General features: G+C 37.2%; 2 protein-coding genes across 2 annotated transcripts; both read left to right on the top strand.

The window, feature by feature from the left end:
* The first annotated feature begins 5,168 nt into the window (after window positions 1-5,168).
* On the top strand, window positions 5,169-85,813 carry LOC125241271 (ras-related and estrogen-regulated growth inhibitor). The gene is made up of 6 exons (XM_048149661.1): window positions 5,169-5,289; window positions 77,614-77,670; window positions 78,659-78,732; window positions 79,032-79,208; window positions 79,776-80,059; window positions 84,895-85,813. The coding sequence occupies exons 1-5, from the start codon at window positions 5,202-5,204 to the stop codon at window positions 80,007-80,009; spliced, it is 630 nt and encodes a 209-aa protein (XP_048005618.1). The 5' UTR covers window positions 5,169-5,201; the 3' UTR covers window positions 80,010-80,059; window positions 84,895-85,813.
* Window positions 85,814-99,353: 13,540 nt separating this feature from the next.
* On the top strand, window positions 99,354-115,470 carry LOC125241769 (nuclear receptor subfamily 2 group E member 1). Its single transcript, XM_048150385.1, has 5 exons — window positions 99,354-99,429; window positions 102,670-102,713; window positions 113,743-113,979; window positions 114,224-114,897; window positions 115,178-115,470. Exons 2-5 carry the CDS (start codon window positions 102,683-102,685, stop codon window positions 115,358-115,360), a joined length of 1,125 nt encoding a protein of 374 aa, XP_048006342.1. The 5' UTR covers window positions 99,354-99,429; window positions 102,670-102,682; the 3' UTR covers window positions 115,361-115,470.
* The last annotated feature ends 6,426 nt before the right edge of the window (window positions 115,471-121,896 follow it).

Genomic DNA, 121,896 nt, shown 5'->3' with positions numbered 1-121,896 from the left:
ACTGGTAAGTAAGCATCAGACTTTATGTCAATGTTTAAAAAAATGACAAATTAACGGTTTTCATAGAAACTACGAAATAAGTCATGAAGTTTTTGCTAAAAATTAAGGTTTTGTTGAATAATTTTCATACCGCGTAAATAGTTCTTTGATAGCGTGAATAGATCAAGATTGAAACAACTGTAAGACATTATATAACTGATCACATATACTTAAAATAAAGCAAAAAGAACTAATATCACTACTTTAACTATTACTGTGGTATACCACAGTAATAGAATCTACTCACGAAATGGCGCCTTTCACCGCTGTCTTTTAATTTCCACTTTAAACACATTTCCAGGCTAAACAATACGTAAAAAGTACTCAGAAGTCATGTAGAAAACTATAAACAATAATTTGAAATGCATAACTTTCACCTGTTTGCCATAATTATTACGTAAACTATTATTTTATTAGTTTTATTACACATATGGGATATGGGTTAAATTGTGGCGTAGGCGAGAGGCTGGCAACCTGTCACTGCAATGTCACAGTTTCGTTTTCTTTCAACCCCTAGTTTCCCAAGAGTGGCACTGAAGCTTTAGTAGTTTCATGTGTTCTGCCTACCCCTTTATGGGATGCAGGCGTGATTGTATGTATGTATGTATGTATGTATTATACATATAAGTATTTTTTGGATTTGGAAATTTTTATTTGGTTTCCACTCAGAATCGCGAGCTCTTTCAATCCATTCAATAGAAGAAAAAAGTGTCCCATGGTTTTTTCCCATTCCGTTACCATTTTTTCATACATTTTGTATAACGGGATAGAAGGTTTGAAAAACTATGGAAATCTTTGGACATTTTTTTCTCCTATCAGGGTCGAAAGACTCGTACTCAGAATCGCGAGGGGTGGACAAGTTTGAAAAAAAAATGGCTCATAAAATAAGTGTCCTCTTGAGTCACTTTTAAACTCTACTTGTCCTTTTTCTGTATGATACATACAATTGCATATCCCCAAATAGAGTTTGCATTTTTATTCGTTATGGATGGCCCATAAGTTTGACTCGAATTTTAGTTTAAAAAAATCATTGATCTCTGCAGCTAGACGATGATCAGTCTGTACTATGGTCGGTGCAACTGGCCCTCCCTTTAGTGCGTTTTCACATTATCCGATCCGATATCAGATGTCTGAAGGATTTCAATAGCAAAAATCAAAGATGGCGGCTTAAATGTATGGGATATCGGTCCTACATCCGATATCGGATCAGATAATGTGAAAACGGACTAAAGGTCGGTTGCACTAATTCGCATCCGCAATTTTTTTTGTATGGAAATTAGAAATATATAGGAATATACTTCTGCTGTGTGACGTTGATGATGTCTGTTCATTGTGGTTGATGCAACTGGCCTAACAGCGTTTACACATTTTCCGATCCGATATCGGATTTAGGATGAATGCCAAAGGCAAATGTTAACGATGGAGCTTACAATATATGAGATATCGGACCTACATCCGACGATATATCGGATCGCATAATGTATAAACTTGTTTAAAATCGTACCCTTAGTACGATTTTAAACATGTAAAATCGGGTCACTCACTTAAAATTGTCGAAGATCGCTCGACATGTTTCGCTCCATAACGAGGATCATTTTCTCGCGCGATGCCGACGGTACGATTTTACTAATCTTTAATACATTACTTCTACAAACAATAACTTGATTTCTAATTACAACATACTTAGTTTCCTACAACACGCTCAATACTTTATGTAACATTCCGTTCAAATACCTAAAAGTGGAACGTATATTGAAAATGTCGAACATCTCCGACATATTTAGATGGAGTGGAATTCTGTCACCGCATGCAGCGGAGAGATTTGTACGCGCGTGTACATTTACTTTGGAAGTTTCTTGGAATTTTTTCTGTAACTCCGTAGATAGATAGTATATCGATGACGACCTGTCTGGCTCAGTCGGTAGAGACCCTGCCTGCTAAGCCGTGGTCCTGGGTTCGAATTTCGGTAAGGACATTTATTTGTGTGATGATCACAGATATTTGTGCCTGACTCATGGATGTTTTCTAGGTATATAAATAAGTATGTATTTATCTATGTAAGTATACTGTATATCGTGGTTAGCACCCATAATAGTACAAGCTTTGCTTAGTTTGGGGCTAAGTTGATCTGTGTAAGGTATCCCAATATTAAAAAAAAACTACTTTGTATTCTTGGTAATGTATTGTACTACCTTATTCCCTTTCTGTGACTATTTTAAAAACAAATCAAAAATATTTAATAAAATAATTGATTTGTTCTAAAATAATTGATCTTCAATAGATGGCGGCACCTTCTCTCTAATCCTGCAAAATGTAATAAATGTAAAAGATTCATATAGGAGGTACAAGCACACATTGCTCGCACTTAGAGTTGGTCAAAGGCGCTTAGCAAATAACATACACTAGAGACGGCTGCCATCGCGGTCTGGGTGGTGTAGCGATCAGCGACGCAGCCGCAATAATTGGAGACCCGGGTTCGATTCCCGGCTTCGCCACCAGTACGCTTGATCACTTTTTCTTTAGGTTATCTAATAGTTAATAACCCCATGTCACTTCGAAATGAATAGGGATGACGACTACATAAAAATTTGGCATTCTGTTTAGTCCGTCAGTTAGATCGTCCAAAAATACTGAACATATATTTTTCGCTTTTTATAATTAATGAAAAAATACAAAGATATAGAGCATCAAAGTTCCGGAGTGGGGGCTTGTGACGTCACTTCTAAGTAAAAATTCTACCTAGGCGTGACGTTACGCGAAACTTCAACGCACAGTACCGTCGTGATTTTTCGTTTACGAGAAAAGAGAAAAAATACGTGTCTAAAATTCTTTGATAATCTAACTGACGGACTAATTAGTTTTTTTTAGTCGTCTCGCCTATTATTGAGCAACCTTACCCGCAAACCAACTTCTCAGTTACTGGCAGCTGCTACGTACGAAATGTCTTTCTACGGGCTACGCCGTAGCACTACGTAGCTAAACGGATTTGCCTTGAGGTCTTCTTACATTTCCAAATACCACACTCTATATTGGACCTATAGGATTTTGTAATACTTAAAAAATAATGAGTTATTCTTTTTAACTTAGATTGATGGTAAGAACTTTGAAACCAGGCGAAATGCAGAAAAGTTTATCTAACATTTTTTTTAGTTTCCAAATGAGATCATTAATATGCTGTTCAAAAATCAAAATTAATCGGTTTCTTCATGTTAGACCGTTTTCACATTATCCGATCCGATATCGGATGTCGGTAGGATTTCAATAGGGTACTAGACTCGTATCGAATTTAGCACATCAAGTTATTGTTTTCTGTAGTATTTGACTTAAGAAATCAATATTTATAGCTTGCGGGCATTAAAAGTGCGTGATGACTGCGTATTTTTAATTAAAGATGTGTGTATGATTTTTTTAAATTATGGACTCCGAAAACGGTGTTGGCCAATGGAGTGACGTCACATAATTCAGATCAACTATGGAAATTAGAGGTAGTAATCTGATCTCCATAGAAGCAACCTCTATTGTATTAAAATTCATAGTCGTTGACGGGTGTGACAATGTGAAATATTTTTTTCTAAATATACTGACGTCATTTCATAGATATTCTATAGATTAATATGGCTGATGTTGTTTTTGCCTGATCACGTAAAAGTAAACTTTAAATATTTTTTTTGCGGGTTTTTAAGTCGTAATAAAATATGGTACTATTTTTTTTCGTTTAATTAGACAGTAATTAATAATATAAGACATACTTTGAAAAAGGGTCAAGTAGCCTATAGAATAAATCCAAGATGGCGCCTGTAATGTATGGAATATCGGTCCGACATCACATATCGGATCGGATAATCTGAAAACGCACTTACACCGAGTATAATGATTGTAAAATGTACTTACATTTGAGTGTCTCATGCAGTAAAACGTAATTTGTATCGTATAGTAATGTGGCGTGGCACGTGAGCCAAAAACTATTAAACAATCGTCATTTAAGTCATCGTTAAATCGTCTGGTGAATGAATATGAGACCGAAACCATAATTGCGTTTTAGGTACGGTTATATTATTGTAAGACTGTAAAATATTTTTATAGTACATTACGCTACAAGTGCGGAAAAGAATGCGAAACGTGTGGCGATAAAGTATATATATATAAAATGGGAAAGTGTGTGTCTGTTTGTTTGCCCGTCTTTCACGGCAAAACGGAGCGACGAATTGACTTGTTATTTTTAAGTGGAGATAGTTGAAGGGATGGAGAGTGACATAGGCTACTTTTTGTCTCTTTCTAAAGTTATTTTAATATAAATCCAGAAATATTATTACTGTTAAAATGTTGAATATTTAAGCTTATTGAAAAAAATCTTACTTAAAAACAATAATGATTAGTATGAAAGTTTTTAAAGTATCTTTTGTTTTTTGTTCGGGCTTAACTTAAAAATAATGAAGAAATAATGTACAGAAGAAACAAAATAAGTACTTACTTACCTACAACCATTTTCCGTTACAGATACCCTACTACATATCTAAACGAACGGTGATAGCTTGGGGGTGGTCTTTCAACGCTGTACCTACAGTTTAGTCGTTAGTTAAGTTTGAATACATTACTCTAAAACTTTTAATATTCAAATAGATTTCAATTAACCCCACAATCGCAGCTGATTCCTGTCATTTCCATGGTCACTCAGTCTCGATCTCTTAAGTCCACATTCCACATGTCCACATTGAAACTTTGTACACAATAGCCACAAATGCCACAATACACAATTTAAATTTAGAAAAACCCCCTACTGGACGGATTTTCATAAAACATGACTAAGAACACACTCCCTACTAATTCAGCTTTCAAACAGAAAACGAAATCTAAATCGGTTCATTCGTTCAAAAGCTACGAAGCCACAGACAGACACGTCAAACTTATATTATAAACACCCCGTCGTTTTAGCGTCGAGGGTTAAATGATTTTGAACTTTTGTTAGGTAACAAAAGGTTCTAAAATTTAAAAAAATGTTCCCGGGGGGAGGCTAAAGGAACGAAAACCCACATTTCCCTGGTACTCCGGTCCAGCCCTGTGATCTTGGCCACAGATCTTGACCCATAAACACGGCCGAAGCTGTCGCTTCACATATTTTTAGCCGGCAGTCGAGTAGCGTGCTCGCGCGGCGCGAACGTGTGATGGCGTCCCGCGGCATCCGGCGGAAGAAGTCGTCGCTCTCTGAAGTCAAAGTTGCGGTGGTCGGCGCGCCTTCCGTCGGGAAAAGTGGTATGTGCTGTGCGATTGTTGTACAAAAAGTTTTTTTTTTTAGAACTTTGGACTTTTTTATGCGACTTGTTTATCAGTGATTAAAATTTTTGAAGCTGTAAATATGCGTAGTGTCATTGATTTTTTACGCATTTTTTGTGTGTTATTTTATTAATATTCGCAAATAAATATACTACCTCTATAATAGCATTTACAATGCGCGTTTGCACATTAATATGTAATTAAAATATTCTATTTATATAAATACAAAATTGTATTACATTATTATATCAGATATTTGGTTGAAAACTTCAAGAAAATCAGTTTTAGGCATAAGGGCACAAAATAACTGTAGGCAAGGGGGAGCACCTTACTCGTCGTTTACTCATTTACGAACAATATTGTCTGCGCTTCATTTGATGTTACGATTTTTAAACACCTTAACCACACCTCGGACAATCGCGATCAAATATATGAAAGAAGCACGTTCCTACGCACACAGTCTGAAGCTCGTGTACGCGAACGTGTTCCATGCTTGTATGCTTAGAGCAAAAAAATCTGTGCTTGTATGAGTGAGATTAATACAAATCGAGTGGTTGCGTTCTTGACAGGCGGTAACAGTGAGGTAACCGAGAGCGGGTGGGCGGCACTTTCAGCGGGAATCAGGGAGTGACCATACTGTACGATAGTACTCTTTATTATACTCTGCCTTAACTATGTAGTGGCATTATGTATAGTATTTTTCAAGCTCACTGGGTAGGGTTAACATCTGTCGGCGTAACCATCGGGTTTAAAACATATTACAATAATCTATTTAAATTATTACCATACCTAGCCGAAGTACATTTAATAATAAGGAATAAAGCTGTGGAAGAAAAATGCTTTGCTTAGAAGTTTCCATTTATTGGGTTGGTAAGAAAGTAATGAGCGAATCATAACCAATATTGTAATTTTTATTTAATTTATTATTTTAATCATTTATCAAAAATATAATGGCCTTCGTTATCTACTACTTGTCTCCATCGTTCTGGTAAAGAATGAATAGCATCGGCGAAGAAGTTCTTAGGTTTAGATTAAAAAAACTCAGCTATGTACTGTCGTAGATGGGCTTGATCATCGAACTTTTTTTCATTCAAGGCATTGCTTAGCGATCTGAACAATGCGTAATCCGTAGGTGCCAAGTCTGGAGAGTACGGTGGATGAGGTATCACTTTCCAACCTAGCTCCAATAGCTTTAGCCGAGTCACTTTTGCAATGTGTGGGCGAGCATTGTCGTGTAAGAAAAAAACTTTAGCATGCTGTGGACGATTCTGACAGATTTTTTGGTTTAAATTTTCAAGCTGATTACAGTATACTGATGCGGTAACAGTCATTCCACTTGGTAGGAGTTCCCAGTGAATAATACCATGAATATCCCACCAAACGGATAGCATAACTTTTTTCGGGTGAGGCTCTGTTTTCGGTGCCTCTCTTACTTTTTCGTTTGGAGCTAGCCACTGACGTTTGCGTGTGTGATTTATATATAAGACCCATTTTTCATCTCCAGTGATAAGATGGTCCAACCAGTTGAATGTGCGGCGAAAAGACAGAAGTTGTATGCAGATATCGGCACGGCGGTTTAGTTGATCTCTATCAAGTTCGTGCGGTATCCAAACACTGTATTTGTAGTTTTTTTCCAACTCGTGTAAATGTGTTTCTATGGTGACATGACAGCAGCCTAACTCGGTAGCAAGAGTACGACTCGTTAGCCTCGGATCTCCTTCAATTAAGGTTTTTAATTTGGCTACATCAATCTTCACCGGTTGACCAGACTTAGGTTGATCTGATAATGAAAAGTCGTTATAACCGTAACGAAAATTCGTAACCATCGTTTCGCCGTGGCCTCAGACACAACTTCAGGAGCAACACGCTGACATATATTACGCACTGCTTCGGCGGCTGAATGGCCAGACTGAAATTCATATAGTAAGCAATGCCTTACATGCACTTTTAATTTAATTAGAGTCCTATCTAAGCGAAGTTGAACTGACTGTTTTGAATAAAATAAAACGAAAGAGCTTTATTGCGAACATCATATTTTCATATAAATACGACATCCTTACATTTGTCACTGTTAACACCAGGTAGATTTAGTTGAGCTTGAGCCGATCCGTAGAGCCGAGATTTAATTGAGCCGATTTTAAATCCCTGCCTGTTCATTTATTGAAAAAATAATACTTATTGATTCGTATCTACAAAAAAATCCCACTATCCTCGTTAAGTAAGCCTAATTATTTCTAAAACAAAAAAGGAAATATTTGGGACTAAAAATGAATAACAATAACATGTGTTTCTTTCATCCAATAGCCCAGTTCATTTTAGATTCCACTAACTCTCAAATAGTCTTTACACCTTGGCGGGTGTTGCCACTGCGTTTGTGCCATGATATGGGCAAGGGCAACATCCGCTTGTTGTACCACTTACATTTCATTAAAGTGTCAAAAGAGACTCTACGCGTTGGCTTCAGCTCCGCGCACCCCTTCCAAAGGTCCGGACCATTCTTCTCCATTTTTTTCTGTCAAGCCAACTGATTTAATAAACAGTCTTAAGACTCTTATCGGATGAAATACTTGTAGTCTAAAACTGAATAACATGTGAATAAAGTAAGGTACAGCGGGACAATTGCGACTAGGGGGCAATTTTTAACTGATCGAATTTTTTCACGCGACGTGCCATATTAACCTGTGGAGTCTCTATTTAATAATGAAAATGACGTAAAACATGGATAAAATCGAGTAGTTAAAAATTGCCCCCCAATCGAAATGGCTCCGCTCACCGCTGTACTGCTTTACTGAATATCTTGATAATTTTCATCAAGAGTTAAATAAAACAATGTAGAACTGCGTTTCAGTTCAGTAACCCTGTTACCATGACTTTTTTAAGTGAAAAAATACGTTACGTTTTCAGTGAGAGTTACGGAAAATGTATGGAAAAACTGAACAGCGCTCCAAGCGGAAACGCTCACGTACTAAAATTTTCATCGGTACCATAAGTTATTAACGTGTTTACTCCGAGTTTTCAATACGTTCCTAACTTTACAGCTAAGGCGCTCTCTTTCGAACTGTATGAAGTCAATAGAACCAGAACTATTTGACAGTACGTAGTGAAATCTCAATACTTTACGTGAGTAATCATGACAGTCACTAGCGTAAAAGTAAACCATCAATTCATTCTGATGTTCAAGCTACCGATTCTCCCGAACGGTCCAGATAAATCATTGAATCAACATTACGAATATCGCAACATATTGAAAGCCGATCGAACGCGATACACGCATAATAGCACGCGTTCTCTAAAAATATCAACAGTTGTAATATTTTAATCTTATCATTTTCCCACGCAGTTCGCGCAAACAAGATTCTCACTGCGCCTGAAAACGCCGAATGTGCTCAATCTACCACTTTTAACAGCTTTTTTCTATTCCCGTAGGCCGTAGGTACTTTTACTTGATTCAAACTTTGAAAATTGCGGAATGCTCCATATAAACGTCCACCCCCCATCTTAGGGAAGTGGGGGTTTAGAAATAGACAAAAAGTAGCCTATGTCACTCTCCAACCCTTCAACTATCTCCACTTAGAAAATCACGTCAATTCGTCGCTCCGTTTTGCCGTGATAGACGGAGAAACAAATAGACACACACTTTCCCATTTATAATATTAAATAAATGAATTTACAGGTTAGTGCACATATTTTTAAAATCCTACATATTTTTAAAATCCTACATAATAGATGTCAAGACAAGGCTATGTAGTATGTTCCCCAAAAACGCATCAGTGCATGCACGCAGTACGTTTTAGGCACCTTTAAACGTATTGCGTGCAAATACCAGTTTTAAACACATTAAATTGCTACCAACTTAGCAAACCTGAAAAACATGTGAACAGGTTTTCAAACTGTCAAACTTTTTTTTATCAAAATCCAGGAAGCAGTGTGCATTTCACGAAAGTTATTCTAGAAAACTATTAAAAAAGTAAGTGCATGGTCGTAGAATTGTATGCAACGTTGTTCAATTGAGTCAAAAAACATCTCTTAAACAACGGTTTCATACAGTTACATTACCTACGATACATGTGCGAATAAGTAATTCGCAACTCGTGTCGATTTACGTTCGTGTTTTAATTTATCGCCACTCGTTGCGAATTTCTTATTTATCTGTATCGTACAACGTTTTACAGAAAACATATCGTCACTACTTTAAAAAAATGTCGTATGTCACGCTGCTCCTCAAAGTTAAAACGCAGTAAGTCTATATGCATTCCATACATACTTACTACAATTTTCTTTTCATTGACAGACGCAGATACAAGTTTTTTTTTCAAAGTAGTGACGATATGGCCATTTTGACATAGTTGCATAATGAGCTCATTACCTAACAAGTGCGGTAATAATAGCGCCATAGTACCTTTATGTACTGAACAATACTATTCTAGTTTAAGCACATTCGCGCTTTTGATACGCGAGGAACTGAGTGAGTCACTTGTATCAATTTGAATATGAGAAACAACTAACAAGGTCTATGCCACGTACCACATGACGCGTTAAAAGCGTCCGAAACAATTTTAATGTGTTTATTTTATTAGCGATTCCCGTAATAAATAAACAAATGTAGTAAACATTCCGATTAATGTCAGGCCCGGAAGCGGGATCTGACATAGCTATAGTATGTTGAGTTTGGGCGCAGTGAAAACACGTTACTGAATCCCTTCATAGTTATTATAATATAAGAAAATTTTGACTCCGACCATACTAACTTTGCAACGGGGCTTGAGTAAAGGCGTAGTGCGTGATTTGTGTAATTTTTTGTCAATTACAGATGAAAGATACGCACACATTTATGTGGTCATCACTATTAATATTATAAATACATACTAATATTATAAATGGGAAAGTGTGTGTGTCTGTTTGTTTGTCCGTCTTTCACGGAAAACGGAGCGACGAATTGACGTGATTTTTTAAGTGACAGTTGAGGGGATGGAGAGTGACATAGGATACTATTTGTCTCTTTCTAAACTCCCCCCTTGCTTGAAATGGGGGGTGGAATTTTGTATGGAGCATTCCACGATTTTCGAATTTAACACGAGCGAAGCCGCGGGAAAAAACTAGTAATTCATAGTAAGTAGTGTGTAATGACATAATGTCTTGATCAAACGTATTTTTGGACGGACAGCGAACTACATTCATATTAAATTTAGCTACTTATTATTGTAGTATCCCCTGTATAAATTTACATATAATATAAATTTACTTGTAAAATTTAAATCCCCTATTACTAAAATCTGTAATCTGTAACTTGTTTGTATTGCCAATGTAGTATTTGATTTCAACACTGCAAAATTGAATAAAAACACGCAAGAGTCCGACCTAAATTGTGTTGTCAAACGCGCAAGTGCCAAGAGTTCAATTCAGTTTATCGCACTTGCACTTGATAGTAGGTCAGGGTGGGTCGCGCCGTGACCCTGCCCGCACTGCAAGTTCTAGGGCGCCAAATGAACTTTGAGGGTGGGTACTTGGCCAGTGCTCTATGTTTGCACATATTTATAACCCCCGACGCAAAGACGATGGGGTGTTATAAGTTTGACGTGTCTGCCTGTCTGTCTGTTTGTGTGTGTGTGTGTCTCTGTGGCATCGTAGCTCCCGAACGGATGAACCGATTTAGATTTAAGTTTTTTTAGTTTGAGAGTTGAATTTAGTCGGGGGTTTTCTTAGCCATGTTTCATAAAAATCGGTCCACTATGTCGCGGTCGGGGTTTTTTCAAAATTTTCACTTTGTGGTTATCTATCGCGTAAAGGAGTAGGGTAGTTTCTAACCCCCGACGCAAAAACGACGGGGTGTTATAAGTTTGACGTGTCTGTCTGTCTGTGGCATCGTAGCTTCCGAACGGATGAACCGCTTCAGATTCAGTTTTTTTAGTTTGAAAGCTAGGAGTTTTCTTAGACATGTTTGATGGAAATGAAAAACTAGGTCGCAAGTTTTTTCACAATTTAAATTCTGTGGTTAATAGGTTATAGATGTTATTGACGGATCTTGATGATTTATGAGTTATGACCCTTTAACGGACAAGACTTCATAAACTCAAATCTCATCGTCATCATGCACTCCTAAAAATTCTGCGCAAAAAAAAAACTAAAATATATTGTTACAAGATGGTCTTTTTTGAGAACTCTGTACTCTTTAAAGGATTAGTTATTTAACGGTAGAGTTTTCATTCCATAACCTACTTTAAGTATTTATTGGAGGTAAACTAATCCAATTTTGAAAACCATAATTTGGACCATACCATCATCATCATCATCATTTCAGCCATTAATCGCCCACTGCTGAGCGTAGGCCTCCCTTCGTGTACGCCACTTATCCCGGTCCTGGGGCTAATCTCATCCAGAAGTGCCCCGCGGTTTTTCGAATGTCGTCCACCGAACGGATGCCAGGCGCTTCATACATCCGATAGCGGCCACCATTCGGTCAAAATTTTGGACCATACCATATTGTGAAAAGCATAACTTCGGTCCAGTTTTTTTTTTGCTAATTATAAAACTGTGTTCCCGACGAATTGTAAAACCGCAAAAAAAAGGGTAAGCAATCCTTCCAAATAGTTCGGCATGCCAGCCAGAGCTGGTATACAACAGATTAATACCAGCTCTGGCTGGCATTCTGAACTATTTGGAGGAGATGAGCTTTATCAATTTCGGAGAATTTGAACCCTGGAAAATACAATTGAATTGAATGGTATTGGCAGGTGCCAGTGGTTTCAACAAATCGTCACTAAAAATAGATATCATACACGAAAGAAAAAACGACAAGGCCCACTGGTGGCCGAGCCGGGAATCGAACCCGGGTCTTCAGCTTACGCGGCTAACGTCTTCACCACCAGACCACCCGCCCGCAGATTACAATTTATATATTAGTAGTGTGACTACTTGAAAAAAGAACAAATCAAAAAATATAAGCGTAGTCCTGGCTTCTTGGAAGTCAGCTTTGGTGCACCCGATCCCTAAAAAAGGCGACCGCTCAAATCCGTCCAACTATAGGCCAATAGCTATAACTTAACTCTTCTCGAAGATAATGGAATCCATCATCAACTGCCAGCTCTTACGGTACCTAGAGGATCACCAGCTGCTTAGTGACCAACAATATGGTTTCCGTAGAGGCCGCTCGGCTGGTGATCTTCTAGTTAACCTGACACATCGTTGGGCACAGGCAATCGAGATGAAGGGTGAGGCATTGGCCGTTAGTTTGGACATCGCGAAAGCGTTTGATCGCGTTTGGCATAAAGCACTTCTTTCGAAGTTACCATCCTACGGGCTTCCCGAGAGATTATGTGTTTGGGTGGGTAGCTTCCTGGCAGACAGAAGCATAAAGGTCTTAGTTGACGGTAAATGCTCTGACTCCATGCCTGTGAATGCTGGTGTTCCCCAAGGCTGTGTGCTATCACCTACGCTATTCCTCTTGCATATCAATGACATGCTGCAAACCAGCGGCATTCATTGTTATGCGGATGATAGTACGGTTGATGCTACTTACACCGGCCGCACCAATATCTCTCGGGAAAACGTCATCGAGAGCCGGAACAAACTTGTGTCTGAAAATTGAGACTTCCTTGAAAGAAGTCTCTGAATGGGGTCGACTTAACTTAGTCCGATTTAACCCTACCAAGACACAGGTTTGCGCGTTTACCGCAAAAAAGTTAGAGTTTGTCGCATCACCCTTTTTTGAGAGCACTCCCCTCACTGCCACAGCCAGTATAGGAATTCTAGGCGTTGACATTTCGAGTGCAGTCCAGTTTCGCGGTCATTTAGAAGGTAAGGCCAAACTGGCCTCAAAAAAGCTGGGTGTGCTCAATAGATCGAGACAGTATTTCACTCCAGCCCACCGCCTTCAGCTCTATAAGGCGCAGGTTCGCCCACACATGGAGTACTGTTCTCATCTATGGGCAGGGGCACCTCAGTACCAGCTTCTCCCTCTGGACCGCATCCAACGACGAGCGACTCGAATTGTCAACTGCCAGCATATCTCCGATCGGCTTGACCCCTTGGCGCTGCGTAGAGATGTGGCCTCGCTCTGCATTTTCTATCGCATGTATAACGGGGAGTGCTCCGAGGAATTGTTCGGATTAATCCCTACCGCTTCTTTCCGCCATCGCCCTACGCGACAACATTTCCATCGTCATCATCTAGATGGCTGGCAGTCCTCAACTGTGCGTTTCTCCAGAAACTTCCTGCCCCGCACAGCTAAACTGTGGAATGAATTGTCGCCTGCGGTATTTCCGGACCGATACGACCTTCAAATCTTCAAGAAAAGAGCGTACACCCATCTTAAAGGCCGGCAACGCACCTCCAACACCTCTGGTGTTTCGGGTGTCCATGGGCGGCGGTGATCGCTTACCATCAGGCGACCTGTCTGCTCGTTTGCCTCCTATCTCATAAAAAAAAAATATATTCAATAAAATAATTTGATTTGTTCCCTAGTTGTATAAATCGTCACTACTTTGAAAAAAACTTGTATCTTCTTCTGTCAATGAAGAGTAAAATGTAATAAGTATGTATGCAATGCATATAGACTTACTGCGTTTTCACTTTGAGGAGCAGTGTGAGATACGAGATTTTTTCAAAGTAGTGACGAAATGCGAGTAGAATAACGTTTTTAACAAACATTGTTCGGAAGTCGAGTGTGATGAAAAAGGGAAAGAGCAAAAAAACAAATAAGTATTATGTACATATAGACAGATAAAGTCAGAATTTAACGTACCTCGGAACCATTAAAAAAAATGTATGTTGGTATAAAGTGCTTGTGGTGTAGCGGTAAGAGCGTGCGACTTTCGATCCGGAGGTTGCGGGTTCGAACCACAGCTCGTACCAATAAGGTTTTCAGAACATATGCGAAATGTCACCGAAAAGCGGCTGGCAAGGAAAACATCGTGAGGTAACTGGGCTAATTCCAATAAGGCCTAGTTACCCTTCGGATTGGAAGGGCAGGTGACAGTCGCTTTCGTAAAAGTAGCACCTACGCCAAATATTGGGATTAGTTGTCAAAGCGGATCCCAGGCCATGAACCCTGGCAAATGCCGGGATAACGCAAGGAAGATGATAATGGTAAATGGCCGCCGGGCCGAACTAGCTAATATGCAGACATTTAAACGTCCATATTAACCCCCTTATTCATAAACATTCTCTAAAGTTATCAATCTGATAAAGTTCATCCTTTCTATCACACCAATACGATGGAAAGGGACAAACAAACTTTATTGGCTTGATAACTTTAGCACAGTACGTATATACGTATATTGTAAATAATTCGTTCAGTAGTAGTTATAGTTTTTAAAAAAGCATGTCGCTCCTTGAAAAACACAGTGTCATTAAATGAAAAACGTCTTTTTTGGGTACAATGGTTTAAAGTTTTGAAATTTTTGAATTGTCAAAAATTGCCATTTTTACAACAAACTTGTAATTTTTTTGGCAGTTCTTGTTAGTTTTGTGACTAAACCTGATAGATATAATAGTAAATTGTATTTTTTTTATTTTGTTTCTAAGATAATTAAGCTTAAACAAAATGGTAGTGACACTTTTCCATTTATTTTTGTTTAGGGACACATGACAATTTTATATCTTCGTTTTACTTTGTGGAAAAATGACACTATAGCCATTTTTTTAATGAAATGTACCTTTTATTTCAATGAATAATTAGCAATCAAACCACCTTTTATGTATATACATTAAATTTATTGAATTAAATGACATTCGGTCTCAAACCCTATATCTATTTAGCATTACTGCCCTTAAAAACTAGTGTAAACTCTCCTGGCTTGCCCTCTGAAACAATAAAATATAACTAAAAAAATATTAGAAACAAAAATCACTTTCAGTCTTGACATTTGCGTTAATAATACAACATTTATTTTAATATCCATAAAATTCATGACATTTTATACAAAAAATTAAAATTGTCAGGAAAAAGTAGCCAAAGTGCATTCAGGTTAAAAAAAAAATCAAACGCAATAAAATCAACAAATATCGAAAAAAATGACTTAAAACTAACCTTAAAACCCAGTGTTCCTCCCTCTGGCCCTTCGTGTAGCTTCCATGCGATCAGTTATGGACCAGACCTTTTAGCACAACTTGCCTTGTCGTCAACATCAGACAGTCCATACATCAAGCACGACTTCAAGTATGGACTCGCGCGCGACAAGACAAGTTATGCTAGAGGGGCTGATCAGTGTTACGATCAGTTTTTGAGGAATATTTTCCCATTCCTCAATAACTACGGCTTCCAGCTGGTTGAGGGTGGCTGGAGCAGGATCCTGTGACCAAACAAGCCGTTTTAACTCATCCCAGAGATGTTCGATGGGGTTCAGGTCGGGGCTCGTTGCTGCCACTCCATTACGGTGCATTCCGACCTCATGCAGGGAGTCCCGCACTATCAAGGCAGTATGGCAACGGGCGTAGACGTGCATGAATTGGAAATCAGGTCCAAAAAACTCAGCGTACGAGACCATACGTTCTTCTAAGATCTCCATAATGTAACTGCCTGCAGTTAAGGACCCCTCAAACCGACCACAGCCAGTGCGGGAAACACAGACGAGTTCCGTTTTGGCGTCGATGGAAATGCCGCCCCAGAGCATGCACGTAACTGACTGTTTCTTCGGTGAAGACTGGTGTAAACTGCTCTCCTTGACTCCTGTACACCCTTTTGCATCTATAGTTGGTATAAATGATCTCCTTCGTCTCGTTGGGGAACAGAACATTCCTCTATTGCTGCAACGTCCAATCCTTAAGCCTTATGGCAATTTGATTGGGGTATTGGCTCTGGCTTCAATTGGCAGCCCCTGTCAGCTCTTCGGGGTAACATGTTCTTCTCCATCAATCTTCTTCTGATCATGGAGACACTCACTACAGTTCTTCGAGCTGTTTTAAGCAGTATCTGCAGATCAGGAGCGATAAGAAAGCGGTTCCGAAAAGAGGCCGATACAATGTACCGGTCGTCTCTAGCGGTGGTGCAGCGTCTTCTCTCAGATCCAGGCCTCCTGACAGATGTAGCTACTGGTCTCCAGATACCCCAACAAGACTCGTCGCACCCGGAAACGGATTATGCTTAGGCGTTCAGCGACTTGCTACTGCCGTAGTCCGTTTAGAAGCAGTACCACCACTTGAGCTGCTTTTTCTGGTGTTAAACCCCTATTGCCTTCAAGGCTTTTTTTTCTGCAGGCGTTCGTCCTCGGTGACCTTTGGAGTGCAAAAGATCCACATGACACCTTTACAGCTCCTTTTAAAACCGTCTGGGGTAGCACACCTAGAGTCCCATTAAAATCGCATCAATACAACGGCAGATTGGCGATTATTGTTTTTAAGAAAGTTTTACACATTTTCTCTTAAAGGGCTTTATTTGTACTTTGAAATGATACAAATATTGATAGATTACAGTCAATAAGATTAGAGATATTTTTGCTTGAAACGATTTTGCGCGAGGTGCGTTTTTTTGACGACGTGGTATACCCAAACTTATGCGAAGTTTAGTCGGCCGCTTGAAATGTGCATGCTCGTGGCGATGTAGCAAATAGGTGATCTAGATGCTGGTGTGTTTATACTATTGATGATTGCTTTGAATTTTTGAGCCTTGAATATCGTTGAGCCATTTTTTACTGTAACAAACAAATATACTTATTTATGGCTAATAATTTAATTATATTAATGCACAAGAAATTTATCCACTAGCAATCATAGTTTTTATATTGTATCTTAAATTAATAATTGTGTCTTGTAGATCACAAAAATAGCAATTACTTCGTAAAAAATGATTATACAAAAAATAACCTTCATTTTTATTAGCGCTGTTTGTAGGTATTTTACAAAAAAATAGATTAAAATGTCTTTTTCATAGGATTTTATCAAAATTGTGCAGGTTTATGTGCTAAACTTAAATGGAACAATGGTATTAAACGTAATATGTCTAGAAGATAATTAATCATTAACTGTTTTGTAATTTTAATTACCGCAAAGCATGACATAAAACTTAAAGTGACAATAATCAGTCAACGCGTTTAAAGCTACCATTACCAGTTAAAGTGGCTTTAAACTCATAACAGCAGTATTCCATTTCTTTGCAAGCGTAATTATGGTAATTCATACAATCAAAAATGACACTAAACAGATAATGACGATTCATTCATGCAAATTCTTTTTAGCGAGTTAAGACCATAACGTCATTTTAAGTAAAAGTACAGTACAACTTTATTTTTAACCTGCATTAAGCCTAATAGTTTAAAGCCAAACCGTCATTACGTGCACAGTGTCACTATACCTATCTCAAAACGTTTAGAATTGTTAAAGTACTAGTGTCATTATAGCAAAAATGACACTGTTACTTTAAGATGAAACTCAATATTGAATAGTTATTACAAGTTCAAAGTGACACTTTAAGGATTGATACAATGTTCCATAAGAAAATTGTCATACTTACCATTCAATCTCGCGGAACACCGTCACTAAACACAAAATGACAACTTTCGTCTTAGAGTTCACTACATTTTGATCGGCGTCCAGGTCATTAATGCAAACATGACATTGTTCCCGTCCCCCACGCGTCTATTCCCACTATTCGCCATAGTGACATTAGCGCCCCCTGTCGCCTCTAAGCAAGCTAAATTGATAGGTGTCTTTGCATTGCGTTCGTTATGAACGCGCGACCTAGATGGCGTTGTTAACTAAAAACCCACAGAGAACCTCCTATAGAGTGGCAGTCTTGTATATTTGGTTCGCGATACGAGTCACCAGTGTTTGGGGTGCGAGGAGCGGGCGGGGAATGTGTTAAGCGCGCTGTGATTGGCCGTTTCAAGGACGGCGGGCAGTCGCGCCAGATGAAAAGGGACAGAAGTATGACTGTCCCTCTACTGACGCGTAAGTGGCCAATGTAAGTTGACCTATGCCGGCTCTGAATAAATTATAAATATGACTTATTTGTGGAATGTAATGCCGTCTGTTTTTAAATTTGAGCTTCTTGTTACCTTTCCACACCATTTCACACTACAGGTGGACATCTTTAAGGCATCAAAATACCCTTTTCCAATTTTTTTGTGCGAAAAACACGCGCTGCTTTCGGGTCTGTTACTTGGTCGATACTGATCGGGCACGGCGAGCGCCCGCGCTTATATCAGTGCAAATACTAGGAAGGCTGGCCACAGCGAGTCGTCTTGTAATAGATGTCTATAGGGGTTGGTCTGTGTAAAAACCTATTGTTTTTGGATAGTGTCACTATGTTTTTCAAGGAGCGATGTAATATCTTTGTCTTTTTTGTGTGTAATATGTTGTTTTCTATAATTTTGTTCATGTTACCTGTCGTGATTGTTTTTCACCGAATGGTTTAACCGGAAGATCAGCGCTGGAAGTCGCCAGCAATATGCTGAGGTTAAACCATTTCGTGGCACCTTCTCGTTTTTATGTGTTCCTATTTGTAATATTTTTCTCTTTTGTGTGTTTACGAATAAAATTTATTCTATTCTATTCTATTCTATTCTATTCTATTCTATTCTATTCTATTCTATTCTATTCTATTCTATTCTATTCTATTCTATTCTATTCTATTCTATTCTATTCTATTCTATTCTATATAATAAAGAGTATGACTGTAGTGAACGTTTATGAATAAGGAAGGGGAGGGGATCGTAACTCTACAAGTCTTCATTATCCCACTTTTTCGGCTCTGGGCTCTTAGTTCATTATGTGGAAAACACCTCTTTACTATTGAAATAAAACTATGGAAACGGATTATATCACGTATAATGAATTTACAATTCATCCCCATTCATGAATTGTAAATTCATTATACGCGATATAATCCGTTTCCATAGTTTTATGAGTAACTATAGCGGTAACCGAAGACAATATTACCTCTTTACTAATAAGTAGTCGTTTTTATAAAACCCAACAAGCGGAGCAGTATTTTATTAGAAGCAATAAAATAAACTTTAACGGTTAGTTTATTATCGCTGTTCGCGTTACACTGTCGATGTCGTATCTTTGATTATGCGGGAAACAGATGCCCGGATCCAATAATATTGGCTGCGTAGGTTTATTTTAATGGGTATTGCAAGCCAAATCTGATGTTTTGACTGTCAAAATAATAAAGGAATTTATTAACAAAGAATCGGACCACGCTGAATCTACTCCGAGTTAACAAAGTCAAGGGCAGGCGTTGCGTTCAAATTCGTATGCAGAAAAAACATACATAGGTATTCATGGTATACCTATAAGAATGAGAATTGTTTCTATATACAGTGTGGAAAGATAAGTTGGGCCCTGGAGAGAAACTACATTCAAAGCTTAAGCTGGCTCATTTTACTTAAAGAAGGCATTCCTTTATTTTTTAAAAGAAGCAAAACTGCATTCAATGATTTTCTAAAACTCGCTTGCCATATCCGGGACCTCGAACTACCAAACTAAAATTAACAAAACAAGTAAACCAAATGTTTTTTAGAGAAATTTTATCCTGAATAATAATCCTATCGATTTTTTTAAGTTTTGAGTTAGTTCGAGTCCCGTTTTGGAAACCTTTATTAAATGCAGTTTTTCTTTTTTTTTTTAACAAAATAATGCAGAATGCAGGTTAAGGATTTAATTAATTTTCACCACACCAACTGGTAAAGGCTTTCTTTTCTATTCGAAAACAGATAGCAAAATTGCATTTTATCTACGAGGGGGCAAAGTAATTTGTAATTTCATACAAATTTTAACTCGATGTCTTTGGCTGCTAGATTTTACCTATAAATGATGATTTTGAATCATAAATATTGAATAAATTGACGGATTTGATTTATTTTGATGTTTTATAGTCAGTATTTTGTTCGTGTTGGTGTGGTGAAAAATTCTGTGTTTCACTCGGTGGCAAAGTTTGTTTAACCTTCGTGCCTTGATACCCTCGCAACGCTCAAGATTCCAAGGTCAGTCAAAGAGTAGCCTATGTCACTCTCCATCCCTTTAACTATCTCCACTTAAAAAATATATATTATTCAATCTATAGATTATTCAATCTGCCATCACGCACGCGTCATACAATAATCCAGAAATAAATACTAACAGCTAAAGAAGCGATCAACGTGTTCTATTGTTACAATTTTATATTTATTATAGACAACGCTCCGTGATTTCTTATTACTGCGCTCAGCGAATGTTAAAGAATCTATTTGATGTTTTGCCAGTATTTCACTAATTCTACGGGAGACTGGGTAACAATAAAGACTGCTAATGTTAACACAAAAATACTAACTAATAACGTTTCGGAGCTCGTGGGTTTTGTACTCTATGACTTGTTCATTAGCAGGATTTACAGAACTAATAGAGTACGTAATAATTTGTATAATAATGCTGATTTCCCTTCTTTCGAAGTTAGCTAGCTTTTGCCCGCGGCTTCGCTCGCATTAAATTAGAAAATTGTGGAATGATCCATACAAACTTCCAAAACAACAATGACTAAGACTACTTTTGGTACTACTGGGCTACTCCTTCTAACCGATATTTCGAAGCTAATTATTTAGTATGTTTATAAGAAACAGTTCCAGATATTTTATTCTTTAATACCTTTAGGCATCTGTTTTTGCTAATTACCCTTTTGTATAAAATAGGAATGTCAGGGACTTTCGATAGTCCTTGTTGTGGCTCTCGCTTAGTAGAAATCTGAACCTTGTATCCTGCAAAATGGTCAGTATTCCCAAGCACAAATTAATCGAGATACGAGCTTACGAAGACTATATAATATTATTATTTATTTACATAAGTAGGAGACGCCTCGGGGCATTCGATACAGTCACAACAATTCTTCGAACAGGGGTAATAACAACATCAACACCTACCCTGATAATGATTTATTTACATTTAATAGGTAAAGTATACTTACTGTGAAACGGGGCTCCATTTAAATCAGAGGAGACTTGGAAATAATATATTTTTGGCAATATAAGTAGTACATTATATCCAGGGCTAGAAAAATAAGAAATGTCTGAGAGAATGTAATCTGAGGCTTTCCAATTTATTAGCTAGATGTAGTGTAGGGACGCAGAGGAGAAGGACGGGCGTAGAGGAGAGATGGCAGGCAAAATAGCCACCGATTGGCCAACTGTGGCAAAAACCAGAGACAGATGGCTAGAGCTGAAGGAGGCCTTTACCCGGAAGGGGTCCAAGCCAAATTAGTTTTTTCTAAGTATTTTTTTTATGTTCTTGTTTTCGGAATATACAGGCTTTTTATTTTATTTTTATTTAGTGAATTGTATCGTGAACAAATCGTGAACGAATCGTGAAGCGTTTGTCCGTTTTCACATCATCCGATCCGATATAGGATGTCGGAAGGATTTCAATAGAAAAATTCCAAGATGGCGCCTGTATGGGATATCGATCCGACATCCGATATCGGATAGGATAATGTGAAAACGCACACTGGCCGGAAACAGGCAGGCTGTCGATCACATGATGCGTTCATTCAGTCCTAGCTTTATTTATTGGCTAAAGTTGTTTACTATTTTACAAGCTTTCATTTTATTTTTTAACTTGCCTTGTTAGTATGTGCGTCGAAATGTAGAAGCTAAATTTGACCCACTTCCCGGTTTCCGATTGAACTGAAATTTTGCACAAATATGTAAATTTCGTATCGTCGTATCTTACGATTAGCCTAGGAACCATCCGGTCTTGCTACTACTGGGAAAATAACTTAATTCTATAACAGTACTTTTTATGTCACCAAAAATTAAGTTTAGTAATTTCACAGATCAAATAAGTAATTTGAAATAGTTTTTTTAGTTAAGCCACCAAAATTTGTGACAAAAAACGTATAATAGAATAAAAAAAATATTATTTTAATTCACTAAAAATCAGGCGAAAATGGAATCAGGACTTTTGTTTTAAATTCGACTACTTTAATTTATGACCTTTATAACACATTAAGAAACCACCTATTTTTGTGAATGATACTTCGTAGTAGCAAAAAGCGGACTAATTAAATCAGTTATGACACAAGCAATAAAAGGACAAGTGAAGTTATGGTTGTTTTGTATATACATTATGTGTTGAAACACTATGAAAACTGAAACCACCCCAAAAACAAGACGGATGTTCAATATTTTACTAGCTCGGAATAACATTCACAGCAAAAATTACATAAGCAAAAAAATTGGAACAGACTTTTCGTTAGGATCATAATAAAGAAGAATAAAAATTAATCCACCTTTAAATGCTCGCCAAGAAGCGCTAAAACCACATACGTACGTACTGAAATAAGTATTTTCATATTCTTCTTGCCTACAAACTCTCTACCATTGACGATGTAATTTCCTGCATTATTTCAAAAGTGACTCATGTGTTCAACCGCATTTTCAATATATCATGGTATAATAATATATGTATTTCGTCGCCACTACTATCGCTTCAATAGCTCAGGCCCCGTAGCCGAATGGCATTTCTCCGACGCCAAACGAAAGCGATACGCCGCTGGCTCTGTCGCGCCAATACGCAAGCGCGATAGAGATAGATATCTACTAGCGCTTCGTTTCGTGAGCGTTTCGTGAGCGATTGTGCCATTCGGCTAGCCACCCTGGTTGTACTAGCGTAACGTAAAATGACGGACGGTCCTGATGTCGTGGGTTCGATCCCCGGCAGTCGAAATGAACTTTTTTTGGTTTTTATTTTTATTTTATTTTTCTTTTACCGCCTTTTTACCCCCTTTATTTAAAATATTGTTTTTTTTTTGTTGTATATAACATTTTATTTAATGCTGTGAGTAATTTAGGTACAGTCAAGATATTAAATTCCCTAGCCATTTTAAAATGTTATTAGACACATGTAATGCAATAAGGTCGAAAACTGTATTTCAGTATTAGTATTGATTGAAGGTAACCTAAGGTTCAACATCGTTCCTCCCCGCAACCGCAATACTCTGTCTTAGCTAACCATCGCTAGACGTTATGCCCTTGTAATAAGGATTACAAATGTACAGTGACAGTTGTCCGGTATGACTCATAGATTTATATATTATTAAGCTAGATTGAGTTGTTAGGCCAAAAAGTGTGTCCACATGAGAGGGTAAAGTTGGGGCTGGTGTCCCTCTCGCACTTATTGCCACTGTCAAAATTATTTGAATGACGTCATCACTGTCATTATTTAGGGATACCAGTCAATATTCAAAGTTACTACCAAATCTACTAATACCGAAATTAAAGGTTTTTTTAATTGCGCAAATCTTTGGTTTTATGGCTTCATAATAATGACTTACCAATTCGCTACAAGGTATTAATATCCTTGCCTCGATATAATACAAAAATAATTTAAGAAGTTTATTAACTTAGTTATCATACAGGTAAAAACACTACTACTATAGTAATCTCTTTAACACTGGTCACACGTGCGAGAGGGACACCAGCCCCAACTTTGACCCTCTCATGTGGATACACTTTTACTATCCTAATAAGAACGTTTTTCTGCACCGGTGATAAAGTTCAATTTATTATGGCAAAAAAAGTGTGAGCTCAGTCCCTATTGAAAGTCCATGGTATGACTCAATGAAAAATTGGCTAAAAAGTAATCGGAAAACAAGCAAAAAGGGTAAAATATATTTCTATAAGTTATTTCGTTGGATTACATTACAAAATGAATGTATAATACTCGTTGTAATTGTAAAGATTTAAATAAATAATTTTATTAGTTCAAATTAATGACCGTCAAGGAACAAAAACTAATTGAGTCGCTATTAGACCGTTTTCACATTATCCGATCCGATAACGGATGTCGGAAGGATATCAATAGATGAATCCAAGATTCCGCCTGTAATGTATGGGATATCGGTCCGACATCCGATATCGGTTCGGATAATGCGAAAACGCACTTAGGTCTACATTTTACACTTTTGAAAACCAAGATTAATTAGAGTCAGTTGTATGGTCGGTATGTAGTGTAAATAAAAAGTCGAAAAGTAGTAGGTTCTTTCTATACTTTTTGCTATGTATTTTATATTTCAATAGGCAGGCTTCTGTACCCATATTACAGTACTTTCAATATGTGCTATCCTATAATTAAATTCGAACACTCGCGTAGACACTTCTAATATTATTTGAATGGCATTACCAACATTAAATCTCCTTTTGAAAATAAATTTTAAAGAATATCCCACTATCAGATCAGAGCCACTGGTATTTAATTTAAAACAAATGTCTATAATAAATAAATCCGATTAACCTTTGGGTTGTCTGCTGTCGAATTTAATTATTTTCATAGAAAATATTTTAATTTGTATCCTTCCAGCTCGAGATTCTTGGAAGCCCTGTAAATTTTTCTTTGTGACAACTAGATATGACATGTCAGGAAATTTACACATACATACATTACATACATTTATTGTAATAAACGTAGTACAAGTGACCAAGATAAAGATGATACAGTAGGGTATTTTTAAAGTTTATGTAATGAAGAAGTAAAATTGCGGCCTTTTTTAGGTATTTCTATACTTATTATATATTGGTAGCGGCTCCATTCGTTCAATATCCGTTCGCAATTCATTTTGACATTTAAGTCATTTGAGCATATTATGACAAAAGGTATTTTGATAAAGAGTTTTTAGTGTGTCACAGTTCTATTTGCAATTTTGATACTTAGATCTTTATACACTAAGTTGGTTATGGCATGAACGATTTTTTTCCTAAGCAGATAAGAAGTTAACATTATTAGCATCAACAAGAATGGTATAAATGCAATTTAGACCCAGGTTTTTAAAACATTTTTGTTATGAATTGTGCGTCCTTGTATTTAATGTCATTGCAGTAGCTTGTACTTATCAACTTATAATATAAATAAAACATTAAAAAAAATGAATTAAAAAAGCTGTAATATCCGCACCTACGTATGCGACGACTGAGATTTGAACCCGTGACCTGTGGCTTGTAAGTCTAACGATAATCGCCGGGGCTATACCTGGCCGTGACATATGGGTCGAAATTAGACTTTGCATAGCTTTCGCGTGTTTGTAACAAGCGTTGCTTCAACGATTCTGAAGAATGGAAGAATACATTTCACAAGATGACGGAGATCTGTCAAATGGTAGAAGAGAAAAACGTGAGATAGATGTATGTACTGACAAGTATATACTCTTTTCGACGACTGTCAAATCGCATGCCTAAAATAAATATGTAATTTTTTAAATTACTTTGGACTTTATTATCGGTGGGAAACGTCTGTTTTTAATCTACCTAAAATATTACTTATGTAGAAATAGGCATGTAATGAGGAGGAACACTCAAAGGATACGACAGATGGCGCCACCCTATTAGTCCGTGAGACGTGAGAGCGAGAAGCTGATAATTATGTTTTTTCTCTCTCTCACATATGAATGACAGTGACATGCCTAGACTCTTGCATAGGCGCCGCCTGGCGGGGTAAAATGTCAGTGTGCCTCCTCATTTACGTTAATGTGTAATAGAAGAACAGAATAAAAAGCATGCGACACGGCTCATCACCTACTCTCGGCCCAGTTTCACTGGCGTGGTGGTTTGCCATATGAATTCCTAAATGTAAGACACTAAGGTCCAAACCAAACCACGCAAAAAATGTAAATATATTATTAAATTAAAGTATTAAAAAAAGGTCAAACTTATTGGGTGGATTATCATGCTGCACAGAGAACCTCCTATAGAGTGGCAGTCTTGTATATTTGGTTCGCGATACGAGTCACCAGTGTTTGGGGTGCGAGGAGCGGGCGGGGAATGTGTTAAGCGCGCTGTGATTGGCCGTTTCAAGGACGGCGGGCAGTCGCGCCAGATGAAAAGGGACAGAAGTATGACTGTCCCTCTACTGACGCGTAAGTGGCCAATGTAAGTTGACCTATGCCGGCTCTGAATAAATTATAAATATGACTTATTTGTGGAATGTAATGCCGTCTGTTTTTAAATTTGAGCTTCTTGTTACCTTTCCACACCATTTCACACTACAGGTGGACATCTTTAAGGCATCAAAATACCCTTTTCCAATTTTTTTGTGCGAAAAACACGCGCTGCTTTCGGGTCTGTTACTTGGTCGATACTGATCGGGCACGGCGAGCGCCCGCGCTTATATCAGTGCAAATACTAGGAAGGCTGGCCACAGCGAGTCGTCTTGTAATAGATGTCTATAGGGGTTGGTCTGTGTCATGCTGTTAATATTGTTAAATAGGGACAGTAAAAGTCAACCTCGTACTATTATCTGTTACTAATTTGCCCGGTCAAATATTTAGATTTTTTTATTTCCATATAAATATATTGGTGGTTTTTATATGCTAAATATCTGAAATATTATGTGCTATTCATTTCTGCTTAAAAATATCTGTTGTTATATTTGCTCTAGAGCACGTTAGAAAAAATTCAAAAATTCTATATCATTAAAAAAAGTCTTATTTCCCGTCATATATTTAGGTGGCTTCGGGTTGTAAACCTTAAAACTGATTTTTTTTACATGTGTCCACCATTAAATTACTGTGAGGTATTTTGCCGAAAGAAAACGCTTATTTTTTGGGCGTAGTTTTTTTTAATATCTTCCATTCCAAACTATTGGTGGATTCACAGAACTTAATTTAGATAGAAGAAACAAATTCATATATTTGTATAGGGGCCGAGCGTGTCAAATTTTGTACTGAAGTTGATTCTTGCCTGTAATTTTAAATATGTCTCAGGCTCTTGATTGTTCATAATTTTTGTGTTGTTGCAATTGAATATCACGTAACGAGGCATTTTTTATGTTTTGGTTGACTTCAACTTACAAAAATTGACGCCCGAAAGCTGCAAGCTGCGAGTAAAGACGGACAACTCAGTGGATTTCACTGAGTTCATTTGACACGCTAAGTAGATACGTTTGCTTGATCTATGGTATATATGACATCTGTGGGTGGATTCGAAAATATAGGTTTTTTAAATTGCGATTAAACGCTGTATATGAAAAAAACTACTGTTGTAGAATTATTTTCAAAAATATCGCACCGTTCTTAGGCTAGATATAGTATCATGGAACTGATTTAATGATGGAGCAGAAAGGTGGTCATAGGAACTCTGTTAAGTATGAACTGTCGTATCCCCATCGAGTAAGGGGTTTTTAGAAACGTCTTGGACAGCAGTAGATGACTGTTGAAAGAAAGGTACAGTCGGCGATAAAAGCTTGTGCCAAAAATGACATTTCTGCAAAATACTTATTTCTGTTGGACGGAGCTGGGAAGCGGTAACATCGTTTAGCGTAGTGGCCTGAAATTTAACGCTTTCCTGCTGGAGGACAAAACATATATTTGTTGGGGGTATTACTCACGAAAAATAAACTTACAGGCTGTTGACATCCGGCGAAATATTAAGTCAATGTGCTCCTTTTCATAAAAGTATCCGTTTCATCCATATTTTACATTTATACTACGTCGGTGGCAAACAAGTATACGGTCCGCCTGATGGAAAGCGGTCACCGTAACCTATGGACGCCTGCAACTCAAACAGTGTCACATGCGCGTTGCCACCCATTAGAAACTTGTACATTCCCTTTTGCTGTGTTAAGTAAGTACACAGCAAAAAGGAGTGTACAAGTTCCAAGGAGGGTTCGGGTTGCCGACGACTCAAAGGACAATAGACGGAACAAGTTAGTCCCGTAAGTCCTCCCGTCATCAGCACACCGCACCCTCGTTGAGCTCTGGCAGCCTTACTCACCGGCAGGAACACAACACTATGAGTAGGGTCTAGTGCTATTTGGCTGCGGTCTTCTGTAAGGCGGAGGTACTACCCCAGTTGGGCTCTGCTCTAGATTCGAGCGAGACGATATCCGCTGTGCTGTGCCCTACCACACAAAGCGGAATATCATTCGCTATGCCCTACCTCCTTCAAAAATTAATTAATTAATGTTTTATCTATTTTGTATTAATAAGCGCGCTTCAGTAACTCGCTTTGCAACCTACGCATCAAAAAATGTTCTATAGATGAAGAATTATATTTCTTAGTTCCGCTAACTGACCCGTGCAAAAATAATTGATGTTCGCATGAATTATATTATAAAAGAAAATTGTGTGTCTGTTTGTCCGTCTTTTACTGCAAAACGGAGCGACGAACTGACGTGATTTTTGCATCTTTCTAACGGCCCAGCCACGACATTGGTCTAAGCGCGACAGCGGTGAGCGGCAGGCATACGTGCGAATGAAAAGTCCCATCGCTGTGTCTCGCTCTAATGTATGGCCGCCGCTCACCGCTGCCGCGCTTAGACCAATGTCGTGGCTGAGCCGTAACCGCCCTATTCCCTAAAATGGGGAGCGGGATGGAAGTTTGTATGGAGAATATTCAATTTCCGAATTTAACGCGAGCGAAGCCTAGTATCATCATCCTCCTTGCGTTATCCCGGCATTTGCCACGGCTCATGGGAGCCAGGGGTCCGCTTTGACAACTAATCCCAAGATTTGGCGTAGGCACTAGTTCTTACGACAGCGACTGCCATCTGACCTTCTAACCCGAAGAGTAACTAGGCCTTATTGGAATTAGTCCGGTTTCCTCACGATGTTTTCCTTCACCGAAAAGCGATTGGCAAATATCAAATGACATTTCGCACATAAGTTCAGAAAAAGTCATTGGTATGAGCCGGGTTCGAACCCGCGACCTCCGGATCGAAAGTCGCACGCTCTTACCGCTAGGCCACCAGCGCTTAGCGAAGCCTAGTATAATACCGATAAATACTTTTGGAAGACATGGGAAAAATATATCACTGCGGAAGTGCCACCCAGGTGGCACCGGTCACCTTGGCCAACTAACATAATTAAGGGCAGTATCAACTATTTGACGTATTTTTAATTAACTTCATTTGTGCCGTTCCCAACAAAGTTTTCCACGGTATCTCGCATAAGTACACTTTAACAAGTTATACGTACAATACAAACAAATTACCGACTAGGTATCGATACCTACATTTATTCATAAACAGTTTGGTAGTAGCCACTTTACTTAATATTATTTAATGATGCATAATTAATATCTTAATCACTTTTAGTTTTAAACAAGTTTTGAATAAATACAATATTATAAACGTTATTGACCACAATTATTGACTGTAGCGATAGCAAGGTCTACGGTTTAACTCGATTTGCTTACTATTTTTTTTTATATTATAGGACATTATTACACAGATTGACTGAGCCCCACGGTAAGCTCAAGAAGGCTTGTGCTGCAGACCAGGCGGGCTATTACGGTCCATTTTATCACGCGTCAACGTGGGATAAATGATAAATTTATCGTAATTTTATACAATTTTGATTGATTTGACATCTTATCACTTATCCACGTGATAGCTGATAAACCATTGACTTTCATACCATGGTCGATGGATAATATGTCATTTGTCCAAATTTTTCCTTAGACTAAGTGGATAAGTGGAATGATAAGTGATATAATCTGATAAATTATATCGTTTTATATCACTTATCGTCGTTTTATCCAGTTTGACAGCGTCAGACAAGAATTGTTGTATAAATGATATATAGTCGAATTTTGACGCTTAATCTGTCATTATTTTATCCTAGTACTCATTGATCGACGATAAAATTTACCGGAAGTAATAAGGTTGAAAATCACTTATTTTTTTGTGTTAATCAACTGTCAATAGATAGGATCTAAATAATATATTTACGCTTTTTGGCCACCAACGTGCACATTCTACCAAAAAGACTACCTTGTTTCCCCAATCATGTAAATCTAAGTTTCATTCATGGGTCTCTCGGTATTCACTTAATTAAAATTCTACTTGGGCAAACTACAAAATGATAGTATGAAAAGTTACGGTTGTATTCGTTTATTTATGTTTTAAATATAAATATAAAATGACACAGAGGCAGTATCTTCGAACATCGTTGTCCCGCAGGCGACACAAGCCTCAGGCGTGATGATGTAGATCCGGGAACTAGACGAGGCGAATGGGCTGGTGCTCTTTGTCTCCGCATTTCTTGATCGACTTCTTGTAATCACGTGATAATAAATATAGATAGGTGTACACCTTTTGCCGGTGCCGGTGTGCAATTTATTCACAACACAAGTTGAGTTCACTGTTTCGCAAATTAGTCTTCATTATAACAAAAACAAGTATAAACAAATATTTTTAGCAAATATAATTTTACAGACACAATTCTGTCAATGTCAGCGAATTTTTTTTTTCTGAGTTATACGTATGCAGTAATTGTACTTTTCTATTCGACGCTAGATGGAGTTGTCATACTTATTGAAATAAGCGTTTAATTACGCCGGTGTAACTCTGTCAATGAGTATCGTGACACATCTCACAATGTACACTCAGTTCAACCTTACTTGTCCAATCATGTAAACAAACACTGCTGGAAAACATTATCTCACTTTTCTCTGGAATTGCACATTAACCATCACTTAAAATGTTATTATACACTTAATTAAACTCACAAAGTATTGAAATCAATCAAAAAGACCACTGAAAAACTGGCCAAGAGCGTGTCGGGCCACGCTCAGTGTAGGGTTCCGTAGTTTTCAGTATTTTTCTCAAAAACTGCTGAACCTATCAAGTTCAAAACAATTTTCCTAGAAAGTCTTTATAAAATTCTACTTTTGTGATTTTTTTCATATTTTTTAAACATATGGTTCAAAAGTTAGAGGGGGGGGGACGCACTTTTTTTTCCTTTAGGAGCGATTATTTCCAAAAATATTAATATTATCAAAAAAAGGTCTTAGAAAACCCTTATTCATTTTTAAATACCTATCTAAAAACATATCACACGTTGGGGTTGGAATGAAAAAAAATATCAGCCCCCACTTTACATGTAGGGGGGGTACCCTAATAAAACATTTTTTTCCATTTTTTATTTTTGCACTTTGTCGGCGAGATTGATATACATATTGGTACCAAATTTCAGCTTTCTAGTGCTAACGGTTACTGAGATTATCCGCGGACGGACGGACGGACGGACGGACGGACGGACGGATGGACGGATGGACGGATGGACGGACGGACGGACGGACGGACGGACGGACGGACAGACAGACATGGCGAAACTATAAGGGTTCCTAGTTGACTACGGAACCCTAAAAATATCATTTCTAAAACGATTTTCATCAATAATTATAATTACGAACGGATGACATTAAAAACTCCTGACATTACGAAGTCTAGATTGTCTATGAGTCGTAATGTTGGGATGACAACTTATCGTTATGAAGGATCCATATTAACATTTGAGTTTGTATAGCTTGGAAAAAATGCGTTGATTTTAACTGCAATAATTTATCAAATTTATTAACCGACTTCGTTACGTTTTATTTCCTACCTCTTTACAATGAATATTTTACTATCAGTATATTTTTTGTTGTATTAATGTTAATATCAGGTACTATAAAATGAATAATGTACTAGCCTTTTCCATATGATTGTTGCAAATGTGACGAAACCTAAATAAATTTTGGTTTTTACATAGATGTTGTGTGACGTAAAATGACGTTAGCAGCGTTTATTTACAAATTATCGTTAAAACATCATTTTAAATATAATAATAAATAATAATCGTTTGTTTACATGATAGGACAAGTAAAGATGAACCGACTGTAATAGCTGCCAGCTGTCTATGGAAAATAAAAATAATGTTACATTGACATTTCACATCATATGTATAATTTTTCAAAACGGAAATTTATTTTAAAATATCCAATGCAATAATTATTAATCGTTATTAAAAATATATATTAAAGACGGTGGGACTAAAGCAAAGGGGGCGTTTGAAAAAAGACAGAAAATATATGACCAAAAGTGAAAAATATATCGGATTAATAAGGTTGGTGGCTATTACATTTACATGGTTTGTGTTCGAGTAATGGAATGTTTGAAGGCACTTGTATGATTATTTTTGTGTTTTTATGTGTTTTGTTAACATCTCAAACATAAGTACCTATCTATATCTTCTTCCTCTTGTAAATCACTAAGTACCTACTTAGATCTGATGATTTGGATTATAGATAAAATGTAGAACATTATGACTTATGATTTTAGATGTAGGTATGCAGTAGAAGCAGCTTCGCTAATAGATAAGAAGAGAAGGGTTGCCAGAGATCGCGACAACTGGAGGAAGATAGTGGAGGAGGCCAAGACCCACAAAGGGCTGTAGCGCAATCGGAAGTAAGTAAGTAATAGATAAGAGAGGGATAGGTGTGTGCGAGTATTTTAGAAAATAATAAGAAAATAATTTAATTTTTAAACACCATATATTCATCATATTTTCGTTCAGGTGTCACACTCACAATATATTAATAGCATAAGCCATAATAAGTACCTATTACTTACTATCTTAGCTTACACTTAACCGACTTCGAAATCTCAAACGGAGCGGAGAAGATTGTCAATTTGTCTGTTTTTAGGGTTCTTTACCAAAAAGGTACAATAAGAAGCATTATGACGTGACTCTGTCCGTCCGTCCGCTTGTCTGTCTGTCTGTCCGTCTCGTCTGTCTATCCGCCTCTCTGTCAATTTGTCTGTACGGTAGTCTGTCCGTCTATCTGTCCATCTGTCTATCCGTCTGTCTGTACATCTGTCAGTCCGTCTGTCTGTCTGTCCGTCTGTCTGTCCGTCTGTCTGTCTGTTCGTTTAACTGTCCGTCTATCTGTCTGTCCGTCTGTTTGTCCGTCTGTCTATCCGGTTGTCTTTAGATATATTATTTTTTGATAGAGTATAATTATAGTTATACAGATTGATCCAATTTTTATCAAATCCAAGTTCTGATAATGGGATCCTGAAGAAATTGAGGGAACTCATCAAATACAATACAATACTCTTTACTGCACACCTCACAATACATAGTTTACAAGTAATGCACAAGAAACAAAAATAAATCAAACATAGGTAACAACAGGCGGTCTTATCGCTTAAGAGCGATCTCTTCCAGACAACCTTTGGGTGCTGGAGTTAATATAATCAGAATATATGGTAGATGGCTCGTACATGCATACATACAGTATCTTTTGTATTTTTAACCCCGACGCAAAAACGATGGGGTGTTATAAGTTTGACGTTGTCTGTGTGTCTGCCTGTCTGTCTGTTTGTCTGTCTGTCTGTATGAGTGGCATCGTAGCTTCCGAACGGATGAACTGATTTTTAATTACAATTAGTTTTTTTTAATTTGAAAGCTGAGTTAGTCGGGAGTGTTCTTAGCCACGTTTCATGAAAATGTGACCACTATGTCGCGGTCGGGGTTTTTTCAAAATTTTAATTTTGTGGTCAGATTAGTTAGTAAATAAATGAATATTATAGGACATTTTTACACAGATTGACTGAGTCCCACGGTAAGCTCAAGTGGGTACCCAGACAACGATTTATATGATAGATAGATAAATGGTTTATTGTCACAACATGGTCGTTAAAATCTGTACCTTATAATATTTCTTAAAGTTCTATCTATGTAACCTAATATACAATACTTAGGAAATTTAACTTACAATCTAGGTATACGTGACAAGTGGACAGTCTCAGCTATGTGCTAATAATATATAAATACATAGAAAACACCCATGACTCAGGAACAAATATCTGTGCTCATCACAAAAATAAATGCCCTTACGGGGATTCGAACCCGGGACAAGGTCACTACCGACTACGCCAGACCGGTCGTCAAACATTAATATGATGCATTCAAAAAACAGTGACATTTGGATGGTGTTATATGTTTTTATACCAAATAAATATATTTTTCTTTCATTCTGAGTGGAACCAAGGATGATGGTCAGAAGGGAACTACATATTTTTCGATGCTCTTGTTATGAGATTTGATTTCTTCGTTATGGTTGTAAAGCATGTTGGGTTTTCAAGTCCCATTTTGGTTAAGCTCATATTCTGGTGATGAGACCCATAAGGAAGCAAGGGAACTCCTCAAATATGAACGGCACACCTATAGTATAGTTTTATATTTTTATGACAAAATCAAGGACACATTACCAATCGTGACATTTGGTGGAGTGGAATTGCTGATGATGCTCAGGAGTGAACCATTCAGTGAAACATATCGCTCATTGTTTACTCATGCTCACGCGCCGCCAATCCCCACTCCACGTCGTTATTAAATTTATTTATATATAGTTGATAAGTATTAAGTTACTTTTAGTACTAACATAGTTCTAAGGATTTGTGATATTTACTAACACTCTAAGGATTTTAAAAATTCAAAATATAATAAATATATTGAATTGAATTGAATAAGGGGATTTGTTCTCTCCGCCTGGTATGTTTGTATGTTAGTATATTAGGTTTTCAAGACATAATTTTGTCAAGCTCGAGTTCTAATAATGGGATTCATGAGGAATAAGGAATACAGAAAAATCCTCAAATATTAACGGTAGGTATACGGTACGTATATTGATTTGTATTTCCATCAAATAATCAATGATTTACCTACATTAAAAACAGTGGCATTTGATGAAGCGGAACTAATTATGATGATTGTCGCAAGATTAAGCTCCTTTAAACTTTTCCAGATGATTATTAAGCAAGTTACCCGACTGACTTAGGTACTGATGTGTCGAAGGAAAGTTTCCAATGTTCTGATATTTTCACATAGGAAAACTTCGGAAACTTTCCATACTTTGTATGGACAATTGTATGGACCGAAACTTTCCATTTTATAAATTTATATTCCTATTATTTTTCGTGAAAGTTTCGTGATTTTTTCAAGAAATTTTAGATTTTTTTTGGTAAGTTTCCGCAACTTGCACATATTTAGACTTAGACCTTTCAGTGCTGGGTCCACATAACTTTAATTTTAAGTAATTATCTTTACAGCGCATTACCTCAAATGAATTGGCGTAAAATCATATTATGTGCAATTAAATGTGGTACCATAAAGCCACCTGGATACCATCTTGGACCAGAGACATGCTGTACGAATTGTTGACGATACGAAACTCACAAGCGTTATTGATTGAATCCTTAAGTCTAAGGAGAGACTTCGCGTCTTTATGTGTGTTCTATCGCCTCTATACAAAGGGTTGTGTTCTGAGGAACTGGTTAAGCCATCGTCTTCTCTTCATCATCGCACCGCTGCCGCAGCGATGATAAGCGCCCTGTCGATTGTGAGCGGCGCTCATCCATACACTTTGCTTTGTGCGGTTCAGAGGAATTTCCTCCCGCGGATTCTCCAACTGTGGAATGAGCTCCCTGCCGAGGTATTCCCGATGACTACAGTATGGGGTTCTTCAAGAAAGGAGTACTAGTTTCTACACCCTTTGAGTTGCAACCGTCCATAGGTTTTCCACCGACGTCCAACATACGAATCTTTTGAAACCAGAACCCCAAAATAAATGAACGCCGGGCAAAATCAACAAAATGGCATTTTTACACAAATTTAATGATTGCTCTTGTTTCAGGCCGCCGTGTGTGAAAAGTGCCAAAAACACTAATAATTGAATACAAAAAGATTCAAAGTCACAAATAATCTACCTACTTAATAGCAGCAAATTTTAGTGCTCCTTGGTAAGTTGTTAACCTGAATAAGAAAAATGTACAGGTAAAGGTTAGGTAGAAGGTATGGTACGGAGTGCAGAAGGCACGAAACTTGACATGAATAATAGTTTTGTAATTAGGTTAACGCAGCTATTAACGCCCCCCTAAAGGCAATTTTATTCAACCCTTATTTTTAAGTATTCAGATTGCCCTAAAATCTTGTTTTTTTAATTTTTTATGCTAATTGAATGTTTATCAAAGATAATATTAAGTGACCTGTGCTTAAATCGTAAAAAAAAAAGTCAAAGAATCTTTAAAAGAGTCGATTGTTACTATTACCGTCCCATAATAATGGACGTGAGGCTATTAACGATTTTTAAGCAGATATTTCCGACCGTACGTGAGAAAAGGTATTTGTGTTCAGTGTCCTCAGTGTAAGTCGTATATACGTCCCTGTGTAGCTGTAGGTGGCATAGTAACCCATTTTTTTTTCACGTTTAAAAAATACTGTATGGGTGGGTAGGTGAAACAGCAACTAAAACACTTTCAATATATCTCCCATGTAATAGATAGATAGATCCATATTTTCAGAAAAAAGTGATTGATCGTATATTTTTAATGGTATGAATATAAATGATCCGCAATACATTCATGTGGCTGTTGTTAGCGATTCCTATGAGTCGGTAATAAAATGTATAAGTGCGGATGGAAAATCTATTACCGACTTATAAAAAACTTTTTATTTATTTATTTATATGAGCCTAGAGTGTCCCACTGCTGGGCAAAGGCCTCCCTCTTCCCTTTCCACGTATCCCGGTCCTGACCCGTTTCCCACCAGTTCTCATCAAAAGCGTCAAGGTCATCTCGCCAACGCCGTCGAGGCTTTCCGCGACCCCGGGTTCGATTTGGTGGGACCCAATTGGTTGTCGCTTTAGCCCACAGGTCATCCGGCATACGACAGACGTGCCCTACCCAGTCCCACTTAACACGTTCGCGGACGCGTATTCTATAGCATACGTTTTTCTACTCCTTCTGGTGACGCGTATGCTATAGAATACGTTATTTGGTTTGAATTTCTGCGTCTGTTTGCTTAGTAATCTGCTTGTTCACAGTATAATATTATTCACCAACATTTCCTCTACCATTCACTAGAATCATAGTATGCATACTGCAACATTACATAGTTTTATCGCAGTTAAAAAATATGCTGTGGCGTGACAGATCGAGTTCACCTTTTTGTGACGCGTATGCTATAGAATACCTCTTTGTATGGAAATTTGCGCAGTAGCCCCGCGAGTGTCACCGGGAGTTGGCCCATGAAATGTGGCCAAATTTCGAGCGCAAACGCAATTTTACGGATTGTTTAAAAAATCATAAGTAATTATTTTTACAGTTTATATATATTTTTGTGTTGCCGTTTTGTTAACAAACATGTCCACTGTCGTTTTATAATAATACACCGTGATTTTGGTTACGATAAATTAAGAAAACCGAGGCATGTTTATACCTATTATTTGAGTAATTTCCTTCGTACTTAGTCATTGCTTTGCTCATATAATTGTGAATACACCCTATTTCTGGTTGATACTGACTGTTTACGTTAAATTATGTCTTTTTGAGTGAATTTTGTTAGTGTTTAACTAATTGAACTTGGTTTAGATGCTTGTAAAATAGTATATAAAGCTGGGCAAATCATCGCGTAGTGAGAGGTAGTGGATAAGTTCTACACAGAAATCATCGCACCAAACGAAGGCCTTTAGCACCTATACAACAGCAGGTTTGAACAAACATTATTCTAGTCTCAATGACGAAACGGGTGACTACAGTTCTGACGAAAGTTAGGTACTCCAAAAGAGTCTGTAGGAGATACACATTTAGACAATTCTTCTTGTACCAAAAAACTCTGTATTCGTGAACAAGCTTTATACTTTTATTTGTGGGCATCAACCCCGCAGCCAGAAACACTAAATGTTTTATTTGATATGATTCTACAGAATGAATCTGCTGTATCACCATCTATGGATCGTATGCTATAGCATACGGTGTCAAATAAGATCACATTTTGACTCAGTATTGTGTCACGGTATGCTATAGCATCGTATGCTATAGCATACGGTGTCACATAAGATCACATTTTACCTCTGTATTTTGTCAGGTATGCTATAGCATCCGAATGCTATAGCGTTCCTCGTCACATAATAACCCTAATATAAGCTGTCTAAGGACAGGTATGCTATAGCAGTCGAAAAATTCCCATACAAAATATTGGTGTCCCAGAGGGGTGACTGAGCGTCCGCGAACGTGTTAAGCTTGGCGGCTGTTTCAGCTACGTCAGTTATCCGTGTTTTGGAGCGTAGTACAGTGTTTCTGATGCGATCGGTCAACTTCACGCCGAGTATATTACTACGCTCCATGGCACGCTGACAGACCTTGAGGGCGGATTTCTGAACTTTTGTCAAAGACCAAGTCTGTGCTCCGTAGGTCAGGATGGGGAGAATGCACATGTGAGCTTTCTTTTTAAAGATATTGGGAAGTCACCCTTCATTTGCTCTTTCATGGACCAATAGCTCTTCCAGGCACTTCCGGTTCGTCTTGCGACCTCCTTGTCCTGTCGTGCTTGAAAAGAGACTATTTGGCCCAGGTAGATGTATTCTTGGACATATAACATTTCTTCCCCATCCACAAACACTTTAACATCTTGGCTACAGCTTGTCATGAGCTTGGTCTTTGACATGTTCATCATTAATCCCACCTCAAGGCTATATATAAAAAACTATGTTTTATTTATTTTATTGGCCTTCCATTTATAAAACCGTTTGTTATTTTCTTACATTTTAAATAGGAAGCACATATACGTGGTTTTAAATAGTAAAAACTTATCATAAACTTTGGTGTTTTCAACATAGTTGCTTCGAAAATATTAGAATTTTCGTCAACTTTACGACATTACAAAATAAAAATTAGATAACAAAGTGTAGGTCGTTAATCATTTTCTCATAAGATTAGCCTGTTTGTATTTTTATGGAAATGTACATATATGTACATTTCCATAAAAATACTTCTCTTGATATGATATAATAACATAAAAGAAAGAGAAACTAAAAATAACGTTGATGTTATTGCCGACTCATGGGTCGTTGATAGCTGCTACAACTAGAAACGGTGAAGCTATCACCGTCTTGTTTTAATTTTATGATTTACGGTAGTAAATAACTTTTTTCTTATACATTCTCAATCTCATATAAAATTAAAAGTTTATAAATAAGTGAACACATTTTGCATTAAAAAGTAAATCACAGTACTCAATTTTTTAAATAAATGTCTTAACAAGACATGTCACATGCTTACTTGAGATGATCTACGTTCTCGCCACTTGGGCCTTTATTAGAGTAAATTATCCTTTTATCGAAGTACCCCTCTAAGTAATGCAACTGTACTCGATACTCAAAAAACTTTGCTTGCAGAAGGTCATCTACCCACTACTGCAATATTTCTGGCAACCGCAGAATTAATAAAATAGATCGGTAATAACTTCCGATTTTCGATGGGCGTTAATACAGGCCTGCGTTTACCTTTGATAAGAATAAATAGAAGTAGAAAGGCCGAGGAGGTATTGCCTCTTTTTTTTCTTTTTACGTTTTCACTAAAGTCAAATTCGATTTAACACATATTTGTTTTGGCGTTGGTTGTAGGGACACGCGGTATGGATATCGTCAGCGCCACGTGCTATTCATTATTTTTTCTACTACAGCACTTAAATTTATCAATTAGATTATTGGCAGCCAAATTAACTTCAATTGTGTAACGATAAGAAAGTCTATTTGTCTATAAGGGTCGTTATGATAACTGCTTAGCAGTAAGTCATATGAATACAGGAACAGGAGTTGTGTTATTTTTTTTAAAGTAGGTACATTTTCCATTTAACAGGTTTGTTTTCATTTATAAGTAATAGCTTTTTAAAAATAATTAATATTTAGGTTCATAATTTAAATCAAGATGAAAAAGCATACTGAAATATCCATACTAATATTATAAATGGGAAAGTGTGTGTGTACGTGATTTTTTAAGTGGAGATAGTTAAAGGGATGGAGAGTGACATAGGCTACTTTTTATCTCTTTCTAACGCGAGCGAAGCCGCGAGCAAAAGCTAGTATTTTATATATTAGGTATTGCAAAACCAAGGTAAAAACCATAATTCTATGATATAATTTTACATTCGACATTTAAAATGTTCATGAACACAACCACATTTTTCGTAATTTCACCGGCTTATTTTCCTCAAATTTGCCCCAAATCTCCCAAGGAACGTGGTTCTCAATTCGTCTGTATGATTTAGGGTTCCGTACTAAAAAGGTACAAAAGGAACCCTTATGGTGCGACTTTGTCCGTCTGTCCGTCTGTCACATTTCTAAATATCTCGAGAACTACTTATGCCACAGTATAATAAAGAGTACTATCTAGGACTTCCAAATACCGGACCTTATCCAATACCGGTATTCAGTCCGGTATTGGCGGTTTCAATACCGGGATCCCGGGATCCCGGTATTGAAATCGGGAAATTATAAAATCCTAGTAATAACAAATTTTTGAAAATTCGAAATCTCGTTTGTTATTTTTCATGCGTGTTACCACACAAAACTACACTACACTACAGCGAAATCTTGCCAATACGACTTAGTGATGGGTCAAATCGAATATATTTCGAATTTCATAAGTTTCAATTTCAACCCAAAACGGATCGCAAACTTATGTGGCCAAGTCGGTTCAACTTCTACTGTTTTCAAGTGTGTCTTTTAACTTCAAACCAGGGTAAATCCATTCTGCTGTACGAGTAAGGTTGATTACAAGTATACATAGTTCAAAAGGCTACGCCCCGTGCTCTTTATTTTTGTTATGAGTGGGACTGAGGATGCAGTATAAAAGCAAACGGGAAAGAGCGCCAGTTCTCTACTCAGTTGTTTCTGTAAGTTAGATATCGCCGCCAGATCGGTCATTTCGCAAGAAGACGCGGTCATAGCAAACCATGTTTTCTGCCAAATCGTTCTCTTTAGGCTCGTGCGGAATAGAACCTTGTAGTTCAGTAGGTAATCGTTTACATTTTATAGTCAGTGTTAATGGTGTAATTGTACTGTAGATTTAACTATAATATCACTTTATTAAATAACAAGCATTAAGAGCATTTCTCGATTATACACACTCTACAGTTTTATCGTTGAATTTTGAAACTAGAACATGAGATGTTTTTTTTCTTGGGAACACATTATAATCATTTTAACTAGCAATCCAGGTAAAGTCGATCATCAATCGATTCAGGCATAGTCTTGTGCAGGTGTTACAGGCAACATCCATATTTTAAATATTTAGCAGTGTTTAACTATAAGTAATATTGTAACATATCATAAACTATTTTGATTTTTTTTTTCAATCAATATCTGTGGTACAATTTAGTTGTTATTTTTGCTTTTCGTGGCGCTAGGGGCGCTAAAGCACTAATAAAATAAATCCGCCAAATCATTGAACAATTAGCCAAAGGAGTTAAATTGTCCGACATAGATTATTTGATTATAAATCACATTAAGAAATATGATATGGAATCACACATTACTTTGCGGAAATCCATGATAATCAAAATCAAGAAGATTACTTCGCGGAATAGGAACACTTAATTTACGGATTAGAAAAGTAATTTTCTTGATTTTGATACTTCAGATTTCCCAATTTCGTTACTAATGTTAATATAGGGAATATTACTGCAAAGTTTTGCGCTAGAGTTCAACGCACACGCACAGTAAACCATAGAATAGCCAGTGTAGCTACGTTATACGTTAGTTCGTATGCATTAACCAATCTTTTGGAAAGTTATTATATAGATACATCAAGGCGATTTGTTTACAGGTCTGTGGCCTATTGCAACTACGTTTGACGTGTTGCTTTCTTGTCACACCTACGTGCGAATTCACAAGTGAGACAAATGTGTCAAAAAAGGTTCGCGGCAGGCCTTCCTCAATGAATGCTTTTCATACAAATATTGTAAAGACACCAAACAGAGAATGTGTCAAATTGAAAAACGAGACCAAGAAGCAAGATTTACGCGTGTAGCGACCATTATGATGTAGAAATTTAACGTTTTTGATGAGTAATTCACGTTCATTTGGCATAATTTGTTAGTTACTAAAAATACCGGGATCCCGGTATTACTAAATTAAATACCGGTATTGAAATGTGCCCAAAAAAGGGCGGGATCCCGGGATCCCGAGATACCGGGATCCCGGTATTGGAAGCCCTAGTACTATCGTACAGTATGGCCACTCCTGCACCCCGCTGAAAGTGCCGCCCACCCCCTCTCGGTTACCTCACAGTTACCGCCTGTCAAAAACATGAACAGTCGATCTGTCATATTTCACTCATACAAGCATAGTACGCGTTTACCTACACGAGCTAACGCCGTGCCTTGCGTGGGCGATGGTCGCGCGACTGTCGCACGACCGTCGCCGTCGCGTCTCATACTTCCATATCGATAAGGTTTGATTTCGCATGCGTCGCATCGCCGTCGCGCGACCATCGCCCGCGCAAGCCACGGCGTTAGCTCGTGTAGGTAAACGCGTACTATGTGCTAGGAATGCGCCTCTTTCAATATATTTGATCGTCAGTGTCCGAGGTGTGCTTATGCTATCAACTTGAAATTTGGAACAGTTATGAACATTGTTCACTTCTACAAAACTAAAGGATTATTTTCTTTTATTTATTAATATTAACTATAGAAAATGGCCAATATGAAAGGGGGGCAAATTGTAACTGTCAAGGTCAAGTGGGGTATCGTTAGAAAGAGCTCAAATTGTACATATCAAAAATATTTTTTATATTTTTTTTGTTGTGGAAAAAAACAGAATTATAAAGGAAAATGTAAAAAAAAAATACCGCCTGCCTACCGCATTGCTTGCTTTCAAATAGAGGTAAAATGGTTAAAATCGGTTAACGCAATAATCAGTTATTCCATAAAAATCATTTTCCATACAAGCTCGCGCACATTAGTTAACTCAATTTGCCGATAGATGTCGCTGTACGTTGAACGCTCATTTCCTACATCGCGTTTTTCCTGATATAATGAGGTCGGTTCAGGAGCGTCCTTGCGACATGTCGTAAGTCGTAAACTATTGAAGTCGAATAGTCTTGATTTTATTTGGACGTTGTCTAACACTAAAATTGTATATTAAAACATTACTTGTTATGTGGGAAATTGATTCTTGTGGAATTTAGTCCAATCTGTAGAGCTCTATGAATAACATTTTGTTGATTCAACTATTGAAAGTTTGTACGGAACCCTCGGTGAGCGAGTACGACTCTCACTTGACCGGTTTTTTTTAATGTTTGTTCCACGATATCTCCGACCGTCGTTACTGGACCGATTTTGATTTTTTTTTACTGAATGTATACGCATACATATTGGTCCTATTTTCTCAGAACCCAGATCTGATGATGGGATCCTGGAGAAATCGAGGGAACTCCTCCAATCTGAAAGGCATACATATGGTGATTTCCCTTGTTCCTCATAGATAACCAAGTTTGATAACTGGCTTTGTATGAGGAAAAAATATTCTTCTTTGATTACCCGGTTTGGAAACGAGAATTTATTTTTCCTCGTAGAAAACCTTTATTTTTTGCAGTTTTCTACGAAGAATTTATTTTCTTCTTTGCTTACCCGGTTTGGAAACAAGAATTTATTTTTCCTCGTAGAAAACCATTATTATATGCGGTTTTCTACGAAGAATTTATTTTCTTCTTTGCTTACCCGGTTTGGAAACAAGAATTTATTTTTCCTCGTAGAAAAACATTAATTTATGCAGTTTTCTATGAAGATTTTTTTTTCTTCTTAGCTTACCCGGTTATGAAATGGGATTTTTTTCCTCATACAAAACCATTATTGTATGCAGTTCTCTACGAAGAATTTTTTTTCTTCTTAGCTTACCTGGTTATGAAATGGATGGGTTTATTTTTCCTCATTGATAACCACTACCTACATATTTCATGCAGTTGTCTTAAGAGAAAATTATTTTTCACCACACCGACTGGTAAAGGCTCTCTTGATACTTCAAAAACAAATGACAAAGTTGCATTTTATCTCAAGAGTGCAAAGTTATTCCTTACAAATCACAACTTGATGCCCCAAAGCTGGCTAGTAAAACCAGTCCTAGTTCTGTGAACCAGTCGGTGTGGTGAAAAAGAATTTTCTCTTTAGAAAACTGCATGAAATATGTAGGTAGTGGTTATCAATGAGGAAAAATAAACCCATCCATTTCATAACCAGGTAAGCTAAGAAGAAAAAAAATTCTTCGTAGAGAACTGCATACAATAATGATTTTGTATGAGGAAAAAAAATCCCATTTCATAACCGGGTAAGCTAAGAAGAAAAAAAATTCTTCATAGAAAACTGCATAAAATAATGGTTTTCTACGAAGAAAAATTAAAGTTAAAGACCTTGGTGTTCTTCTAGATAATACCTTGAGTTGGAGGGCACAGGTTACTGAAATCAGCCGTAAGGTCATGGGATCACTCCATTATCTTAATAAACTGAAGCACTTCCTACCAATCAAAACGAAAATTGCATTAATTAACTCTCTCATACTGCCCATTATTGATTATGGTGATGTGTGTTATCCGGATTTAAATGGGGAACTTCTCGATAAGTTGGATCGCCTGCTTAACAACTGCATCCGCTTCATATTTTGCCTCCGCAAATATGATCACGTTTCCTCTTTTCGTTCTCAGTAGGGCTTGCATTCCGGAATTCCGGAATCTCGAAATTCCGGAATTTCGGACAATTTTTCCGACATTACAGTTCCGGAATTGAAACACATAATCTCGAAAATTCCGGAATTGAAAAAAGATATATTTTTGGACGAAAACGTGTAATATCAGCCTGGTTATTTTACAAAACTACCACCGCGTCTATAAAAAATATGTAAGTATATTCATTAAGTTAAACACTGCTCGGATTCAGGTAGTGCCTATTTTATGACCAAAGGGTTGCATCCAGGGCTAGTTAGAGCGAGATAGTGTAGTTTTAACCCGCTAATATTATACCACTGTCACTTTCTGGTTTTGCTCTCAATTGTTTTAGCTAATAAGTGAAATATATAATCTAACTAACTAACTAGTATGGCACTATGATCCAAAGAGGATCTTGGCCTCCTAAACGAGAGCACGCCACTTATCCCGATCCTGCGCAGCTTCCTGCCAATTATCGGCTTGTAGCTGACACAGATCCGCCATCACGCTGTCTCCCCAGCGGTATCTGGGCCGACCCGCCGGGCGGCCACCAGTTGGTCTTCCCAGATACGCCCTTTTGGCAGCCCGATCCTCTCCCATTCTTAGTAGGTGGCCGAACCAGCGAAGTCTGTGGGATTTGGTTACGCCGATGATGTTCGCTTCGCCCACCAACTCCTCTATTTCGGCATTCCTCCTTATCCTCCACGTGCCGTCATCTCTCTTGACAGGTCCCAGGATTTTCCGGTATATCTTTCTTTCCGCTACAAGGAGCTGACTTTCCTCTTTTTGTGTTAGTGTCCAGGCCTCACAGCCATACATTAGGATTGGTCGAATTACGGTGTTATATATTCTCAGCTTAGTATTTCTACTGAGAAGCCTGGACACCAACACTTTATGGAGGGTTGCACTGCACCGCAACGCACTCTGGATGCGAATTATAATTTCCTCCTCCCTGGTGTTTGTGTCGGTGATGGTGCATCCAAGATACCGAAATTTGTCAGTTCCATGGTAGACGATACCCCCAACATGAAGACTGCGCGCTTAACTCGCGTATTTTAGCGCTTCATGTGAAGGTATTCAGTTTTGGACTGGTTAATCCTGGGTGTGCCTCTCGTTCGAGGACACTAGCTGCCAGCTCTACTTCCCCTCGACTTTTCCCTAATAAAGCAAGGTCGTCCGCGTACCCTATCACTTTGTGCCTGCCGCTCAACTCCAGCCCTATGTCCAACGCTAACACTTTTCGGACAATATGTTCAAGGGCCAAGTTGAAGAGCACAGGTGATAAGGCATCTCCTTTCCTCCTCCTATTTTAGGCATAAAGTCTTAAGTTCAGACGCAAATCGTAGTATTTGGTATTACATTCATTCACAAGCATGACGTCGTAGTTACTTTATACACTTTTCACAAAGACGTGTGCATATTTTACTAAACTCTATCTAAGTCCACTTACCACAAAATCAAAAGATTTGAGAAGCAAATGTATGGAAAATTATGAAAAGAATGATTTATTTTTTACAAAAACCTAGGAATAAATTATAAAATCTGTCTTTTTGGGCTATCTTGTATATCTTTTGTCCCTACTCGAGTCTGATAAAGGTAATTCAATATTTCTTTTATTACAGTTATGTGAACAAGACGTTATGCCATTCTTAATGCCAAATTATTACTTTTATATTATTTCGATGGTCAATGGATAAAAAAATAACCATAACGTTGACCACTATCAGGAAACTGGCACTAAAACCTCGTTTGTATCGTTAACTGTAGTTCGAAATACCTTGCAAGACCGATTTTGACACAAAATGGGCTTTCCTGTAAAATTACTAAAATGAAAATTTCGGTGTTATATGCCTTACAGGTACGGAGTTATTGTCTTAAACGTCGATTTATACTAAATTTCAATTTAAAATTGTATCATTTCATCAAAAACCCACCAGAAACACAAACCAAAAAAAATTATTCAATTCCGGAACTAGTTCCGGAATTCCGGAATTGAAGTCCAATCTCGAAAACCAGTTCCGGAATTGAAAATCGTCCGATATTGCAAGCCCTAGTTCTCAGCTTGGCTGGCTTCCCATTCGACAACGACGCAATAGTCGCTTGCTTTCTACTCTTTATTCTGTGCTCAACGACCCACATTCTCCGGTCTACCTCAAATCCTTTTTCCAATATTATGGAGTTTCTCGCGACCGTCAACTTCGCTCTACTGGCAACATGTCTCTGTCCATCCCTCCTCACCGTACTGGGTTCATGTCACATTCGTTCACCGTGCAAGCGGCTCGTCTCTGGAACGTACTTCCTTATAAAATTAAAAGCGCCCCAACTAAGTTCGCTTTCAAAAAATCCTTACGAGCTCTCTTTGCTAGCAGAATGAAAAACTCTTAGTTTCACATGTTTCGTATATATATATATATATACATATATATATATATATATATATATATATATATATATATATATATATATATATTTATTTATTTGGTATGTATAGTTATATGTATGTATATGTATTTGTAAATTATATGTGTACTTATGTTTAGTTTATTTAGTATGCTTTCTTTTATTTCCTTTGTTTTGATTCTACTGTTGAAATTGTAGCACCGCTCACAGTCTCTCTGCTTAGCCTTGAGGTTGACTGGTAGAGAATGCCTTAAAGCATTAAGTCCGCCTTTTGTACTACAAGATTTTCTTTTGTGCAATAAAGATTAAATAAATAAATAAATAAATAAAAATAAATTCTTGTTTCCAAACCGGGTAAGCAAAGAAGAAAATAAATTCTTCGTAGAAAACCGCATATAATAATGGTTTTCTACGAGGAAAAATAAATTCTTGTTTCCAAACCGGGTAATCAAAGAAGAATATTTTTTCCTCATACAAAGCCAGTTATCAAACTTGGTTATCTACGAGGAACAAGGGGGTGATTTTTGTGTTTTTAAAGGATCATCAAGCATTTACGTACGGAACAGTGACATTTGGTGCAGTGGAACTGCTGATGATGGTCAGAACCAAACTCCTCAAATCTAAACGGCACGCTTATAGTGACTTTGGTATTTTTATAAGAACAGCATGTACTTACGTCCAGAATAGTGACATTAGGTGCAGTGGAACTGCTGATGATGGTCAGAACCGAACTCCTCAAATCTGAACAGCACACTTATAACACTTATAGTAACTTTGGTATTTTTATAAAAACAGCATGTACCTACGTCCAGAACAGTGATATTTGGTGCAGTGGAACTGCTGATGATGGTCAGAACCGAACTCCTCAAATCTGAACAGCACACCTATAGTGACTTTGGTATTTTTATACGAACAGCATGCACTTACGTCCTGAACAGTGACATTAGGTGCAGTGGAACTGCTGATGATGGTCAGAACCGAACTCCTCAAATCTGAACGGCACACCTATAGTGACTTTGGTATTTTTATAAGAACAGCATGTACTTACGTCCAGAATAGTGACATTAGGTGCAGTGGAACTGCTGATGATGGTCAGAACCGAACTCCTCAAATCTGAACAGCACACTTATAACACTTATAGTAACTTTGGTATTTTTATAAAAACAGCATGTACCTACGTCCAGAACAGTGATATTTGGTGCAGTGGAACTGCTGATGATGGTCAGAACCGAACTCCTCAAATCTGAACGGCACACCTATAGTGACTTTGGTATTTTTATACGAACAGCATGCACTTACGTCCTGAACAGTGACATTTGGTGCAGTGGAACTGCTGATGATGGTCAGAACCGAACTCCTCAAATCTGAATGGCACACTCATAGTGACTTTGGTATTTTTATAAGAACAGCATGCATTTAAGTTCAGAACAGAGACATTTATTTAGTTATGTTTGCTAAGCATATCGAGTTTCCAAGTAAAATTTTGTAAAGCTTCGATATCTTTATAATCAGATTCATGAGGAATTGAGGAAACTCCTCAAACCTTAACATAATACGTATATTCATTTGTGTTGCCATCAAATAATTAAAGCATTAAAAGTAGTTTTAATAAATACCTACACATTTCTACAAAATAAATACTGTAATAACTTAATGTACCTATGAAGTTGCAATAAATTACTGATTACTGATTACCTACATAATCCAACATTCGCAAGTAGCTTTCACCAGAACTCCAAAAGCGGCGATTTTTTTAAATATTCAACCTTAAGGCAGAATGCGTTTACCGAAGTTTGAAGTTAAGCGACACAATTGTAACGTTATGAAGGCTAAAAGTCTCGTACCTTACTTAGTCCACTCGGCAGGCCTCGTGGCCTAAACACTGTACTCAATTCTTTTACAGTCTTCATTAAGTTACCATTCTATAATATACTATTTCACCACACCAACCTGGTACCTAACAGCTTTCTTTTCTATTCGAAATTGTATTTTATCCATAAGAGACAAAGTAATTCGATACCTACAAATTTTAAGTTGATGTCTTAAGTTGGCTAGTAGATTTTATACCTATAAATGATGATTTTGAATGATAAATATTGAATGAATTGATAGAACACTTTATAACACTTTAAATATGAATTGATAGATTTGATTTAGTTTGATGTTTTGTTCGTGTTGGTGTGGTAAAAAATGTTGTGTTTCACTTGGTGGCAAAAGTTTGTTTATCCTTAGAGCCTTATTGAAACCCTCGCAACGCTCAAGATTCTAGTTTTTAAACCGCTCGCTACGCTTGCGGTTCAATATTTGGAATCTTTTGCTTGCTCGGGTATCAATGGAACGTGTGGTTAAACAACTTTGCCCCCTTGTAAAACAAATAACTATTTCCACACAAAATGTTTTACAGCCTATTTTAAAATTGTACTTTTACGAAAGGGAACTAAAGAGGATACAGTCATAAGTACACAGTCCAATATCACATTAATTGCAAATTATTACACTGGGATAAAGTATTGTCAAAAATGGTCCGCTGAATTGATGTTGCCGATTGTTGACAAAGTACCTAATCAAAAACATGCTTATAATACTGTATAGAGATGGGCCGAATATTCGGTAAATATTCGGTATTCGGCATATTTGGCAAGTTTTTCAATGTTCGTATTCGGCCGAATACTTCGGTTGCATTGCCGAATATTTACCGAATAAACAAAGTAAATAACTAATGAAGATTTTACGTATTCTATTGGATACGAAGCTCCTATTTTAGTAGCTTTCTAAGGTACTACTAAAAGAGATAATTATAATTAACAATGCGTCAAATAATAAATACAATTGTTTTGTAAAAAAGTTAAGAAACCGTAGTTTAAGAGTTGAAAAGAGTACACAGTTGATTTAACTAAGTTTTAGTAATCCACTAAATCATAAGAACATATAGTTGTAGTACTTAACACAATATATGTATTAACCATTATCAATCATTTAATAGTTTTTATCTTAACATCCGCCTTAAAAATATGGCGTAACCGAATATTCGGCCGAATGTTCGGTTCGGTAAGAGCTGAACCGAATGTTCGGCCGAATATTCGTATTCGGCAAAGTCCATATTCGGCCCATCTCTAATACTGTATATTACCTACAGTTTTATTTTCGATTGCCTACGATTTATTATTTAAATTTGATTAATTTACTAATGTAATATTTACATAAATAATCATCATCATCATTTCAGCCGTTAATCGCCCACTGCTGAGCATCATAGGGAGGCCCCCTTCGTGTACGCCACTTATCCCGGTCCTGAGCTAGTCTCATCTAGAGGTGCCCCGCAGTTTTTCGAATGTCGTCTACCCAACGAGCCAACGGATGCCAAGCAGTTTTTTTACATCGGAAGGCGACCACCATTCTGTCAACATTTTGTTCCACCTGCCATCACTCTGCCTGACAACATTTCCCGCCATTTCAATTTCGAAATGACGTCACCCACGTCTCGCACCTTGGTGCGGCGTCGGATCTCGACATTCTTCACTGGATCTTAAAGCTTAATGCCGAGCATGGTGCAATTTATGGCTCTCTGTACTACATATTTACATAATTAAATAGACGGTCAGCTAAATCTTTTCACTAAAAAAGGCGAAAAATTTGAAAAATGTAAGGTTCAGTGGCTAAGTTTTCGTAGGAGCGGAAAATCATTTGCTAATATGCCCTAAGCAAATGATTTTCCGCTTTGTATTTTAGGGCACAGCACAGCGGATATCATCTCGCTTGAATCTAGAGCAAAGCCCAAACTGGAGAAATACCTCCGCCTTACAGAAGACCGCAGCCAAATAGCACTAGACCATACTCACGGTGTTGTGTTTCTGCCGGTGAGTAAGGCTGCCAGAGCTCAACGAGGGTGCGGTGTGTTGGTGACGGAAGGACCTAACTACGGAACTAATTGTCCTTCGTCGTCAGCAAGCCGAACCCTCTTTGGAATTTGTACACTCCTTTTTGCTGTGTACTAAACATAGCAAAAGGGAGTGTACAAGTTCCTATCTAATGGGTTGGCAACGCACGTGACACTCCTTGAGTTGCAGGCGTCCATATCAGGTTACGGTGACCGTTTTCCATCAGGCGGACCGTATGCTTGTTTGCCACTCACGTAAATGCAAGCATGCCTTCCAAAACCTTGACGTTGGCGGAATCATCGACGAACCATCACTTAAAAAATTATTGAAAATGTAAAGAAAATTTTAAATTCGTGCCTTTTTTAGGGCCAACATTTGGTTGACCTGAAATAAAGATTTCTAAATTGTTTAAAAGATTTTATTTCATTTAACCGTTTAACCACTATGAATTTTTCATAGAGCGTGCTTTGCGTTCTCATTTAAGTGCGTTCCCATTGAGGGTCCACGTTAGAATTTCGAGCTTTTTAGCGTTTCAGTACTTTAGTAGAAGTTCTCAAACGATTTTAAATTCAACCAATAATTTGTAAAAGTAGGCACTCAAATGTTACACTCGGTTAAAGGTGGACCCTCAGTCGTGCATATCAGACAAATGTAGAACGCATTGTATGCCTGTGTCTACCGATCGCACAGCGGAAACAAGGAAAGTGACCTTCTGTTGACAACCGACCCAAACAGGAACTCGGTTTCGGTCTCAGCTCCACTGGGCCACTATTACGAGGGTTCAGGCTTGTAAGTTTTTAAAAAACGATATTTATTACACACACTTTATTAAATGAATTAAAATGATACAAAATGTAGTTTGCAAGATAGACTCCGGCGGAGATATGATCTAAGATTACACCTTCAGTGAGATGTTTTGTTTTGGTAGGGAGATTTGAAACTACGCATTCAATCACGGCTTCTGGCCGTGGAGGAATAGTGTAGGTAGGTTCGTCAAAGTGGAAAGGTAGCGAGTGACCTTGAACTGAAAGGTGATTGGTCGAATACAGGACATCAGCGTTATTATTTTTCAGGAAATCATTACCTAAACACTGTCCACTGTTTGGTGAAATCTATATTGTTCTACTCTCCACGCTCTACAAAGCTCAAGTCCGATCGTGTACTTATGTAGTATTGCAGCCACCTGCGCGACGGCTCAGCTAAATACCAACTCGCCGCTTTGGATACATTTCAGAGCCAGGAGGATGATTTCTTATGAGCTTTTCGGTTTCAAGATGGTGGAGAACCGGATCGATATAGTTAGTGCACGTTGGTGAGGTCCACTGTCAATGAAGAAGTGCCGGTGGTGTTTACACTTACTCGTATTCTTTTTTCTTTTTCGTTTCATGTACTCGTATGGGTATGGGTAACCCAGTGGTTCAACTGGTAAAACTACGCAGTAAGACTAGAGGGAATATAGCCTACCGAAGGGTGCCATTTAATGAGCATTAGCGTGTCGGGACTAGTACTTTTACCTTAAGCTCGAACACGATCGGATCATTTTTATTTTCGTTATTAATAAAGTGTCCCTAAACCTACTGGCTTTTTAATTATTTATTCACTTCCTCCGCAAGACATTTGTTTTGTCTTTGTAAGGCAAAGTAAAGGTAGATCCTGTGGTGTTACTCGTTATTCTAACATTCGGTGAAGCAGCGTCATTAAAGTAAGTATAAAGTTATAATAAATAAGCAAGTGAACCCTCTAGGTTTTGATTGTAGGTGTATACCTAGTCATGGAAAGTAACAAAGGGAAATGTGTGCAGTGCGAGTGCAGTGTAACTAAGCATCTAGTATGAGGAGGCACACTGATATTTTATCCCGCCAGGCGGCGCTTCTGCAAGTGCCTAGCTAGTCATGTCACTGTCATTCATAAATTATTATATGAGAGCTAGTGAAAAAAAAAATCTCACGCATAGACTGAAATTCTATTATCTTTGATCTCACGTATGAAATTTTTATCTGTGCAATGGACTAATACGGACGTGCTGTTGAAATAAGGGCGCGAGTACACGGTGCCACCTGCGCGCGGGTTTTACACCTCTCGTGTGTACAACTGCACATAGTGCAGAGGTGCGGCGGCGGCGGAAGTGCGGGCTTTACGCGTCTAGTGTATTAAGGGCCCATTTGGTAACTAAACTAGGTAAGAACAGTCTAAGAATGCTGACCGGTATCATAACGGGACACAACACTCTTAACAGACATATGAAGATAATAGGTATCAGTAGTGACGAATCCTGTCCACACTGTGGTAAGGAGGAGACTAGTTTGCACCTTCTAGCAGAATATTTCATGTATGCGGCACCGCGACATGAAACATTCGGTAGAGACAATTTGGGAGAAGATGAACTCAAGGATGTCAAACTTAAAGATGTCCTTCTGTTCTGCAGGAAAACAAGAAGATTTGAGGAGAGAAGTGTGGGAGGGCAGCCGGGACAGTAACCTGCAGCTCCAACTCCAGGGAATTGGGCTGAATGAACGCACCAGCGATCGACAGCCCGCCTGTATCCGGCCAGGCGTCCCTACACTACATCTACATCTACAAGGGCCCATTTAGATGATACGAGAACTCGCATATGAATTTTATTACATTGCGGTATTTGATGGCTGTGAAAAATTGTATGTACCCTCAATGCCCGCAATGTAACTAAAATCGCATGCGAGTTCGCACGCCGTCTAAATCAGGCCTTAAATAACGCGGAGGCGCAGCGGCGGTGCGGCACCGTGTACTCGCGCCCTAATGATTGAGCTATGTCACAACAGTTTTTTTTATTTCATTTACTGTTTCGAGCGTTAAAAAACGTCTATATAGAGCTAGCATTATCTTCTACGTACTATTCACTGTTAAATCCGTTCTTCTATCCGACACAAGATGTCATTACTGACAAATATCTTAATTCATTTTATTAATAAACGTCTTATTCTAGCGCAATAGACTTTATTTTTCAACAACTTAAAATCTTAAATAGTTTTTATTAACTGTCAATACAACATGTGGATAACATGCTGATAGGCTGTCATCTAGGTTCTTCTATTCGACACAAGGTGTCATTACTGACGAAAATGTTTATTTGTTACACTAAATAACGTCTTATTTCAGCTTCCTTGGAGTTTATTTTACCAATTACTTAAAAATCTTACTACTTTTTAGTAACTATCAAAGTCACACGTGGATAAAGTGGTGATAAGTGATAATTTGTCATTAGTAAAGTATTTGTTAAATAAATATAATATACAAATACTATATTACAATAGAAAACATCCATCACTCAGGAGCAAATATCTGTGCTCATCACACAAATAAATGCCCTTACCGGAATTCGAACCCGGGACCGCGGCTTAGCTTAGGGTCACTACGCGCTAGGCCAGACCGGTCGTCCCTATATGTCCGGCTTGTTGTATTATATGTTCTTCTCAACAGGGGGCCGATTTTTGAGTCTCACTGTCACTAAAATACCGGTTGAAAACGGTGAATTGCCTATTATTTTCAGTGACAATTTTCTGAATTCGAACGCCGTGAGACTCAAAAATCGGCCCCAGGTCACAAATCTCTACAGATTCTCGTGGTTTTGTGGCCTGATACTATGTTTTTTTCTGCCGATGTTTTCTGTCAAATGCGTACATAAAGGACTAAGGAACCAATAGCATGTACGGTGTTTAAGACCACCGTAACATGGTTGTGATAATGTTTATGTCCCAGATTTGTAAGTTCACATTTTTGACACATTTGTATCGTTTGCCAAATCTAACGATTAATTTCGAATTGGTTGAATCGATTAGGCCCTATGTACAAGGAGGTGCTTAAACAAATATACGATTTCTATCAACTTACTGAAATGTCATTTGAATCGAAATGACAAACTCTGCCACAGCACTAGTTTAAAAATAAAAATGAATGATAAATGACATAATAAGTAAATCCGGCGTGATGAATTAATATCGTAAAAATACTCACTAACGAAGATCCGCAAAAATGTATCATGTGTTAGACTATGTTTAAAGTAAGCGAAATATTGTTTTTAAGTACTTGATTTTTAAAAATATTATTACAGGATTTTATTTAAAATTTCATTAGGTTGCGCGAGTTTACGTTTGTGGACGCTGTCGTGTGTCAAAAAGAGATTCTTACAAATCTGGGACGTGTCTGGGGTAGGGTTGTAAATAGAAAAAAAAAACCAAATGTTTTTTTTCAGAATTATGAAAAAAAAACATGAAAAAAAACCGAGCACCATGGTTTTTTTTCTAAATATGGTTTTTTTCAGATGAACAAATAATACGACAATAACGGTCTTTCGTGAGTAGTAACGTGTTTCAATAACAATAATGTACATTGGCGTAGGGATGTGACGACCCCATCGCCCATTGGTTTTACCAGTGCAATCAGTCAACGCAGGGCAGCTTGTGGCGAGCTGTTGGGGAACAGCGACCCCACGTACCCGAGTGCTCCTGGGGAGTTCTGTTACCCGTAAGGCGGGTGGGTGGGACAGGACTCTCTACCTCTGGCTTGCCTTGGCTGGCCGTCCAGAGTGGGGTCGTTAGGGCTACATGCCCCAGGGGTGGAAGTGAAAATTTGCATAAGACGCGAGTTGGTACAGTGGCTTAACGGCCACTGGGCAGAAAGCGGTGTACACCTCTCGACACCCTTGAGTTCTCACACCGTTGTTGCCCTTGAGCCATCTTGGATGTCGCTTTTTGTGGGGCTGGGGGCCCATCTTGTGGGGACGAGTCACCGTCTGCCGGAAATAAAATTGGACACCGTTTTATTAGGCAGGCGTCCGGTTTTTAGGGTTCTGTACTTCAAAAGGAAAAAACGGAACCCTTATAGGATCACTTTGTTGTCCGTCTGTCCGTCCGTCCGTCTGTCAAGACCCTTTTTCTCAGGAACGCGTGGAGGTATGAAGCTGAAATTTATATCAATTACTCAGGTCTACTGTCCCTTGAAGCTGTGAAAAAATCAAACTTCTAAGCCAACGCAATCAAAAGATACAGCCGTTTATGCCGCAAATTTTCGACACTTGCAAGGGAATCAAAACCTACAGGGTGCTTCCCGTGAACTCAGAATCTTGAAATTTGGTACGAAGCAACGTCTTATAGCATAGATAAAGGAAAAATTACGAAAACCATAAATTTTTAGTTACATCACATAATATATTTTTTTTTAATAATTTTAATGTTTGTACGGAACCCTCGGTGCGCGAGTCCGACTCGCACTTGGCCGGTTTTTTATCCATAGCCCAGTATTTAGTCCATCACTTTCATCAAAATAGACCAGTTCATTTTAGATTCCATTAACTCTCAAATAGTCCTTACACCCTGGCGGGTGTTGCCTCTGCGTGTGTCCCATGATACGGGCAAGGGCAACATCCGCTCGGTGTACCCCTTACATTTCATTAAAGTGTCGAAAGGGCCTCTACGCGTTGGCTTCGGCCCCGCGCACGCCTCCCAAAGGTCCGGAACACCATTGTTCCGTGATGGGAAAGACATGTACATTTTAATTCAATTAACATTCAGTATACAAACGTTTATTGGGGAATCCCCGATGCTGCGTGTAGGGTGGAGAGGCGGTGGTGTTGCCAACAGTAAATAGGATAACTACCAACTACAGATTTCGTAAATGTTACTTTTCTAAGACCAGAAATTTAAGTTTCTTGATTAAATTCGTTTAATAGTTAACATTAAGTCTAAAAAACCGTAAAAAGTATTAACTACTTTCCAAATTTTGAGATTTCGTACTTTAGAAAAAAAACATACTCCAGAAAAAAAACTCTTTTTTTTCACGGTTTTTTTTCATGTTTTTTTTTTCAAGCCAGAAAAAAAACCGTTTTTATGCAACCCTAGTCTGGGACTAATAGTGTTTTTCAGTTTTGCGTTATCTAAGCATGTAGCGAAGGTCTACAGCTCTCAGATCCAGTAGTAAATAAATACCTACACTTATATTGATGAAGTTACTAATGTAGGTCATAGAGGAATAACCATGGGAAGAGTTGTAACTCCATACATCAGTAAATGCGAGTTAGGAATAGTTAAGTGACATCTAGCGACAATCACGCGTCAACTAGCGTAAATTATCAGTACTGCTACTTGTCAATAGATGTCGCGACGAACAAAGTCTAATGCTCACCAATTTTTAGCTAATATTGCAATATTTGCAATAGTATTAATCAGTATTATGTTTTTTATTCCTTCGGCTAGTAATATAAGTTGTAAACTGTTCTAATATTAATTTTTTGGCAGACGAGACAACCTAGTATCGAGTAGTGGTACTGATGATGTTTCCAAGTGCATTTCTATCTTTGAGTATTCCTTGAACTTGAACTTGTGTTTGTTTGGGTACGATTTTATGCTGGTAAAAGATAAATTATTGGAGTTTGCAGTATTTGAATACCTACCTTTACCAATTCCTAATGTTATTTCAGATTCAGATTCAGATTCAATAGTTTATTCATGGTAAACACTAGGGCTTGCAATATCGGACGATTTTCAATTCCGGAACTGGTTTTCGAGATTGGACTTCAATTCCGGAATTCCGGAACTAGTTCCGGAATTGAATAATTTTTTTTGGTTTGTGTTTCTGGTGGGTTTTTGATGAAATGATACAATTTTAAATTGAAATTTAGTATAAATCGACGTTTAAGACAATAACTCCGTACCTGTAAGGCATATAACACCGAAATTTTCATTTTAGTAATTTTACAGGAAAGCCCATTTTGTGTCAAAATCGGTCTTGCAAGGTATTTCGAACTACAGTTAACGATACAAACGAGGTTTTAGTGCCAGTTTCCTGATAGTGGTCAACGTTATGGTTATTTTTTTATCCATTGACCATCGAAATAATATAAAAGTAATAATTTGGCATTAAGAATGGCATAACGTCTTGTTCACATAACTGTAATAAAAGAAATATTGAATTACCTTTATCAGACTCGAGTAGGGACAAAAGATATACAAGATAGCCCAAAAAGACAGATTTTATAATTTATTCCTAGGTTTTTGTAAAAAATAAATCATTCTTTTCATAATTTTCCATACATTTGCTTCTCAAATCTTTTGATTTTGTGGTAAGTGGACTTAGATAGAGTTTAGTAAAATATGCACACGTCTTTGTGAAAAGTGTATAAAGTAACTACGACGTCATGCTTGTGAATGAATGTAATACCAAATACTACGATTTGCGTCTGAACTTAAGACTTTATGCCTAAAATAGGAGGAGGAAAGGAGATGCCTTATCACCTGTGCTCTTCAACTTGGCCCTTGAACATATTGTCCGAAAAGTGTTAGCGTTGGACATAGGGCTGGAGTTGAGCGGCAGGCACAAAGTGATAGGGTACGCGGACGACCTTGCTTTATTAGGGAAAAGTCGAGGGGAAGTAGAGCTGGCAGCTAGTGTCCTCGAACGAGAGGCACACCCAGGATTAACCAGTCCAAAACTGAATACCTTCACATGAAGCGCTAAAATACGCGAGTTAAGCGCGCAAGTCTTCATGTTGGGGGTATCGTCTACCATGGAACTGACAAATTTCGGTATCTTGGATGCACCATCACCGACACAAACACCAGGGAGGAGGAAATTATAATTCGCATCCAGAGTGCGTTGCGGTGCAGTGCAACCCTCCATAAAGTGTTGGTGTCCAGGCTTCTCAGTAGAAATACTAAGCTGAGAATATATAACACCGTAATTCGACCAATCCTAATGTATGGCTGTGAGGCCTGGACACTAACACAAAAAGAGGAAAGTCAGCTCCTTGTAGCGGAAAGAAAGATATACCGGAAAATCCTGGGACCTGTCAAGAGAGATGACGGCACGTGGAGGATAAGGAGGAATGCCGAAATAGAGGAGTTGGTGGGCGAAGCGAACATCATCGGCGTAACCAAATCCCACAGACTTCGCTGGTTCGGCCACCTACTAAGAATGGGAGAGGATCGGGCTGCCAAAAGGGCGTATCTGGGAAGACCAACTGGTGGCCGCCCGGCGGGTCGGCCCAGATACCGCTGGGGAGACAGCGTGATGGCGGATCTGTGTCAGCTACAAGCCGATAATTGGCAGGAAGCTGCGCAGGATCGGGATAAGTGGCGTGCTCTCGTTTAGGAGGCCAAGATCCTCTTTGGATCATAGTGCCATACTAGTTAGTTAGTTAGATTATATATTTCACTTATTAGCTAAAACAATTGAGAGCAAAACCAGAAAGTGACAGTGGTATAATATTAGCGGGTTAAAACTACACTATCTCGCTCTAACTAGCCCTGGATGCAACCCTTTGGTCATAAAATAGGCACTACCTGAATCCGAGCAGTGTTTAACTTAATGAATATACTTACATATTTTTTATAGACGCGGTGGTAGTTTTGTAAAATAACCAGGCTGATATTACACGAAATTCCGGAATTTCGAGATTCCGGAATTCCGGAATGCAAGCCCTAGTAAACACATAATTATCTACATAAGTATTTCATAAATTTTACAATTAATATTTAAAAAAATGTATGACGGGTTTACCACGAAATGGTCCCGCCTCAGCATAGATGCTGACCCAGGGGTCAGCGCTGATCTTCCGGCGAGACCACTTTGTGGGCCACGAACGCAGCTGTACGGCCTGCCCCTCCGAAACACCTGAACGCGGCCACAATTGCGAGTATTTGTTTTGACATGTGCCGTCAATCATCTGACACTAACTTAAATGTTATTCTTAAGGGTCTCTCACACTAATAAATTCATTTATTATTTTATTATGTATGTATGAAAAAATTTTTTTTACGAATATAACTAAAAGGCTATACAGACTGGTTCTTGATAATGAACCTAGCTGCGTGTCGAATTTAACGGAAAACAAAAAAACACGGTGTATAATGAAATTCGTAGGTACCCCTCGTCGTGCAACTGGCGAATATTGATCTTTGATTCTTAGCATAATATGATAAGGAATAACCTAACCACAAAAATAAAATTTAGAAATAAACTCCCAACATTTTCATGAAACATGGCTAAGAACACTACGGACTAATTGAGCTTTCAAACAAAAAAAAACCTAAATCTAAATCGGTGCATCTGTTCGGGAGCCACGATGCCACAGACAGACAAACAAACAGACACGTCAAACTTATAGCACTCCGTCGTTTTTGCGTCGGGGGTTAAAAATCCTTTTTCTCCATTGCCTTGTAAATCGAGCTGCAGCTCGTCTATGCTTTTATTAAATTTGTTATGAAATTTTTACTGCGCCGGGGAAAGAACAAACCTTTCAAAGTAACAGTAATTGCAGTTCCCAGGCTAAGTACAGTCAACAAATTTGAATCCTAGGCCACTGTAGAACCTTTGCACAGTAAACGTCAATGTGACTTCTTATGGCAAATAGAACATGGTTTAAATAAGACAGGGTTCTAGAGTGGCCTAGGATTCAAATTGCTTGACCGTACCTAGTCGAGATGATATTCTAGCCTTGATGCTTCATTAGTAATAAGCTTCCTGAAATAAAGAGGCCCGTAGCTTCCTGTGCTGTAATTTTTGAGCTCTAGTGAAACTTTAAAAATTGTATTCCATGTTATATTTACGTAGCAGTATTTTAACGTACCTTTTTTGACGTTCATAGCTGATTGTAAATTTGTATTGTCTACTTGAAAATAAACTCTTTTTTAACCGCCGCCTCAAATCTCTCAAGGAAGGTGGTTCTCAATTCGTCTGTATGTTTTTTTTTATTTTTTTTAATGTTTTTTCACGATATCTCCGTCGTTACGTCACCGATTTTGAAATTTTTTTTTGATTGAATGTATATGCATACAGATTGGTCCCATTTTTCCCAGAATCCAGATCTGATGATGGGATCCTGGAGAAATCGAGGGAACTCCTCAAATCTGAAAGGCATACATATGGCGATTTTTGTGTATCTTAAGGAACACCACGCATTTACGTACGGAACAGTGACATTTGGTGCAGTAGAACTGCTGATGATGGTCAGAACCGAACTCCTCAAATCTGGACGGCACACATATAATTAGTGACTTTGGTATTTTTATAAAATAGCATGCACTTACGTCCAGAACAGTGACATTTATTTAGTATGTTTGTTAAGCATATTGAGTTTTCAAGTCAAATTTTGTCAAGCTTCGATTTCTTGTAATCGGATTCATGAGGAATTGAGGAAACTCCTCAAACCTTAACGGTATTACGTATATTCATTTGTGTTGCCATTAAATAATTAAAGCATTAAAAGCAGTTTTAAAAAATACCTACACATTTCTACATAATCCAACATTCGCAAGTAGCTTTCACCAGAACCTCAAAGGCAGCGGTTTTTTTTGTTAAAAATTATTTATTAACATTTATTAACCATTCTACCGGAACGATAGGTAGTTAGGTAGGGCTTAAAATTTAAGGGCCGAAGTTACAAAATGAGACGAATAAAGTTTTAGAAAGACAGGCCAGGGAGAAAACCTTAATTATATAACTGTTGCACAAAATACAATTCTATTATAAGGCCAACTGCAATCGGGCAGACTTGTGAAAATGGTCAGTCAAGTTCAATTTCCGATTATTACGTTTGCCAATGCCACGTCAATGCAATTATATAGGTTTCAGCACTATAAATTGTTTCGGGCAGGGGATCGATTTTTGAATTTCGAACGCACGTATTCGCCGTTCGAAAGTCTGTGGAAAACGACATAATGCTATTTTTGAAAAAGGACGGCTAAGTAGTAATTTTAAAACCAGTGGCAATGACCACTCGTTTTCGATTTTGTTAGTAGAATTTAAATCATTATCCATTTAAAATTTAATCTAAAACTCCAAAGGAATTTGGTAGTGCAATCTGTAGGCCAGTAGATTTCGTGGCCAAGACTTAGAGCACCAAAACCGTGCCTTTATTACCGGCGATTAGGCAATAAACGCGGGAATGCTATTGCTATTTGCGACTGTGAATGGCTTTGATTGTGTTTGCCTACGCAACGACAACTGGAGCATATCCTGTGGACGCTGAACCATAATTTTTGAAGTGAAACTGCGATGCGACTTCCAACTGACAGCGTTAAACGTTTAACACGGATGTTGCCAACTCGAATTTGAAAATATGCCAGACTGATGTCAGGAATATGCCAATTTTTTAAGCGAAACTCTTGAACTTGTCCGTATTTCATGAGATTATGTTTGTTTTTTCAGTAATTTGAGCAATTAGCAATGTGAATTATATAAAACAGTAAATAGATGGAAATAACTAAACGCAAAAACGTGACAATCACTTAACAGAATATTTTTAAGGTTACGTTACGGAGTTTCACTTCTTCCGCGCGGAGAGACACCACGCATTTTTTTTGTGGTGGCGCTGTGCACACGTGAAATTTGTTCAATAATATCTCCACTAGTAAGATTTAATTTCTACTAACATAATCTAAATCGAGTGGTTATTACCACTAGTTTTAAAATTACTAGCCGTCGTTTTTCAAAAATAGCATTACGTCGTTTTCCATAGACTTTCGAACGGCGAATTCGTGCGTTCGAAATTCAAAAATCGGTCCCAGTGTGGGAACACCATAAACACGAGAATTTTTTGACATAAATGTATTTTCATGTAAAATTTACTTGTCATTTTTAGGGTTCCGTACCAAAAAGGTACAACAGGAACCCTTATGGTGCGACTCTGTCCGTCTGTCTGTCCGTCTGTCACATTCCTAAATATCTCGAGAACTACTAATGCTATCAACTTGAAATTTGGAATAGTTGTGAACATTGTAAACCTCTACAAATAGAAAGTATAATTTTTTTAAATATATTAATTTTAATTGTAGAAAATGGCCAAAATGAAAGGGGGGCAAACTGTAAATTTCAAGTTACTAGATCAAGTGGGGTATCGTTGGAAAGAGCTCAAATTGAACGTAAATAAACTATTTTTTATAATTTTTTTGTTGTGGAAAAAAAAAGAATTTTGAAGGAAAATGTAAAAAAAAATACCGTTCCCCCCCTTATCTCCGAAGTTTACCAACGAAAAATTATGAAAATTTTAGTAAACATTGGTTTTATGCTATATATTACAGAAAAAATATAATCGTGTTTGTATTTTGAATACTTTTTTTTTAATTCACAAAAAACTTTTCAGATTTTTACTTTCAATTTACCCACCCTTGCGGATATATATCGTACTTAAAATTAATACGAGATGTTACGTAAACCATCTTCTGTCCAATAAAGTAAAAACTGTTTAAATCGGTTAACATTATAAAGAATTATTCCTGAAAAACCAGGTCGCGCAAATTAGTTAGCAAATTGACCGGGAGATGGCGCTATACACTATAATACTCATTAGTGCCTATACTTTTGTCTGCTAGTCAAGTCATTAGAGTTATATGAATATATGAGATTATTTTTACTAGGTAGTTTGAAAGAAAGTTTGTACGGAACCCTCGGTGGGCGAGTCCGACTCGCACTTGGCCGGTTTTTTTGAACTATTATTATCAATTTATCACCAATTGCTCTTAATTTCATTTTAATATGACGATCATTATGAGATACCTAACTATTAGACTTTTTATTTGACTTGTGCTTTATTATTTATTAGCTTTTTCCCGCGGCTTCGCTCGGGTTAGAAAGAGACAAAAAGTAGCCTATGTCACTCTCCATCCCTTCAACTATCTCCACTTAAAAAATCACGTCAATTCGTCGCTCCGTTTTGCCGTGAAAGACTGACAAACAAACAGACACACACATTTTTATACACACATATTAGTATGGATTTAGTTTTTAATGACGGTGATTTTGAAAACCACATTTACAAATTGTTAATTTAATAATTTATATTGTTTTTGAGTATTATTGACATTATATTATTGTATCTTTGGATGCCAAATTATTATAATTGACGATCATAATGTAAATTCATATAGGTTAACGTAGAATAATTTATACTGTAATGTACCATTATGAACTAAATAAACTAAACTAAACAATTAAGTTGAAACTCTGAAGTCTGGCTCAAATCGAGGTGGTCACCTATAAATTCAAGAACTAAATTGCACCACAGGCTACCGCCGTCCTCGAAAGTTATATTTTAATAAATCCTCGAAAAAGCGTGTATTTTAGACCGATCATGTTTCTGGGTCACAAAACAGGTGTTTCTGTGAAATAGGGCGCAGCTGTAACATGCCATGTCGGGTTATCCAACTCTGATGCTGCGACAAACCATTTGGCGTAGTTACGCAACACAGACTATATCGTTAGACTCCACACCGAGTTGGACGACCATGTCAGAATGGTTCTGTCAGACTGATAAATAAATAAATAAATATTGGGGGACACCTTACACAGATCAACTTAGCCCCAAACTAAGCAAAGCTTGTACTGGGTGCTAAGCGACCGACGATATACATACTTAAATAGATAAATACATACTTATATACATAGAAAACATCCATGACTCAGAAACAAATATCTGTGCTCATCACACAAAATAAATGCCCTTACCGGGATTCGAACCTGGGATCGCGGCTCAGCAGGCAGGGTCACTACCGACTGAGCCAGACCGGTCGTCACCGTACGTCACGTCAAATTTAGGACCGCTCGCAATCTCGCTGCTTAGCCTGAAGGTTGACTGCTAGATAATGATATATATCAAAGAGGATCGAATATTATAGAGAATGACTGTCAAAGTAAAATGTGTAATCACAGTGCACAGACTGCCATCTCTCGACACAAGCTTAAAACTTTTGAACCTCAGTTTTGACAATTTGGCCCATATTCTTAGCTTGATATGTTTTAAAATGTCAAATATTAATATTAGCGCCATCTAGCCGAGCGTCCCCCAAAGGTTATCGCCATCTAGGTAACCGTACCTTTTTCTGTATGGTTTTGAGGTACGTTTTTTTCTTAGATTTTATCCGGCTATACGGAGTTACATATGTCTTTGGTACCTACCTATGCTATGCACTACGAGCGTAGCCGATAGATAAACTCGTAGAAATGTCAATGTAGCGAAAAGCGCGTAACGAACGATCAGAAATCCGAGTATTTATCGGATTATTCCTACCCATAACGTAAAAAAATATATATTCTTAATTTCCTTTTCTTATTATAGTTTTCTGTATGGTTTTGGGGTACGTTTTTTTCTTAGACTTTATCGGTCTTCACGAAGTTATATAGGTCTTTGCTTATATATAGCATTAAATCCCACGTTTGTATTGCAAGGTTTCTTTTGTACAATACTAGCTTTTGCCCGCGGCTGCGATCAAATTCTAAAATTGCGGAATGCTCCATACAAACTTACACCTCCCATTTTAGGGAAGTGGAGGGGTTAGATAGAGATAAAAAATTGCCTATGTCACTCTCCATCCCTTCAACTATCTCCACTTAAAAAAAAACCGGCCAAGTGCGAGTCGGACTCGCCCACCGAGGGTCCCGTACAAACTTTCTTTCAAACTACCTAGTCAAAATAATCTCATGTTTTCATATAACTCTAATGACTTGACTAGAAGACACATTATTGTGTATAGCGCCATCTCTTCGTGAATTCGCCAACTAATTTGCGCGACCTGTATACTATGTTGGTTTTTCAGGGATAATTATTTATAATGTTAACCGATTTAAACAGTTTTTACTTTATTGGAAAGAAGACGGTTTACGTAACATCTCGTATTAATTTGAAGTACGATATACATTCGCAAAGGTGGGTAACTTAAAAGTTTCCAAGATACAAACACGATTATATTTTTTCTGTAATATTTAGCATAAAACCAATGTTTCCTAAAATTTTCATCGTTTTTAGTTGGTAAACTTCGGAGATAAGGGGGGGGGAACGGTATTTTTTTTTACATTTTCCTTCAAAATTCTTTTTTTTTCCACAACAAAAAAATTATAAAAAAAAATAGTTTATTTACGTTCAATTTGCGCTCTTTCTAACGATATCCCACTTGATCTAGTAACTTGAAATTTACAGTTTGCCCCCATTCATTTTGGCCATTTTCTACAATTAAAATTCATAAATTAAAAAAAATTATACTTTCTATTTGTAGAGGTTTACAATGTTCATTACTATTCCAAATTTCAAGTTGATAGCATTAGTAGTTCTCGAGATATTTAGGAATGTGACAGACGGACAGACAGACGGACAGAATCGCACCATAAGGGTTCCTGTTTGTACCTTTTTGGTACGGAACCCTAATAATGTCAATTCGTCGATCCGTTTTACCGTGAAACGGACTAACAAACAGACTAGGGTTGCAAATAAGAAAAAAACCGAGCACCATGGTTTTTTTCACGATTTTCGCATAACAGACTTCGCATAATCGATTTTCGCCGAATGTTAATTTGGCAGAAAACTTATTTGTCATAATCGAAAATAATACGAATAACACATTGTCCGAAAATAAGTTCGCATAATTCTGTTTACGCAGATTGTTTTTATGAATAAAACTAATTCGCATAATTGTATTTGGCATATTTCTTAAAATCAGAATATCCACCCATACTAAATGCTGTTAAGAGAGTCGGTTAGGTTAGGTTAGAACTGCAACATTAATATAGTTAGTATTACCTATGATAAAAATTCTGCGTAGTAAATTTCCACTAAACCATGTTATGCAGAAATAATTTATGCATAAAAACCATTCGGCGAATAACCTTTATGCATGAAATATATTCGGACAAACAAAAATATGCCTAGACAAATTATGCGTAACTATACTATGCCATAACAGATTATGCGAAAGGTGAATTATGCCAATATAGATTATGCCAAAAAGAATTCTCGATTGTAATAAAAAACCGTATAAAAGTATTAACTGCTTTGCAAATTTTGAGATTTCGTACTTCAGAAAAAAATATACTCCAGAAAAAAAACAGTTTTTTTTTTCAAGGTTTTCTTTCATGTTTTTTTTTCAAGCCAGAAAAAAAACTGGTTTTTTGCAACCCTAAAACAGACACACACACTTTCTCATTTATAATATTAAGTATGTATAATATGTATTGAATAGGTGCGTTGTAATTGGGTGGACACGTACCCATATCGATACTAAGGTGCATTAGGGTAATTTCCAATGACAGAAATGCTCAGGTAATTTCAAAATTTCACCCTAATGCACCTTATTCAAGTTTTTAACTTATTTTATAGCGCCAATTCTGGTATGCGCTATTCGTTGTTACGTCTCGTCTAGAGGGCAATTGATCAAGGTAGCAAATAATCCAGTCGATCTGAAATCTGCCAGGCATACCTACCCGCTATGAACTAGAATAACTGTCTGAATAGCAGGTGTAGTATTCTAATGTTATAAATTAGATATGGATACGACATAGACCGGATCTATCAGTGACAAAAGTAATTTAATGTTGTGCATCACTATATCGTACTGTACAAGTCTGATGTCCAAAATTAGACATACTTAGATACTATATTGAACCGGGTCTGTCAGTGACAAAAGTAATTTAATGTTGTGCATGCATCACTATCGTACTGTACACGTCTGATTTCAAAAATTAGATATGGATACGATATTGGACCGGATTAGTGACAAAAGTAATTTAATGTTGTGCATGCATCTCTATCGTACTGTACCTACATGTCTGATCTCAAAAATTAGATATAGATACGATATTGGACCGGATCTATCAGTGACAAAAGTAATTGAATGATGTGCATGCATCACTATCGTACTGTTACATTTGACCATCAGTTGAAGATTGGTCCGATGCCTTAATTCACATATGATTCGGTCAAACCGTGTTTTTTGACAAAAAATTAAATCCAATTAAAAAGAAATGCGGTTTGATACCTTAAGGTAAGGTGCTTCGCGCACACTAGCGTCCCCCCCACCTGACACAACTCCCCCCCCCCCCATTTTACCCTGAAATATGTCCCAAAATTCAGTTTTTTATTTTTTATAGAAAGTTTTTTTTTAGAAAAAAGTTGTCAATGAAAGAAATAATCTCTTCATGAGCATTCCAACACAACTTGACCGAATCAATAGTTGAATTGTCCGCGTTTTAACCAAAACCACACGTTTCCCGTGGCTGAGGAAGTTATTGCATTCAGTTTATTTGCGTTACAGGAATCACAAGAATGCCCATTCCTGTATCGGAGTCGATTAACGCATGTAATTGCAGCTTTTCCTTGCAGTCCCGTAAACAATCCTAGTTTAATTAGTTACCTAATGGTTAATTTTCGCGGAACCGTGATGGAAATTGTGGATTGTTTTGCCTTTTGCGAAGTTACTATTATAGAGCAATTGTTACAAGTAGCGGCACGTAAGTTTAGCGCTGAGTGAAATGTGGAGGGGATAGCGCATGGGGACGCATACCCTTCGCCCCCTCTAATCCCCTGAGGGACCGGTTTTTGACTTCTGCCAGGGACGGCTCACTCCGCGATTCTATCGCCGCGCTACAAGCACATGCTGGCGGCCGCGAGTGCGCGGCCTAATCAGGGGTGGCGCGCGTTCTCACGGAACGCACGTTTGCACTTTCTATTGTTACTTTACGTTGCGAGTTTTTTTATTTAAGTTTTATATGCGATGTCCGCGTGTGAATGGCTAATGCTTAGTTAAATAGACATCATGAATAAAATAGGAGAATCTTACACAGATCTACTATTGATTAAGTCCCACGGAAAAGTTAAATAAGCCTTGTGATGTTGGGACTTAAATAAAAAATATAAATACTATATATATATACCTAGAAAGTACCCAAGACTGGAATATAATAGTGTAACATTTTATCTGAGTATTAATTCGTTTTAATCCATAGGCAACCCTATCGTCCGACGCTGCGCACGTGCGGCTCGTTTCTTTGTTATAATTTTGTAGGCATTTAAAAGGCGGCATTTCGTGAACATCAAAGCAGTGGGCCTTCTGTACTTGTACTATTATATATTCTGTGCTTCTGCGCAATATCGGTCAGCGCTAAACTTTCGTAATGCTACTTTTTTTTTATTATTATTAAAACTTGTAGCAAGTGCGGTTATACGCAATTATGCATTAACGAAAAATAGCATTATTAATAACGCTGCATTCAATGACGAATGGCGCATGGATATAAAAAGAGGATTAGGATCATAACCTCCCTTAGGACTAGGAGAATCCTATGCGACGCTGACCGAAAACTGTCCCATCCTTTCTTTATGTACAAAATCCTCAAATCTAATATTTTGTAGATATACAGAGTGGGGCCTGTAACAAAGGCGAAGAATTGAACTCTAGGCTATTCTCCTTATACTGATCAACATTTGTTCGGCGACTTTTAAAAATAACTTGTATTTTGATTTTTATCACCCTTGAAAGTTTTTTCTAAGAGGTGATGTATTGCGAATTCTGTTAAGTCTAAAGTGTGACAGACAACGTCAATGACAACAATAATGGCGTACATTGAAGCTAATATTTATTTTGTATGAAAAATTGAAAAATTAAAGACTTCATAATTTTTAAAAGTCACTGAACAAATGTTGATCTGATATAAGGAGAATAGCCTACAGTTCAATTCTTCGCCTTTGTTACAGGCCCCACTCTGTATATACTAACCAAATAAGACAAACCAAATATTTATTTACGTCGTCAGTGTCGTTCAGTGTGCTGTCCCGTAAACCCCGCTGGCTCCACAGAAAACCAGCGCCGTTGACCACGCTAGCCGTGTCAGCTGCAATGCTGAGTGGAGACCATTTTAGGCCTCACATCGTTATTACTACTTTTTACTTTGTGCAACTTTTTATCCTATTTTATCTAATGATGTTTGATGTGTTTTATCCTACTTTATCTATTGATTTGTACTTACTGATGTGTTGCCTGAATAAATGATTTCTATTCTATTCTATTCTAAATCCTGGATGTCTGATGTCAATCAAATTGTGTTGTTAATATATGGAAAAAAATATTCGCGCTAACTTTCTACAACTTCGTGCTTAGCGTATCTACGCTGAGACTTTAGCGACGCTGCATTGTCAACATGGTGATGGCAAGGCGATTGAGAAAGATACAGGCTATATGTTGCTATGCAAGCAGCACAGATAGACAGACAGACACGCATACGCAGTATGTATTTTAAAACTGAATAAATTATATGACAATTATTTGTCTAGCTAAGGTTGTTAGAAAAGGTCAGTTACTTATATCGATCGAAGTCAAAATGTCTCATTGCTTTTAACCTCCGACGCAAAAACGAGGGGGTGTTGTAAGTTTGACGTGTCTGACTGTCTGTGTGTGTGGTCTGTGCCTTCGTAGCTTGACGGATTAACAGATGAACCGATTTAGATTTGTTTTTTTTTTTGATTGAGAGCTGAATAAAATTAGTGAGTGTTCTATAGCCATGTGTGATGAAGATGAAAATTGGTCCACTTGTGTTTTTTTAAGTATTAACAAGCATTTTTAACAATTAAATCAGAATAACAACCTAAGAGTTGATCCACCATAAATCTACTCGGAGTACAATCTAGGTTGAGTATTTACTATCAATCGACACGCGCGGTTTCACCGTTCCCGTAGATTACAAAACCACAGACCATGTAGATAGATTCACCTAGATGTAGCAAGCGTTCGGTACCTGTGTCGACTTGGTGTACCTAGTTACTGTGACGCTTGCTGACCTAGCCTTCCCGTAGATTACAATATAATAGAATAACCTAACATAGAGACGCTTACCTGCAAGCAAACTGCATGTGTTCAATGTTTATACAGTTTTGCAGGGAACTGTATTAAACTGATTACCTACCTATGTAATCATATTATGTTTTAATAATTGAATAATAAATTAAGGTAACGGCGGCTATCAACGCGGGTATCGAAATCGACGTCCATTACCGCCGCATTTGCAAATACGCATTTTATAGGCAAACCGACCAATTTCTTAAAAAAGTTACTCACACATAGGAAGCCTGTTTAGTTGACTAACGCACATATAGGCGATAGAGAGTGTGAATGAAAGAAGACGCTCGCTATTTGACAGTTTTTGCCACGGGGCCGCGAGAAGAGGTTGTGTCATACTGACGTGTGACGCTAAACCTAAGTGAACTCCAATCTCATATAGTAGTTTACGTAATAATTATGGCAAACAGGTGAAAGTTATGCATTTCAAATTATTGTTTATAGTTTTCTACATGACTTCTGAGTACTTTTTACGTATTGTTTAGCCTGGAAATGTGTTTAAAGTGGAAATTAAAAGACAGCGGTGAAAGGCGCCATTTCGTGAGTAGATTCTATTACTGTGGTATACCACAGTAATAGTTAAAGTAGTGATATTAGTTCTTTTTGCTTTATTTTAAGTATATGTGATCAGTTATATAATGTCTTACAGTTGTTTCAATCTTGATCTATTCACGCTATCAAAGAACTATTTACGCGGTATGAAAATTATTCAACAAAACCTTAATTTTTAGCAAAAACTTCATGACTTATTTCGTAGTTTCTATGAAAACCGTTAATTTGTCATTTTTTTTAAACATTGACATAAAGTCTGATGCTTACTTACCAGTTATGTAAACTTGGTTTTAATATAAGGTTGCAATATTTTATTTTGATTTGTAATGAAAATACATCTGTATGACTTTGTTTTTATGGGTCGGAATTAGATTTTATAATACTCCAATTTATGCCTATTACCGATGGTACGATCAGATAACCCTCGGTAATAGAATATATAAGAATTTATTACCGATCCATGCAATATTTGTTTGGGTCGGTAATGGGTTCCTATAGAAGTATCTATTACCGAGCGACATATTAGTCTTGCATCAAAATATGACATTTAGTGTACCGTAAGTACAGATTTCTTAGGTGAAACTGAGTCTTCTGTGGGTATTCATAAAGGAGGATAGTATAGGTATATGTATTTGTCATAATTTGTATATTCAACCGTCGGTATTAAGCTCCGAATTTTGAGATGGGTTTCTATTTACCGATGGCAGAAAAACACTGTCATTCATACCCTCGGTAATGAAATCTCAATTCGCGTTAATAGAACTGCAGCCTGTTCATTACCACGGTAATAGAAAATTTAGGTATGTTGGCTTCAATAATCATTTTATGACATATAATAAACTAAAATGATCCTAAAACTCTTCAAAACTAATAGTTCAATAAATACTCTTCCATAAAAAAAATATTTGTGGTCGTTAATGAGCTTTGATACCCTTAATTTTTGGTATCTTTTGAAATCTTCCTTAAGTACCACGTTAATAGGCGCCATTACCTTAATGTGACTTTAAATATGTGTACAAAGCGCGAGAACTTAAAGTGTTATATCATTAAACATCTAAATAAATAAAAAATAGTATATAATTGAACTAGAAGTTGCAAGCGTTCGATACCTGTGTCGATCTGTTGATTATATGTACAATAAGGGTCTTACTAATACATACCTACTAATGAGCGATTTTAGGTCGACTAGCGCCGGTTCCGCGTCGACATTCTTGGGGAAACCCTAAAATGACAGTCGTTCGTAAACATTACAACAGTGTTTTTTTTCGTTTTCTGTAACAGACTGTTTTCGTGAGAGGAATTTAGTGCCAACTGAACATCAGAACCACTTTCCTTTGAGTTTTGGCTAAAATATTTGTGATGTAAAGAGATTTTCTAATGACTTCAGCAATTATCTGTACATAGTTATAATTGTTGCAATCCGGTCCATAGGGGCATAGTACCAAAACAAATATTTCTTTGCTACTGGATATTTGATGTCGATGTTACTTAACGTCATAAATATATTTTTAACGTTCTTAAGAAAGCAAATAATTACGTGACACGCCGTCTGTCTCCGTTAATATATTGCAGTTTTGTATGACGTTAGCACTGACTACAGTTTTTTTTTGTTTAGGTATTAAATTAATATTGGAAGAAAAACATGTTTTCATTTAAAGTCTTGAATGAGTACCTACTTTAGGTGTAGGTAAGTTTTAGCATATTAATATTCTTGTTTATTGATTGTTGTTTACTGACTATCGTTTAATAATTAAACACGTCACGTCCCCGTACGAGTATGCAGCATGCTGCATTTTCATTGATCTTACTTTTTATCCGAGTGCACAACTTACCGCAAGATCAATTGCATTCTGGCGCGTGTTTTAAGGGAGATTTCACATACATTTGACTTCACAGTTGTTATTTGCGCATAAACACATAATAATGCACAGCAAAAGGGAGTGTACAAGTTTCTAATGGGTTGGCAACGTCCTTGAGTTGCAGGCGTCCATAGGTAACGGTGACCGCTTTCCATCAGGCGGACCGTATGCTTGTTTGCCACCGACGTAGTACTTATTAAAAAAAATCTATTGTGTACCTTTTAGCCCGTTGCTTTAAGGTTTGATCTCGTATGCGTCACATCGCCGTCGCGCGACCATCGCGTGACCGTCGCCCACGCAAGCCACGGCGTAAGTCTCACAGTAAAGTGTGTGTCTGATTCTCTGACCGTCTCTCACGGCAAAACAGAGCGACGAATTGATGTGATTTTTTAAGTGGAGATAGTTGAAGTACTGGAAAGTTACATAAGCTACTTTTGTCTCTTTCTAACCTCCTATTTCCCTAAAACGATGAATGGTGGGGTGGAAGTTTGTATGGAGTATTCCGCAAATTTCGAATTTAACGCTAACGAATCCGCTGGCAAAAACTACTATTTCTCAAACATGCAATGAAATATTGTCTTTACGTTCCTTAAAATGGGCTGGGAAGTTTCGCTTTTTGGGCGCAACAACTCGAGAGGACTGTAAAGGGATTTCATATTATTTTTCAGGCCTAGGCCTGCAAAGTAACTTTTTTTTATAAAATATTGTCCTTTAGAGCATTTTTTTTTATTTCATTGTATGTTTGAGAAAAGCACTATACATGCCTCGGCGTGAAAACGGATTCCCGGCCTCGTATCCCTATCCGGCCTCGCTCGCACGCTCGCTCGGCCGTATATACCCACTTGGCCGGAAATCCTCATTTTCCCGGCCTCTGATGTAATGTACTATTTTATACAAAAACTAGGTTTTTCCCGCAGCTTCGCTCGCCTTAAAAAGAGACAGAAAGTAGCTTATGTCACTCTCCATCCCTTCAACTATCTCGACTTAAAAAATCAAGTCAATTCGTCACTCCGTTTTGCCGTGAAAGACGGACAACAAACCGACACACACACTTTCCCATTTATAATATTAAGTTTGGATTGGATACTTGTTTAAGTATCCAATCCAAACATTTCTGGCGGTTTAGTATGATGAAATAAAGGTTCCTAATACCTCGTTAATATTAGTTTTATTAAAATCCTTTCCTTGTATTAGTTATCTTTCTCCAAAATAAAATTTTGTCACAGTGGCTCATACCAAGCTCATACTCAACCAAATAAATGGATAGTCTAAATAGTTGAATGTGATGGTCTGTGTAAAATACCAACAGACTGTACAGTCTATGTACCGGTGCCGTAGCCGAATGGCATTTCTGCGACGCGAAACGAAAACGAAACGCTGCGAAATATAGTCTGGCTCTGTCGCACCAACCCGCAAGACAGATAGAGATAGATAGATATCTACGAGCGTTTCGTTTTGTGAGCCATTCGGCTACGTACCCTGTGTTTATTGTACCGAACGATAGACACAGAAGTGCGTAACATTATGTATTGGTCCGAATCGCACTCGGTGTATAAATAAAAGTTATTTCAGGCCGCAAATCGGGCCAAATCGCCACCAACCTCCAGATGAACTAACATTATAATTATTAATGTTACGATTGGACATGTTTTGACATGTGCGACTTTAATGTAGAAGAATGTAGGCATATTTTCTTATGAAGTTATGATGTAATTTTTTTTTAAACCGGGACTTAATCGCGTATGACTACATATTAAACTGACCTCCAACGTTTCAGGGACAGCGTTGTCCCCGTGGTCTCGGAGAAAACTGGCTTGAAATGACATCAACACCTTCTGACAGCCGCGCGAGTTTTTCGAACTACCCGCACTTGGTTTTGATTATCAACTTGAACTGTTTGCACACTAGGGATGTTACTCTGTGGACATACAACACTGACGATATTCGATTTAACGACTTTCGATATTAATAATGTTGATATTAAATCGAATATAATAAAAAATTTAAATCAAGTTATGATGTGTCGAATTAACTTAATTGATAGTTTCTACATAATGTAGGCTTGGTTGGGGAAACTTTAAATGAGCAAGCATAACACGGATAACATGAAACATACGTATCAGGCAAAATAAAATATACGTATTAATATAAATCATGCAATTAAAATTTTTGATGTTAATACCTAGAGAAAGAGCAGAATACCTTATAAGTTTAGGTAGCTAATAGGTACTATAATTGAGAGCATATTTATTTTACGAGATAATTTAAGGACTTGCACTTAAATCAACGAAACCAAATCAATTGAATTACAAATTAAGATCGGTCGGACCTTATTACAAATTAAATCCAACCAATTAAATATTTAAACCACAAGGTGATCCGTCAGCAAGCTCACCTGGAAATTTTTAAAGCAAGGAGATACCACTTCTTATTATTTATTTGTCTTTGTCCGACGTCCGTACCTACTCAAAACTCCGCACTCATATTGCCATACGCCCGACGCCAAATATACAGGATGTTTCAATGAACGTAATACTAAATAAGTGGCTCTATTGACGACGAAGAATATAATGCACGTATCTAGGAGGGCGATTTTTGAATCTCGCATACGGGATTTTGTCACTAAAATACCGGTTGAAAACGGTGACTTGCTTATTATTTTCAGTGACAATTTTCTGAATTCGAACGCGTGAGACTCAAAAATCGGCCCGCAGGCCCCGTAACCGAATGGTATTTCTGCGACGCGAAACGAAATCGAAACGCCGCAGAAAGGTAGTCTGGCTCTGTCGCGCCAATACGCAAGAGAGTTAGAGATAGTTAGCTAACGAAAGAGATATTATCGTGAGCGTTTGTGCATTAGGCTACACACACTGGTCTTAAAATTCTACGTAACTTAATTTTTCTAATTTTCTAAATAACATGTTAGAATGCATTTTATTCATAAAATGTCAGTCTAGATAAACAAACAGGTGAGTTTATACTACAAAACTATTTCCCCTTAACAACCTAGATAATAACCATGTTGTGACGAAAATAACAGGATTTAAGAAAACAATGATATCAATGATTATTAACTAGTTTAACAATACGCGACCTAACATAGTGTTTTAGCAATAGTTTGAAAACATGTTTTGTATTACGTTTATTGAAACAACCTGTATGTTCGTAGGTATTGTTCGTAACGAACAAAAGTGTAAACTTGTAAAGCTTAAAAGACAGACTTATAGATGCAATGGCATGTTCGTTATGTCAAAACAATCTGTGTAAAAAGCCGACCTGACTAATTTTAGACTCGTGACGTAAAGGTATCCAAATCGAATTTAAAACGAGTTTTTGTACTATTTCAGTTGTTTACGCTATGCGTTGTCTATTGTGGGTGCCAGTGCAGGCATTCAGTACGTTGACTTTATTTGCGTATGATGTCGAATCGAGAGGGAGATTTGACATGTTTTTATGGAAGGTAGCACATGATTGAATGCGGGAACTTAGAAGTGTTTTTATTGATTTCCGTTAACTTTAAGGGAAGGTTCTTTAGATCAAATACAATTAATTTATCTCAGAAACTAGCGTCTTAACTCTTACGCTTATCGAGTTATCAAAAAAATAAAGATAATTGTTGAACACGTGTGTGACGGTCTTTAAAAAATTCTAGTGTTATTTGTTTTGACATGTGCCGTCAGTCACTTGACACTAACTTGAATGTTATCCTTATGGCCGCTGTACACATATGGCCAACGGTTCCACCAACCCTTTGTGAAACCCCTTGGCCAAGATAAGAGCCGCTGTTTACACATTGGCGAACCAATCACTTGGCATTGGCTCTTCATGAAAGATGGATGTGGAATGAAAAAGTCTAGGAAATTCTAGGTCATAGACGTTGTCAGAAAAATTTGATTAAAAAATAATAACCCCGTAGTAAAATTAAATTATTTGAAATATTAACAATTTTTTTAATATTCTGTTAAGAACATTTATCTTTTTTAGGAAATACATTAAACATTTGCAAGGTTATTTTATTTCCTAAAATATACACTATTATTGGCATAGATAAACTTATTATTTTCGTAAATATTTCACTACTGTCCTCTCTGACGGCTGACGACCAACTGAATGAAGCGCCAACGTGTAAACGCAGTTGGCCATTGGCGCCAAGATCCTTTGATGTGTGGACAAAAAACCGACACCAATCGGTTGGCCGGCAAGCGCAAGCGCCAACTGCCAACTTACGGCCAAGTAGCCCTCTACACGCTTGGCCAAGGGGGTTGGTGGAACCGTTGGCCATATGTGTACAGCGGCCATTAAGGGTCTCTCACAATGATTTATTCATATATTATGTATGAAAACGATGAAAAATTTTTTTTGCCAATTTAACTAAAAGTGATATACAGCATGATGAGTGCACTAGTTCTAAAAATGCGGCTCAACCCAAGCTGAGATACTGGTGTCCATCTGTTCTCTGTAGAGTGCGTTTGTTTCGTAAACACGACGTCGACCCGAGAGCACTCGAGATTCATTAGCGAGGCCGAGAATTATGAGGTTATGGGTTATGGCTATTGTATACAGGTTGGCCCACGCAACGTATGAAATTAAAAAAAAAATTTAGCTTAAAGTACACCGAGTGCGGATGCGGACAGGTCTTTCAGGGCTTCCTGGCACCAGCGATATCTGGGACGGCCGTTGCGGGGCGCAAGTTGTGCTAGACCGCCAGAAATATATGATTATGGTCAAGAAGCCGCTGTTATTCTGAATGTATGGCATAATATTCTAATTAAACCTTTTCTTTCGTTTCAGCTTTGACGGTCCGGTTTCTAACGAAAAGATACATCGGCGAATATGATCATCAACAAGGTAATAGCATACTTTTATTTATTATACTTAGTTAGTTACTTGAACTTAGCACTTTTGTCAGTTACAAAAAGGCAAGGACGCACCGGCGCGAGGGCCTTTTGCATCAACCACGTTTGACAGACACATCATCGTCACGCAGCAGACATCTATAGAATTTTCCATAAGTACAATAAAATTTAACAAACGCTTTAACGGTGACAGACAGTTTGGTGCAACCGACCCTAAGTATGCTAGGACCGCTCGTTACTAGCTGCTGTAATTGCTTTCACTTTAACCCTTTAACTGCCAAGAACGTCCAAAGGCGTCGTGTGCTGTCGTGCCCACGACGCCTTTAGGCGTTCTTGGATTTCTTTTGTTATTTACTAGCAGAGGTATAGGAGTGTCCTCAGTGCCACATTTAGACGCGAGAGGCAAAGCGTTCGAAAGGTTAAAACTATGTGAAATCAAATACTATGTAAACTCTACGAGTTAATACGTGCAGCTCGGTGCCAAAGTTGGCAACAGGCACACTAGCGCTCCTAGCGGCATGAGTTGATCAAAATAGTTTAGTTTCATACAGCATAAAATTAAAAAAAATTACAAATTCTTATTTTTTTGTTTTATTCCGTCTAAAAATGTTAAAGTAGATCAAGTAATAGCATTTTCTATTTTAATTTACTCAAATAAAAGTCTGAACAACTACTTTGATCAACTCGAACCGCTAGATGGCGCTAGTAAAATTGTTGCCGCTCAATTGTATGGGAAACGTCAGAAGCTGCACGTATTATAGTATATAGTATTTGGTGAAATTAACCTTTTGATCGCCAGACGGTGAAGGAATATGCCGTGTCCCTCTTAAATGGTCTATTCCCGGTCCATGATTTAAAAATATATGTTGTCCTTGGGTAAGGTACCGTATGTTGACTCAGGTGGCAGTGCATGGTCTAATGCCCCAGTATTTTTATATATTCTTTGAATTTGTCCTAATCCTGAATACGTTTTATTTCAGACAGCAAGTACAAGCATGAGGTGTTACTGGACGGAGATCCGATCCTGTTCGAGATTCTGGACACGTGTCCAAAGGTGAACTTTCTTATTGTCTTACTTAAGATTAAATATTAGACTTAATGCAAATTGTTGCGCTTTTCTAGATATCACATGCAACTTTCTTACACATTCAAAACAATAATTTCCAGTTAATAAATAATTGCTTAGTCTATCACCTGACGTAATATTCTTGAATATTGAAAGCAAGTTGAATACAATAGTGGCATAGGTGCCAAAAAAAAACTTTAAATGAAGTGAACACACTACAACAAAGACGGCTTAAAAGACTTGTATCCAGACCATAATAAAATTATAAAAAAAAATGTACTTTACAGAGCACAGAGGACCTCCCGCCGCACGACATCGCGCAGTGGGCAGACGGGCTGTGCCTAGTGTACTCCATCACGGACCGGCAATCATTCAACTTCGTGCGGCGCGCCAAGCAGAGCCTGCAGCCTGACGTGCCGCTCACGCTGGTGGGGAACAAGGCCGACATGGTACACCTGAGACAGGTCAGTATTTCACGAGAATCAGGACACACAAAGCGCCCTCCACACTCGCGTATCGCGCCGCGACGCTGCGAACGCAAGTGTGGTACACGTACTTTAAGACTTTTCAGAGTTACGAATCCACACTCGCACCGCGAAAGTGCAGTGGAGGGCGCTTAAGATATATAACAGACGTACAATCGACGTAGACATCGTGAGGAAACCGGCATACATCTGCAAAGGAATTCAAAGATGATGTATGTGAACTTGTGAAGTCCCGAATCTGCATGGGGACTATTGCCCGAGCCATGTCATGCATCAGAGGTCTTTGCCCAGCAGTGTGTGTATAGCCTAAATTAGTTATCCATACTTTATACTTTAATATTATAAATGGGAAAGTGTGTGTTTCTGTTTGTTTGTCCGATTTTCACAGCAAAACGGAGCGACGAATTAAAGTGCTTTTTTAAGTGGAGATAGTTGAAGGGATGGAGAGTGACATAGGCCACTTTTTGTCTCTTTCTAACGCGAGCGTAGCCGCGAGCAAAAGCTAGTAGTATATATTTTAAATAATTTTGAAACCTTGATTTCCAGGTGAGCCCAGATGAAGGCGAGATCCTGGCGAAAGACTTCGAGTGCAGTTTCCGTGAGGTCGCGGCAGCGGAACAGGTGGTGCAGGTCAGCGAGGTCTTCCAAGACCTGTGTCGAGAGGTGCTCCAGCTTCGGCGAAGGGCTAAGCACAGCTTGCTGGATAGAATGCTGGGGACTAAGACGGCTTACCGAGTGTATTCGAGAGGGAAGAGTGACAGCGCATTGCCGAAGGATTAATTTTGTTACGTAAATCAAGGTTTTGTCTTCGAGTTACTTTTAAAACCCGTTTAAGAGGATACGATACCGAAGCACGAATTCAAATTTGAGATTTTTAGGTCTTTATCGCCGTCGCGCTGACGGGGGTGGAACCCACAGAGAGGCCCTGTGTGCGTGCGCGCGGCGCACGCACACACCCGCGTCCGCGGCCGGCGCAAGTACTTACTCGCGCTCAAGCGCTCTCTATAGTTGTCTAGTTTCGGACTTCTGATGCATATGTAACGTTTTGGACTCCGTGAAGATATTAAGTGTACTGATTTGACTAAAATGCAAATTTGTAATGTTTTAAGGAATGGTAGAAACAATTCCTTATCTTATACATAATGTGATTATCTTAAAAGATGATTTCTTTTAAGATAGTCACATTGTTAGCGAAATAAAGTTATTCAGTATGTAAAAAGCTAAAACCTTTTCGATTTCAAAGAGAAGCCATATATTATAGGAGTAGGTACGTACAATCAACCAATTAATCTGAATCCTAGGTCATAGGCCAATCTAGACCCTTTCACAGTAAAAGTAAAACTGACTTCTGTAGCAAATAAAGGACGGTGTCGATACGACAGGGTTCTAGAGTGGCCTAGGATTCTACATAATTGGTTGACAGTATCTACCTACCAAAAATGTATGTGAATCTTATTCTTTTTTTGCACATGTTTGACAGAAGTGACAGCGTAGGAAAATTTAACTAGGTAACAATTTGGTACCTATTATACTTACCAGACACCGGATTATGTTCCAAGGTAATTAGAACTTTTTAGCAGAATTCTAACAAAAAATCTGCCAAAGCATAAGGACCTTTTTCAGATGGAAAGCTACATATGCATCTTATATTTCTAATTTTCTAGGGTTGTGTATACATATTACCTACCTAGCATTAGAAATACAAGCCTTAGCACAGAACAAGACCAACCATAAAAATGCTTAACTAATTTGCCAGCTAAATTTTAACCTAGGTATTGGTACTTAAACGTATTGATTGATATTTTTATTATTTAAAACTTATTTATACTTACATATCAGCATTTCTGTTACCATAGAATTACATACATACATACATACAATCACGCCTGTATCCCATGAAGGGGTAGGCAGAGCACATGAAACTACTCAAGTTTCAGTGCCACTCTTGGCAAATAAGGGGTTGATAGAAAACGAAATTGTGCCATTGCAGTGACAGGTCGCCAGCCTCTCGCCTACGCCACAATTTAACCATAGAATTAAAACGTATATAACACTCATTTCATCTACCAACTAAGGGCATCTGTAATCTACATACAAATAAGGCCCGGTTAAAAGTCTCGAAATGTTATGTACATTTCATAATTAGATAAGTGTAAATGGGTCAAAAAATTGGGTCCATGTGCAATTGTGCATTAAGCAGGTGCACTTTTCCGAAATTGCTGCATGTATGAAATAAGGCCCATCAGTAACTTAACAAAAAATATGGTATTTACATACCGAATTAAGCGTAATTGTGTCGCTTAACTTCAAACCTGGATAAATTTCTGCTACAAGGTTAATATATATTTTTTATATATTCAATCTTAAAGCAGAATGGATTTAAGTACCCAAGTTTGAAACTAAGCGACACAATTGATAGTATGTATCTAGGAGATATTTTCTTTACAAAATCGTATTATTCAAGAGCGCTATGATAAACGCACGTCGAAATAAAGTAAAATTTACAATATTTACCGATGAGATTGTGCTCTGTGTGTAATGGTAAACATTAATAATATGAAAAGTAATTGTTTCAGTCAGAGCATCTTCACTCGTCAATTTCGTCTTACTCTTTAGTTGTGAAACATGGGTGACAAAGGACGGTCGCCGGAAGGAAAAGAATAAAAATATACGGATACCTATATATATTATAATATTTATCCCGTAGGACAGCAGGTTACTTCAAAGTACTTTAATTAACTACCTAATTTTAATGTTGTCTTCGGTTCCCGTCGTCGTTCGTCGTTCGTCGAATCCCGGTAAGGGTATTTATTTGTGTGATGAGCACAGATATTTGTTCCTGAGTATGTATTTATCTATTTAAGTATGGTTTTGTATTTATCTATGAGATATGGGTTAAATTGTGGCGTAGGCGAGAGGCTGGCAACCTGTCACTGCAATGTCACAGTTTCGTTTTCTTTCAACCCCTTATTTGCCAAGAGTGGCACTGAAGCTTTAGTAGTTTCATGTGTTCTGCCTACCCCTTTATGGAATACAGGCGTGATTGTATGTATGTATGTTATCTATTTAAGTATGTATTATTTATTTATTTATTAGTAAAAACATGTTTACATGACATTACAGTAAAACCAATGCGTCACGAAACTTAGATAACAAAAAAGAAAAAAAAAACAGTAAGTAAGAACATGAAAAAAAAACAAACAATAAAGTTTAAAACTAAACAATTTATTTGGGCGATGACGTAACAGCGTGGCTCCGTTGCGTCGTTTGCCCCGGTGTAGGATTCGGCAAGTTGCCCCGGAATCGCCGAAAAACCACACCTTTCGGCCAGAAGTCTGCGCTCGCGATGGTGTCCTGCGCTATATCGTCGCCTAGCACCCATAGTACAAGCTTTGCTTAGTTTGGGGCTAAGTTGATCTGTGTAAGGTGTCCCCAATATTTATTTAATTACTTTACCATAATCATAATGTAATATAATGTGCATTTTTTCGTGGTTACCAACATGCATACCAACCATAAAAATGCTTAACTAATTTGCCAGCTAAATTTAAACCTAGGCTATTTAAACGTATAGATACTTTATATACTTTTATTATTTAGATCTTATTTATACTTTTCGGCAAAGCATTTTTGTTACCGCAGAATTAAAACGTTGGTAATACTCATTTAATCTACCTACTAAGGGCATATGTAATGTTGCTTGTGCAAACAAGGCCCGGCTATTAAGTTTCGAAATGTTATGTACATTTTATAACTTGATAAGTGTAAATGGTTCAAAATTTCGTGCAGTAAGTAAAAAAGTAAAAAGTAAGTATTATTAAACAGAAAAACTATGGGTCTTATTTGATGCAGGTATGAAATAAGGCCCATGCCGCCCATGTGTCCACATGTTCACAACATTCGATACCCGAGAAGTAGCGTTGCGGAAATAGAGATGGATCGGATATAATCTTCAAAGATGAGCTATCATCAGCGCCAGTATTTGAGTGGTGGCCTCAGAGTGGAAGGCGACCCCGCAAACGCCCAGTACTTATGATACACAATACACATAAACACAATACATTATAATATATATTGCCCCGTAGGACAGCAGGCTACCCCACACTACTTTAATTAAGTACCTAATTTTGTCCCTTTAAACTTAATATGAAATAAAGTCTGCATATCTTGACCACATTGACCTTGACGCACTGCTTGTTAAGACTTGAGCCCCTCTAATTTAGAGTACCATATCCTAAATGCATAGTCCTGAATAAATGTGTTTTAGACGACAGACCGTAGTATGAATACTTATCACAAAAATTGATGATTGAATTCATGAACACAATGTTTACACAAAGTTATAAAACTTAAGAAGCGAGCGATGGGCCTTATTTAGAGAAGTAACTATTTAGGGCATTTTGTGATTCTATGTCTGCGAAGAAAATATACAAAACGGCATGATTGATAAAACTTAGAAGAAATATAAGCACTGGGCCTTATTAAGGGCAGGTACTGGTACCACTGGAACAAACTATGTATTACTAAATAAGGCCCATCGTTTTTTTTAATATTTTAAAACATGACTTAAATTATTAATATTATGCCTGTTTTTATTGTGTGTAAATAAGTACATATAATATGACTAATATAACTACTTACCTAATTGGTGTTCGGCAGAATAGTAATAAATAAACAATGATGACCGAATACCAAATTTTCGGCAAAATGGCTGAAAAGACCGAATACCAAATAGTTGCCTAATATTCGTGGAATCTATCGTAAAATACAGCATAACTTTATAATTGTTACTAGTAAACCAATGACGAGAAAAGTTATGCATGTATAAAATAAACTTATACCTGTATGCAATTGTTACGTACCTATACTTATAAAAATATGGACTTAGTATTTCCACAGAATATATAATACAGATTCAAACTTTCACGATTTTTACACATAATAATATTTAAAATTGCAAACGGGACTTAATCGCGTATTTACTATGTTTTAAACACTAACCTCCGACGTTTCAAGGACGGCATTGTCCCCGTGGTCTCGGAGCAGACTGGTCTTTTTTGGACCACCAATTTTAAATATGAACATATTATTACGTATTTCTAACTAAAAAGTTTGTCAAACACGGTATGTCGATATTTCGACGTAGTATATCGATAACTTTTCACATCACTAGATTATCGACATTAGATGTCGAGTATTTCCCATCACTTTATTTCAGTGTACGTATATAAAAACTTAGCCCCGCCCCTAAATTTGGTGCGATAGGGACAACTGCAGCTCAGGCGCGAAATCCCGCGTAAAAACTGCAAAAATCGAGGTTCCGCTCTCGACTGTTTCCTCCTCCAAAACTTAACCAATCGTTACGAAATTTGGAAATCAGAATGACAAGGAAATTATCTGTGTCCGACCGTTTCGTTTTTTTGGATAATTGATCTCAGTTTTGAATACCACGCCTTTCTTTCTGGCAAATTCAATTAAGCCGTTTTGGCCAACTTTGAGAGGCTCTAATTCCTTTTAAAACAAAAATATCAAAAAAAGCAAAACGGTCCGACACAGATATTGATAATAAAAGTCTGTGTTGAAAAAACCATTGATCTAGCTTCAAAAACCAGAGAGGAAACAGGCGAGAGCGTTTGTATGGAAAAATGAGGGGTATCGTAGCGTCTTAAGGTGACGACTTTGAACTTTGCATGGGCTACTTCTTGCCCGAAATTACTTAGGAAATCAAACATATTTTACAAAAGGTCACTTCTGTGGACAATTCGTCGAAAGTTAATGACCGGTGTCAAAGTAGTTATGTATTCCGAATATATCCCGAATTTCATGGGGCTGTTTCGCAGCCTGGAAGTGACCAAAATGTGTTTTAATTTATTATAAGAACAAATGACATATTTATTTATTTTAATATCATCACGTCAATACACATTTTAAACAAAATAAATGAAGTGTAAGCATCACCCGTGTAGTTATGATAGTATTTAATATGTAGATGGCGCTAACAAACGGAGGTACGATGCTTATTATGAGCATTGTCAATCCTTTATAAATCATCTTTGGTTACATTTTACATTAGGAACTTACCAACTCAACTCATTTAGGGAAAGGTAGGGGGGTCAAGAAAATGTGCCATTTGACAAAAGAGATCAGGAGAATCACAAACTTATTAGTGACTTCACTTTTTGTGACGAATTTCTTGTAATGGTTTTATTGGTGAATTTATTTTATTGATTATGTGTCAAAACTTCTTATATTGCTCACGTGACGAGAAGGGAGACTTCACTCAAAAAATAAAAATCGTATGATTTACATCATTAATGGATGTCCCCTTATGCAAACATCTTGCATTTTCGGAACTATATTCCATTATATGAATGTATAGAAGCACCAATATAGCCAATGTGTAGATTTTGAACATAATTTTATACCGGTAACTTGTTTAAAAACTTCTTTGAATTACCTAGTATAATTTCTAAAGTTTACAAGGTAAAATACAAAGTGATATGTATAAGAGAGTATTATTCAGTAACCTAACAAAAAATACACGCAAAATTGCCCTAACTCCAGTCCTTCCTTTTTTTGAGTTCCTTAAGACGCTACGATACCCCTCATTTTTCCATACAAACGCTCTCGCCTGTTTCCTCTCTGGTTTTTGAAGCTAGATCAATGGTTTTTTCAACACAGACTTTTATTATCAATATCTGTGTCGGACCGTTTTGCTTTTTTTGATATTTTTGTTTTAAAAGGAATTAGAGCCTCTCAAAGTTGGCCAAAACGGCTTAATTGAATTTGCCAGAAAGAAAGGCGTGGTATTCAAAACTGAGATCAATTATCCAAAAAAACGAAACGGTCGGACACAGATAATTTCCTTGTCATTCTGATTTCCAAATTTCGTAACGATTGGTTAAGTTTTGGAGGAGGAAACAGTCGAGAGCGGAACCTCGATTTTTGCAGTTTTTACGCGGGATTTCGCGCCTGAGCTGCAGTTGTCCCTATCGCCAAATTTAGGGGCGGGGCTAAGTTTTTATATACGTACACTGAAATAAAGTGATGGGAAATACTCGACATCTAATGTCGATAATCTAGTGATGTGAAAAGTTATCGATATACTACGTCGAAATATCGACATACCGTGTTTGACAAACTTTTTAGTTAGAAATACGTAATAATATGTTCATATTTAAAATTGGTGGTCCAAAAAAGACCAGTCTGCTCCGAGACCACGGGGACAATGCCGTCCTTGAAACGTCGGAGGTTAGTGTTTAAAACATAGTAAATACGCGATTAAGTCCCGTTTGCAATTTTAAATATTATTATGTGTAAAAATCGTGAAAGTTTGAATCTGTATTATATATTCTGTGGAAATACTAAGTCCATATTTTTATAAGTATAGGTACGTAACAATTGCATACAGGTATAAGTTTATTTTATACATGCATAACTTTTCTCGTCATTGGTTTACTAGTAACAATTATAAAGTTATGCTGTATTTTACGATAGATTCCACGAATATTAGGCAACTATTTGGTATTCGGTCTTTTCAGCCATTTTGCCGAAAATTTGGTATTCGGTCATCATTGTTTATTTATTACTATTCTGCCGAACACCAATTAGGTAAGTAGTTATATTAGTCATATTATATGTACTTATTTACACACAATAAAAACAGGCATAATATTAATAATTTAAGTCATGTTTTAAAATATTAAAAAAAACGATGGGCCTTATTTAGTAATACATAGTTTGTTCCAGTGGTACCAGTACCTGCCCTTAATAAGGCCCAGTGCTTATATTTCTTCTAAGTTTTATCAATCATGCCGTTTTGTATATTTTCTTCGCAGACATAGAATCACAAAATGCCCTAAATAGTTACTTCTCTAAATAAGGCCCATCGCTCGCTTCTTAAGTTTTATAACTTTGTGTAAACATTGTGTTCATGAATTCAATCATCAATTTTTGTGATAAGTATTCATACTACGGTCTGTCGTCTAAAACACATTTATTCAGGACTATGCATTTAGGATATGGTACTCTAAATTAGAGGGGCTCAAGTCTTAACAAGCAGTGCGTCAAGGTCAATGTGGTCAAGATATGCAGACTTTATTTCATATTAAGTTTAAAGGGACAAAATTAGGTACTTAATTAAAGTAGTGTGGGGTAGCCTGCTGTCCTACGGGGCAATATATATTATAATGTATTGTGTTTATGTGTATTGTGTATCATAAGTACTGGGCGTTTGCGGGGTCGCCTTCCACTCTGAGGCCACCACTCAAATACTGGCGCTGATGATAGCTCATCTTTGAAGATTATATCCGATCCATCTCTATTTCCGCAACGCTACTTCTCGGGTATCGAATGTTGTGAACATGTGGACACATGGGCGGCATGGGCCTTATTTCATACCTGCATCAAATAAGACCCATAGTTTTTCTGTTTAATAATACTTACTTTTTACTTTTTTACTTACTGCACGAAATTTTGAACCATTTACACTTATCAAGTTATAAAATGTACATAACATTTCGAAACTTAATAGCCGGGCCTTGTTTGCACAAGCAACATTACATATGCCCTTAGTAGGTAGATTAAATGAGTATTACCAACGTTTTAATTCTGCGGTAACAAAAATGCTTTGCCGAAAAGTATAAATAAGATCTAAATAATAAAAGTATATAAAGTATCTATACGTTTAAATAGCCTAGGTTTAAATTTAGCTGGCAAATTAGTTAAGCATTTTTATGGTTGGTATGCATGTTGGTAACCACGAAAAAATGCACATTATATTACATTATGATTATGGTAAAGTAATTAAATAAATATTGGGGACACCTTACACAGATCAACTTAGCCCCAAACTAAGCAAAGCTTGTACTATGGGTGCTAGGCGACGATATAGCGCAGGACACCATCGCGAGCGCAGACTTCTGGCCGAAAGGTGTGGTTTTTCGGCGATTCCGGGGCAACTTGCCGAATCCTACACCGGGGCAAACGACGCAACGGAGCCACGCTGTTACGTCATCGCCCAAATAAATTGTTTAGTTTTAAACTTTATTGTTTGTTTTTTTTTCATGTTCTTACTTACTGTTTTTTTTTTCTTTTTTGTTATCTAAGTTTCGTGACGCATTGGTTTTACTGTAATGTCATGTAAACATGTTTTTACTAATAAATAAATAAATAATACATACTTAAATAGATAACATACATACATACAATCACGCCTGTATTCCATAAAGGGGTAGGCAGAACACATGAAACTACTAAAGCTTCAGTGCCACTCTTGGCAAATAAGGGGTTGAAAGAAAACGAAACTGTGACATTGCAGTGACAGGTTGCCAGCCTCTCGCCTACGCCACAATTTAACCCATATCTCATAGATAAATACAAAACCATACTTAAATAGATAAATACATACTCAGGAACAAATATCTGTGCTCATCACACAAATAAATACCCTTACCGGGATTCGACGAACGACGAACGACGACGGGAACCGAAGACAACATTAAAATTAGGTAGTTAATTAAAGTACTTTGAAGTAACCTGCTGTCCTACGGGATAAATATTATAATATATATAGGTATCCGTATATTTTTATTCTTTTCCTTCCGGCGACCGTCCTTTGTCACCCATGTTTCACAACTAAAGAGTAAGACGAAATTGACGAGTGAAGATGCTCTGACTGAAACAATTACTTTTCATATTATTAATGTTTACCATTACACACAGAGCACAATCTCATCGGTAAATATTGTAAATTTTACTTTATTTCGACGTGCGTTTATCATAGCGCTCTTGAATAATACGATTTTGTAAAGAAAATATCTCCTAGATACATACTATCAATTGTGTCGCTTAGTTTCAAACTTGGGTACTTAAATCCATTCTGCTTTAAGATTGAATATATAAAAAATATATATTAACCTTGTAGCAGAAATTTATCCAGGTTTGAAGTTAAGCGACACAATTACGCTTAATTCGGTATGTAAATACCATATTTTTTGTTAAGTTACTGATGGGCCTTATTTCATACATGCAGCAATTTCGGAAAAGTGCACCTGCTTAATGCACAATTGCACATGGACCCAATTTTTTGACCCATTTACACTTATCTAATTATGAAATGTACATAACATTTCGAGACTTTTAACCGGGCCTTATTTGTATGTAGATTACAGATGCCCTTAGTTGGTAGATGAAATGAGTGTTATATACGTTTTAATTCTATGGTTAAATTGTGGCGTAGGCGAGAGGCTGGCGACCTGTCACTGCAATGGCACAATTTCGTTTTCTATCAACCCCTTATTTGCCAAGAGTGGCACTGAAACTTGAGTAGTTTCATGTGCTCTGCCTACCCCTTCATGGGATACAGGCGTGATTGTATGTATGTATGTATGTAATTCTATGGTAACAGAAATGCTGATATGTAAGTATAAATAAGTTTTAAATAATAAAAATATCAATCAATACGTTTAAGTACCAATACCTAGGTTAAAATTTAGCTGGCAAATTAGTTAAGCATTTTTATGGTTGGTCTTGTTCTGTGCTAAGGCTTGTATTTCTAATGCTAGGTAGGTAATATGTATACACAACCCTAGAAAATTAGAAATATAAGATGCATATGTAGCTTTCCATCTGAAAAAGGTCCTTATGCTTTGGCAGATTTTTTGTTAGAATTCTGCTAAAAAGTTCTAATTACCTTGGAACATAATCCGGTGTCTGGTAAGTATAATAGGTACCAAATTGTTACCTAGTTAAATTTTCCTACGCTGTCACTTCTGTCAAACATGTGCAAAAAAAGAATAAGATTCACATACATTTTTGGTAGGTAGATACTGTCAACCAATTATGTAGAATCCTAGGCCACTCTAGAACCCTGTCGTATCGACACCGTCCTTTATTTGCTACAGAAGTCAGTTTTACTTTTACTGTGAAAGGGTCTAGATTGGCCTATGACCTAGGATTCAGATTAATTGGTTGATTGTACGTACCTACTCCTATAATATATGGCTTCTCTTTGAAATCGAAAAGGTTTTAGCTTTTTACATACTGAATAACTTTATTTCGCTAACAATGTGACTATCTTAAAAGAAATCATCTTTTAAGATAATCACATTATGTATAAGATAAGGAATTGTTTCTACCATTCCTTAAAACATTACAAATTTGCATTTTAGTCAAATCAGTACACTTAATATCTTCACGGAGTCCAAAACGTTACATATGCATCAGAAGTCCGAAACTAGACAACTATAGAGAGCGCTTGAGCGCGAGTAAGTACTTGCCGGCCGCGGACGCGGTGTGCGTGCGCCGCGCGCACGCACACAGGGCCTCTCTGTGGGTTCCACCCCCGTCAGCGCGACGGCGATAAAGACCTAAAAATCTCAAATTTGAATTCGTGCTTCGGTATCGTATCCTCTTAAGGTGCGACTCTGTCCATTCATCTGTCACATTGGTAAAATATCTCGAGAACTACTTTCGCTATCCGTTTTGAACTTTGGAGTAAGTAGTTACGGACACCGCTAACCTCTACGAAATGAAATTATAATTTTCTAATCAAAACGCGATAGCTGAATTGGCTCTTAACGGAGACGGATATGCACTATTTTTGTTGCAGCCTGTATAGTATGCAAAGTTAATCAGTTATATAGATATACTTATAATATAATATAGATTTACCTACATGTTGTATTTTGTGTAGGTATTTGTAGTACTTAGGTAATTTAAATGTCTCGCCATGTCTAAAAGGTCCTTATACCTCTAGGTGCACATACGATCCTTATATTCCAGCAGAAATAGGCTAGTTTCCTACTATTAAATCAGCTTCTTTTTATGAACTGTCAAAACGATTTGCTAATGAAATTACTATGAAATACTGAGGAGTGACGTCACGGTCAATTCATTTACTTTATATCTTTCTCTTTGACTTAGGTATTAAATATAATTATGTTAAAAAATAACTACTGTTCATATTTTTCTTCTAATTAGGTGGTGCTTTATTTCGTGCTCTGCATAAAATATTTTATTTTAAATATAGGAAAATAGCCTATTATTAAGTATAAAAGATAGTCTTCATTGCAATCGAGATGTAAGCTACCTTTTAGGCATGGAACGAAACAAAACTCTAATTGTATCCAAAATAGAGCTCATAATATTTATCCGAAGTGAATGTAAGCGAGGTTGTGAATGTGTGATTTATATAAATGGTCTAATTTAACTATACACGAACAATGTTATAAATTATAGGTCAACCAAATGTTGGCACTAGAAAAAGGCAGCTTATTGAAAAATGTACGGCTCCCCGGCCAGTTGTCTTCATAAAACGCGTGCCTTCCTAAACCTTGACGTTGGCGGAATCATCGACGAGCCATACTTAACACTTAAAAGTTGATTGAAATATATATATGCATATTTTACTGCGAAAATTTGGTTGACTGTCTATATATCTCATTAGTGCATAGTTGTCAAAATTGTAAAAAACTGTTTGCGAGTCGATAAAATGTGTTTCATATGCGATATTGTTTGTTTATTTTTTTTTTCGTTTTTATATTTGAAATTTTGAAATCACGTTAAACTTGTTTGCTTGTTGGTTGAGTTATTTGTTATATGGAAGCACATTGTTTAACAATCCCGTAATATTAAACGCATAATATAACTTGTACAAAGGTATATAATACGTACATAAAATATGGATATCTAATATTTATACACACATTTATATTGTGCTGTTAAAAATGAGATTTTCTGAATGATGTTGACCTAGTGATAGGAAGTTTAAATATATTACCGAAATATTTAGCTACTAAGGTGATTAATTGATTATACCTATGTAGGTATAAGCCTTTTAAAACCTATCTAGAGTCAGCCCGAGCTAAGCCCGCAGCGATGTCGATATAACAGATTAGTAGTGTTATTTGGAGTTTTAAAGAAGTGATGAAGTCTAATATGCATCCTTCTGTAAAGAAAAAAATCATGGACACCTGCTTACTTCCGTGCCTTACTTACAGCTGTCAAACGTGGATAATAGATGCTAAAGCCAGGAATAAAATAAGAACCACTCAGAGAGCACTAGAAAGAAGCATGCTAAAAATAAAACTCAAAGATAAGATCAGACACAGCCAAATCAGGGAGAAAACAAAAGTAATCGACGCTCTATCCTTCGCCCAAGGTCAAAAATGGAAGTGGGCAGGTCACGTGGCTAGGTATCAGGATGACAGGTGGACAAAAAGAGCGACCACATGGAACGGGCCAGACGGAAGCCGCAGATCTGGAAGACCAAAAGGAAGATGGAGAGATGAAATTGTAGAGATAGCTGGAGAAAACTGGACTGAAGTAGCGCCTGATAGAGACAACTGGAAATGCCTGGAGGAGGCCTTTACCCGACGAGGGGTCCATAAATAAAGAAAAATATAAAGTGTTCTAAAAAATAAAATAAAAGTTAGAGTTATAACTTAGTCTTACACCAATAATTATAATTTATCTTATTTTAATGTAATCGAATATTTCTCTATGAAAAAATGTAATGTAATTAATTAATATATAATTTAAAACAATAATAAACAATAATACACATACTTAATATAAATAAGAACACAACAATGTATATATGCATGCAAATAATAATAAAGCACGAAGAACAAAACATGTCACAAAACATGTCACTAAACTAAATGAATAATAGCATGTAGTTCATAGATGGAATAATAAAGGCTTTTTTATTTTTATTTTTATTTTATTTTATAGTGTTATTTCAAACATTTTCAAAATTTTGACGTTTTCTTAACAATTGAGATTGAGCCGATAGAAATGTAGAAATGCAGTTTGGCTGGCTACTCTAGCTGTGTCGCGCCAATACGGAAGAGCTATACATATTAACGTAATCGTTTGTGCATTTGGCTACGTAGGTACCCTGAAGTTAGAGCGATATGGAAGAACTAGCTACGAAGCGCAAGCGATTGTGACCTTCTAACTCTTGTGATTTTAATTTAACTGTCAAGAGTCGTGTCTTAATGATGTGCGTTTTCTAATTTAATACTTAGGGCCAGTTGCGTCAACCACATTTGACAGACATATCATCGTCAAGCAGTAGACGTCTATGGAACTTCTCATACAATAAAATTTAACGAACGCTTTAACGGTGACGGTTTGATGCAACCGGCCTTTAGTGACGAAAAAAGTTAAAGAGACCACAAGCTAAGCTAGTGTAAATTTTAGTGTGTGTTATAATTTTTACCCATGTTACAAAAAAGTAGGGTGGACATCGTTGAAAAACTATGGCCCAAATTAACTTTTATATATTTTTTATTTGCTTATACATTTTGTTGTCAAATGAACGTAGACGGGTTACTGTTTTTAATATGGTTATGTGTTGTACATTAAGAAAATCTATAGTGTGAATGATGTGCCTTTGTGAGAAAATGTCTTTAAATAGAAATAATTATAGAGACTACGTTTTACGATAAAACATATGGCCTATAAGGCCGCCTCTTAATATCTCTTTAGCATGTTACTGCATACATTCAGGCAATATATTTATGTTAAAAACAAACTTTTGTATTCATCATTGTATTACTATTATGCAGTTTGGTCAAGTGAGACTTAATTACATGTGTAGAAAATATGTCTTAAACGTTACATGCATGGATTTTAGTAGATGCATTTTAGTGTACTCAAAATATATTTGTAAACTTATTACATTTATATCGTATTAATAAAAATGTTTAGATCTATTGACTTTCCTCATTTTCTTAACGCCCAATCCTATGCAGTAAACAATAACGAATTGTCGTTTAAAAATGCCAACTCTGTCCCACAATGTTTTTAAGACGCTATAGGAGCGATAATGCTTAAATTAAAAGGAGCCCCCCCTCTCAATTTGGGAACTTTAGTTAAATATACTATTGTTATTAACTACATTTATCGATAGATACAACAGATATTGCAAAAAAACCTTTAAAACCGAGGTTCCGCTCTCGACTGTTTCCTCCTTCAAAACTTAAGCAATCGGAACGAAATTTGAGAATCTGAAATAGTTATTTGTTATACAAGGGTGCAAAGTTGTATTTTAACGCCGAGTGTGGAATTTTTTAACACACGAGAAGTAAAATACATTTTTTTAGAGTGTAACACAAAACTTTAGTTTCCCATGTCTGTCTATAGCGAGGAAACTACAATGCAAAAATGCGTTTATCACTGCTTCCAGTAGTTCTACAGGTGGTAAATCATCTTTATTACTAGATTCACCTACTTTTATCAATTTCAAAGCAGTTAATTTTGACTTAATTCAAGGTCAAATTACTTTACCCACTAGTGGATAAAATGCGTTTTTACCCGCTGGTATTAAAGGACAAAACACGTGTTTCCGAGCTGGTGAGGGGAAAAACAATGAAATAATCTGTGTCGGACCGTTTAGTTTTTTTGGCTAATTGTTACCAGTTTTGAATAGGTACCACAACTTTTTTTGCGCCATAATCAATAAGCCCGTTTTTGGAATTTTTTGATGGGCTTTAACATCTTTAAAAATAAGAATATCAAAAAATCGGTTTATCAAATAATAATAATCTGTGTTGAAAAAATCATTGCTCTATCTTCAAAAACCAGGGAGGAAATAGTCGAAAGCGGTTGTATGAAGAATTGACCCCTCCTATATCGTCTTAATGTTAGAGTAAGAAAACAATGCTGACTAATTATTTATATGGTAAAGCGGGGCAAATCTCGACTGGGGGACAATTGTAACTAATCATTTTTTTCCATTATTACCAGAGATCGGACGGATTTGCGACATTCTTAGTGACTTTCGTCATTTTAATGACTTTTAGTATGAGATGACGCACACAAATCCGATCTCTGAATTTATTACACTATTTTCCATTATTACACTATGATGTTGAGTTCTACATGTATCCATTGAACACGCCTACCATATATAACCGGTGGACAATCTATTTAATAATGCAAACATTGTAAAACATGGAAAAATGGATCAGTTACATTTGCCCCCCAGTCGGGATTTGCCCCGCTATACCTTAATAGGTAAGAAAAAAACATATTAAATTATACTAATAAATACAGCCAAACGAAAAGTACATACACTGAAAATAATTTACCTACTGTGTATAATTTTATCCGATGGTTTATGGCATCATAATTATCATATCTTTACTCTCAAATCACTGACTGGCCAGTCACAAAAGCAACCCTAGAGTCATAATGACAAAGGGTAATCTGTGCCTTGCCGAGTGGCAATAAATTAAAAATAAAAGCGCCTCCCCTTGCGTGTCAACTGTCAGCCAATCACAGTGCCGCACGCACGTGACGTCATTCTATTCAATTGTGGAACAGATTCAAAGATGGCACCGTATCATTGAGGCCTTCATCGTAAAAGGACGTAAGTTTATTCTTCCTTGAGTGATAAACGTACCTTTTTTAAATGCGAATGGGATATTATTATCTGTCAGAGCCCTTCGTTTGCGATTTCAACAAAGCCATGTTTGCTATTATAGTCAGCGGTCAATTCTCAATTAATCACAGGCAGTTGAAATCGGAAACGGATGTTTTTTACCCCTTAGTTATGACTATTTCAACGTCTATTTATTTATGATGATGATTGTACCTAACGCTATGCGCGGTTTAGGACTTCATCTCAGGGAAAGTAGTGGGAAGTAAATACCTTATACAAAATATACAGACTTTTTTTAAGAATCATTCTATGTAACTTTAGTTCCACATTAGTTTAATAAAATTACACCTTGTCAACTGATTTCACTCATTTTTTAACAATCACTTGTGAAAATTAGGCCATAGTCTGTATTAGAAAATTGGTCTTATCTTATACAACAGGTACCTAGATTAGATTAGATTAGATTTCTTTATTTAATGATAAAAATTACACTATAAATTTGCTACATGTCAAAATTATGTTTATCTTCTCATCATGATCGTCAAAAATTACATAATAGATTCCAAATAAAAATAATTGTGTCTCCCAATAAGGATCGTCATTTACAAAGAAAGGAAATACACATGCCAAGCTAAATAAAATTAATAAATTAAGTTACAATATCATGAAATTATCACGAAGCAAGAAAATATTATATAACAGAGAAATATAGGTATCATAATATCATCGGTCACTAAAAATTCAAATCCATGTACTCATTTACAGAGTACAGGGGGTTATCTAACAAAAGGTTTCTCAATTTGCGCTTAAATCATAAGGGTTCATTAAAAAAATAAGAATACATAGCTAAAATCAAAAATTCCATATACGTAGCCGAAAAAATACAAATATGTATTTATTTCATTGCAATTCCATATTTTTTTAAAATTAATTTATACATATAAACAACACAAACATATAGCAGACCTAACCCATGAAAATAAAAATTGGCAGTCGACGCCATAAGCCCATTTCCCAAATGAGCTTATCATCCCAACCCCCACCCGTCAACCCCGAGCGCTGCGCAAGCGTCACTCAGTCAACCGCTTCTGACGTAAACACAACAATTCCAATTCTAATTTCAAATTTACTAAACTTTTTTTTTCTTTCAAACACAATAATTCGAATTTGGAATTTATTCGCGCGTTTTTTAAAGCTTAGGACAGAAAGATTAGTGCGTTTGAGAAGACTTGTTTCGAACTTTTTTGTGAGTTTAGTGATGTTCCGAGTTTGAATATGTAAGTATTTTTTTTGTATTTTTGCGAACGTTGGTTTACAATGTATGCAACTAGGATTTTAGATTTTTTTAAAGCAGTGCAAGTTCTTGCTAATAGCGAGTGTTTTCCACAGTCAAATTGATGGGTACATAAAATTAAAATTTTATTTTTATAACACGTACTTATTTTTAGTATTAATTTTAATACTGTGTATTGTTGTTTACAAACGCAGTGCAAGCAGGCAATTATGGTCGCGCGATAAATGATAAAACATCTGGCCGTCCCTATCGCACTTACTAATAGTGCGATAGGGACGGCCTGATATTTTATCGTCTATCGCGCGACCATGCTACCCGTGCAAGTCGCAATCAGCAAAAATATTTATCCGTGTCGTGAGTTTGATTTATGCAGGTACTTAATTCTTTGTAAGAATCGCATAAAGAAAGGATATAACTTTTTGAGGTTTGTGTAGTGTAATATGCAATTGTGGTGCTGTGCATTGAAACTACACATACTAATAATATGTAGGTAAGTATAATAATAGTTTGAAGTAGTACTTATTACTAATAGTAGGTATTTAGCGAAAGTCACGCTACGTCGTAGCACGTAGCACCACGTAGTGCTACGGAACTATAAATAAATGAGTCAAGCCTTTGTCATACTGCGTTTTTCCCATATAAGGCTCAAATATGCGATAAACTTTAGTTTTTAGACCAACGTCGAAATATTGGTATTAGTAGTTTACACTCGTTTTCAACGATTAAAAAAATACCTCATTTAGATTTTTTTCTATTCCATACTTATAGATTGCTAAATATCTAGGGAAGCCACAAATACGGCCTATAAGGGCTTGAGACTGTGTCAGACTGTGTGTTTCATATCCCAAATAATGGTAATGATTTCTAAAGGATAGACGTTTTTTCTAGCCTTGGTCATTTTGTATAAAACACATTCAAAATTTTAAAAAAATCTGGAGATTGAAACAAATGGTAAAAACCTAAATAATGTAAATTCAGCATGTTACTTTTTAGCCTCTCTGTGTTCGATATCCAAGCGAAACAAAATAAGCCAGAGAAAATTTGACGGTTTTTAAAGTCACTAACGAACGGGAACTGCGAGTTTTAATTGGACTGTGTTGCACGTTATGGAAAAAATTTAATACTGTGAAGGGAATACAGTAATATTTATATTCGAAAGACACATATCGACATTCTACGAGTAGTTATATTTGACCATGCTTATGCGAAATTAACATATATTAAGATCTACTTAATGAATTTTAAATCAAAAATATTGGCTTTTGTTTTTTTAGCTATCTGCACTTAGAATAGGATACATGTTACACAATTTACAAAATGTAACTACAATTTCTTCAAAACAGTATTAAGTATTTACGGCATGAAGTTATTTTTTTTTGTTTCCGTGTGGAAAACATCAGCTTTCGATTCGCTGCTGTAAAAAACGATAAAAACAATCATCATACCTTGGGCAAGCTAATGTTTTCGGTAAACAAGACCAAAAAATACTACACTTATCCCCGTCCCCTGTCTCGGATGATGGTACTAGTGTAAGATACTCATACTCATACTCATTTATTCATAATATTCTTAAAATATTACATGTCAACAACAGGGAATAAATTATTTTGTATCATCAATTCAAAACATATTTGTAACATCTATAAAATTAAGAGTCAATATTACAATAACATATATTATGTAGGTTACATTTAAATAAAATTACAATTCGAATAGAATATTTTGAGAATGAAATTGATATGATAGTACAAGGATTATTAATAAATTATTGTTTAGTGGATATGTCAATGTCGAATAATTGCGTTACAGTATAAAAACATTTATTGGTTAGCCAATTTTTAAGTTTGTTTGAAAACATATTGTTACTTTCTAACATTTTTATGTCATTAGGCAGCGCATTGTAAATTTTAGGACCTAGAACATGCATTGTCTTGGCAGATTTGCTTAGTCTGTGGGAGGCTGGTAGCAGTCGTTCTCGGCTTCCTAAACGAGTGCGAGTGAGTTTGTTCGTTGCAAAGGTGTGTTTGTGTGTGTGTAATAAAAACCATTTGATTCACTGTGTGCATGTGCACGACTATATCAGTACTGTCCTCTGTTTGTTGACTTGTCTATGTTAAATCCTACGAAGTTATTGAAATTAATAGTTCAATGGCATTAATATTTGACATTCCAAAAAATTACCTGCACTCCGAGCCAAGGATTTGTCAAAATATTTTTATTAAATGGCAAAAAGAGGGTAAAGCAAAAATTGTAAAAGAAAATCTACCCACTTCAAATTCTAGTTTATTTATTTCTTGGAAAACAATATCACCAACACTCAAAACACTGAGATTTATTTTTGTTTAAATGCTGTGTTTGATTTTGATGTTTTGTGAAAAATGCAACGGGCTAACAAATAACTGGTTTTGTAATTTGTAATAAAATCTAATAAAAATAACTTTTGTCTTTACAAGAAACTTACAAAAATGTGATAAGTATTTTGGATGTTTTTGCGGCTTTAACCGTGGCTTAATGTGAGTAAATTTGAGTAACTTCATAATTTATTCTTGGAATTATAACATGTGCCACATACCTTGTTAAAATAATAAGATTTAAAATGTTTTGGCTGTGTGGCTGTTTGTCTACTGAAGAGGGCTTCAAAAATATACACTATATACAGTGTAAAAAATAAAGTGTATGATGAGGATACCGAATTATTTAAGAATTTACTTTTAAAAAAAGTTCTTTTTAAATAGGTAATTACATTTTTGACTTTCCCCATATGGATTTCTGCCAAAAGAGCTATCTACCAAAAACTTGTCACTGACATGACAATCTTTTAAAAAATAGCAATCTTTCATTCGGATTTTTTTCGGAAATTCCTTTAGGTACATTTCAGGGTCATATAGGTAGGTACAACGTTTCCTTTAATTTCTTGCGCCTGTAAAGTTCTTTTGGGAAGATTAATATATTTTATATGGCATTCCTAAATTTTCTGGGTTGAATTCAGACCTCCTAGGCGACAGCGCGGTGGGTCTGCCGTCAACTGCTTCTATGGAGTATGCGGGCCTCGAGGACCGTTCAAAAGCATATTGTTTGGTGAAAATGAAACTTGAGATTGATAATGAGATGGAGTTTTAGTCAAAAGATCATCGACCGTTTTTGAGGTTGTGGTTTAGGTTTCATAAACACCATCTGATGACAAAATACACGAAAGATGGAGTCTTATCTTCCTTTCGTGTTATTGGTATTTAGATGTAGTAGCTACGGGCGACTAATATAGTTAAAGAAACAGTATATCTACTACAATTTTGTGTTTAAATGTTTAAATAGCTGGGCCAATTTATTTGAAATTTACCATAATAATGGTAATATTAATGTTTAATTATTTATACGAAACTGAATGGCAGTAGGCCCTTAGGACCTCTCAAAAGAAAGGGAAGACAGCCTAAGTGCGTTTTCACATTATCCGGTCCGATATCGGATGTCGGAAGGATTTCAAAGGCAAAAATCAAAGATGGCGGCTTGAATGTATGAGATATCGATCCTACATCCGATATCGGATCGGATAATGTGAAAACGCACTAAGATGAGCCTTACCGTTGTACAGTCGACTACAAAGAAATGTATCCACTTTTTCAACATATTCCATTGTAATAAGGTGAAAAAATGGATACATCTCTTTGTAGTCGACTGTACAGTAATAGCCTATTCTAGCATTGAAAAAAAAACATTTCATATAATTCATAATATTATAAGATGCATCATCATTACGCGCAGAAAAGTGACGGGCAAACTAAAAGCCAGTATTTCACATGTATTTCGAAATCGAACAATTAATAGCTTGTTAACAATCCAGCAAATATCTAATCAGCCTCATATCACCAAACCGCAATCATCCAACTCCTAGCGTTAAATTAAATCCATATTGAAAACCATAAACAACATAATGTTAAAATTAATTTTCCCTTACTTGTGAAGTCGTTAAGCGTTGGTAACGCGTAGCGGTTCCGCTGCGTGAAAGTTAATTTGTCCACGAGTTTTCGAGATAAAAACGTAAGTTGACATCAAAACTATAACGTAAACTAGGTATTCTTTATTGCTCGACAAATATTAAAATAAAATAAAAAAAATACACGAGCGGCCAGGGAGGGTTTCAAGTGCCCTCCTGCCCTGGGTGATAAAGTCAGCGATGGTCTTATCACTTGGATGGAATATATTTATGTTATAGACACTGATAATAGTGATAAAATGCAGCATAATCATAAATAATTGTTTTTGTGTACATTTCATTATGCATTGGTACGTCAAAAATATTTTCCGAGCATAGTACGCGTCGTTCCGAATTTTTTGAAGTGTCACAGAACACATCCCAGTTGTAAAATACTACAAGTAGTTAGGTTTTAAGTTACTTTTAGATATATCTCTCTAAGGATTTATTTCGCGCGAATTTGTAATTAACACCCAACCAAATTAATTAAAACCAAAACCAAATAAAACCCAACAGTTTTATGGCATTAAGTAGATATGCCGTTGAAACATTGGTAAAAACAATAGTTGGCATTTCTTATTTATTTTTGTTATAAATTTCACTAATTACTAATACTAAATACGTAAATCCGACTTATGAATATGGCTTACTATATAAATATAAAAATAAATAGGTATAGGCAGGTAACTAGAACATTTTAATTTGACAAACTGCCGCCGCCTGTATATATCCTTGCTTACCTACTTAATACATCCATGAGTGTCGATTCAGTTCATCAAATTCGCATATAAAGCTAAACACCAAGAGGTCAGCATTGGCAATAAACAGATAACATTCTCAAAGCCAGCTGCGTGAAATCACAATGCCAACAACCAACAACAGTTTTTACGCCATTTTTTTGGCAGAAGCTACCGACTTTGCGATGTTATTATCCCTCCTTTGTTGCGTCCCACCGGGCCCATGGTTCAGCTTTTGTCCTCTCTAAGGATTATCCAGGCCTAATTACCTGTTAAAACTCAAATTTTAAAGTTTAATGTAAAAGAGAGATGTTTTTGCAAACATCTGAGCGGCCGACTGATTTTGCTACCGGTTGACGCAAGCTTAGCATTCGGAGAAACATTACTTAGTCTGTGGTTTGCTGAATTTGAATAAAGAATTTTCCTGGAATTCGCGCCGCGGTCCTTCTAATCTAACTTGTAAGACTTAGTTTAGTGTAAGTTTGTTTTTTGGTGAATCTTTTGTTTGTCTCTAAAGGTATCTAATAAGTAAGCTTCTTTCTCTCCACGCAATATTAACACGACAGATAATTCTGTCTTTTCTTAAATTAATCGTTATAAATGTATAATCCAAAGTTACGATATTAAAAAAAGGTTTACGAAAAAACTTTATATTCACATATTCTGATGAGCATACAATTTATAAAGTATATAAAAAGCACTCAACACTCACTTCAATTCACAAAGCCACAAAGTAACAAAGCAGTGCCAAAAGACGTTAATTGTTAAACAACGAAACATCATTCGGTCACACGAGCGGCAAGTTAGGGTCTCAAGTGCCCTCTTGCCCTGGTCGAAAACACTAGCACAATCTAACTCAGAGCACTACTTACCATTGTCCCTAAGATGCCCAAGAACTCAACAAAAGACTTATTTTTGATACAATTGTTGCATTCGATTATTTTCTTATTTTCAAGTGCACTTGCGGTTTCTTGAATTCGGTTCGCACGGTGTGAACCAAGCTTAATGTGAACTTTTTTAATTTTATTGTATCTTTTTTGTTTTAGCTAACCGGCCAGTATGGAGATGCAGTCTATGCCAACGTCGTCGAGTAAGTCCTAATACTGTTGATTATTTTCTTTTTATTTTATTTCTAATATGAGGAAAATAATGTTAGCAGTCGGAAGTCGTGTGCTAGTTTACATCCAGTGCTAGTTTGCATTCATTTAACGATTTTTTTGCTTAAAAAACTAATTTGACGCACTTGTTGCATTCCTTATTGTCTAAACAATATATCGATACTACTTAAATATGTATATTAAATTGACTTTTATTCCTTATACAGGTGAGCGCAAACTAGTAGTGCTCTTTAATAAAGGTTTTAGCCTCGGAACGAGAGGAAATAAGCTGTAATCTCTGGAAAAAATGTATTTCTTACTAAAATGAAAACCACTTTATATTCGCTAAAATATTTTGTTTACTTAGACCTTGAATAACTTCCGACGAGCGACGCAAACACGATCTATGCAAGTACCTATGCATATCATATGCTTTTTAGAGAACCTTCAGAAAGCCACAGTAACATGAATGTAACGGTCGTTTACGAGTTTTCATCTTATTTCCTTCACGATTGATACCCACTTTAAACTGAAAGTCTCTGGACTATAGCATAATGACACTATTAAACGCAACAGTTTACCTATATTTACCTACGAGAGTTTATATTACTTTCCCATAAGTGCTAATTTACTAGGGCCCGTTCCACTGCCCCTTGATAACGAGATGCGTGCTCCGCTAATTTGCCATCGATTCCCACGAGCGCATCTGCCCGATGACAACTCTCGTTTGTTTCCGATCTCACTGGCTGGACACAATTCATTTGTTTATGGTACTTAAAATAGTCCTGAAAAAATATGCGTGTTCGAAATTCAAATTGAGTAAATATTTTTTTAGGGCAAGTTACCTTAAAAATAAAATTAGAACACGACACGATAGTATCTTGATTTCAGAAAAAAAGTTTATCTTTGAATCTTACCTACATTTTACAGGTGGTAATTTAAATAAAAATTGTATGTAACACCTAATAGTCATCATCATCCTCCTTGCGTTATTCCTGCATTTGCCACGGCTCATGGGAGCCTAGGGTCCGCTTTGACAACTAATCCCTGTAACACCTAATAGTATTTATAGGGAAATTCTTGATACACACTTTTTGTCTTAGTAACTTTGTTTTAAGTCCCCAGCCGTACCTTTACAAGGCGGAGGGAGAGAAGGGTTTGAAGGTCCCATTTTTCGGGCTTTCACTGATATCTCGAAAACTGTGCATCCTAGTGACACGATGATTACGAAAGAATAAAAGACAACTAGATTTTATAAAAAATCGTTTTTTTTTTGTCTAGATTTTTAATTTATTTATACATATCTATATCTAATTACATAATATCTACATTGGTGAAACTGATCAATAAGAAAATAAAATATCTATGAATACGGAAATTCAATTCATTTATTCATGTCTACTAAAATAATTAATTCAATGACTAATAAGTTAAGTGCCAACCTACAAACTGAAGGGTGCAAACATCCCACGCAGTATCATGCAACATTAATAATCGGCAATTCTCTCACAACCAGTCATAATGGCAATCAGCCACTAAATATCACGCGATAGATGTTCCCACATCCAAAATTTTAAAAATATTTAAACCCATCCCTAGTTCACTAATTACAACTTTATCAATACGGGCCATTGTGGCGCTAGTGTGTTGTAGCCAGTATGGAATTAGTAGGTAGGGAATGTAGTCTAGAGCCAATTTGGCCACAAGTCGTCTCCTTCACGATTTTCGTCGACATCTCTTCTAAATACCTAAAACAGGTATGGATATGTTCCTCGTTCTCTCCAGATTACGAATTGACCTGTTTTAGTTTAAGGAGGGGGGGACGGGTCGAGAAAAGGGGGGGGAAAGATGGCGACCGACCATCATAGATATTTATTCACATCTCGAGTCCTATGGCACCAATCTGTTCGTGCGAGGTGTCATTTGAAAGCTTATTAAACCTACTTTAATTGTTTTCAAATAACTATGCTCATAAAAGTAACCGTTTAGTAAATATTTGAAAATATGTGTTTTTTATCGCGCATGAATTGCACAAGTACTAGTAAAAAATGCGTCTAACTCAATAAACAATAACTTTACCGCAATTGATGTTATTCTAAAATTTTCGCGTCTATTCATGCTCTTTCTAAAAATATAAGTTTCATTGGTATATGATAATATATAACCATGTAATTAAGAATTTTGTTTGACAGGGGTTATCCTCCAGGTCGCATAAACGGGCGCTGACCGTAGTAAAGTATTCAATATTTTTGAGGTCTTATTTTACGGATCCATATGTGAGAGGTATCGTTTGAAAGATAATTAAACTTACTATAATTGTTTATACATAACTATAGTATTAAAGGTAGCTGTTTACATAATATTTGAAAATATGTGTTTTTTATCGAGCATGAATCGCACAAGTACTGGTAAAAAATGCTTCTAAGTCAATAAACAATAACGTTGCCGCAATTGATGTTATTGTACGACTATTCATGAGCTTTCTAAAAATATAAGTTTTATTGGTAAGTGATAATATAACCATTAAATTACGAATTTTGTTTCCTAGTGGTCACTCCGCCGGTCGCATAAAAATGAGCGCTGACCGTAGTAAAGTATTCAATATTTTTAAGTTCTTATTTTACGGATCCATATGTAAGAGGTATCATTTGAAAGCAAATTAAACCTACTATAATTACTTTTGAATAACTATAGTTATAAAGGTAGCTGTTTACAAAATATTTGAAAACATGAGTTTTTTTTCGAGCACGAGTTGCACATATACAGATAAAAAATGCTTCTAACTTAATAAACCATAACTTTACCGCAATTAATGTTATAATAAAATTTACGCGAAATTTCATGCGCTTTCTAAAAATATAAGTATTATTGGTATATGATAATATATGACCAAGTAATTACGAATTTGGTTTAGCAGGGGTCACTGCGCCCTGTCACGATATTGGGTGCTGACTGACCGTCGCCAAATTTTCTACGTTACTCAGATCCTATTTTACTGATAAATTTATGAGAGGTATCATTTGAAAGCATATTATGCGTACTATCTTTATTTCTAATATCTCAAGTCGAAACTGTAGAAGTTTACAAAATATTTGATTAGTAATATGTGTATTTTACTGTGCATGAATAGCATTGGCATTGATAAGACACGCTTCTAGCTCAATAAATTATAGTTTTCCGCAATTGAAATAATAACAAAATAAACGGAAAATGTATGACTTACACAAAAAATAAGTTTGGTTTGTATTGCATAAACAATTAATTTGAATTTGTTCAGCTCACCTACTGCGCACCATCATATAAATGAATGTTCACCGTCGTTGCCTTTTTTCATGATTTTTCAGATTTTATTTCACTAATCGTATATTCATAATAAATATAATCTATCACGTATTGAATTTACTTATATACTTAATTGATCAGTAAAATAAAATCTGTAAAATGATGAAAAAATTAAGGCAACGGCGGTGGACATTCGTTTATATGACGATTGACCGTGCGCAGTGGGTATGGTGGACAAATTAACATTAATTGTTTAAGCAAAACTAACAAAACTCATTTTTTGTAAAGGCCATACATTTTGCGGTTCATTTCGTTATTATATCAATTGCGGAAAAATATAATTTATTGAGCTAGAAGCATGTTTCACTCGTACGAGTATCAGTGCGAATGCTATTCATATACAGTAAAAATACACATATTGTCAAATATTTTGTAAACTTCTACAATTACGACTAAAATTATTAAAAAGTAACGATAGTACGCATAATATGCTTTCAAATGATACTTCTCACAAATTGATCGCTAAAATAGGATCTGAGAAATACATAAAATTAGGCGACGGTTAGCACCTATTTACGTCACGGGGGTGCAGTGACACCTGCTAAACCAAATTCGTAATTACTTGGTTGTATAATATCATACATCAATAAAACTTATATTTTTAGAAAGCATATGAAATGTCCTGTAAATCTTATCATAACATTATTTGCGGTAAAGTTATTGTTTATTGGTCATGCACCAAGATACAATCTTAAAAATTATGAAAACGGCAACGAAAATGGTCATCCATGTATATGACGGTGCGCAGTGAGTATGATGGATAAATTAACATTAATTGTTTATGCAATACTGACAAAACTTATTATTTGAAAAGGTCATACATTTCGCCGTTTATTTTGTTATTATATCAATTGCGGAAAAAATATAATTCATTTAGCTAGAAGCATGTTTTACTCACATCGGTTCCAATGCATATTTTCAAATATTTTGTTAGCTACTACAGTACAGTTACAACTAAAATGATTGAGAACTAATGATAGTACGCATAATATGCTTTCAAAAGATTCCTGTTAAATAAAATAGGATCTGAAAAATATAGAAAATTTGGCGACGGTCAGCATCCATACGTGGCCGGGCGCTGTGGCCCCTACTTAACCATATTTGTAATTACTTGGTTATATAATATCATACACCAATAAAACTTATGTTATTAGAAAGCCCACGAAATTCCGCGTAAATCTTATACTAACATCAATTCCGGAAAAGTTGTTGTTTATTGATTAAGAAGCATTTTTTACCAGTAGGTACTTGTGCGACTCATGGTCTATAAAACACATATTTTCAAATATTTTCTAAACAGCTACCTTTATGATTATAGTTATTTATAAAAAAATATAGTAGGTTTAATTAACTTTGAAACGATACCTCTCGCATATGGATCCGTAAAATAGGACCTCAAAAATATTGAATACTTTACTACGGTCAGCGCCCATTTCTGCGACCGGGCAGAGTGACTCCTGCTAAACCAAATTCGTAATTACATGGTTATATATTATCATATACCAATGAAACTTATATTTTTAGAAAGAGCATGAATAGACGCAAAAATTTTATAATAACATCAATTGCGGTAAAGTTATTGTTTATTGAGTTAGACGCATTTTTTCTAGTACTTGTGCAAATCATGCGCGATAAAAAAACACATATTTTCAAATATTTACTAAACGGTTACTTTTATGAGTATAGTTATTTAAAAACAATTAAAGTAGGTTTAATAAGCTTTCAAACGACACCTTGCACGAACAGATTGGTGCCATAGGACTCGAGATGTGAATAAATATCTATGATGGTCGGCCGCCATATTTCTCCCCCTGTTTTCTCAACCCGTCCCCCCCTCCATAAACTAAAACAGGTCAATTCGTAATCTGGAGATAACGAGGAACACATCCATACCTGTTTTAGGTATTTAGAAGAGATGTCGACGACTTTTTGTAAAAGAGGTCGTTTGGTCCCTGACTAATGTTAGTTCCACTTTTTTCCGCCGGGTCGAATAAGTTTGTTAGGCGACACGCAATACTGAGACACAGGTGACCGGTCACACGGGGTGATGATGATACCATCGACAAGGATGATTAGGGTCTGTTTATGGGCTAATAATGAATGTTTTTTTAAACCGTTTTTAGGGTTCCGTAGTCAACTAGGAACCCTTATAGTTTCGCCATGTCTGTCTGTCCGTCCGTCCGTCCGTCCGTCCGTCCGTCCGTCCGTCCGTCCGTCCGTCCGTCCGTCCGTCCGTCCGTCCGTCCGCGGATAATCTCAGTAACCGTTAGCACTAGACAGCTGAAATTTGGTACCAATATGTATATCAATCACGCCAACAGTGTGCAAAAATAAAAAATGGAAAAAAATGTTTTATTGGGGTACCCCCCCTACATGTAAAGTGGGGGCTGAATTTTTTTTAATTCCAACCCCAACGTGTGATATATTGTTGGATAGGTATTTAAAAATGAATAAGGGTTTACTAAGATCGTTTTTTGATAATATTAATATTTTCGGAAATAATCGCTCCTAACTTTTTAACCATATGTTTAAAAAATATGAAAAAAATCACAAAAGTAGAACTTTATAAAGACTTTCTAGGAAAATTGTTTTGAAATTGATAGGTTCAGTAGTTTTTGAGAAAAATACGGAAAACTACGGAACCCTACAATGAGCGTGGCCCGACACGCTCTTGGCCGGTTTTTTTAATGAATAGGGATGCATGGCCGATTGGGGAACAATTAAAGTACTCGACAAAAGACCTTTGAGAATGAGAATTAAAATGTATTTCGTATTTGAGTATAATAAATAAATAATTAAGTACTAGGATCTACAAAAGACAAACTTGTTGATTTTTTATTACATTTTTAGGGTTTTTATTGGTATATAAAATAGGTAGGTATTTAAATAAAGAAGGAGTCAAGCCTAATTAGGTATAATGCAGGCGGAGATTATTCTTTTTTTTTTTTAATAAAACCACGTAAAAGTTCTTATAAAACCAATCGCTTTAAAATATTATTGCAAATTATCGTTCTAAACAAATATTTTCGCACATCTTTATTTATTGACTTTTTATTACAAACGACCGTAGACCGGCAGATGTCATAACATCATCAAAAATCAAATTCAAATAAACTCCACAACCATTGAATGCCAAAACTTTTATTTACTGGGTCTTATGGAATTTTTAGGCAACGACAATTTTAAAAATGCATCATAAACTTTATTATAAAGCGTCAAGGTCGTTTTGCGATTGCGTTACGGGGTTTTTCAAGTTATCCTCGATCTGTCATTATCCCGCTTAAGACGTATTAAATTGTTCGAGTCGGTTCAGGATTGTCTATGGTGTTTTTTTTAAACCAGACACCGCGCTTCCTGCCCTGCAAGTGCGTATTATTCGGATGCCATTGAAAGGAGATGCCTTTGTGACTTGCCTAAATACTCGTAGTTATAAAGACGTATTATCTTGCTCGTGGGACCGTGTTTGCGAGCGAATGAGGTTGAAAAAATGCATTGGAATTTGTTGAATGAAGGCTCAGATGACTTTTTTGGGAGATGAGATTCTGGCGAGGTGAAATTATGGCGATTGATAAACTGTATTGAATTAAAATGACTTTTTAAGGTAACGATTTAGAAGCTATTAAACCACCAGGTTTTTGCGTAGGTTGCTACGAAGAGCCCCAGTTAAAACGTTAAAAATTTTAACTTCATAAAATAGCAACGAGTAAATTGAAAAAAGATGATAAAATCTTTCTATAAATCAACGGTACCTATATATATTTTTTACCACAAACCATCCTTCTATATGTTTAATATCTAAAGTTAACCAATCGCGCCCAAAATGGCCCAGCAATCAATCAAAATACCCAAGACTGTGAAAACTAAAAGCGCAATCTAATTGCCAGTTGCGCCTTTCAAACTTGCATTCAAACCGAAAAAGTCCCACTGCGAAAACGCGCCACCACCGCGCCTCCTATTTGTATACCAGTGTGAGTGGTTTCGAAGCGAGTTACGTCATTTTAAAATTTTGAAATAAGAACGTTTTGTCGAAGGGGCGCGTTTGGGCGGAGCGTGAGCCCCACGATCACATAATTGTGACACTTTTACCGAGTACTTACTGATTTATGACCGTTATGTGATTCGTTTTGAGGGCTTTCGGTTTTGTTTTGTAAAAGGAACGTTTAGTTAGAAGTGTCATCGATATGAAAGAATCGAGTGGACAATTTTGTAACAGTTCAAACAATATGATTTCAGTATATATTGATTACTGATTGAGATTAATCTCTTTTATTTTCTATCTTCATTAATCACATAACTGCTGATATTTCCTCTTCTTATCACCTTTATGCCGACGACCTCCAAATTTACTCCCAGTACGTGATTAACGATCTGCCACAGTGTATCGGCTCTATAAACCGGGATTTGGAGCACATTTTCAGTTGGAGCAAACGTCATGGGCTGAAAGTCAATCCATCTAAAACGCAAGCTATAATTTTAGGCAGTTCTCAGCTCATTTCTCGAATTGACTTTCCTAATTTACCCTTCATACTTAGCGTTTGATGGTGTTTCCATTCCATACTCGTACCAGGTAAAGAATCTCGGGATTACATTAGACCGGACACTGTCATGGATACCACAGATAAGTGAGATTGGTAGGAAGATGTTTGCTTCCCTGGGGTCACTACGTAGGCTTCGTAACTTCTTGCCGCTCGCTACCAGAATTGCGCTTGCTCATTCTCTCCTTCTTCCTATATTAGATTATGCGGATATCTGTTACCTTGATCTTTCAGCGGACCAGCTAAATAAACTTGATCGCCTTCAAAATGTCTGCATCAGATTTATATTTAGCTTGCGAAAATATGACCACATTTCTGAATTTCGTACGCAGCTGAAGTGGCTTCCTATTCGCCACCGTCGAAACTCTCACATTCTTGTACTTCTATATACTTAATATTCTTTTTAATCCTTCTTCCCCTCGTTATCTAAAAGAGCGTTTCAACTATCTTTCTTCCATTCGGTGTGCCGAAAAACATCTCCTTGCTCCGCCAACTTCTTCCTCCAAATTTTACGTGAACTCTTTCACCTTTCGTTTGTTCGGTTGTGGAATGCTTTGCCATTAAACATCAGACTTGCTAAATCCCTCCCCGTTTTTAAATCTCTTTTAAAATCTCATTACTTGTCGCTGCCTTAATCTGCCTTTATTTACTTATTAAATGTAATATATTTATGTATATGTACGTATTTAAGTAGGTATATAGTATTTATATATTATACAGGTATTTATTATTATATATCTTTATGTATGTATTTAGTATATTATATATAATACTTTATTCATTGTAATTTATATATTTCGGCACTACCCGTTTAACGATCTACATTCATTGTTTCCTGCTACCTAAAGGTTGTCTGGTAAAGATCGCTTCTTAGCGATAAGACCGCCTGTTGTTACCTAGTTATTAAGCGTGATCCATCTTGTGTATTTTTTTTTCTGTATGGTGCACAATAAAGAATATTATTATTTGTATGTCTTTCCCATCACGGAACAATGGTATTCCGGACCTTTGGGAGGCGTGCGCGGGGCCGAAGCCAACACGTAGAGGCCCTTTCGACACTTTAATGAAATGTAAGGGGTACACCGAGCGGATGTTGCCCTTGCCCGTATCATGGGACACACGCAGAGGCAACACCCGCCAGGGTGTAAGGACTATTTGAGAGTTAATGGAATCTAAAATGAACTGGTCTATTTTGATGAAAGTGATGGACTAAATACTGGGCTATGGATAAAAAACCGGACGCCTGCCTAATAAAACGGTATCCAATTTTATTTCCGGCAGACGGTGACTCGTCCCCACAAGATGAGCCCCCACAAAAAGCGACATCCAAGATGGCTCAAGGGCAACACCGGTGTGAGAACTCAAGGGTGTCGAGAGGTGTACACCGCTTTCTGCCCAGTGGCTGTGAAGCCACTGCACCAACTCGCGTCTTATGCAAATTTTCACTTCCACCCCTGGGGCATGTAGCCCTAACGACTCCACTCTGGACGGCCAGCCAAGGCAAGCCAGAGGTAGAGAGTACTGTCCCACCCACCCGCCTTACGGGTAACAAAACTCCCCAGGAGCACTCGGGTACGTGGGGTCGCTGTTCCCCAACAGCTCGCCACAAGCTGCCCTGCGTTGACTGATTGCACTGGTAAAACCTATTATTATTATTATTATTTGTTTGTCTTTTCCATATCTCGGGACCATGGGGTCCCGGACCTTTGGGAGGCATGCGTGGGGCCGAAGCCAACAGCACAGAGGCCCTTTAAGACATTTTAATCTAAAGGCAAGGGATACACGTGGCGGATACCATCCCCGAGCGCACAATGTGATACACCCGAAGATGGTCCCCGCCAGGTGCAAAGGCTACTGCAGTGCAACACTTTTGTGTTGCGATGGGAACTAAAGGTCATAAGGCTATTGTTTTGCAAATTGGATGGACTGGTTAATGGGCTATGGGAGGAGACTATCGGACACCTGCCGTGACAATTAGTCTCGGAATTGTAGAAGACAGGCGGTGACTTGCCAACTTATTGAGTGGGCCCTGCAAAACGGCCGCACGCACGGTGCGACAATCGAGCAACACTTGAAGAGAGGCTAAGAGGTTGTCGAGAGGTGAGACTGCGATAGCCAGATCCCGGTGATCCGTTCAGCAGGCCGCCGGCGTTATGACATTTTACATCTTATTATTAACCGACTTCAAAAAAGGAGGAGGTTCTCAATTCGACTGAATGTTTTTTTTATTATTATTATTAATATGTACTTAATAAAAATTTACAACGAAATTTAAGGATTAAATGGCAAATAAATAGCTATGCAAATTGCGATACTTTGAAAGGCACTAAACGTAGGTACCCATATTAAATTTAAAATCAACAAAGGGACGAACGCTGCTAACATTGTTTACCTTTTTACCGACGTTTATACCAGGTTTCACTGGCTGGTTGGTCACGCTCACGGAAAATCCATTTAGCCGTTATTGTCTTTTTCCCCTCACTAGCTCGGAAACACGTGTTTTGTCCTTTAATACCAGCGGGTAAAAACGCATTTTATCCACTAGTGGGTAAAGTAATTTGACCTTGAATAAAGTCAAAATAGCTGCTTTAAAATTGATAAAAGCTGGTGAATCTAGTAATAAAGATGACTTAATTACCACCTGTGGAACTACTGGAAGCAGTGATAAACGCATTTTTTGTGTTGTAGTTTCCTCGCTATAGTGAGGGGAAAAATTTTGTGTTACACTCGGGTGCAAATGTATTTTACTTCTCGTGTGTTAAAAAACTCGCAAGTTCAGGATTCTATTCTTGAACCACTCGCTTCGCTCGTGGGTCAACTATAGAATCCTTTCACTTGCTCGTTTTTCAATTCCACACTCGGCGTTAAAATACAACTTTGCCCCCTTGTACAACAAATAACTATAAAATATAATAATGCTGTGTACTTAAAAACCGCTAGAATCCCTTTTACATTCATGTTAAATATTGTATTAGACTAGATTACCTGTCGGACAACTGCAAATTATGTTTCATTATGTTGCGTCTAGCAAGAGCAATGCGCCAGTAAAACGTTACCCTGTTCCCTGTCCTATATTCTAACATTTCTAACGTCAAGGTCAATACCACTCAACTCCGTAGTTGTAACATTGAATATGTCTGACCAGGTCGCATCCTCTACGACGTGCCCTGCGCCGTATGCCGCGACCACTCCTCGGGCAAACACTACGGCGTGTTCGCTTGCGACGGCTGCGCGGGATTCTTTAAGCGGTCCGTGCGCCGCGACCGCCGGTACGCGTGCAAGGCCCGGAGCCCCGGCGCCTGTCTCGTCGACAAGGCGCATAGGAACCAGTGCCGCGCTTGCAGGCTCTCCAAGTGTCTGGATGCCGGGATGAATAAAGACGGTGAGATTTTTGGTCATTCACTGCATTGCTGTCTATATTTCACACGGGTTGTGGGACATGATTACGATTCTTGCTCTCTGCCGTGAGTTTCACTAGCGATGAAAAGGTTAAAAAGTACTACCATTGGAAAACACGGAATTTCATATATTTAACTGCATTAGATCTTTACTTTTTAACTATTGTTTTATCGTTTCCAATAGTTCCAGAGCAGCATTTTAACACCATGATGTTTAACCCCCAACAGCAGTCCAGCATGAGCGTGGTCCCCGCAACTCCACCATTCGCCGACAAATGGCGCTCTTCCTCAAAGACCCAGCTATGCCGTCACCGGATCTTACCCTTACGCCACCGGCCCTAGACCTAGCGCTACCGAAGCACACCATGATACCGCCCGCGCCTATGCCTCTCTTCCATCCATACGCGTACAACAGACTTATGATGCCTCTGAATCACTGCTCTCTTAAAGCTCCGTCCCCACCGCCTATTACTCCGTCACTTCTTACCCCATCAGACCCTGAAACCATTTGCGAAGCTGCCGCGCGACTCCTATTCATGAACGTGAAGTGGGCAAAAAACGTCCCAGCCTTCACGTCTCTATCTTTACCCGATAGATTGCTTCTATTAGAGGAGTCATGGCGAGATCTGTTCATCATAGGGGCGGCTCAGTTTCTATATCCTTTAGATTTAAAAGTGTTGATGAATTTCAAGAATACTGCGGTTGAAAAAGACGTGGAGGAATTTGAAAAGGTGCTAGCTGAAGTGGCAAAGCTACGACCGGATAGCAACGAGTTTGCATGTCTCAGGGCCGTGGCTTTATTTAGGACGGTGGGCGAGAAAGATGGACAGGGTTTCAGAAGACTACAAGACTTGCCTGCGGTTGCTGCGTTGCAGGATCATTCACAAGTTGTTCTTAACGAGGTGAGTTTAAATATTAACTACAGTTGCAAAAACACAGTATCTTTTTCATATCTCGTATCGTGACCTTTTTAATGAATTATGTGTGATGTCCCGTTCAATAATCTTCAAACCATCCAAATTTCAATGAATTACAGCGAACTGCAAATCCTCCGTAGTTTAAAACACGCTAACCATCAAACCATGGTTAAATTAAACACTATGAATAGCGTAGCACAAGCCACAAACCTATGACCGACGACGACTATTCCTTGGTGCTATTAAAGAATTTCTTTTTTTCCAGTACACCCTGAGGACATACCCGTTAGACACCTCTCGAGCCAGTCAACTCCTCCAACTGCTGCCAAGTATGAGGCGGGTGCCAAGCGACGCCATAGTGGAGCTGTTCTTCAGAGCCACCATCGGGGATATCCCTATTGAGAGGATAATCAGTGACATGTATAGAACGGGCAAGGATAGCGTGTAGATTTTGTTTGACACCTTCCAAGCCAGCCGGCTGCTCCAACTGCCAAGTATGAGGCGCATTCTAAGTGACGCCATAGTGGACACTCTTTAGAGCCCTCTTGGAGACATTCCTTAAGGGAGGTTGATCAGCGACATGTTTAGGACGGACATACAAAATGTAGAAATCCGATTTTTTACCGGATTTCGATTGAATTGCACCTGCTGATTTTTAGAGATTACCTACTGGTATAAAGAAGGTTCATATCTGTCAAGAATGTAGCAGAGTAATCACTAATAAACAGTTATGTGGCAACTAACGCCGCGTCTTGCGTGAGCGACGAACCCGCGACGGCGACGCGATGCGATGCGATGCGACGAAATCAAACCTTCTATCTCTATGGACTTGTCTTAGGTGGGCGACGGAACGCGACGGCGATGCGACGCGACGAACTAGCGATGAACATGCGAATGTTAAGCGACGCGATGCGACGCGATGCGATCAAACCGCTGTGTTCATATGGGAGTGTCTTGCGTAAGCGACGGCCCGCGACGGCCCGCGACGGCGATGCGACGCGATGCGATGGCGATGGGCGCGCGATCAAGCTATTTGATTTTTAGAAGCAAATTCAATACGTAGAGAGGTCGGACTAGAGAAATAACGATTGATTACTAGTCTCACATTTCATTCTTTATATTTTCTTATAATAAAAATTCAAAATATTCAAATTAACATAAGTTGACCAAAGGAGTAATGTGCCTAAAAAGTAAGGAAATTACAACTTTTGTAGCTTGTATTGACAGCCTTTGATTATGTGCACGGTGATACGAGATTGTCTGCGTAAAATATTAAAATTTAAGTGTGAACTAAAAATATGAAACACTAGTGCGATGACCTTACGATATATGTACTAGCACTTGACTTTGGTGAATAGGATCACAAAATTAACTAGTTATTATAACGGGCTCGTAGCCTAGCGGTTTCGACGTCTAGACGCCGCGCCAGCGGTGTGAGTTCGAACCTCGGCTGAGGCATGCTTTTGCAGTTTTATTTTTGTTTCTTTTATTTTCTATTATTTGATTGTTTACTTTTTTCTTTCTGTAAGAATCTTCATTCTTATTTTTATTTTATTTTTAATAACTCCGGCTTTTATACTAACAAGGAAAGGTACCCATACAAAAAAATATAATTAGACTACTCTTTAAGGGGCGTTCATTGCAATTCCTGCGATTCCTGCATTTATTGTAACTCTTAAATAATAATATTATCCTAAACCAGAACTTCTTGTTGCCATATAAAAAAAATACATATAAGACATACCTTTGTGTCGATAGATATTTTTCAGTACAGATGGTGTTTTTTTTACGCACTAGTGCGAGAAGTGGTTCATTATATGCCAGGTCGAAACTTCGGAGGCTCATCTGTACTGTAAAACGTCGTACGATACACGTGCGAAAAGGAAATTCGTAACTCGTGTCGATTTAAAACACTCCCTTCGGTCGTGTTTTAATTTATCGCCACTCGTTTCGAACTTCCTTTTTACGCACTTGTATCGTAATGTACTATTTTAAAGCACATAAAATTCGAATAAAATACACTGCTGACACGGGCCCGCTCACTGCTCAGTTCAGTCTGCGCCCAGCGCTCATAGACAGTGGACCTACGTTCGATAGTCCGGCGCACCGTGCTCTCGTAAGCGTAAGCAGCTAGATAGTTCTGAGAAGTGCTGTATAGGTACTGCGACTAAACAAATCTTAATCCTGTTGGTGGCAAACAGGCATACGGTCCGCCTGATTTTTACACATGCAATTTTATCCAAGAAATTTTACTTGAAATCTGATGAGAGTTTGAATTAGTATTATATTTCGGGACCAGGGGACCGATTTTTGAGTCTCACGCGTTCGAATTCAGAAAATTGTCACTGAAAATACTAAGCAATTCACTGTTTTCAACCGGTATTTTAGTGACAAATCCCATATGTGAGATTCAAAAACCGGCCCCCAGGATGAGGTTCTGGTTTTCATGGTGGAGTCAAGATATGGTCAACAAAACTGCTATTTTACTCATAATAACTCCACTATGTTTGGGCTTATTACATTTGGGCTGATGAGCAGCGTCGATCTCGATGATGTCCAAGGTCACATGATCGAGTCAGGAAATGAATAATGTTAAGGACGTAAATTAAACACCAAGTTCGAGCTCAGACTGACCGAAGGTTTATTCGCTTACCCACATGCATAATACACAAATCTCATATCTACCCACAACCTCCTTTTTAATACAATTTAATTATATACTACACATCCTCTTATAAACATTTTTTTAGGCCGAATTGATGGTACATTGAATAAAATCATGAAAGTAGTTACAAGACTACACGTTAGGTACTTATGCAAAACAAGGACTCCTATAAGTTAAAGAATTATTTCAACATCTATTCTTTAGTAACAATAAAGAAAGATATGATAATAAACCTTAAAATGTATACATTTTAAATCATACCTACGTAGTACGTAGGTATGCAATCAAATAACCTAGGATTCATTAAATTATTACACACATTAAACTAATTATTATTCTACATTAGTTGTGTTTTAAACAATAGGTAGGTACATTATTTCAAATAAAATACAATATAAATCAGGTGATAAAGATTGATCCCTTTTGTAATTACATAATTTCTATACTTACATATAATTACCTACTTGAATAGTACTTTCACTTTATCTGAAAGTTGAAAAGAAAAAAAAAGAAAGTAAGTAAGTAATACAGACCGTAAAAATACTTTTTTTTTTTTAAATTTTATTTGACACATTTTAAATTTCATAGATGTATATAATATTTTATTTTATTTTTTTATATTCGCTTTTATACCTACAATATAGGTATTATTTACAAAAATAAACATGCATTACAGACATATAATATCAAATACAACTAATAAAAAAAGGCATTCAGAGCAATGGGCATTTCAATAATATCGCATGCGAATGACATTTTATTATAATAATTGATTACATAGTTTTTATTTTATAAGGTAAATAAGTCTCGTATAAAGACTATTAACACAAGCCATTGCACTGAACTGAACTGAGAATCACCTACGTAAGGAAACCTAAATTTATATATAACTAGGTATACATGTAATTACATTTTAATATTTTCTTTTATTTCCAATAGTTGACGAGTCGTCACTCTGCATGTTTAGCTAGTAGCCCCATCGATCAGGTGGTATGACCGTCCTGCCAGAACGAGTAATATAATGATTATTTTGTGCATTATTACAATTATTATCATTGGACACTGGGACCGACCGCTGCGCAAGTGATGCACTCGCGGATGACGTCATCGCGGCGTTATCAGTTGGAATGTCTAAGTCGTCATAAGGCAGGAGGCACACAGGGCTTTCCGGTTCTGAATCAGGACGATTATCTGAATCGCATATCAGATGCCGTCGGTTTCTGATTAGAATGCCTCCACCTATTATTTGTATTGCATACGACCGTATTCCACGAATCGATTGCACTATACCGTTGACCCACTTTTTATTTATCCTAACTTTTACCTTCTGACCTGGTACAAGAGGAGTTAAGTCGCGAGCACCCCTATCATAATAGTCCTTTTGTTTATTTTGTCGTAATTGAAGCTGAGATGTGACATTCTTCGGAACTTTTGGTTTAAGAAGCTTCGGTATGCATGGCACTATACTTCTCAACTTGCGGCTATTAAGTAATTCAGAAGGAGATGCGAGAGTACTGCTTATTGGGGTATTCAAATATTCCAATAAGGCTAATCTAAAGTCTGCGCCTTCGACTTGCGTTTTATTTAAAATCTTTTTAATTGTCTGTATCGTTCGCTCCACTTGCCCGTTCGACTGGGAATAGTGGGGCGAAGAAGTAACATGCTGAAATTTCCACAACTGTGCAAATAACCTAAAGCTGTGGGAACTGAATTCAGGGCCATTATCAGACATAACAATATCTGGAATGCCTTGACGGCTAAAAATTATCTTCATTTGTTGAATCACACTATCAGATGTTAATGAATATAGTTCTACAACTTCTACATATTTGCTGTAATAGTCTACCACTATTAAATACTTTTTATTCTTCCAGTGAAAAATATCGGCACCAATTTTTGACCACGCCCTGCCAGGAACGTCGTGCGATATAAGTGTTTCCTTTCTATTCTCATTTCTAAATAACAAACAAGGTTGGCAATTGTTAATTAGGTCTTCTAACTGTGAATTTATATTCGGCCAAAACATTATTTCGCGAATTCTTAGTTTACATTTTTCAAGACCAAGGTGACCAATGTGCACCCGCCTTAACATCTCACTACGGATGTCGGAAGGAATAATTATCCTATCACCCTTCCAAAGCATACCGTAAGCCATAGTTAATTCATCCCGGTATCCCCAGTAGGCCCTAACCTCATCACACACTTCTTGTTTGTTTTGCGGCCATCCATACTTTATGTACTCTGCTAATAATTTTAGTTCCTTATCCTCTTGCGTCAGCTTTTGAATTTGTAAGAAATGTGTGTCTACAAGCGGGTTACTAACTGCCACGGCGCACACCTGCGCCAGTGCATCTAGGTGATCACGCGGTTCTGTTATCGGCGCACTGACCGGTTCTACAGCGCGCGACAACGTATCGGCTATAAACAAATACTTGCCGGGCTTGTAAATCAATTTAAAGTTATAAGGCTGTAGCCGCAATAACATTCTCTGCAAACGTGCCGGAGCTGATGCTATTGGCTTGCTAATGATACTCACAAGTGGCTTATGGTCAGTTTCTATAGTGATGTCACTACGGCCATAAATATACGTATAAAACTTTTCGCACGCGTACACGCAAGCTAAAAGCTCCTTTTCAATTTGAGCATATGACTGCTCAGCTTTAGTCATAGAACGTGACGCGTAGCAAACAGGCAAATTATTTTGCATAAGGCAACATCCAAGTCCGTTTTTACAAGCATCTACTGAAATTACTACAGGAATATCCAAACTGTAATATTGCAAGATTGGAGCACTCAACAAGCATTCTTTAAGTCTAACGAAAGAGTTTTCATGTTCTTCTGTCCAGTGCCATTCGACTTCTTTCTTAAGAAGTTGTCTCAAAGCATGATTTCTATCTGACAAATTGGGTATAAAACTACCAACATAATTAATCATGCCCAGAAAACGCTCTAAGTCCTTCACGTTTAATGGGCGGGGCATGTTTCTTATCGCGGACGTATGCGCATCGTCAGGGTAAATGCCGCGAGGAGTGATCTTGTGACCTAAATATTTAATCTCCGATAATCCAATCTTACATTTATTTAAATTTAACTTCAAATTTATTTCCCTGCATCTATCTAGTACCATTTTCAATCTACGATCATGCTCCTCTTTAGTGCTAGCGTAAATAAGTAAGTCGTCAACAAATAAGCACACCCCTGGAATGTCGTCAAAATGTTCATACATTTTTTTGTGAAAAACTTCCGATGCAGATGAAATTCCAAATGGAAGACGCAAGAATTTATATCTACCGAAACTGGTATTAAATGTACAAAGGTCTGTACTGTCAGCATGCAATTTAAGCTGCCAGAAACCCTGTTTCGCATCTAAAGTACTGAAATATTTGGATCCACCTAGGTTTGCTGTAATTTCGTCCAAAGTAGGCAGTTTAAAATGTTCACGCTTGATTGCTAAATTTAAATCACGTGGATCCAAACAAATCCTAATGTCCCCGTTAGCTTTTCTAGCAACCGTCATGCTGTTGACCCAGTCCGTTGGGCCCTCAACCTTCGCAATAATTCCATCTTTAACCATTTCCTCTAATTTACACTTTACTGACTCCTTTAAAGCAACCGGGAGCTTCCTAGGTGCATGTACCACCGGCCTGACATTCTCGTTAAGCTCGATTTTATAAATGACCTGGCATGCAACCTACCCCCTCAAAAACGTCACTGTAGTCTGTAAAAATACTATGCTTCGAATTACATTCCGTATCACCTTTCACCTCCAGTACCAACTTTACTAAATTTAACTCACAACATGCGTCGCGACCTAAAACTGGTGATGAATTTACATCTGCAATAATAAAATCCACAATATAACTACGATTTTTGTGCTCCACCTTTAAATTACACTGCCCTACAACTTTTATACCGGTACCACCGTAGGCAATTAATCGGACTGAAGACATTCCTAACTCTCGCTCGGATAAGCCTAACTCTCGCAAGCAAGTAACTGGTATAATGTTCACGTCAGCCCCAGTGTCCAATTTAAACTTTAATGTACCATTATTAATCGCTAAATCAACAGACCAACTATTTTGAGAATCAGAGAGATAATATATTACTCGTACCTGATCATTTGACTCGTCCGCACAAATCTCGTAAACTGTACACATTCGGGAAAAGTGGTCAAGCCGGTTACAGTTCAAACACCTCTTTCCTGCAGCAGGGCATCTTGAGCTCCCATGTTCATAACCACACATTGAACACCACACACTATTCTCACTAGCACCACCACGACCGTGTTTGTGCGTCAGCTGATTTCGTTGCACCGATGG

Source organism: Leguminivora glycinivorella, chromosome Z, assembly GCF_023078275.1.
Source record: "Leguminivora glycinivorella isolate SPB_JAAS2020 chromosome Z, LegGlyc_1.1, whole genome shotgun sequence".
NCBI classification, from domain to species: Eukaryota; Metazoa; Arthropoda; class Insecta; order Lepidoptera; family Tortricidae; genus Leguminivora; species Leguminivora glycinivorella.
The sequence above is the reverse complement of the archived record's forward strand: the minus strand, read 5'-3'. Positions and strand labels throughout refer to the sequence as shown.

Excerpts from the sequence above, each read along its gene's own strand:
- LOC125241271 (XM_048149661.1), top strand. The coding sequence starts at position 5,202 with ATGGCGTCCCGCGGCATCCGGCGGAAGAAGTCGTCGCTCTCTGAAGTC. Across the intron at positions 5,290-77,613 it reads GCCTTCCGTCGGGAAAAGTG|CTTTGACGGTCCGGTTTCTA; the intron begins GTATGTGCTGTG and ends CTTTCGTTTCAG. Across the intron at positions 78,733-79,031 it reads TTCTGGACACGTGTCCAAAG|AGCACAGAGGACCTCCCGCC; the intron begins GTGAACTTTCTT and ends TGTACTTTACAG.
- LOC125241769 (XM_048150385.1), top strand. The coding sequence starts at position 102,683 with ATGGAGATGCAGTCTATGCCAACGTCGTCGA. Across the intron at positions 102,714-113,742 it reads GTCTATGCCAACGTCGTCGA|GTCGCATCCTCTACGACGTG; the intron begins GTAAGTCCTAAT and ends ATGTCTGACCAG. Across the intron at positions 113,980-114,223 it reads TGCCGGGATGAATAAAGACG|CAGTCCAGCATGAGCGTGGT; the intron begins GTGAGATTTTTG and ends AACCCCCAACAG.